The sequence below is a fragment of the Phyllobates terribilis genome, unplaced genomic scaffold, assembly GCF_046119375.1.
Source record: "Phyllobates terribilis strain yellow unplaced genomic scaffold, ASM4611937v1 Scaffold_11__3_contigs__length_659146591, whole genome shotgun sequence".
In the NCBI taxonomy this organism is placed as follows: domain Eukaryota; kingdom Metazoa; phylum Chordata; class Amphibia; order Anura; family Dendrobatidae; genus Phyllobates; species Phyllobates terribilis.
This window is the reverse complement of record NW_027362771.1, coordinates 191,280,282-191,424,460: the sequence shown is the minus strand read 5'-3', so window position 1 is coordinate 191,424,460 and position 144,179 is coordinate 191,280,282. Positions and strand designations below refer to the sequence as shown.

At 44.2% G+C, this 144,179-nt stretch overlaps 2 protein-coding genes across 3 annotated transcripts; both read left to right on the top strand.

Annotated features, from left to right (window-relative positions):
* The first annotated feature begins 25,417 nt into the window (after positions 1-25,417).
* CAV2 (caveolin 2) lies at positions 25,418-32,648 on the top strand. The gene is made up of 3 exons (XM_073651916.1): positions 25,418-25,743; positions 26,462-26,649; positions 31,253-32,648. Exons 1-3 carry the CDS (start codon positions 25,600-25,602, stop codon positions 31,404-31,406), a joined length of 486 nt encoding a protein of 161 aa, XP_073508017.1. The 5' UTR covers positions 25,418-25,599; the 3' UTR covers positions 31,407-32,648.
* Positions 32,649-36,725: 4,077 nt separating this feature from the next.
* On the top strand, positions 36,726-132,108 carry CAV1 (caveolin 1). Of its 2 annotated transcripts, none has more exons than XM_073651915.1 (3): positions 36,726-36,848; positions 83,992-84,153; positions 127,599-132,108. In XM_073651915.1, exons 2-3 carry the CDS (start codon positions 84,058-84,060, stop codon positions 127,938-127,940), a joined length of 438 nt encoding a protein of 145 aa, XP_073508016.1. In that variant the 5' UTR covers positions 36,726-36,848; positions 83,992-84,057; the 3' UTR covers positions 127,941-132,108. The 2 variants fall into 2 exon arrangements, with proteins under 2 accessions (XP_073508016.1, XP_073508015.1); XM_073651914.1 differs by lacking the exon at positions 36,726-36,848 and adding an exon at positions 38,802-38,953.
* Positions 132,109-144,179: the final 12,071 nt, after the last annotated feature.

The following is a 144,179-nucleotide window of genomic DNA, read 5'->3' as shown; positions in this document are numbered from 1 at the left end:
GATGGGGTGATAGGGGAGAGCAATGATGGGTGTGGTTGGGGAGAGCAATGATGGGGTGGTGGGGAAAGCAATCATAGTGGTGGTGGGGGCGAGCAATGATGGGGTGGTGGGGAGACCAATGATGGGCATGGTGGGGGGAGAGCAATGTTGGGGGTGGTGGAGGAAAGCATTGATAGTGGTGGTGGGGGAGAGCAATGATTGGGTGGTGGGGAGAGCAATGGTGGGTGAGAGCAGTGATGGGGTGGTGGGGGAGAACAATGATGGAAGTGGTCGGGGAGAGCAATGATGGGGTGGTGTGGGAGAACAATGATGGGGTGGTGCAGGAGAGCAATGATGGGGTAGTGGGGGAGAGCAATGGTGGAGAAAACAATGATAGAGGTGGTGATAGAGAACAATGATGGAGTGATGGGGGAGAGCAATGATGGGGTGGTGTGGGAGAGCAAAGATGGGGGTGGTGTGGGAGAGAAATGATGGGGTGGTGGGTGAGAGTAATGATGGAGGTGGTGGGGAAGAGCAATGATGGGGGTGGTGTGGGAGAGCAATGATGGAGGTGGTGTGGGAGAGCAATGATGTGGGTGGTGGGGGAGAGCAATGATGGGGTGAGCAAGAAGGGTGTGGTGGGGGTGAGCAATAATGGGGTGGTGTGGGAGAGCATTGATGGGGATGGTGGAGGAGAGCAATGATGGAGGTGGTGGGGAAGAGCAATGATGGGGTGGTGGGGAAGAGCAATGATGGGGTGGTGGGGAAGAACAATGATGGGGTGGTGGGAGAGCACAATGATGGAGGTGGTGGGGAAGAGCAATAATGGAGGTGGTGGGGAGAGCAATGATAGGGTGGTGGGGAGAGCCATGGTAGGGGTGGTGGAGAACAATGATGGGGTCATGGAGAACAATGATGAGGGTGGCAGGGAGAGCAATAATGGGGGTGGTGTGGGAGAGCAATGATGGAGGTGGTGAAGAGCAATGATGGGCGTAGTGTGGGAGAGCAATGATGGAGGTGGTGTGGGAGAGCAATGATGGGGTGGTGGGGGAGAGCAATGATGGGGGTGAGCAATGATGGGTGTGGTGGGGGTGAGCAATGATGGGTTGATGGGGGAGAGCAATGATGGGGGTGGTGGGGAAAGCAATCATAGTGGTGGTGGGGGAGAGCAATGATGGGGTGGTGGGGGAGAGCAATGATGGACATGGTGGGGGAGAGCAATGTTGGGGGTGGTGGAGGAAAGCAATGATAGTGGTGGTGGGGAGAGCAATGATGGGGTGGTGGGGGAAAGCAATGGTGGGTGAGAGCAATGATGGGGGTGGTGTGGGAGAACAATGATGGAAGTGGTGGGGGAGAGCAATGATGGGGTGGTGTGGGAGAACAATGATGGGGTGGTGCAGGAGAGCAATGGTGGAGAAAACAATAATAGAGGTGGTGATGGAGAACAATGATGGGGTGATGGGGGAGAGCAATGATGGGGTGGTGTGGGAGAGCAAAGATGGGGGTGGTGTGGGAGAGAAATGATGGGGTGGTGGAAGAGAGCAATGATGGGGGTGGTGGGCGAGAGCAATGATGGGGTGGTGGAGAGCAATGATGGGGTGGTGTGGGAGAACAATGATGGGGTTGGTGGGGGAGAGCAATGATGGGGAGAGCAATGATGAGGGAGGTGGAGGAGAGCAATGATGGGGGTGGTGGGGGGGAGCAATGGTGGGGGAGAACAAAGATAGAAGTGGTGTGGGAGAACAATGATGGGGATGGTGGGGGGAGAGCAATGATTGGGGTGGTGTGGGAGAGCAATGATGGAGGTGGTGGGAGAGAGAAATGATGGGAGGAATAGTAAACCTGATGCCATGTAGTCCTCCATATTCATGAGCTCTGTATAACGCTGTCCCCACTACTGATTGGCAGCTTTCAAACTATGCACTGTGTACACAGAAAGTTGCCAATCAGAGGTGTGGACGGGGTTAAACAGAGTTCAGTATTCAGAGAACTGGTAGATCTGCAGCAGAGAAAACAGTGATTTTATTAAAATGACTGCAAGCAGCCCAGTAAGTAATACATCACTTGAATCAGGGTCTCTGCCCTTACATCATGCAGCTCTCAGATGGGACAGCAAAAACCTGGTGATAGATTACTTTTAAAAGTTTATATTTCTGATTAATAACAGCTATTGTCTCAAGTATCAGATATTATTGAGAAACTGGATTTACAATCTAAATTGTACTGGTGCAGTTTCTGAGGCTTACAGGTCCCCTTTAATCTGCAGGAGAAAAAAATGCATTTTCCTTGGTGTGTCATGTTATAATTGGCATTCTTCCCTGGAAGCATTTCCACTGGAGTTGGAGGTTTCCTTTTGTAGTAGAATATCTCCATGGAGATGCAGTGACAAAGAAATCAACACACAAATTACAACCCTATAGCTGTTATTTTTTAGACATTTTTGTGACATTTACAGGGGTTGTCTCAAGTTCATAAATAGGTAAATCTGACCAGCCTCAGTCCTCTTGTGCTTCTCCCACGTAGCATTGCTTGCACCCAGTTAGGACCAGCGACACTACCATGCGACTGGGCTGATCTGTCAATCTTCAGCAGGAAACTGGGTGCCAGAAATGTTGTACTCCTGAAAATAAAACATTAGAAAAATCCTTTAAGGATTTATTACTTTGTAATAAAACTTTTATTAATGCATCCTCCAATGTTTGTGTCACACACATGGATCATGGACCCACTGTGCCGCGGGCCAGGCTTACCTAAGAGGGGCGTAGCTAAGCGGATAACTGGTTTTCGCTAGAGGTACTGATGGTGGAGTTAGACTTGAACTGCAGGTAGCCACCAGGTACCAATCTTAGGCAGTCCCTGGTACTACAGCTACTGACCCCAGGAGTCAGAATGGTACACACAGGCTAGGAGACACTGGCAGGACAGGATTTGGACACTGTTCAGACAACACGGGTTCTGGGTCACCGGGCAAAAAGGACACAGACTCTGAGTCACTCGCAGGACAGGATTCAGAAGTACGGACTCTGGAACTCTAACCAGGGCAGACACTGGTGCTGGTTCAAGTACCGCCGGAACAGTTACAGGATCGAGTTACCGCAAGAGCAGATTTAGGGTCAGGTATCGCCGAAGCGGCTTCAAGTACTGCCGAAGCGGTGTCAAATTCAGGTACCGCTGGAGCGGCTTCAGGGTTCAGGTACCGCTGGAGCGGTTTCAGGCTTGGGTACCGCCCGAGCGGCTTCAGGTACCACAGAAGCGGTGTCAGGCTCAGGGATCGCCGGGGCGGCTTCAGGGTTCAGGTACCACAGGAGCGGTGTCAGGCTCAGGTACCACTGGAGCGGCTTCAGGTACCGCGGGAGCAGTATCAGCCTCAGGTACCACCGGAGCGGCTTCAGGTTTCAGATATTGCAGGAGGGGTGTCAGGCTCAGGTACCACCGAAGCAGTGTCAGGGTTCAGGTATTGCAGGTACGGCTTCAAGATTCAGGTACCGCTGGAGCATTGTCAGGCTCAGGTATCGCAGGAGCGGTGTCATTCTCAAGTATCGCCAGAACAGCTTCTGGGTTCTAGTACAGCAGGAGTGGTATTAGGCTCAGGTACCAGCGGAATGGCTTCAGGGATCAGGTATTGCAGGAGCAGTGTCAGGGTTCAGGTACTGCAGGTGCGGTTTCTAGGCTTGGGTACCGCCAAAGCGACTTCAGGGTTCTGGACTACACAACAAGGGATATAGGAAAAGGTTCAGACTCATACAACACGGGATATAGATATCTGACAATTCACTAGTTGCACAACATTACTAAATGGAGAACATTACTCAGGCACCTTGCTACTGGGGAGCGTGCTTTATATACTTGATACCTCCCAGCTATTAGCTTTTTTACTTTTAAGAATTGGGGAGAGCGTGTACTAGTCGCATCGGCGGATGACCTGTGCTGCGTGCTCAGGCCCAGGGAAACTACAGCAGGGAACGATAATAGGGGCAGTGAGTATGTCAGCATCCCTGCTGGGAGGACAGGAAGAGAAAATGCAGGGACGCTGGCATTAGTTTGTCATGGACCTAAGTTTAGAAGGAACGTCACTAGTGTTGAGCATTCCGATACTGAAATATCAGGTATCGACCGATATTCATGGTATCGGAATTCCGATACTGAGTTCCGATACTTTTAGAATATCGGATGCCGGAATCGGAAGTTCCCATAATGCAATGAGCCAGTGTGATTTTATTCAGCCAATGAGGATCCTAAGAAGTGTGGGCACATCCTGTGGCATGTTAGGCATGTTAACTAATGGCATGGCTGTGATTGGCTGCTGAAATTATGTCATGATGCACTATAAAAGCCGCCGCCGCCATTTTGGGCTCACTCTGCTGTGAATTCAGTTAGGGATAGGACGCTGCTGTTCTGAGGGACAGTTTTAGCTACCTATTTGCTCTATTGTGCTTTACCCAAGCTACTTTATAAACCGCTGTGCCTTGCAGCGCTACTGCACAGTGCTCTGTACTGTTCACGGCTGTCTGCGAGGTCTCTGTGTGTGAGTGCAGCTCACGCTGTAGTGTGTGCTGCAGCCACGTCTGGTTGTAGTCCGCTCAGCGTGCGTCACTGCCTCATACATTGTCCTTTTTTGCTAATTGCTCATTTTTCCTGATTTCTCCTATTAGTGTGGTGGTTCCATCCGTATCCAGCTAGTTTGGTTCCAAACACACTATATAGGAGTGGATAGAGAAGCTTTATTTTGCCTTGCAGCGCTAGTGCACAGTGCTCTGCACTGTTCACGGCTGTCTGCAAGGTCTCTGGGTGTGAGTGCAGCTCACGCTGTAGTGTGTGCTGCAGCCACGTCCGGTTGTAGTCCGCTCAGTGTGCGTCACTGCCTCATACATTGTCCTTTTGTGCTAATTGCTCATTTTTCCTGATTTCTCCTATTAGTGTGGTGGTTCCATCTGTATCCAGCTAGATTGGTTCCAAACACACTATATAGGAGTAGATAGAGGAGCCTTTCTGCAGCCTTGTGCCCTGCAGCCCCAGCCAGATTAGCTAATACTAATACCTATTTTTTGTAGCCTCATCTATTGCATTGTAGGTTACCTTCCTGCATTGTAATAGCTACAAAAAGTTTGTGATACAATCTGTATTACATGTTTGGGCACATCCAGTGTCTTTTTGTGACAAAAAAACCTAAATAAAGTTCACCAAACACTCCACTTTACAGTTGTGTAGGCCACATTAGCTCATATTAAAGTCTAGTCCACACTTTCTAAAATTAGTGTTTCTTATACCTGTTAGCAGCTGTTCAGGAATAAGCACACTAAGCCCTTACTACTTTTCTGCCTATATTTATCAGTCTACCATGATGAAGAAGGCAGGGAGTAAGGCATGTGGTCGTGAGAGTGGAGTTTGTGCAGGGAGAGGACGTGAGGATTCTGTGCCTGCAGGGAGAGGACGTGGGGATTCTGTGCCTGCTGCGGGCACCAGTGACTCAGCATCCCCCAATTTTACCAGGGAACAGTCCTTTATGCGCAGCTTTGTAGGAGCTCACCATACCCCACTGTTGCGGGAGGACCAAATTGAAGCCGTTGTCGGATGGATGGCAGCTAACGCATCGACTTCAATTAGTTCCAGATCCTCTCAGGTCCTGAGCACTGAAGAGCACCCATCTGTCTCTTCACCACCTGCCAAATTGCCCAGGCAGTCAGAGAGCCCTGGACAGGAGCCATCTCTACTTCTGTTCTCTGAATCACTTGGCTTGGAAAGAGGGGGCCAGCCAAGCAGAATTCTAGAATTTGAAGAAGAGGTAGTATGCAGTGATGCGCAACCGTTTTGTCTCTCTGAATCTGAAGAGGCGGGTGGGCCAGTGTCTATGGTCAGCAGCACATCTCAGTACGCATCTGATGATGAGACTCAGGTGCCACTTTCTGGTGCGTACTGTGCTGTCGAGACTACCCAGGAGAATCAGTTGTTTGAAGAGGGTGGTGTAGATGATGAGGTCCATGACCCATCATGGCGTGAGGGACAGGAAGGTGGTGGGAGCAGCTCTGAGGAAGAGATTCCCCGAACGGCCCAAAAAGGAGGGAGAGGGAGGGGGCAGACTTGGTTGCTTGTAGCCACCACTTCGGCACCCATTAGGAGCATGCCTCTTCCAAAACCCAAAACGGGCGCTCCCAAGACTTGCAGTGCCTGGTCCTTTTTTGACACAGTTGCAGATGACATTTGCTTTGTCAAATGCAAGCTGTGTAATCAGAAGTTGAAAAGAGGGAAAAGTGTCAGCAACCTCAATACCACAAATATGTGGAAACATGTGTGGACCAAGCACGTGGTGGAGTTAGAAAGACACACTGAAGACCTAGGCCAACCTACAGCGCCACCTACCACCTCTTCAGCACGTGTTGTAGCCTCTTCCTCCAGCTCACACACAGCTGGTTCGGCTTCCTCACAGGATCGCCATGGAAGAAACTCTGGCACTGTTGTACAGAGACACAGTGTAATTCCACCCACAGCACCACGTTCCCTGTCATCTTCACACTCCCAGGCCAGTCTACAGCCATCGTTAGCACAGGCATGGGAGAAAAGGCGCCCATACTCGGCAAACCACCCCCGAGCACAGGCTCTGAATGCTGGCATTTAAAACTACTGGCCCTTGAAATGCTATCATTAAGGCTGGTGGAGACTGACACCTTCTGTAACTTGATGGCATTGGAAGTCCCACAATACAACGCACCCAGCCGCTTTTATTTCAGCAGGCAAGCCGTCCCTGCCCTGCAACAGCATGTGAAGGGAAAAATTAAACATGCGCTACAAAACGCCATCAGTAGCAAGGTCCACCTGACCACCGATGCGTGGACCAGTAAGCATGGACAGGGACGATACCTTTCCCTCACTGACCATTGGGTAAATGTTGTGGAGCCGGGTACAGATCTTGAGAGTGGCGCTGTACATGTTCTGCCAACTCCAAGGATTGCAGGAATCCAGTCAGTAGACATTGACTCCTCCTCATACTCCAGTTCCTCTGAATCAGCGCTGCAGGAGCCGTCACGGTCTACCTCCACATCGAGCCGTGAACGGTAACCTGTTACGACCGATATGAGCACAGCCGTGGCCAAACGTCAACAGGCCGTATTGAAATTAATTTCCTTGGGGAATCGAAGCCACACAGTGCAGGAGCTCTTGAATGCCATCAAGCAGCAGAGCGACGAGTGGTTTGTGCCAGCGAATCTCCAGCCAGGCATGGTAGTGTGTGACAATGGCCGAAATCTGGTGGCAGCTCTGGGCCTAGGCAACCTCACTCACATCCCATGTCTGGCACATGTGCTCAACTTGGTCGTGCAGAGTTTTTTGAGGGACTATCCGGATCTTGATGCACTGCTTCACAAGGTCCGCATAGAGAGCGCTCACTTGCGGCATTCCAGCAACGCAAGATCATGCATTGCAGCTCTGCAGCGCCGATTACGCCTTCCGGAACATCGCATCATATGTGACCTACCCACCAGGTGGAATTCAACGTTACATATGTTGGAGAAGTTGTGTGAGCAGCAGGCAGCAGTAATGTAGTGCCAGTTGCAGCAGGCGCAAACAAGTCGCAGTGCGTGCCGTTCACACTTCATCACCACTGAGTGGGCCTCTATGAAGGACATTTGCCACGTTTTGCGTGCCTTCGATTATTCCACGCGGATGGCGAGTGCAGATGATGCACTAGTCAGCATGACTATCCCCCTTATCTGCCTGCTTGAAAAAACACTGCAAGCACTAGGGGAGGAGGTTTTGGAAGAGGTGGAGGATGAGGAGACACAAATGCCATCTGCTTCTGTACAGTCTGCGCAACGTGGTTCCTCACAAAGGCCTAGGCAGGGGACACTTTGTGAGGAGGATGAGGAGGAGTCAATGGAGGAGGAAGACATCTGTCCAGAGGAGGGAGGTACACAATGCTCTAGTAGTCAGTATCTAGAGCGAGGGTGGGGTGATGCAGAGCAGGCAGAGATCACGCCTCAAGCAGGGGACAGCGTTTCTTGGCCAGTTGGCAGTCTGCAGCACATGGTTGATTTCATGCTGCAGTGCCTGAGAAACGACCGCCGCATCGCCCACATTCTCAACACGGCTGATAATTGGGTGTCCACCCTCCTAGATCCTCGCTACCGGGACAACTTACAAAGCCTCATAACACCGCTGAACCGGGAGCGGAAAATGCAGGAGTACCAAGACGCACTGGTGCATTCCATCATGTTCTCCATTCCACCCGAGAGCAGTGCTGCTAGTGCTTTACAAAGCAGCTCAGTGCGTCGAGGCAGTGGAGGAAGCTCTGCACAAAGAGGGAGCAGAAGCAGGGCCTCAGCACAAGGCAAGACCAGTATGGTCCAAATGTGGCAAAGTTTTGTGTCCCCGCCACAAATGTCTACACCATCACGGCTCCAGTCAGCAGGAGGCAACGTTTCAGTCAGATGGTGACAGACTACATGTCCTGCCCTCTCAGTGTACTCCCAGACAGCTCTTCCCCCTTCAAGTTTTGGGTCTCTAAGCTGGATACATGGCCAGAGCGTAGCCAGTATGCATTGGTGGTGCTGGCTTGCCCTGCTGCTAGTGTATTATCGGAACACGTCTTTAGTGCCGCAGGTGGTGTACTAACAGACCGTCGCATGCGCCTATCCTCCGATAACGTTGACCAGCTTACTTTTCTGAAAATGAACAAGGCCTGGATCTCGCATGAATTTGCCAGTCCTCTTCCAGAATAAATAATTGGTTGGCAACAGTATCCAGGTCTCCTGTTGTGTTCATGTTTCTACCACCTGAACTGTAATCCCTGAGCTCCAACACCGCCAGTTGCTGCTCAAAAGTGCCGTCTGCACAGTCAATGCTTGCTCCAGTGTTATTTGGGTTCAGTAACGTCAGCTGATCCCCTGCTGTGTGCCCAGCAAATTCTCATGCTCTGTCCACATCCACTCTACTACTAATTTAAAACTTGCTCCAATTACACCTCTGGCTCCTCTATTTTCAGTATTATCCCTGAGCTCCAACACCGCCAGTTGCTGCTCAGAAGTGCCGTCTGCACAGTCAACGCTTGGTCCAGTGTTATTGGGGTTCAGTAACGTCAGCTGATCCCCTGCTGTGTGCCCGGCAAATTCTCCTGCTCTGTCCACATCCACACTACTACAGATTTTAAACTTGCTCCAATTAAGCCTCTGGCTCCACTCTGTTTTTAGTATTTACCCTGAGCTCCAACACCGCCAGTTGCTGCTCAGAAGTGCCGTCTGCACAGTCAACGCTTGCTCCAGTGTTATTGGGGTTCAGTAACGACAGCTGATCCCCTGCTGTGTGCCCGGCAAATTCTCCTGCTCTGTCCACATCCACACTACTACAGATTTTAAACTTGCTCCAATTAGGCCTCTGGCTCCACTCTGTTTTTAGTATTTACCCTGAGCTCCAAAACCGCCAGTTGCTGCTCAAAAGTGCCATCTGCACAGTCAACGCTTGCTCCAGTGTTATTGGGGGTCAGTAACGTCAGCTGATCCCCTGCTGTGTGTCCGGCAAATTCTCCTGCTCTGTCCACATCCACTCTACTACTAATTTAAAACTTGCTTCAATTAGGCCTCTGGCTCCTCTCTATTTTTAGTATTTACCCTGGGTTCCAGCACCACCAGCTGTTTCCCAGCAGTGTCTTTGGCACGGGTACTCCCTCCTGTCCAGCCTGGTTCCAGCACGCCAGCTGTTTCCAGGTAGTGTCAACGTCACTTTGCCTCCAATACGTTGTCCTGTTGTGTTGCGGTCTGGTTAGCCGACTCTATGGTGCCTGCAGTTTAGGTGACTCCTATGTGGGCTGTGGGATCTGGCAATGAAGGCTGGTTCCATAGTGCCAATAGGACAAGCACCCCCTGTAGGTCTGTGGGTTTCGGTAATTCCGGCCGGCTTGCGGCCTTGCTACTTTTCTTTTCATGTGTACCTTCTGCTACCCATCCGGGTTCCAGTACCATCAGCTGGTTCTCGGCAGTGCCTTTGGCTTAGGTGCCTCCTTCTCGGTATCCGAGTTCCACCAATGTCTGCTGGTCCTTGGTAGTGCTTTCTGGCACAGGTACCTCCTGCTTAGTAACCGGGTTGCAGTACTGTCAGCTGGTTCTCGGTAGTTCCATTGGCTCTTGTACCTTCTGTTACCCATCCAGGTTCCAGTACCGTCAGCTGGTTCTCGGCAGTTCCTCAGCCTTCTTGTACCTTCTGCTACATTTCCAAGTTCAAGCTTTTTGAAATGGTTTTTGGTAATCACTCTGGATCTCCCTGACGACGACCCCCTGAAGACGACGACCCTGAAGACCACCCCGAAGAAGACGAGGACCCCGAAGATGATGACCCTGAAGACGACGACCCTGAAGACCACCCCGAAGAAGACGAGGACCCCGAAGACGACGACCCTGAAGACGACGACCCTGAAGACCACCCCGATGAAGACGAGGACCCCGAAGACGACGACCCTGAAGACGACGACCCTGAAGACCACCCCGAAGAAGACCAAGAAGATGACCCTGAAGAAGATGACCAAGAGGACAAAGAACAAGAAGACAACCACCAAGATACAGAAGAACAAGAGACAGAAAACCAAGAAGCAGAAGAACAAGAAGCTGCAGAACAAAAAGCAGAAGAACATTAAGCATAAGACTAAAAATCAGAGCAAAAGATATTATCTAAATTATAAACAGTAGAAGACTAAGCAGTGTATGGGGGTCAGTCCGTTCCTCCTCGTGGTGCCCCTGGAAAAGACCTGCTGCTGCAGGCCAAACTGAACGCGGACAAATCCTGTTGTAAATCTTTTGTGACAGGCAGAACGGAAGGTGTAATCTTCAAACTTTTAGGGATAACAACTACAGGAATGCCTGTCACAAATAAGAATATGATGAAGAAGAAGAATACGAAGAAGATGAAGAAGTAGAATATGAAGAAGAATAATAGTTGAATAAGAAGAATATGAAGAATGTAAAAAAAAAGAATAATAGGAAGAAGGTGAAGAAGAAGATGAATAAGGTGAAGAAGTTGATGAAAAAGATGCTGCTGCTGAGGATGATGAAGGAGAAAGTGTGGGAGAAGTAAAAAAAAGAAGGTGAAGAGCATGGAAGTAGTGAAACATAAATATCTGACAAAATATAAAAAAGCTGAACATAGTCAATATCTTTGTAACTCCGAACGTCTTAAAAAAAAATTAATTCCTGCTATTCCATTTGATTGGGCTAAACCTCTATGCCTTTAATGTCTCCCCCACCTCCCCCAATACATTCTACATTATTCTTAGTTGTTTTCCTTCATGTAGAATTAACCTACAAGGAAAGAAAGGGTTTATTTTCATTCCGATATTTGTGTCCCCATTGACTTGCATTGGTTTCCGGTATCAGAATCGGCGATATCCGATATTTTTGGGGTATCGGTCCGGTCCGATTCAATCCAATCCGATATTTCACGATATCGGAAGGTATCGCGCAACACTAAACGTCACACTCAATTAATTCTGCCCAAGCAATAAGCAGCATGAATTCGAGCCTGGTTGCAAGAATGCAGTCAGGTATATTTTTCTCTGAAAGGTACATGGGAGAGAACTATCAATCACCTGGAGCGGATTGGATAAAAGCCGGCTTGGGGCAATGCTAAACTCATATCTTTCTATAGTCCACATTCACTTCTTCAAACTGAAAAACATAACTGTCTATATTCGTGCAGTCCAGATCTGGCTCATGCTGCTCGTGACTTGGGCATCATGAATCAAGTGACAGGTTCCCTTGAAAAATAAGAACTGCTTAGTATTCACAACATACTGTACAAGGCTCTGTGATATTTAGCAAGCCATTCAATACTTTATTACACTTTATGGCTCCACACCCAGGGAAGTTTCCACCCGTACTTACAAATGTTGTCTGGATTCTTCAAGCTGGTACAAGAAAAAGGCCTCAATAATTGGAAGCATTGGATTATTTACTATAAATACAAAATAAAAAGGGTTTTGAAAATGGATATAAACACAAATATAACTCAATATCCAATTGCTAATCCTAGGCGGCCACCATAATTACCTGTGAAAATAGTCTTCCATGATAGCATCTATAATTAATAATATAACTGAGAGACTGTGTTATAAAATGTATGAGTGAATGATGCCTTTGTCAAGACGGTGTATGTGGAGCTCACACTGGTCTCTTTTATCTATGGGAGACACCAATTCTTAATAATCTGCCCTATGGTGTGTTCGAGTTTTTACAAGTCTTATCCCAATTTCAACAGTTTTGAAAAGTCGAAGGCAAAAAAAAATCATACCAAATTGGAAAAAACTGAAAATATTTTAAAAACATGTTCCTTAACCAATTAGTGACGAAGCTAATTTTGACCAGGTCATATTTTTTAAATCAGACCAGTGTCACTTTATGTGGTAATAACTCTGGAACACTTCAAAGGATCCCAGTGATTCTGAGATTGCTTTTTTGCTACAAATTGTACTTCATGTTAGTGGTAAATTTTGGTTGATATTATTTGCATATTTATAAAAATATCAAAAATTTGACAAAAAAATTTAAAATGTCGTAATTTTCAAACTTTACATTTTTAATTTTATGTCCTTAAATAAGATAGTTATAGCACACAAAATAATTAATAAATAACATTTCCGATATGTCTACTTTACCGATGCACTATTTTTAAAACATCTTTTTTTTTGTTAGGAAGTTAGAAGGGTTCAAAGTTGATCAGCAATTTATTTTTTCAATAAAATTTACAAAACCATCTATTTAGGGACCACATCACATTTGAAGTGACTTTGGGGGGCCTATATGACAGAAAATACCCAAAAGTGACACCATTCTAAAAACTGCACCCCTCAAAATCCTCAGAACCACATTCAAGAATGCTTCACAGGAATTAATGGAATGTTGAAGGAAAAAAATGAACATTTTACTTTTTCCTACAAAAATTTTCTTTTAGCCCCAAATTTTTTATTTTCACAAGGGTACCAGAAAAAAAGGACCCCAAATTTTTTTGTGCAATTTCTCCTGAGTACTCCAATACCCCATATACGGGAGAAAACTTCTGTTTGGCGCACAACAGGGCTCAGAAGGGAAGGAGCACCTTTTGACTTTTTGAAAGCAAAATAGCTGGAATCGAGAGCGGATGCCATGTCACATTTGGAGAGCCCCTGATGTGCCTAAACAGTGGAAACCCCCACAAGTGACCCCATTTTGGAAACTTGACCCCTCAAGGAATGTATCTAGATGTGCATCACAGAAGTTTATAACGTTGAACTGTGAAAATGAAAAAATTATTTTTTCCTGCAAAAAATGTTGGTTTTGCCCCAAATTTTTAATTTTCACAAGGGTAACAGGGAAAAATAGAGCTTACGATTTGTTGTTCAATTTCTCCTGAGTACACCGTGTGGTCAAAAACTACTTTTGAAGCACAGTGCAAAGCTCAGAAGGGAAGAATCGTCATATTGAAGTTTATATTTTGCTGGAATGGTTTGAGGGTGCCATATCACAATGGCAGAGCCCCTGAGGTGTCAGAACAGCAGAAACCCCCCATAAGTGACTTCATTTTACAAACTACACCTCTCAATGAGTTCATCTAGGGGTGCAGTGAGCATGTTGACACCACATGTGCCTCACAGAAATTTCTATCATTGGGCGGTGAAGAAAGAATAATTACATTTTTACTGCTAAAATATTGTTTTAGCGACAAATTTTTTAATTTTATAAAGGCTAATAGGAAAAAAACGATCTCTCAGTACCCTACCCTACATGTAATCGGAAACTATTTTTGAGGCACAGTGCAAAACTCAGACGGGAAGGAGCATTATAATTAGGTGCAGATTTTACTGTTATGGTTTTGGGGGTGCCATGACCCACTGGGAGAGTGGACTTTGAGGGGCCTATATATATTGGAAACTCCCGAAAAGTAATACAATTTTAAAAATCGAAACCCTCAAATACTTTAAAACTGTTGTCTGGAAAATTTTTAACCCCTTAGTTGCTACACAGGAATTAATGCAGTCAAATAAAACAAAATTATATTTTACCTCAAAAATCTTGCTTTGGCCCCAAATTTCTCATTTTTGCAAGAGGTAACACCAAAAAATGGACTCTACAGTCTGTTACCCACTTTCTTACAAGTGCTGCGATACCCCCCATGTAGTCAAAAAGTTCTGTTTGGACAAACGACAGGGCTAGGAGTGGAAAGAGCAATATTTGAATTTTGGAACACAAATTTGGCTGAAAGAGATGGTGGGCACCATGCCGCATTTGCAGAACCCCTAGGGTGCCTAAACAGCAGAAACCTCCCACAACTGTACCCATTTTGGAAACTACACCCGTCAAGGATTTTATCCAGAGCTATTATGAGCATTTTGAACACACAGGTACAACACAAAATTTGATAACATTAGGTCATCGTATTGAAAAAAATCATTTTTTCACAAAACATCTTGCTTTAGCCCCAAAATGTCTCACTTTTGCAAGAGGTAACACCAAAAATTGTACCCTATAGTCTGTTACCCATTTATGAGCACGGAAATACCCCACATAGAGTCAAAAAGTTCTGTTTGGACAAACGGCAGGGCTCGGAACGAAAAGAGTAATATTTGAATTTTGGAACACAAATTGGCTGAAATAGATTGCAGGCAACATGTCACATTTGCAGGGCCTCTAAGGTGCCCAAACAGCAGAAACACCGCAGAACTGACCCCATTTTGGAAACTACACCCCTCAAGGATTTTATCCAGGGGTATAGTGAGGATTTTGAACCCAAAAGTACTATACAGATTTTGATAACATTAGGTCGTCATATTGAATATGTCATCATTAGTGTTGAGCACAAGTGCTTGCTACTTGAGTTTGCATCGGGTGCTCGGGTATGCACCGAGTATCGCGGGTGCTTGAGTGACATGCTCGAGTCTCCGCCCCACGTTTTGCAGCTGTTAAGACACCCAAAATAAACATGCAAGGATTGCCCGTGTATGGCAGACAATCTGCGCATGTTTTTTTAGCTAACAGCTACGAAACAAGCAGGGAGGACCCGCGAGCATTATGTCAGCATTATGTTTAAACCAAGTTTAAGAACGCTCCTGAGTTCTAAATGGGTCTGGTTCTCCTATTTTCTTGCCCTACTGCATGTCCCTCCTACCATCTCCTCACATGGAGAGTTTTTGATGTTTTTTGTCCTAATTCTTGATGCCCGGAATTTTTAAAATCCTTGAAATAAAGACTTTATGATTTTAACCATACTATCTTGACTTGTGGATCAGAAGTTGGATCAACTTCTTCTCCTTTCCAGTGTCTACTCACGCTGAGCAGTGGCGTAGATCGAAGGCTTCGGTACACACTGAACTACATTGCTGGGTGAGCTGGATTTTTCTCCTTTTTTTACCTTATCCTCTTCAATCAAGCTTTCAAGCTAGATTAGTCTCATGACATCACGGGGCATGTTGTGGCGTCATGACATTACAACATGCATCGCACAAGTGACAACATGGCGTTCAGTTCCGTCAGAGGCCTAATAGAGCTGGAAGACACAATCTGGAATGAAAAGCCAGAAGAGGATATGCCCAATGGGGGAAGTGAAAGAAAAGTTGCGGAGTTCCAGATGGTGGGATTCAAGGACGACAGAACAGGTGAGCATTTTTTTACATGCTACATTTATTGTGCTCCGGGGTCTCTATAGACCCCAGAGAATAATAAGGAACATTCAATTCAGAGAGAATAACTTAACTGCAAATCGATTTTCTGTATATTTTTTCAGATTCAATCATCTCTATTAACTAACACATTTTAGATAACATGGCATAAAGTTAATACTCAAAATGCAATGCAACTTGCTATTCTAAGGTACTACTATAAAAATAAACCTTTGATCTGATGAAACCTCCCATTATTTCATGAAGTGAACGAGTGTCATGTAGGGTACACTGAGTAAATAAACACTTTTTATGCACGGCCATGAACTCATTAGCACAAAGAGATAGAGGAATTTGGGTCAAGAGAGATTGTTCTTCCAAAATGAGGTACTGTATGCTGATGTGCTGTACATTTCACTGTCTAAATCTAGCTGCAGAAATAATTCTTCAGAATGGAAGTCTTGCCAGAAGGCCAAACACAAGTTGGAGCAGCAATTCTTACAAAGGTTCATTATTAAAAATCGCTCTGTCCTTCCATGTTTCTGAGCAGCGGTAAACACAGTGCAGCCCCCCTTATTTACTGAGGTCCCTGAGCATAGCACCTATGGGCAGATTGCACAAAGGACAATTTACAGGTGATTGCTCATTCATGCATTATATATTAAGTCACTTACAAGGAGAATTCATGCATTATTACATAACACCAAGTACTGTACAAGAAAGATGTAATCAACTTTGCAAAATAGTTACTACATTTAGCAATTCCCCTTCTATAACATCTATTCAGGGAGTGTGCAAATAGCCTATATTCAATGAATAGAAACTGTCATTATTTCAATTCAAGGGCTAAAATCCTGCCACAATCCGAGTGTTGGTGTAAAGCATTATGCTATATAAAGGAGCACTTCCATCAAAGTTTGTATCCTCTTAATATATTGCAGTCATCATATTATATAGCACTATGTACTTACAATTGCTCATTTTGCCTTTCTACCCAGCTAATTCTTCTCTCTTCTCTGCTCTATGTAGAAACAGGAAGTCTTTTGTTCCTGCAGAAATCATTCACCTCTTGAACTCCTGACCCATCTTCTTCCCCATACATACTGGGAATATTGATTTCCTGTTTCTACATAGAGCTTAGAAGGATTCAGCTAGTCCATTTTCAATCACGTGATGTTATAGAGACCTAATGGAAAAGAGAAGAATAAACAGAATAGAAGGGCAAAACGAGCAATTGTAAGTGTATATTGCAATATAATAAGAGGATAAAACTTATGGGAGTGCTTCTTTAAGAGAATCTGTCATGTCCGATAACGTTATTATCCTGTAGATCTAATTTGCAGCTTAATAGTGTTATGAAGGTGCAGTAGGCTTTACTGAAAGTGCAGCACCCTGAAGAAAATTAACTTTATTCCTCCAAGAGCTGCCGGCTTTCAGTCATACAAGCGTGCCTGGAGCAATTATAGTCACCACTCACAGCACTGAGAGCGGCAGCTGTAAGCTTGCACCGGCACAGACTGACAGCCGGTTCCACACTGCATCTGTACAGAGCCAGCTGTAAGTCAGTGCCGGGGCCCGCTTACACAAATCTGCACATCTACACAGCACACGGAATGATGGCAGCAGCATGTTTAACAGTAGGCACCATGCATTTTTCTTTGTACTTCTCACTTTTGTAATGCCATATAATTCTGAAGCCATCAGTTCCAAAAAAGATTGTACCAATTTACACAGATGTATGAGCCCTTAAGTAAGCCCTTTTATAGTCACCTGTCTGATGGACACCTGTTTAATGAATAATTAGACTTACCTGTGGTTGAATTTTTGTTAATTAGAATTTTGTAGTCTAAACTTTAGCTTTGCACCTAAGACTTTCATTAGGGTGTATTCATTTTTGCAACATGGTCTTGAATGAATTTGTTAGCAAAGCTACCTACGCAGAGAGACACTGCAAGACTGGCACCAAATCAGCAAAGGCGCAGCCACAGATGCACTTGGCACAAGCTGCCCAGCTAGGCTAGCCCCTTAGGGCTGGAAATACTCTTCACCCAGAAGCCAGTAAATGGAAGGGGGATTTTGGCAGAGCCCTTCCCAGGCCCACTGTCGCCAGAACCTAGTCAAGAACCAGGTGAGTACCTTGGAAAGAATCTCAGGAAGTGTAACAGAAGAGAAAAAGAGAAAACCCCTGAAAAGATAGCAACACACTGCTGGCACCACTCACCACCACAGCACATAGGAACTGCAATAAACAGCAAAGGACTGAGCAGGGAGCAGGATTAAATAGCCTGCCTAATGATCAGGTGTTGAATACCTCCCAATAATCCCCAGACAGCCACTCCCTGCTAGTTTGCACAGCAGAATGGACAAAATCTCACCATTGCTAAGTGCCAGACACAGCAGAGTCCTGCGTTGCCTGGCAACCGGGGAAGACAGCGTCCCATGTTCTCCGGGCAGAGAAATCAATGAGCAACACAACGTCAAGCGTCTTCACACATCCTACAACACCAGAACGTGATGTCCCATCAGATTGGGACAGTTTCCCTGCATACGTAGTAGCTCCACCTCCAGGGTTAGGACAATGGCGGCGCCTGCAACCGGCATAGCGTAGCACCGGACCTGCTCCATTCCCAGTTGGGAGCACAGAACCACAATTCCTAACACACACTCACTTGTTGGACACATATAGACACATAAAGCATAAACATCTCCTGAAAGATTATTGCTATATCATTCTTTTTAAAAAATGCTCATTTTGGTCCAATATTTCTCAGAGGTATGTCAAGTGAAGAGAAAGGACACTATGTATATGTTTAAGTGCCATTCACATCACGCTGCCTCTCCTGGCTTGCCTTCTTCCCATATTGTGTCCTGGAGCCATCTCTAATCAGGTAAATGATACACACCAGTCATCTATATGATGAAGAACAAAAAACAGGATTCATCAGACCAGTCCACCTAATTCCACAATGCCATGGTCCAGTTCTGATGCTTGTGTACACACAGTAGACACTTTTGACAGTAGACAAGGGTCAGCGCTGACACTGACCAGTCTGAGCATATTCAGCCCCATACACAGAAAGATGCGATGTGCTGTTTCCTGACATCTATCTGTTAGAGCCAGCATTCACCGTTTAAGCACTTGGTGCCACATATACACTTTTGGGGGAAGCTTCTTGTTTTTCCAAACACTTGAGTGCCCATGACGAGTTTCCAGATCACAGTTATCCTTCATTGGACCACTTTTGGTAGGTAATAACCAATGTTTGTTGGGAATACCTCACAAGACCTGCTGTTTTGGGGATACACTGACCATTCTTTAGTTATTGCAATTTAGCCCCTTTCATGTTATGGCTGATCACTGGTTGGTTGTGTCTGCTGTTGCCTTTCATCATAAAATACATATTATATCTGCCCCATAGAAGCCTCCATACTGATCCGTACATAGCCACGTTTTTTCCATAATACGGAAACGTACACAATACCAACACCATATAAAACCAAAGGAAAATGGCACCTCAATGTAAAATTGTGTCCAAACAAAAAGTCAGGAGGGCTTCATAAAGGCAACTATGGATATACAGAGCCGTTATATGGTGATGTAAGAGAGCCTTATGGGGCGTTTACACCAGCAGATTATATTCTGTGAATTATATTCTGTGAATGTTCGGGAACACTCATTCTCGATTATCCACCGTTGTAAATATGCCGACATTCACCTGAAAAACGGAACAATACGCTTGTCAGACCAGCAAAAAAAAAATCAGCAGCACATTACTGTTTGTGGACAGGGGATGTGCTGCTGACTACATGATACTGCATACGACAGGACTAATATATTAAGCATCGTTCTCTCCCGATCATTGGCCAACAGCCATGGTAATGAAATACGTGGTGCCCCCAGTGCAGTCACTCCATTGGCCTCTGCTAACACCTGAAGTAATGACCCCTTATCTATTCAGAAACATGACCCTTGACCCTCTGAGGCCAATAATTGACTGCAGGGTTAATGGACAGTGGGACATCATCATTTCTGGCGGAGACCCTCCCGGGTGCTAATGCTGGGGGGATTGAAGTGCTAGGTACCACTTGTTTTTATAACAATCCAATATCTTTTAAGAATAAAAAAAAATAGTCCTAGAAAATGCTTACGATTTCAATTTTGCGTTTTCATTTTTTTCTTGTCCTTTTCTAATAGCCAAAACAATTTTACTTTTCCTCCCAAACTCAGCAATACCAAATATGTGTATTTAATTTTTTTATTTTTAACTGGCGAAAAGGGAGTGATTCCAGTTTTTCTTTTTTATATATATTTTTTTTACTTTTCACAATATTTTTTAGTTCCTTTAGGGGACTTGAACCTGCAATTGTTTGAGCGCTCCTACTATAGATTGCAATACCACAGTATCACTGTATATAGCATAAATTAGTCTCCTATGAAACCCAGCCTCAGGACGTCACAGGAAGATTAACATGACAGGCATGGGGTAACAAAGATTGCTAGCGGCATTGAAGAAGTTAACAGCAGTGACTGGCAGTAGTGCGGTTAGAGGCATATACCAGCAATATATTATGACTGACATCTGTCCTGTGTGAAGAGACTCCAAACACCCTAAGGCTATGTGCTCACGATGCAGAAATGCTCCGGATTTTTTCCTGAGCGTTTCTGCATCTCCCTGGCAGAAAAAACGCATGCGGATTGTACATGTGGATTGTACATGCGTTTTCCTGCCAGGGACAAGCGGAAATGGAGCGTTATTCACTGACATTTCCGCATGCGGATTGACAAGCGCTTTCCAAGCGATTTTAGCATCACTTGGAAAGTGCTTGACAACTTGGACACACTATATAAATCCACGCAACCGGCATGGATTTATATAGTGTGACCGAAAAGAATGTCAAAAAATAGAAAAATAAATCTATACTTACCTTCTGATGGCCCCCGGAGTCTTGCTTCGTTCCGTCCTGGCTTGCTGGCAGCTCGCGGTACACTACACTGAAGGACCTGCCGTCACATGACGTCAGCGAACGTCCTTCAGTCCACCGCGAGCTGCCGGCAAGGGAAGACAAGCGCAGCGGGGGCCATCAGAAGGTAAATATAATGTATATTTTTTATTTTATTCTTTTTTTTACAGGTTCTATGGTACCCGGGTCCGGAGGAGAGTCTCCTGTCCTTCAAACTCGGGTACCATCCGCACATTGAAACGCATGGATTCCGCATGTACAGATGCAGTGATGCGGAATCCATGCATTCCAATGCAAGTCAATGGCGGCGAAAACGCAGCGCTTCCGCAAAATAATTGGTAGTGCTGCGTTTTTTTCCGCAATGATAAACCGCAGCGGAAATTTCCGCAGCATGTGCACAGCACATGCGGATTATCATTGGGGAACATGGCTGACCTTCTACCATGTGTTTTTTAAGCGTTTCTGCAGCGGAATTGCCGCTGCGGCAACGCATAAAAAATGCATCGTGGGCACACAGCCTAAAATTACATCATGGAGCGTTAAGGTGTTAAGGAGGCTTTTCTCTTTTAGAAAATCCTGTCCCCCAGCTGCAGTGTTACTCTCCTCCCCGGGTCCAGCACTGAATATCTGCCGCTGCTCCTGGTGTCAGTCATTGTCACATTGACAGTGCTGCAACCAATAACTGAGCTCAGCAGTTCTGCCCGAGTTGGCGGTATGAGCCACAAAGCTCACTGATTGGCTGCAGGGGGAGTAAAGGCAAAGTTTCTGTGTTTTTCAGACAAACGTCAGCCTAGGGACAAGGGTTTTACAAAACTGGAAAATCCCCTTTAAGGCTCATTCACATACCTTCAGTTGACAAAGGTGCAGGGCTAGCTATGTGGCTATAGGAGCTATACCAGCCACGAAGCCATCAACCCATCATCAGAACCAACTTCTACCATCAGAACGATAAGTGATCCTATGAAATCCACAGGATCCTTCCCTGATCTCTCGAGATGATGCCCATCATTATCAGGCTACATCAGGTACTTTACACCAAGTTATATATCGCATAGCACCAGCTCTGGTGCTACCCACTAAGGCACCGCACATACTGCGCCCACTGTGATGTACCTGCACGACCCCCGAGTACAGGCGCTAGCTCTGGTGCTACCCACTAAGGCACCGCACATACTGCGACCACTGTGAGGTACCTGCATGTCCCCTGAGTACAGGCGCTAGCTCTGGTGCTACCTACTAAGGCACCGCACATACTGCGCCCACTGTGAGGTACCTACACGACCCCTGAGTACAGGCACTAGCTCTGGTGCTACCCACTAAGGCACCGCACATACTACGCCCACTGTGAGGTACCTGCACGACCCCTGAGTACAGACGCGAGGTCCGGTGCTACCCACTAAGGCACCGCACATACTGCGCCCACTGTGAGGTACCTACACGACCCCCGAGTACAGGCGCTAGCTCTGGTGCTACCCACTAAGGCACCGCACATACTGCGCCCACTGTTAGGTACCTGCACAACCCCCAAGTACAGGCGCTAGCTCTGGTGCTACCCACTAAGGCACCGCACATACTTCGCCCACTCTGAGGTACCAGCACGACCCCCAAGTACAGGCGCTAGCTCAGGTGCTACCCACTAAGGCACCGCACATACTGCGCCCACTGTGAGGTACCTGCACAACCCCCGAGTACAGGCGCTAGCTCTGGTGCTACCCACTAAGGCACCGCACATACTGCGCCCACTGTGAGGTACCTGCATGACCCCCGAGTACAGGCGCTAGCTCTGGTGCTACCCACTAAGGCAGGGTTCCCCAACTCCAGTCCTCAAGGCCCACCAACAGGTCATGTTTTCAGGATTTCCTTAGTATTGCACAGGTGATGGAATTATTGCCTGTGCAGGTGATGCAATTATCACCTGTGTAATACTAAGGAAATCCTGAAAACATGACCTGTTGGTGGGCCTTGAGGACTGGAGTTGGGGAACCCTGCACTAAGGCACCGCATATACTGCGCCCACTGTGAGGTACCTGCACAACCCCCGAGTACAGGCGCTAGCTCTGTGCTACCCACTAAGGCACCGCACATACTGCGCCCACTGTGAGGTACCCGCACGACCCCTGAGTACAGGCCCTAGCTCTGGTGCTACCTACTAAGGCACTGCACATACTGCGCCCACTGTGAGGTACCCGCACGACCCCTGAGTACAGGCGCTAGCTCTGGTGCTACCTACTAAGGCACCGCACATACTGCGCCCACTGTGAGGTACCTGCACGACCCCCGAGTACAGGCGCTAGCTCTGGTGCTACCTACTAAGGCACTGCACATACTGCGCCCACTGTGAGGTACCTGCACGACCCCTGAGTACAGGCACTAGCTTTGGTGCTACCCAACAGGGCACTGCACATACTGCGCCCACTCTGAGGTACCTGCATGACCCCTGAGTACAGGCGCTAGCTCTGGTGCTACCTACTAAGGCACTGCACATACTGCGCCCACTGTGAGGTGCCTGCACGACCCCCGAGTACAGGCACTAGCTTTGGTGCTACCCAATAGGGCACTGCACATACTGCGCCCACTCTGAGGTACCTGCATGACCCCCGAGTACAGGCGCTAGCTCTGGTGCTACCCACTAAGGCACAGCACATACTGCGCCCACAGTGAGGTACCCGCACGACCCCTGAGTACAGGCGCTAGCTCTGGTGCTGCCTACTAAGGCACTGCACATACTGCGCCCACTGTGAGGTACCCGCACGACCCCTGAGTACAAGCGCTTGCTCTGGTGCTACCTACTAAGGCACCGCACATAATGCGCCCACTGTGAGGTACCTGCACGACCCCCGAGTACAGGCACTAGCTTTGGTGCTACCCAATAGGGCACTGCACATACTGCGCCCACTCTGAGGTACCTGCATGACCCCCGAGTACAGGCGCTAGCTCTGGTGCTACCCACTAAGGCACCGCACATACTGCGCCCACTGTGAGGTACCTGCACGACCCCCGAGTACAGGACCTAGCTCTGGTGCTACCTACTAAGGCAATGCACATACTTCGCCCACTGTGAGGTACCTGCACGACCCCCGAGTACAGGCGCTAGCTCTGGTGCTACCTACTAAGGCACCGCACATACTGCGCCCACTTTGAGGTACCTGCACGACCCCCGAGTACAGGCGCTAGCTCTGGTGCTACCTACTAAGGCACTGCACATACTGCGCCCACTGTGAGGTACCCACACGACCCCTGAGTACAGGCGCTAGCTCTGGTGCTACCTACTAAGGCACTGCACATACTGCGCCCACTGTGAGGTACCCGCACGACCCCTGAGTACAGGCGCTAGCTCTGGTGCTACCTACTAAGGCACCGCACATACTGCGCCCACTGTGAGGTACCTGCACGACCCCTGAGTACAGGCACTAGCTTTGGTGCTACCCAACAGGGCACTGCACAAACTGCGCCCACTCTGAGGTACCTGCATGAACCCCGAGTACAGGTGTTAGCTCTGGTGCTACCTACTAAGGCACTGTGCCTACTGTGAGGTACCTGCATGACCCCCGAGTACAGGCGCTAGCTCTGGTGATACCTACTAAGGCACTGCACATACTGCGCCCACTGTGACGTACCTGCACGACCCCCGAGTACAGGCGCTAGCTCTGGTGCTACCTACTAAGCCACTGCACATACTGCGCCCACTGTGAGGTACCCGCACGACCCCTGAGTACAGGCGCTAGCTCTGGTGCTACCTACTAAGGCACTGCACATACTGCGCCCACTGTGAGGTACCTGCACGACCCCTGAGTACAGGCACTAGCTTTGGTGCTACCCAATAGGGCACTGCACATACTGCGCCCACTCTGAGGTACCTGCATGACCCCCGAGTACAGGCGCTAGCTCTGGTGCTACCCACTAAGGCACCGCACATGCTGCGCCCACTGTGAGGTACCCGCACGACCCCTGAGTACAAGAACTAGCTTTGGTGCTACCCAATAGGGCACTGCACATACTGCGCCCACTCTGAGGTACCTGCATGACCCCCGAGTACAGGCATTAGCTTTGGTGCTACCCAATAGGGCACTGCCCATACTGCGCCCACTCTGAGGTACCTGCATGACCCCCGAGTACAGGCACTAGCTTTGGTGCTACCCAATAGGGCACTGCACATACTGCGCCCACTCTGAGGTACCTGCATGACCCCCGAGTACAGGCACTAGCTTTGGTGCTACCCAATAGGGCACTGCACATACTGCGCCCACTCTGAGGTACCTGCATGACCCCCGAGTACAGGCACTAGCTTTGGTGCTACCCAATAGGGCACTGCCCATACTGCGCCCACTCTGAGGTACCTGCATGACCCCCGAGTACAGGCACTAGCTTTGGTGCTACCCAATAGGGCACTGCACATACTGCGCCCACTCTGAGGTACCTGCATGACCCCCGAGTACAGGCACTAGCTTTGGTGCTACCCAATAGGGCACTGCACATACTGCGCCCACTCTGAGGTACCTGCATGACCCCCGAGTACAGGCGCTAGCTCTGGTGCTACCTACTAAGGCACCGCACATACTGCGCCCACTGTGAGGTACCTGCACGACCCCATGCATGCTACTTACTAGGGCACCGCAGATATAGCTCTGCTCTGAGGTCCCTGCTCTGTGGTCCTTGCTCTCTGGTCCCTGCTCTGAGGACCCTGCCCTGTGGTCCCTGCCCTGAGGTCCCTGTTCTGCGGTCCCTGCTCTCTGGTCCCTGCTCTGCGGTCCCTGCTCTCTGGTCCCTGCTCTGCGGTCCCTGCCCTGCGGTCCCTGCCCTGAGATCCTTGCTCTGCGGTCCCTGCACGCTCCTGGGTACAGTCTCCCTGCCCGGACTCCCCTCTCCGCGGTCGTCTCTCCCGGCTCTGAGGGTGTGGAGCGCTGGGCGTGCCCGGCATCCAGCGCCCGAATACAGAGTCCGCACCAACTCACACCGGGAGCAGGGGGGCGCGCAGAGCAGCTGCACCATCCAGGAAGTGTCTTCTCGCAGCGCAGCCCGGAGCAGTCGCGGGGTCTCCCCCAGTTGGAGGAATCATGGGGTTAGAGAAGGAGAAAGCCGACGCCCGCATCTTCATGGACGAGGACGAGTTCCACCGCTCCTCTGCCCCGATGCTGACGGAGAAGGCGTATGACAGTCAGCCGGACCGGGACCCGCACGACCTGAACGGGCACCTGAAGGTGAGTGATGCGCGGAGCTGCAGAGCTGAGCGGGTTACTGGGCAAACTCCCCCACTCCATACAAGTCCAGCGCTGCCACACCTGAGCGTGCCAGGGCAGGATACTGCACCTCCTGTGGGCAGAGCACATGGGTCTGAACTACAAGGAGCAGCAAGCCCGGATACATGGCTCATCTGTTGGTTTTTGCAGAGTAATTTAAAGATATAAAAGATCCTATGTAATGGGATTGGCGGCTCAGTGTCCCTGTAGTGTGGGTATGATGTGGGTATGATAGGATGGCACGGTGCGTCCGTGTCTTGCTGACGCTCATCCGGCCAATAGTAATGTTGGGCAGACTGCGGGCATGACTGGCACCGTGTGCCCATTATAGCGGGGGTACAGGAGCCACCTGCACTGGTCAGGTGTATACACTGGAGGAGCTTACTACAGTATGGTGGGATTTCAGTGTGAACTAGCCCCTACACTAACATTGCGTCCACACATAACATATGTCCGTCTGTCCAGCCATAATGGATGGGGGAAGATTTCTATTGAATTATTATTTTTTTTGCCTGCATGAAAAACAGATGTCACACTGTGAGATCTGACCATCGACCAGAACTGGATGCAAATCGTATCCAGCTGAGTGATGAGACATGGAAGCGGCCTGAATATTAGGGTGCGCCGTCCCTTTAATAGAGCTGCTGTCAGCCTGCTGTGTGCTCCGTTTGTGTTGCAGCTCTCCTTCGAGGATGTGATCGCAGAGCCGGACACCACTCACAGCTTTGATAAAGTGTGGATCTGCAGCACTGCCGTGTTTGAGATCAGCAAATACCTCATCTACAAGGTGCTGACCGTGCTCCTCGCCATCCCGCTGGCCTTCGTCTTAGGACTACTCTTCGCCATCCTCAGCTGCCTGCACATCTGGTAAACGCTTTACTATGGAAATGCAGATTCCACATAGTGATAAGAAATTCCAGTGGCCATATAGAAATCCTGTGCCAGTGGTGTGTGATAGCGGGCGGAGGGGCTGTACTCTCACTACCTGTAATGTCGGGTGTGGAAGAGCTCACCTTCATGGCGGTTTCAGAAAGCCTCTGTTCCCCTGATGAAGTTAGCTTTAAAACAAATTGTGCTTTACCCACTCTCCCCAGGTCTAGCACTGAGTCACCTATGTCTGTTATTCAGTGTTGCCATCTTGTCATCAACACTGCAGACAATCAGTGAGCTCAGCGGCTCATCCAGTCAATTCAGGCAAAGTCGCAGAGCTCAGTGTACTGACATTGGGAGTAGCAGCAAAGACTCAGCTCTGGACCTGGGAAGGTGGAGACAAGAAGTTTGTTTGTTTTTTAACACAAACTGTTTCAGGGGGAGAGGGTTTTTTTTAAAACTGGAAAATCCCTTTAATGGGAACCTGTCAGTAGGATTTTGCTATGTAAACTACAGGCAGTGTCATGTTGGGGCTGCTGCAATGATTAAAATGATACCTGAGGTGAAGAAATCTGTCTTGTGGTTCTTGTGTAGTCAGTGTTTGGAGTTTTGATAGAAAGCCAGACAGAGAGACGGGAGAGAGACAGCCAGAGACGGGAGAGAGACAGCCAGAGACGGGAGAGACAGCCAGAGATGGGAGAGAGACAGCCAGAGACGGGGGAGAGACAGCCAGAGATGGGAGAGACAGCCAGAAATGGGAGAGACAGCCAGAGATGGGAGAGAGGCAGGAAAAAGACAGCCAGAGACAGGAGAGAGACAGCCAGAGACGGGAGAGACAGCCAGAGTCGGAGAGCCTCTGACTGGTTGTGTCTCTCTCTCTCTCTGGTTGTCTCTGTGTCTGGCTGTCTCTATGATGAGGAACATGCTTGTGCTTCGGGGCGGCCTGTGGGCAGGTCTTTTCTTGCTGATCTGGCCCAGAGCACCAGGATAAGACCCTGCCTACAGTCCTGCCCCGGAGCACGGGCATATCATTAACTCAGAACTGCAAACACTGATTACACAAGATGGATTTCTTCACCTCAGGTATCATATTAATCAGTGCAGCAGCCCCAACATGATACTGCCTGTAGTTTACTTAGCAAAATCCTGCTGACAGGTTCGCTTTAAGACAAGTTACATTACAGTAGTGTGAAAATGAAACCCCCCAACTGATGCCAGGCCCAGAGCGCCACTTGTAGGAGGTCTGCTATACAAGCTGGATTGGCACATTTTCCTGTTTGCAGTATTTGCCTTTGATACCAGGAGGGCATGTAACAGCTCAGAGAGGGGCCGTCACCACGAATGACTTGTCCCTGTTAGTACAGGTCTTCCATTTTCTATAGCATAGCAATTCTGCACCATGTCTTTTTTATTTTACAGTTGTCCATTGTTCTGTTCCTGTTATTCCCCCTAGAAAATATATAAGTAAATGAAAAGCTGCGTGTCACCATTCCGCCTGCCCTTACTGTTACTTTCATAGTGTATGTGCTGAGGTAGGAACATGCCCAATTAATAAGGGAGATCACTAACACCCAATTTTAATTTATTTATAAAATTGCAGGAGGAATAACAGACGAAGGGAAACAAATTGAAAGTGGTGCAAAAAATAATAATTATTCAGAATTGTTATTTCATGAGGAATACAAGGATTTCGATGTCAGGAGTAGTGACCGGTCCTCTTTAAAGGGAATCCGTCAGCAGTTTTTTTTGCTACCACCTATTTCCTCCCTTCTCTGGCTCTATGAAGCCAGAGCTGTCAATCAAAGAAGAGGTGGGGCGGAGATGGAGGGGGAAAAGGCAGGTGGCTAGGTGCACTGAACTGTTCAGCCACGCCATGATCCACCTGTATTTGGTTTAGACAGCCATTCTGTGCTGATAGAATCCTTTTATGCCTCAGTACACAATATTTAGAGGCAGAGGCACTTTACCATTGACCTATATTTGAACCTAAAAGAGATCACATTCCAGTTAAGAAGCAATTGATTTATACAGTTTGCTTTTTGGCATAGAGCAGCAGTCGTTTTATTGTCAGCCCTTATTACATGGAGCGGGTAACTGAATAGGCCATTCTGTATTTAGTACAGGACACTTACTTTATCCAGAGGGTGAAAGTCTACATGTAATGTTATCACTCTCAGAGAACTATCCAAAAAAAACGACTTCAGCTTCGGTTCATGGTTTTCATGTGTTCCTGATATTAAGAGGCTCTGATGTTAAATACCTTTATTTAGCCTTAGACATTTTATCTATTGCACTGCAGGTTTATTTTTCTTAATTCATCCTGTCACTGGTCCCCAACATATATGATTCAGCCAGTATCACCTTGGGCCATATGATCACCTACTGACCATGTAGGAATTCCATTTCTTGGCTTTATGATTTCTGAAGGGGTCAGCATCTAAGTCAATAGAAGTTTCTGTATGATGATGCATTTACTGCATCACTGGGGGGCGGGTTAACAGAAGCTTATATCAAATATAATGATGATGACTGCACAGTGCCTGTCACACAGATATCATGTAGAAAGTCACAGTTCAGCCTCCTGACTGTATACTTAACTATTAATATAGAAGAATTTAGGGAAAGATAATCACATTGTTACCACAGCAGGCAGAGATATACTGAGTCGTGTTGCATCTGCACAGAATCCCATGGGATTTATAACAGAGCATAGGAGAATCACATGTAAGATGAAGGTTAGGGATCATGATGGAGGCTGAAAGGATGACAAGAGGAGGTTGAACTACATACATGGCAGTAAGTATACTGTACTTAGGAGAAGTGCAGAGTGTGATAAGACAATCAGGTAGAAGTGCGGTTATAGAAGAAAAAAGTCTGGGAGTGAAAAGCGAAACTCATATTTCATTTACCTGGACAAATCTGTTATACTCACATCTGCTCTATACAGTGCCTACAAGTAGTATTCAACCCCCTGCAGATTTAGCTGGTTTGATAAGATGCAAATAAGTTAGAGCCTTCAAACTGCAAACGAGAGTAGGTTTTATGAACAGAAGCATAAATCTTACAAACCAAAAAGTTATGTTGCTCAGTTGAATTTTATTAAATTTTAAACATAAAAGTGTGGGTCAATTATTATACAACCCCTATGTTTAATATTTTGTGGAATAACCCTTGTTTGCAATTACAGCTAATAATCGTCTTTTATAAGACCTGATCAGGCCGGCACAGGTCTTTGGAGTTATCTTGGCCCACTCCTCCATGCAGATCTTCTCCAAGTTATGTAGGTTCTTTGGGTGTCTCATGTGGACTTTATTCTTGAGCTCCTTCCACAAGTTTTCAATTGGGTTAAGGTCAGGAGACTGACTAGGCCACTCCAACACCTTGACTTTTTCCCTCTTGAACCAGGCCTTGGTTTTCTTGGCTGTGTGCTTTGGGTCGTTGTCTTGTTGGAAGATGAAATTACGACCCATCTTAAGATCCTTGATGGAGGAGCGGAGGTTCTTGGCCAAAATCTCCAGGTAGGCCGTGCTATCCATCTTCCCATGGATGCGGACCAGATGGCCAGGCCCCTTGGCAGAGAAACAGCCCCACAGCATGATGCTGCCACCACCATGCTTGACTGTAGGGATGGTATTCTTGGGGTCATATGCAGTGCCATCCAGTCTCCAAACTCCACGTGTGTGGTTGGCACCAAAGATCTCGATCTTGGTCTCATCAGACCATAGAACCTTGAACCAGTCTGTCTCAGAGTTCTCCAAGTGATCATGAGCAAACTGTAGACGAGCCTTGACATGACGCTTTGAAAGTAAAGGTACCTTACTGGCTCGTCTGGAACGGAGACCATTGCGGTGGAGTACGTTACTTATGGTATTGACTGAAATCAATGTCCCCACTGCCATGAGATCTTCCCGGAGCTCCTTCCTTGTTGTCCTTGGGTTAGCCTTGACTCTTCGGACAAGCCTGGCCTCGGCACGGGAGGACACTTTCAAAGGCTGTCCTGGCCGTGGAAGGCTAACAGTAGTTCCATAAGCCTTCCACTTACGGATGATGCTCCCAACAGTGGAGACAGGTAGGCCTAACTCCTTGGAAAGGGTTTTGTACCCCTTGCCAGCCTTGTGACCCTCCACGATCTTGTCTCTGATGGCCTTGGAATGCTCCTTTGTCTTTCCCATGTTGACCATGTCTGAGTGCTGTTCACAAGTTTGGGGAGGGTCTTAAATAGTCAGAAAAGGCTGGCAAAAGAGATCTTTAATCCACACATGTGAAGCTCATTATTCTTGGTGCCTGAACTACTTCTTAATACTTTTGGGGGACCAAACAGAATTCTTGTGGTTTGAGGGGTTGAATAATAAATGACACGCTGAATTAACTTTTATCGTTTTAAAAAAAAAATAAATAAATAAATAAAAAAATTTGCTGCAGAGCATTTCCCACTTCCAGGCTGATCTACAGTACAAATGTCACAATGCCAAGTTAATTCCGCATGTGTCAACCAGCTAAATCTGCAGGGGGTTGAATACTACTTGTAGGCACTGTATGTTTTATTTGATAAAATAATTAGCTATTTTCCATGTGTAATTTGTTAATTTTTTGTTTTCAGGGTCGTGATGCCATTTGTGAGAACCACTCTAATGTTGCTGCCATCTGTACAGCAAGTATGGAGGGGACTTACAGACAGCTTTGTAGCCCCGCTGTATGCCAGTATGGGACGCTGCTTCTCAGCGGTCAGCGTCCGAGTGGATCGGCCTTTTTAACCCAGTGATAATATCCAAGAACATATGAAAGCTCCTAGTGATAGATGTAATTTATCATTCACTATCCTGAGTCCTGACCAAATAGGCTCAGTTCACAGAAGTTGCCTTTAACACCTACATGTCTACCTTCCAGATGTACTCCAACTACAATGTAATGCCTGTCTCAATCAGTCTTATCTACTGTATATGTGCTGGACACGGGCAGCACCCTACTGAGACAAGGACAGACCAATGCCATATGCAAAAAGACTAGTCATCTTATACTAATTACATTGCAGGGCTAGGGCATTTTTGTATAGGAAACGGGGCTGAGACATCACTGAAAGCTAAGAAAAACAATGGGGTTCCTTCTACAGAATGAAACCCTCTCCCATCGGCTTCCCAACCCCAATGTTCTCTTACATAATGGCAAACCCATAAACATCCAGTCTTGTCCTTACTTTGGCTTCATGTAATTAAGGTTCCTTATCATTGGAGCGTTCTGCAAAATAGTTTTTTTTCCCAAACTAGACAACTCATAAGCAATTAATTAATTAGTTAATAGTTATCATCTGGCCGTGTTTTGGAGCTTCTTGATTACTAAGAACGTCATCACTGGTTACATAGAACCATTTTTTTATGGAATACATTTTCTAGAATGTGCATTTGTAGGCATATGAAGATAAATACTCTGAATACTTTCTGCATTATGGAAAGATTAGATAAGGATTCCAGCCCAAAATATTTTATACTCCTTGCGGTAGTAGTCCTTCAGCTGGGTTAGACAGTCACCAAGGATTGGTTGTAACATTGTTGTCAGATCCCACAAAACTTGCATTCATCACCTATCCAGTGCTAAAAAATATGATGGTGATCAAATAAATACATTTTTTTTTCCCTGACTACACCCTTTCTGTTTTTTTTTATATATATATTTTGGACGGTGAGTGTTGACCACAAGAACAAGCCTTAACAATAGACAACTTGTAAATTGTCTCTGGATGCGCATAAATAATCATTTTACCTTTTATGTTGCATTTTTGTATGAAGAAGCAGCAGATTTATACGAGATATTTAATAGCCGTTTTTGTCAGAACAGCTTTACATGACGGAATCACTTATTACTGTATGCTTTACAAACTAATTCGCTAAGAACATTGTTTCCATGTACATTAATAAGAACAAACATATTTTCATGTATATTAACTGAACGCACTGAACTATTTGCTTGTATATTTTAAATAAATATAATGGAAGATTGTCCTTCTAGTATAGAGTTTATTATTTGTATGCTTTTATTTCCCAGTGTTCGTTCTATAATCCCGATACTGTGCCTAATAAAAAGGACACTATTTTGCTGATGTAACCCACAAATATTGGGAACTAAGTTACGTTTCTAGAAGACGCCTCACTTTACCTCCTCCGCTTCTTGCGTTCATCTTAGGTTAACTAAGTATGTAAGTGGATGCTGCTATGTGTGTAAGGCTTCCAGTTCTGAAGAGCATCTTGGTCTCTCTCCAATTAGCCCATTGTACTCAGTGTTAGAACATCTGCATACCAACACATGGAGTGACATGCAAGATCTTGCTATTAGAATAAATCTGCCGTAATTGCAAGTAAACGTTTGAATCTCTTCTCTGAGGGCAAAAAGACATACATTCATCTAAAACCCTACATCTAGAAAAGTACGCAGCAGTAATGTAATATACAGTTGAAATCAAAATTCTTCAACCTCCATAGCAAAGTTGGCAAACTATCTGCTGTTTTGATGTAAACCAGTCAAGAACAATTTAAATCGCTCAACACAACTAGTAAAACAAGTGCTTTCTCATTTCTCTAAATTCAACACAAAATGCCACTTATAGGATGCGTTCAGATGTTACGTTTTTTTTTTTTTTTTCTGCCTTGTTAAAACTACTGTGCAGCGGTTTTTGGATTTGAATTGCAGTAAAAGAACACAACATGTGAACACAGCCTTAATGATTACTGCAGTCTCAGACTTAGGCTGGATTCACACCTCTGACTGGTTGTGGGTCTCCTAACCCACATGTATTAAAGCTGTCAAACAGTCGCAAATCACGAGCAGAGTGAATAAAACATAATACCCAGAGCACGCTGAAGATACTCGGTGAGCACCCGAGCATGTTCGCCGGGTTAACAAAACATACTCGCTCATCACTAGTTAACACATTTCCAGCTTTTGATCTTTTTTTCTTCTTTATATAAATCCTGGAGAGCCTACTTTATGCAATAATGAGTGACATTAGAAGTTTTTTTTACTTTAGCTACTTTTGCTCCACAAACTTTAGCTCCTGTTTGTGGATGATGCGAAGAATGTTTAAATAGGGTGAAGTAGAGACATGGTGGTGGTTTAGAGGGACTAGGGCACCTGACAAGTTCCCTTTAAAGAATTTTCCCACTAGAAGATGTTGATCAGTAGGGTCAGAGAGCTAGGACCCAAACTCATCCTGTCATCTAAACAGATGTGTTCTATTTCAGAGAGACTAAATCCAGTCCATTCTTGGGATCTTTGGGGAATCTCACAGGTAGACCTTCACGGATCAGTGTCTTATGACTTGTCAATTAGAAACTTCCTAGTTTCCTAATGAATAATTGCAATAGGAGCTTTTAAAATTCTAGAGATAATTTAAGTAAAATATGTTTCAGCTTAATTTGTGTTTCCAGTTCTAGTATGCCAAATATTTCCCTCCCTTTATTACAAAATTATACTTAAAGTCAACAGAATTATGAGCCAAAAAGGTAAAACCTTAACTGATTCACAGATGCAAAAAACATTTTCCAACTTATCTAGGTCATTGCCGCACCTAAGCATTTTTATAATAAGAAAACAGAGAAGGCAAATAAAATCAAATGCTTAGAGATTCTGGGGTGTGGATAATCCATGGAAATATAGTTTTATGATTTACTTCCTCCTTATGGACTTGTCCAGTTTGGAAAAAAACAGTTCACATTAAAATATACATTTGTCCAATGTATCTTTATTAAAAATGTCCTGGAGTTCTGTTATATGAACAAGGAGAAAACCGCTCCCTCTTCCCTTGTGTGAAGGGATTTGGCTTACAAAACAGGAGCAAGAGCATTTGGAAAGATGACATCAAGTGATAATGATAACCCATTTGGACACCTGAGAGGGAAATACTCTTTAAACATCTTAAAAGGAACCTGTCAGCATGTTTTCACATGTGACAGCAGTGGTATGAGCACATAAACCCCAATAAAAGTACAGTATATTTTTGCAAGAGATCCCCAGTGAAATGCCAACCCAATTATCTTATGACTTCAACAGTAGATTTCTCATAAGTGGCTCATCCGATCTTTACAAAAAAAAAGTTATTTTTATAGGGAAAGGAGGAGGAGGACATGTGCCAATTCATCCATACCACTACTTCCCTATGTAGAACTATGTTTACAGGTTAACTTTAAAGGAAACCTGTCAGTAGAATCTATCCCCCCAAGATGTCTATATGGACATGCTGGTCATAGGAATGCTGAATAAAATGATACTCTGAAATCTGACAACTTATTCCAAAGATATCTACGTATTTCTTAACATGCAAATGGGCTGTTAAACTCTATGGGCCGTACACAGATCTCCCTGAGTAATGACAGACAGTTTGCGCTCCTGATCTCACTGTAGAGCTGTGTGTGATAACTAACACAGTACAGCAGAACTGAGCTTTGTCTCATTACAAACCCAGCTGTAGCTCTCTTCTGGCAGTGCTGTCAGATTAGCTGCCATTCCCCAACGCTGATGTGGAGGCAAAGCTGCCTTTGCTTGCAACCTGGGAGAGCGCTCAGTTCACTGTCAATGTTCAGGAGCGCAAACAGGAGACCAAGAGGCAGGTGAGCAGTGCTCTCCTTAAAGCTAACATTAGAACAGCCCTTTAATCAAATCATCCTCTTCATTTTCCAAACGACCTGAATTAGATTGGATGATTTGCAGCATTTTGACTTGAAAATATGAGAAAAGAGTTAATTACAGTGTTATATTTGATGCTTTAGTTCAAAGAGAACCTATTTTTTTATTATTGTAGTAAAAAGAGAATATATTAGCATCCAATAATGTGTTCCTGTTGTGCCTTACATTTTGTAATGATGCCATGGCAACAAACATCAGTAAATCATTCAAAGCATGTGGGTGAATACTTTAGTGAAACATATGGAAGACAGATCATATCGCTCATTACATAGCCAACAAACATTATAGCTGAGATGCCTTGTGTTTTACAGAACGGAATAGTTGTAGCAAGTTCTATGGAGAAGAAAACAGACTGCTCTCAAAACATGTCCTATCATGGTCATTGGTGAAAAAGAAAAATGAGCAGAATCTAACAAAACTCACAAATAATGCACCAGTCCACTCAAATTTTACAAAAAAAAATCAGATTTGCCAGAATCCAATTTTTTTTCACAAATAAAATGTCCACTGGACAGTCGCCAGTTTTCTTGTTTATAAAAGACCAGGAAGGGGTTAGGAAAATGTAAAAATGATATTTTACCTGGCCCTCATGTCTTGGCGTGATGTGGTACGTGTCGCGTGACATCATGACGTCACGGCCTGGTCAGAGCAGGAGATGTTGAAGTTGCTGGATGCTGGTAGATGCCAAATTGGTCCAGTGAAGACTGCATTAGTGACCAGGCTGAAGAGGACGACCGGACTGGAGTGGGGCTGTGTGATGGGACCGGTGAGGGCTGGATGAGTGCAACTTTTTATATTATTTATGTATGTTACGATTTGGTATCTGGAGAGGCCTCAGAGCATAATAACGTACATTCAATTTGCATCACATAAAATCTGATAAAATTCCTGCAAAACTGATTGAGCTGCCGAATTTGAGGCTTGAATAGTGGAAAAAAGTTGATGATCTGCACTGCTGGTTCTGTTTCCACAATAAAGATCTAAGATGCGGTATCAGAGTGTCTTTGCGGTTTTATTTTCAACGCGTTTCGAAGTTAGCAAACTTCTTCAGGAGAACCACCAGTCTCTCCAGAATTTGAACCTCATTATTCACAAGTTATTTTTCCAATGCAATAAATATTCCACAAGTAGGCCCTGATGGTACTGTTAAATAACAGGTGAATAAATGCTGATTCCCCATAAGGCCAATGTCCTCTTCTTCATCTCTGTCCACAGTCAGATAGCAGTACAGTAATATTAAGCTTTACAGACTGCAATCAGAATACATCTCTTTCTATTTTACAATCTTTTTAGCCCTCTGCCTTTTTTGGTAAGAATCAATTCAACATCTGTACTTTGTGAAAAGTGACTATTTTTAGTGCACATTATCAAACCGTTCTAAAAAAAAAGGCCAAATGTTGAAGGGCTGCCAAGATTTCTCTGGATCCGTCCTTTCCCTTGTAATATAGGCAGTGTGTTATTATTTCACATGGTCGGTTAAACCACAGTAATATTCTAAGAAGCCACTTCATTCACTTGTTCTGGTAAGTAGCATCAAACCTTTTGTACAGAGCAATGCTACATTCATAGATCTATGTGCAAGGAAGGCAAAGGGTTCCTAGCCAGCGCTGCACCGTGTAATTTACACTCCGGGACAATCCTAGAAAAAGAATGGAATACTGGAAAATGTTTTCATGGAAACTTTTTCTGTTTATAGGACTGCTTAGCAGTAGTTGCCATGATTTCAAGAATTTTCCATATGTGGATTTAAAATGATATTAGAATTGCTATGAATGCATGTTATAGAATAAGCTCCCCCTTACTTTTCCACAGTGGTTAGAAGAGCTCTGAGTTGTTCTTTGCTCTTTAGGTCAATTTTCTTGCCAAGGATAATTTTATCTGATAAGTTCTACATGCCTCTGCAACTCTCGCGCACAAGCCTGTGCAAAGTTCTTGCCGTATTGCATGAATTCACTGCTTCTAGGGGAGTGCTCTGCCCAAAATACAGTACATTGTCATTTTTCTGCATCCATTTACTACTATGTCATGTTTAGTCTCATTAAACTGCAGTGATATCGTATTAAGGATCTGTCAGATATGGATCCCAAGTAGGCTTGGGACCATGCAGCCTGGTCAGGAATGACCAGGAAACAGTTACTTTTTGCTTTAAAATAATTGATGAAAAAATCACAATGCTTTACATCAAGTTGGCATGATAGCTGTACGGCAGTGTATTGATGGGTACGGTGACTTTATTATGCAGCCACACGAACAAAAAAATGCGCTCAGCCACAGAGTCTTGGTAGAGTTGGTGAAAATCGATTCATAGGACATGTCAGTATTCCGTGGCCACTGAGCAGGAGCCCTGAAAACTGCTCCTTACCTTACAGCATCCGCTGCTCTTCTTTTGATTAGCTGGCCTGGCGTGACATCTTAGTGTAGCTTGACGCACATGTACCGTCATGCCAGGCCAGCTAACCTAAAGACGCCGTTAGGTAAGAGGCCATTCTTACAGATCACATCCAGTGACCACTGACCTGTAATTCGATTTGCACAGTCTCTACCCCTTAGGCGCCTTATGTTTAGAGGCAATGCTTTCAAGAGGCAATACCTTGATACATACAACTTCCTGCAACGCCAATATTTTTTCTTGTTGAAATAAACTGCATGTGAAATTGGAGACGTGCAAAGGGACAATCGAGGCCTCATGCACTACTATGGTGGTCTCTTACCCAGCGATCGTTTGCCCGGTTCTAAAACGGAAAGCCTCTAAATTGGATGCAGAAAAGCAAAAGGAAAATTAGGCAATGTTTATGCAAAAGTTCAGAATAAAATGAAGCGTTGAAAGCAAAAATGCTCCCCATAAATGTTTAGGAGCATGTATTCTCCTTAGGTAGATTGGGTTCAGCCTCTCGGTGGTTCAGACCAACCTGTGCTTGGATTGTAATACGCAGCCCAACCGGCAGGTCTCCTGACCTGAATTGCTTCATATGCATTTATGAGATAGTTGGTTCAGGTCATGAGACCCTCCGATTAGGCAAGGTATTGCGATTCGTGCATAGGCCTCATATCACGGACGTGTGTACCCGGCCTTAGTTGTGAGGTTTTTTTAACTCTTTCCATATGATAATAGTTGGTTTTAATCTGCTCTTTATAAAACACATTTTTACATATTCAGCTCTCCTAAACTCCCCAAAATTAACAATTCACAATAATAATTATTCTGTTACATAGGTTGAAAAAAGAGCTAGGTCCATCAAGTTCAATCTTTCTCCACCAATTGTTTAGGTGACGAAATATGTAATATGTCAGCCAGATGAGCCAATGTGTGCATACATATCACTGTTTTATTGAGGATGAAAACTTTTGTGGCTCACAGCACCTTATTTCTTTTTCTGGTGTTTCATGAGCCCTCGGGATGTGTCTGAGTTCAACACGGCTGTCATCTAAGCCAAAACCAAGCAGAACAAACATTGGAAGTGGGCCAGCCATAATCATGCTCTCAGCCACCTCCTTCCCCTCCTTTCCTAGCTGTGCCTTTACACAATGCAGGATCTTCCTCCCTTAAATCATACCTCACTGAAATCTCAATCAGAGCTCCTGGCAACTGACGGACAGCATGTCTGGTGGCAAATACATAGATGAAGAGGTAGGACTGCTCCGTGCATGTGGAAATACTGTGGCTTGGGAGTTATGAGGAGTTACTTTGATAGACACATTCTGTGTAAATCTCTGGGAATCTTTACGTTTACATGTACCTGTCACATAATAAAATGAAAATGATCTACGATCCAGATGGCATGAAAACATGCAGATTATCAGGGCTTCGTGGTGAAAGTTGGAGCTTTTCTAGGTGGTACTGCCCTGGGATGGATCATCTTTAGCTGATACGCCTGACACTGGGTTGTTGCCTCCTTGAAAATATATTTAAGCAATACTAACCTTTGTTTGGGGGAGTAGAGAATGGAATGCAACTTTGGCTCTCGTAAGACTGAGTATGTTGTAAGACTTGGCGTTCTTGTACCTATCGGTGTAATGAAAAGGAGTCTGGGAAAAATACACATTTAGTACAGGTGTACTGATATCCTCATAGTGAAGTCAGATATATTTGATGTACAGAGAGTAACTTCTAACTGTGCGAGCGGCAAAGCCAAACAGAATTTTCTAAGGAAACCAAATTACAGGGTTTCGCTGGCAATGCTGCAAGCCATCAAAGTCCATTTTATAGGAGAAACATAGTAGTTTGCCTCTCCCTTTTTCACTCAGGATTGAGGTGGTTTAAGTTCATTGGTATAGTGAGTTCAGTCTGGAAATGTTAATTAAAGAATCATCAGGGGTAATGCTTTAAATAGTATTGGTTCGGTTTTTGATCTTGAACAGTGACACTAGCTAGAATGCTCTCACACCATAGGAATTAATCTCTCACCCACTATTTATGGGGGAGGTTTGCCTCCGGTTAGTTTTTTTTTTGCTTGACTTAGAGAGGACCTGTCAGTGGATTTTTTTTATTTTAACTGAGTACCTCCTCTAATTACCACTACTACCCTGATTATGGAATAATTTTTCGTTTTTTTCTGTGTCCCTCTGTTCCAAAGTTTTTCGCCTCAAGCACGAAATAAGCAAATTTTCTTTTCAACCAACTGGGCGTATACCAGAGAACTTCTCTGTAGGCATTTGCTTTTTCACCTCTAGGACTGTGGTACACTCCAGTGGGTGGAAGGGAAAATTTGCTTCCTTAGTACCGGGGGCATACATTTGGAATGGAGGGACACAGAAAAAAAAAGAAAATCTGTTCCAGAATAAGTGGTGCATCACTAAGTGGTGCTTGGTTTAAATTAAAAAAAAATCCAGGTCCTTTTTAAAGATGCATGGTTATTAGTGATGAGCGAGCGTGCTTGTTTAACCCTTTCACTGAGCATGCTCGGGTGCTTGCCGAGTATTTTCGGCGTGCTTGTATATTATATTCCAGTCCCTTCATCTGCATGATTTACAGCTGTAAGACAGCGTCAACACATGTGAGGATTCCCTAACAAACAGGCAATCCCTGCATGTGTTCAGGCTGTCTTACAGCTGTAAATCATGCAGACGCAGGGGCATCGAACATAATATACGAGCGCGTCGAAAATACTCAGCAACACCTGAGCATGCTCAGTGGAAGGGCTAAACGAGCACGCTCGCTCATCACTAATGGTTATTCTTGGACTTGTATAATATTGTGTCCTATAAAAGTGCGTGGCATATACATTTATTAAACAATGGAAATGCTAAGCAAAAAGGTCTTAATGCAAAACTTGCTTATCCCAGTAAAGATTATACTATAGTTTACTAAAAAGAATTGTTTCGTATATTTTAAATAAAGTTTTATGAAAAAAACATCATTCGTATAGTCATCTCCACAAACTGATTTGAGGCCTATATTTCAGTAGAAGACTACAAATTTTCACACTTCCTATTTTCAGTAAAAAATATGTTTCAGCAGTGAATTTGTGAGCATTTTAGTCTTTAAGAGACGCATGAACAGCAGAGTTATCTTCTATTAGTGCCCACTTTCATGGTGCAGTTGCTTCATGTAAGTCACAAGACCTGTTCTCAGGAATGGTGAGAGTCTAGTTGGCCTGACTACCATCAATCAAACATTTATAAGCCTTTGAAATACAAAAAACGAGTTTTGTATATGTTCAGTTTGCCAATTTCTGAACTCTTGACATGCAGTTTGCAGACTGATCTAACTTTCAGATTGTTCTCTTGTGGGAGTGCCTTTTCCGGTAATATAGGCTGGATGTGAAGTTTATGTATTCAGGGTGCTGCTGTCTTCACTACTAATATGTCGTCACTGCCCAAGTATTGTACTTATTTCCTCTCCGTGTCATTTCTTCTTTGGCTGCATCCTGTTTTCTGTACCCTCTGGGATACTCTCTCCCCTGTCCGCTGCAGATGGGTGTACAACCTCCACCCTCCTGCTACCACTAAACACTGAGAGAAGGGAGATGGAGAGCAGAGAGAAGAAAGCTATCAGGTGCAGCTCTGATGGATTTGTAACATTTCTGTAAAGCACTCAGCTATATAAAGGGCTAACAGACACTCTGGCACTATTTTGAGAGTTGCTAGGAAGCAAAGAAACAATAAAAAACAATCTGTGTGAAAGTATACATAGACTTTCAGTCAGAAAATCAATGCATATTCCATAAAATTAAAGTCAAGTCAGAACTTGAAAATGAAAATAAGGAATTCTGGGATGTGAAGATTATATATTATAATGTAATATAATTTCACAGCTCAATAAGCATTGTCTGATACCTTGTCTCACTATGTACTGTACAGATGAAAGGGAAGTGCAAGGTAACAATGATAGTAATAGGAGTTACAGTGGGTACGGAAAGTATTCAGACCCCTTTACATTTTTCACTCTTTGTTTCATTGCAGCCATTTGGTAAATTCTAAAAAGTTATTTTTTTTCTCATTAAAGTACACTCTGCACCCCATCTTGATTGAAAAAAACAAAAATGTATAAATTTTTGCAAATGTATTAAAAAAGAAAAACTGAAATATCACATGGTCATAAGTATTCAGACCTTTTGCTCAGTGTTGAGTAGAAGCACCCTTTTGAGCTAGTACAGCTATGAGTCTTCTTAAGAATGATGCAACAAGTTTTTCACACCTGGATTTGGGGATCCTCTGCCATTCTTCCTTGCAGATCCTCTCCAGTTTCGTTAGGTTGGATGGTGAACGTTGGTGGACAGCCATTTTCAGGTCTCTCCAGAGATGCTCAGTTGGGTTTAGGTCAGGGCTCTGACTGGGCCAGTCAAGAATGGTCACAGAGTTGTTGTGAAGCCACTCCTTTGCTATTTTAGCTGTGTGCTTAGGGTCATTGTATTGTTGGAAGGTGAACCTTCAGCCAAGTCTGAGGTCCAGAGCACTCTGGAAGAGGTTTTCATCCAGGATATCTCTGTACTTGGCCGCATTCATGTTTCCTTCAATTGAAACCAGTCCTCCTGTCCCTGCAGCTGAAAAATACCCCCACATCATGATGCTGCCACCACCATGTTTCACTGTTGGGATTGAATTGGGCAGGTGATGTGCAGTGCCTGGTTTTCTCCACACATGCCGCTTAGAATTATCACCAAAAAGTTCAAGCTTCGTCTCATCGAACAGAGAATCTTATTTCTCATAGTCTGGGAGTCCTTCATGTGTTTTTGAGCAAACTCTATGTGGGCTTTCATATGTCTTGCACTGAGGAGATGCTTCCGTCGGGCCACTCTGCCATGAAGGCCCGACTGCTGGAGGGCTACAGTGATAGTTGATTTTGTGGAACTTTCTCCCATCTCCCTACCGCATCTCTGGAGCTCAGCCACAGTGATCTTGGGGTTCCTCTTTACCTCTCTCACCAAGGCTCTTCTCCCACGATTGCTCAGTTTGGCTGGACAGCCAGGTCTAGGAAGACTTTTGGTGGTCCCAAACTTCTTCCATTTAAGGATTATGGAGGCCAGTGTGCTCTTAGGAACCTTGAGTAATGCAGAAATTCTTTTGTAACCTTGGCCAGATCGGTGCCTTGCCACAATTCTGTCTCTGAGCTCCTTGGGCAGTTCCATTGAGCTCATGATTCTCATCTGGTATGACATGCACCGTGAGCTGTGAGGTCTTATATAGACAGGTGTGTGCCTTTCCAAATGAAATCCTATCAGTTTAATTAAACACAGCTGGACTCCAATGAAGGAGTAGAACCATCTCAAGGAGGATCACAAGGAAATGGACAGCATGTGACTTAAATATGAGTGTCTGAGCAAAGGGTTTGAATACTTATGACCATATGATATTTCAGTTTTTCTTTTTTGATAAATTTGCAAAAATTTCTACATTTCTGTTGTTTTTTTTCAGTCAAGATGGGGTGCAGAGTGTACTTTAATGAGAAAAAAATAAACTTTTTAGAATTTACCAAATTACTGCAATGAAACAACAAGTGAAAATTTTAAAGGGGTCTGAATACTTTCCGCACCCACTGTATGTTGCATGTAAAAGTTTTGGCACTCCTTCTCAAGATTACTGTTATTGTGAACAGTTAAGCAAGTTGAAGATGGGCTAAAGGGCTAAAATTAAAGATGACACATTTCCTTTGAATGTTAGGCAAAAAAAAAAATATATATATATATATATATATATATGTATATATATATTATAATTTTTACATTTTAAAAATTACAAAAAGTAAAATGTGCCAATGCAAAAGTTTGGGCACCCTTGGAGATTTGTGTGCTCAGATAACTTTGATCAAGGTTTCAGACCTTAATTAGCCTGTTAGGGTTATGGCTTGTTCACTATCATCATTAGGAAAGGTCAAGTGATGCAAATTTCCCAGCTGGTTTTATGACCTTTCATAGTTCTTCTTTTGATATCTTCTGATATCTCCTATATTTGTGCCATGATACACTTCCACAACTGTGTTGTGAACATCACATTTTAATAGGTCCCTGTACTTTAAATAAAACAGATTTCCCACTCACTCATGATTGTTATCCTATTGATTTTAAACACAGGACTCTAAACTCACCTTCAAACTATATGCTAATCCTAAAGGTTTACAGAATTTTGCCACTCACAGACATGAGATATTAGATCATTTTCCACAATAAAAAAATTACAAAACTGATAAAGTATCTACATGAGCCATGGAAATATCACATCAAATACAATCTACAAAATGAATGAACACTACTACTGATGACTGAGCATGCTCGTTTAGCCCTACTCACCGAGTAGTTTCTGCGTGCTCAACGTTTCAGCAACAGCTGCCGCGGCTGCATGTGTCACATGTGTTTGACAGGCTATCCCTGCATGTGTCACAGCTGTCTAAGAGGTGTGACACATGCAGCCGCGGCGGCTGTTACTGAAATGCTGAGCACGCCGAAACTTCTCGGCGCGTACCCGAGCGTGCTCGTTTGAACTAAACGGATACAAACCAAGATTCCCCGACTTGCCCTTGCCCAAGGTTACTTGCTCATTAGAGCTCAAGGTCAGTGGTGATTTCTCATCATGTTGCTTGTAGGAGCTTGGTTGCAAAATTCTGAAAAAAATATTTTATGTGATATTTACATGGTAAAAATTATAGGGCTGATTTATTAATGTTGTCTAGCTGTTAGCGCAAACATAGACTAGACAGTTTTAATATGCACCAGATTTATCATAGTGGTCTGAAAATCTGACATATTCTGGTCAAAGTTTCCCCAACCAATTAGTTGGCTTACTTTGTACCAGAAATGAGATCCCCAATTTTATTGCAATTTTTGACCCATATCGTTGCATTGTTAGGGTATCTTCCATAGTAGTAAAAAATAAAAGCTATTTTTCACAGATGTCAAGTTATCATGAATTATTTTCTTAATTCCTTTAACATCAGAATAAGGAATTAACACAAAAATGACTGACATCTGGCTGTTTGGGAACTATTTTCTGTAACTATTGTTTCTTGTATTTCCTTTCTCACGTCACCAATGGGACTAGTTTTCCTGTGGACGAGGCTATGGGTATTATGATTTTTTTTCTCACCTTTATAATGAATTTTAGTTTTCCTGTGTAAAGCCAATTGAAAGAATTCTAATTTTCCAGTATGGTCAATGTTACCTTAAATACAACACTGTAGGTTACAGAAGGAATGTGCTGATTTTTTTTTCAGTGCTGTAAGTCAACCATATGTAGCATATAAAATGGCTGCACTGTTTCAAGTAAACTGTCAAGACCTTTGCACTTTAATGCCAATCTTTCCACTGGACAAATGGAATTATTGTACAAAGGTTAGCTCTGTAACTTTAGAGAAAACACAGCTGTCAGTGGAATTTACATAATATTTTTTTTTTTACGAAAATCAGTGCAAGTATCACGCAGCACTACAGAAAGAATAGTTTAAAAAGGAAATGTAGTTAAATGATTTTGTGAGTTGTCATAAATACTGTACATGTGAGAAGATCATATTGGTGGAGTAGGAGAACGTTACTGATTTCCAGGCCATAAGGTTTCTAAAGGCCTTTTAAAAGACTTGTCCAATACCATGAATTTATAGAAACAGCTTACAATGGCTTAAAAATACAGAAAGAGTAATATTCACTTTACCGATCCTCAAAGATTCCCTTGTCCCTGGCCAGTCTCTGTTTACCGGACATGGCGTGTGAACATATGACAGCTGCAACCACTAGTTGTAACAGCGTAACATCACCGTCGCAGCCAGTGATTGGCTACAGTGGTCATAAATCGCATTGACACATCAGCACTGCAGCTGTGTAAACAGTGACCTACGAGGGACCAGGGAGGCATCGGCACTGGTGCAACAGGTGATTAGTAAGGTGAGTATTATACCTTTTGTTATTTGTAGAACTAATATAACAAAGGAACATGTAAGGACCAGGGTATTTGCAAAGAAGTTAAAAAAATCAACATTTATTAAATAAAGGTACAAAGTATACATCTACAGTGGGTACGGAAAGTATTCAGACCCCTTTAAATTTTTCACTCTTTGTTTCATTGCAACAATTTGGTAAATTCTAAAAAGTTCATTTTTGTTCTCATTACTGTACACTCTGCACCCCATCTTGACTGAAAAAAAACAGAAATGTAGAAATTTTTGCAAATGTATTAAAAAATAAAAACTGAAATATCACATGGTCATAAGTATTCAGACCCTTTGCTCAGACAGTCATATTTAAGTCACATGCTGTACATTTCCTTGTGATCCTCCTTGAGATGATTCTACTCCTTATTTGGAGTCCAGCTGTGTTTAATTAAACTGATAGGACTTGATTTAGAAAGGCACACACCTGTCTATATAAGACCTCACAGCTCACAGTGCATGTGAGACCAAATGAGAATCATGAGCTCAAGGTAACTGCCCAAGGAGCTCAGAGACAGAATTGTGGCAAGGCACCGATCTGGCTAAGGTTACAAAAGAATTTCTGCATTACTCAAGGTTCCTAAGAGCACAGTGGCCTCCTTAATCCTTAAATGGAAGAAGTTTGGGACCACCAGAAGTCTTCCTAGACCTGGCCGTCCAGCCAAACTGAGCAATTGTGGGAGAAGAGCCTTGATGAGAGATGTAAAGAGGAACCCCAAGATCACTGTGGCTGAGCTGCAGAGATGCAGTAGGGAGATGGGAGAAAGTTCCACAAAATCAACTCTCACTGCAGCCCTCCACCAATCGGGCCTTTATGGCAGAGTGGCCCGACAGAAGCCTCCCCTCAGTGCAAGACATATGAAAGCCCGCATAGCGTACGCTCAAAAACACATGAAGGACTCCCAGACTATGAGAAATAAGATTCTCTGGTCTGATGAGACGAAGATAGAAATTTTTGGTGATAATTCTAAGAGGTATGTGTGGAGAAAACCAGACACTGCTCATCACCTGCCCAATACAATCCCAACAGTGAAACATTGGGGTTGGCAGCATCATGCTATGGGGATGTTTTTCAGCTGCAGGGACAGGACGACTGGTTGCAATTGAAGGAAAATTGAGCATCTCTGGAGAGACCTGAAAATGGCAAGAAATCCCACTTATTAAACCTGACAGGACACACCTGTGAAGTGAAAACCATTTCCGGTGACTACCACTTGAAGCTCATCAAGAGAATGCCAAGAGTGTGCAAAGCAGTCATCAAAGCAAAAGGTGGCTACTTTGAAGAACCTAGAATATAAGACATATTTTCAGTTGTTTCACACTTTTTTGTTAAGTATATAATTCCACATGTGTTAATTCATAGTTTTGATCCCTTCAGTGTGAATATACAATTTTCATAGTCATGAAAATACAGAAAAATCTTTAAATGAGAGGGTGTGTCCAAACTTTTGGTCTGTAGTGTATATACATCTATATATGAATCTGTATTTAGTATATTGATCCAGTAAGTGTCCCAAATTATCTATATAGTGATGCTCATGTAATCTATATAGTAATGCTAATCTTAGAAAATACCTACCTACAGCCGCTCCATCCCCCCCGTATCACAGATATCTAGTACAACAGACACAAGAATAAATTGGTGGATGAGCCAAACATGAAACCCCTAGACATAAGTATAGATAGGCTCAAATAGAGGTATAAGTATAGTAAATAAATATGTGCAGTGTCAAGCAAACACAGTACATAAGCTGATTTGGATTAAAATTCCAAGAAGATATATTATCTGTAAGACAAGTTGTGACGATATGGAGTAAAATCTTAATAAGCCAGATGTTTAGATTTGTTAATCCAAGAGAAATACCCTACTATCTTTGTGTATTTGTGTCTGGTCAATAAGAACAGACCAGTATTTGTATAACCCTGAATGTTGAATTCTATTCATTTGGAAACAATCACGTTTACTATGCTAATGACAAATTGTACTGAAAGTCACCTAGATGTTTATATATAACAGCCCCTGTGATACCAACTATGTAAATAGATTAGCTAAAACAATGATAGCTGAGCCCTGCACCTTTACCTCTGACATGTGACTAATGACCCTTTATCTTTGGATGTGTACTTAAAAATGGAGATATGCATCTGTAGGAGTCAGACTTGAGCCCAGAGAAGCAGAAAGAACATGTGCTTCTGTAGCAGTGAGACTTGGGACAGAGAATCAAGGAACATCTGAAAGACTTTACAAGGAGAATGAGAAACATCCTTCAGGACAGCAGATGGATTGCATGGCATCCAAAGAGACACAGATTTGAATTCTATATGATTCTAGCCTAAGGGTACCGGCCCTGACTGGAAAGATATGGATTTGCTCCACTTAACCATCAGAAAGACCAAGGATACTTTTGGGGAGACCAGGAGAGGACAAAGAATTCACTTGGCCCCATGGATATGTTGTTTTGGGGTTGCTAAGAGGCACCCACCGGTCGCCTAGAACCCATGGAGACATTTGAAGTTGCCAAGAGGGACCAACCGGTCACCTGGCCCCATGGAAACTCTCGGAGAGGTCAGAGTGGGACCCTTTGGTCTCCTGGCCTTGTACCTCGATGGACTGCTAGCTTCCTAAGCTTGCCGCTACCTCCTCTCTGTGGGGGCCCACCTGAAGTGGGGGGCCACTGGTTGAGGTAGTTGGCCCTGAAAGTAATGTTGTACAATCTTGGGTATTTGCTGGGACTGTTCTGTGTGTTTATTGTTCATTTTGTGGTTCAAAAAAGTATTGCCACGCTGTTTTAGCCTCACCCTGCGCTGTCTGGGTAGCATTACACTCATGAAAGACCCCGGGTCTTCACACAAGTCATATACACTACAAGTGATAAGAGAAAATCATGTTATCAATGGAGAAACACGCACCAAATGCCCAAAGCAAGTTTCCCAAGTGCTTCACCTGGTGAGTTTTTTTTGTTATTTTAGACCATTGTACACTGTTTCTATAAAATTTTTAGAGGATGAGCAACCCCACTAAATGTTTCCAAGCAAACTGCTCAATTGTCCGGAAGCCAAATTTCTTTTTGCTTTCAGAAAAGAAACTGGAAGCAACAAGCACTTTATCTACCTAAAAAACCTACAAAAATAACATTAAGGCTGTGTGCCCATGATGTGTTTTTTTAAGCGTTTCCACAGCGGCAAAAACGCTGCAGAAACACTTAAAAAATGCATGGTAGAAGGCCTGCCATGTTCCCCAATGATAATCCGCATGTGCTGTGCACATGCTGTGGAAATTTCCGCTGCGGGTTATCATTGCGGAAAAAAACGCAGCACTACCAATTATTTTGCGGAAGCGCTGCGTTTTCGCCACCATTGACTTGCATTGGAACGCTTGGATTCCGCATCACTGGATCTGTACATGCAGAATCCAAGCGTTTCAATGTGCGGATGGTACCCGGGTCTGGAGAAGAGTAGACTCTACTCCGGACCCGGTACCATAGAACCTGTGAAAAAAAGAATAAAATAAAAAATAAATATTATACTTACCTTCTGATGGCCCCCAGTCTCCTTGTCTTCACTTGCCGGCAGGTCGCGGAGGACTGAAGGACCTGCGCTGACGTCATAGTCATGTGATGGCAGGTCCTTAAGTGTACCACGATCTGCCAGCAAGCCAGCAATCCTGAGCATTTCTGCATCGTGGGCACATAGACTAAAAAGGAAGCTCTCAGCAGAAACTGACCTATTGTTTAAATCAGGTGTTTTTGTTACATTCTTTTTTTTTTGCAATGTTTTTTTTTTCTTATCACAATCTTTATTTTAAAAAAATTGATAAATTGAGTAATCTTGCAATTTTCACTGGGTCTTTTTTAGACTCATATTTCCTGTCCTTTCAGGAAGTGTTTTCAGCAGGCTCCTTATCATCAGAGGCAAGTTTACAATGACTGGTAACACCTCTATATGTCAGGATTTCTGTTGCCTTCTACAGTTATACCACTGGTGGCCGCTGTTGTTCACTTTAATAATTGTGCTGCAGTTTCACTCCTTACCACTGGAGGCTGCTGTTGTGTTCTGAAATTGCCCTTTACCAAGATGGCGGATTGTGAATCTATGGAATCCATCTTGTTTCCTGTTTGGGCCTACTTAAAGCCGCATGGATCTCTCACTCATTGCTTGAGTATTGTGTCTAGCTGTTAGCCTAGTTTCAGTCTCCAGCTCTTGAACATTCTTACCCAAACTATTCTATTCAGCTACGGATTGTTTCCTACATACTCCTTGCTGTCTCCAAAAACTTCTAATACCGCTTGCTGTTCCTGCTTGTGCTCCCTCGGCCACTGGTTTCCAGCAGTACTACATCATAACACTATACATAATTGATAACACAGGATCTACTTGTTAGAACCCTCCTGTTAGTTTTTGCTATCTTGTGTTTTGCGGTCACGTGACCAGCTGCCTACATATTCCAGCTCCGCCCTTCTGGCTTTGCTGGACTTCAGTGTTGTTTTGACTGTCTCTCTAGCCAGGTGCTTCTGTGCCTTTCTCTGTCAGTTCTTGGTCCTCTGGGACCGTTAGTACTTTTTGTCAGTTTGTCCTTTTTGGCTCTGCAACAACTTCTGTTTAGGAGGTGTCCCATTTTTGTCCCAGTCCTTAGTTCTTTTAGGGACCCCTCCCTTAATTCTATAGGTCTCCGTTCAGACTAGCCGAGGACGAAGGCGGGTCTGTTCACAAGGAACAGGCAGCCCGCTACATCGTAGGGATTCAGCTTAGTCTTACTGTAGGGACAGCTTTCCTTATCTTTCCTTAGTTTTGTTGCAGATCATAACACTACTAAATCACAATGCACAATGTCACACCTGAAGCTGATCCCCCTCTCGTCACAATGACCTTGGCACGGGCTCATTAGACACTTCAATACAAAAGATAGAAATGCAAGATATCTATTTTTAAATACAGATTGTGATATGTTTAAAAAAAAACATTGCCAATTTTTTTTTTAAATACATTTAACACAAAAACCTAATTTAACCAGTAGGTAACTTTCTGATGATAGTCTCCCCCTTACTTACCGGGGACGTATTAGTACGCATATTTGCGATCCCCCCGCTCACTGAACGGAGCACATGTCAGCTGATTCTTACAGCTGACATGTGCCCGCAACAGCCGCGGGTGGAATCGCGATCCACCCGCGGCTGTTAAAATGTTAAATGCTGCTGTCAATCTCCGACAGCAGCATTTAACGCGCGCTTCCGGGTAGCGCGTTATAAGCCCCGCCCACCGGCGACCCCGTCACGTGATCGCGGGTCGCCGATGGGCGTGCATGACAACCCAGGGTCTGCAGCAGACGCCTGTGGTTGTCATGATCTTGTCGCTATGAGCGCCACCTAGTGGTCGGCGCTCATAGCACAGGACCATTTCTGCCGCATGCAGGGGACCTGCTCGTCCCCTGTATGTAGCAGAGGCGATCGGATAGTTGCTGCTTCTAGTCTCCTATGGAGACTATAGAAGCATGCAAAAAGTAAAAAAAAAAAGTTTTTAAAAATATAAAAAAAAAAAAAATATATAAAAGTTTAAATCACCCCCCTTTCGCCCCATTCAAAATAAAATATATAAAAATAAAACCCACATACACATATTTGGTATCGCCGCGTTCAGAATCGCCCGATCTATCAATATAAAAAAAGAATTAATCCGATCAGTAAACGGCGTAACGAGAAAAAAATTCTAAACGCCAGAATTACGTTTTTTGGTCGCCGCAAAATTGCAATAAAATGCAATAACGGGCGATCAAAACATCGGATCTACCCCAAATGTTATCAATAAAAACGTCAGCCCGGCGCGCAAAAAATAAGCTCTCACCCAGCCCCAGATCCTGAAAAATGGAGACGCTACGGGTCTTAGAAAATGGCGCTATTTTTTTATTTTTTTTTACCAAATTTTGGAATTTTTTTTCACCACTTAAATATAAAAGAACCTATACATGTTTGGTTTCTATGAACTCGTAATGACCTGTAGAATAAGAAGGGCAGATCAGTTTTAGCATTCAGTGAACGTGGTAAAAAAAAATAAAATAAAAAACAACTGTGGTATTGCACTTTTTTTGCAATTTTACCGCACTTGGAATTTTTTTCCCGTTTTCCCATACAGGATATGGTAAAACTAGTAATGGCGTTGAAAAGTACAACTCGTCCCGCAAAAAATAAGCCCTCACATGGCCATATTGGTCAAAAAATAAAAACGCTATGGCTCTGGGAACAAGGGGAGCAAAAACGAAAATGCAAAAACGAAAAATGCTCCGGGGCTTAAGGGGTTAAAATATAAAGCTAGCTAGACAATGGGACCTAGTTATTATGGCATTAATCATGGCTATGGTGGGTTATTGACACCCTCTTGGGACACAGCATCTGGATATCATGCATTGACTGCTAAAACTCACACGTTCATACTAAATGTGTACGGCTGTGAACCATATAAACTCTGGTGACATTATTGCGTTAGTTAATAAGAGGTCCCTTGTATTTTCTATAATGCCCTCTTTGTGATATCTCAATTTTTTGCCTATAGCTATGTTAGAAATTACTGACAAGGGTGGCTGCCAATGGTGGATAGTTTAATCAGCCAAGAATTTCTTACTTGTGAAAACATGAAAAGAGGATCTAAGGCCTGCAAAATAATAAAACATTTACAGAGAAATGACATATCCTGTAAACACTGTGTTATTAGGAAACATAAAAGAGATAGGTATTAAATCACACACATTTTAAAATAGTGAAGAAAGTATTTTAAAAAATCCACAACACAGGCATAACCTTTGTATATTAAAGGGGTTGTCTGGGACTTAACAATTAAAAACTCGTCTGGAGAATAGATCAGCAATATGAGATCAGTGGGGTTCCGAAACCCGGTACCACCACCGATCAGATAAAATCTGCTCTGGCAGCATCCAGATGTAAGCGATGTATGGGGTGGAACACACCCGCCCCATACTTTGCATACCTGAAGCAGCCGGCTACAAGCTTGAATGGGAGATTCATTTGAGTGCGTTATACATAACAGTACCTGTAAGTCACTCAACTTATGTTCTTCTACAGCCGAAACTAATTTCATCGGATCAGTGGGGTTTACATGGTTAAACCCCTTGCATAAGAAATACAAACTTATCACTGAATGTTATGCCCACAAGGGTAAGTCTGTGTCCCTTGTATCTTGGGTGCTCTGGATTCCGCAATGGCTCCAACTCAAATCATATAAAGTTTTCAAACAATCTGGCACTCCATAAAATCAATTTCTTTACTTGAAAATATTAAAATAGGTTCGTTCATGTCATGTGTGTTTTGAGTGTTACCGCCCTTAATCATAGACAATTATGATCAAGGGCAGTAATGCTCGAAACGCGTATAACATGTACCTATTTTAATATTTTCAAATAAAGAAATTGATTTTATGGAGTGCCAGATTTTTTGAACACTTTATATGGTCAGACCGCTACCAATCGTATATTTATGACCTATCCTGTGGATCGTTAAGTCCCGGACAATCCATTTAATGAACTATCTACTTTAGAGGGCAACTCTCTTACATATACTTATATCAGGGTTGAGAAAAATGTAAAATCCTCCATAAAGCCTTTGTTCAGGAGGCTTAGTTAGGAGCCTACATCACTGATTTAATTTTTAGGGTAAGAAATAGTACAGCATGCTACACTATTTTACTCCGGCGAAATGACTGACACCTGTCACGCAAAGAGTAGGAAAGAGTAAGTGCAACATGAAGGAAAGGGGGAAAAGGGGACCCAGACTCTAGGGAAAGAGAGTAGTAGAGACCTCCTAGACTGACCTTATATCACCCTTATGTCTCCCCTAATGTCCCTATATTGGTTCCGCACCAATCACCGCACAGGAACCTCGCCCTGTCTTTCCCTGGCGTTTGGCCCTGGCTAGGGAAGGGGGTATGAGCGCTAGTCAATCCCCACTGATAACTAAGAACAACAAGGGGGAACAAACAAGGGAAGATAGCTTAGCTTTAGTCGACTTCAGAGAAATGAACACACATTCTCTTAGCTCCAGAGAGGAAGAAGTACTGCTCTTGCTCAAGGGGTCATGTGAATATCGCTGGCACCTCCCTCTAGCAAACAGCTGGCATTTATACACCCAGGCCAGGGTGATAATTAGCAAGAGGAAGGTAGCCATTGGGTCCTAGAGAGACTGCTTCTAAGGAGGTGTCTGTAATGCCAAACAAAGAGATCTCCTGCAACCAACTACAGGACGACTGTCTGTCACTTCTGACACACCCTTGACAACACCATGATGGTACCCTGACATTATAGTGGGTCTATAAAGTGAGGTTGGTATCTGTCATATCAGGGATCCAGCCATTCTGTTATTTTTTTGGTTCTGTTCCTATGATGGAGCAGAACAATTAAAACAACTAACACACGTGAATACAGCACTGCCTTATGTATCTGTCAGCACAAAGCAAAAAGCTGTTACTGGCAGACTGCTACAATAGATGGACTGCACATAATATGTCCTGTGTCTACAGACATCACTTTATATCCCATATATAAATCCCATGTAACAATTCCCCATTCATCACAAGTATGATACATGCAGAACTCCACCCGAAATGTGGGTCTTTTTGCAGTTTTATTGTACTGTGGAAACTCAGGAATTATATCTTGACAGAAGAACGTGACAATCTGAGTGAGCATGAGGCATTTCAAATGCTTATGGTTGAGTTATGCAAGAATGTTGGTTCCCAATGATGAAGCCATCGAGCTTTTAGTAACTGGAATGAGATTGACTTATTACACCAAATAAAAAAAAACACAACTGCAAATCTATATTCATGACTTTAGCAGTATGTTAGCACAGATCAGATGTGGTTTTCAAGAGAAATCCATGTCACGATCCATGTGGTTTTTGATGGGATGTTCAGATAGCTACATGGTTATTGAAGAGTTATTTTACTCAGTTTTGACAAGGTTTTGCAATAATTTTGAAGAGGTTTTTGAAATGTTTTTACACTCGCTTTTTGCAGCCCTTTGACTTGACAATGTAAAACGTGGAGCAGATTCAATGAGGACTCTGCATCAAAGAACTGACATTACTTCTTTTTTTCTGTTGCAAGATTGTTGGAAAAAAAAATCTCAGAAAACCGCTTGCTGTAGAACAACAATGTGGAATTCCCATTGAAATCAATAGGAATAGTATTCAAAGAACAGCTGAAGTGGTTTTGGATGTTTATTTTGAAGAAGATCTTATTCAAAATCCATGTGAAACCATTCAGTGTGAACAAACCCTAATGGTGAAATATCCACTTGTCAAGTTCACTAACATTTTGAACAATCATTTGGCTCCAAATTCCCCATGACACTCTGAACTATTGTTTCTAGAGCTGCTATATAATATTGTAAAACTTATCAGGCACAAAAGAATATATGGCCTTTATTGGTTTCTTATCGTATAAGAGTACTTTGTTGACCCTACTCTTTAAAATAAGAAACATTTAGGCCATAAAACGCCTTTGCAAGTGATTAGAAATAGATGTAGTTTGTGGTTATAGCTTTCCTGCAGTTAAACTTTGAGAATGTTGGATGGTATTCCTGTGTCATCTCCCAACTATGCTCGTCATGCTGGATGATTAATATGCCACTGAATCCCTGTGATGTTAGTCTTTTGCACCTCAAGATCCTACGTCTCCGAGTTAAAGGCTATGTATACTTTCGTAAACATTTTTTTATTTTATTTTTGTTTCTGAAAACCAAACTGCAAACTTAACCAACCAAATAGTCTTCAGCTCTTCAATAAAAAATTCTACCATTTCCCTGCTGTAGAGTATCTGAAAGGTGCCACATATGCCATAGATAGATGTTGGCCAAACGATCGTTTAACCAGCAGCCATCTCAGTCCAAAATAGGACATGCTCGATCCTTCTCTCCCTGTTGGGGGATAGTCAGGAGGCCTTCATAAGCATTAAACTGTCGGCTAAACCCACCGATGTCGAGAACAGAACAACGAGTTACCTGAAAATCTGTAAGTCACCCTGCAATGACAGTCTAACAGGGAGCTTGTAAGTCTTTAATCTGTCTTTCGCTGATATACAGTATGACCACAGACAACATTAAAGTTGAATGTGCAGGAAAACAAATACAGTGGCATGTAAAAGTTTGGCCACCCCTGGTCAAAATTACTGTTATTGCGAACAGTTAAGCAAGTTGTAGATGAAATGATCTCTAAAAGGCCTAAAGTTAAAGATGACACATTTCCTTTGTATTTTAGGCAAAAAAAAATATAGTAATTTTTTACATTTTTAAAATTACAAAAAGGAAAATTGGCTGATGCTAAAGTTTGGGCACCCTTGGAGACTTGTGTGCTCAGATAACTTTGACCAAGGTTTCAGACCTTAATTAGCCTGTTAGGGTTATGGCTTGTTAACTGTCATCATTAGGATAGGCCAAGTGATGCAAATTTCCCAGCTGTATAAAACTCCACTTCCTCTAACTTTGTGCCAAAAACAGCAGCCATGGGTTCTTCTATGCAGCTGCCCAGCACTCTGAAAATGAAAATGGCGGTAGCCCACCAAGCAGGAGAAGGCTATAAGAAGATAGCAAAGTGTTTTCAAGTTGCCCATTCTTCAGTTCGAAATGTAATTAAGAAATGGCAGTTAACAAGAACAGTGGAGGTAAAGATAAGGTCTGGAAGACCAAGCAAAATTTCAGTGAGAGCTGCTTGTAGGATTGCTAGAGAGGCAAATCAGAACCCCCGCTTGACTGCTAAAGACCTTCAGAAAGATTTAGCAGACTCTAGAGTTGTGGTACATTGTTCTACTGTTCAGAGAGACTTGCACAAATATGGCCTTCAAGGAAGAGTTATCAGAAGAAAACCTTTCCTACGCCCTCATCATAAAATTCAGCCTCAGAAGTATGCAAAAGAATATCTAAACAAGCCTGATGCATTTTGGAAACAAGTCGTGTGGAGCGATGAGGTTAAAATAGAACTGTATGGCCACAATGATCAAAGATATGTGTGGAGAAAAAAAAGGGCACAGAATTTCAGGGAAAGAACATCTCTCCAACCATTAAGTATAGGAATGGATCAATCATGATTTGGGGCTGTGTTGCAGCCAATAGCACGGGAAACATTTCAGGGGGAGAGGGAAGAATGGATTCAATGAAATTTCAACAAATTCTTGGTGCAAACATAACACCATATGTAGAAAAGCTGAAGTCGAAAAGTGGATGGCTTCAACAATTCGATAATGATCCTAAGCACAAGTCAAAAGCCTCAATAGACTACCTCAAAAGGTGCAAACTGAAGGTTTTACAATGGCCCTCACAGTCTCCTGATCTGAACATCATTAAAAATCTGTGGCTAGACCTCAAAATCACAGTGCATGCAAGACGACCCAGGAATCTCACAGAACTGGAAGAATTTTCCCAGGAAGAATGGATGAAAATCTCTCAAATAAGAATTGAAAGACTCTTGCCTGGATAGAAAAAGTGTTTACAAGCTGGGATACTTTCAAAAGGGGGTGCTACTAGGAACTAACCATGCAGGGTGCCCAAACTTTTGCATTGGCCCATTTTCCTTTTTGTAATTTTTAAAATCTAAAAGACAAAAATATACATATTTTTGGCCTAAAATACAAAGGATATGTGTCCTCTTAAACTTTAGGCGTTTTAGAGATCATTTCATCTTCAACTTGCTTAACTGTTCCCAATAACAGTAATTTTGACCAGGGGTGCCCAAACTTTTGCATGCCACTGTAGCCTGTAAAAGCAAAATGAAGCAACATTTTTAATGAAACCCAATTGCAAAAATGATTTTTAGCCCCATAAAGTGGGCAACCCCTTTAGGTCTTTTATCTATCTATGTCAGAGCTCCTGCTCCTGGAATTCACTGCTCTCTCTTTCTGCTCTACCCTTCCATTCTCTCAGTGTTATAGATATATCAGCAGTGACGAAGGGGGCTATATACTGGTCTGCAGTTAAGAGAAATCTGGGATAGGGGAGAAAGTACTCGTATCTCAGAGAGGGCAAACAGGCGGCTGTAATGCACACGCCCGGGCTGAGCGGCGTGTGCGTGTGATTCCACTGGACCGTGCCGGAGAGTGAATGCCTGGAGGGGCGTAACTAGGTATTCACCCGATCCGACCAGGGTCGCACGACGGCATACGACGCCAGTGCACCAAGGAGGAACCGAGCAGAGGGACCAGGTGCTACTCCAGGACAGACCCCGGACACGGCTGTTGACCCACACAGGGGAATACAGGAACAGACTGGTTAGGCTGGCACACAGACTGGTGGGAATAGGCAGGCACGACTGGTATGCAGGCAGGTGGGTATGCAGGCAGGGGGGTACAGGCAAGCACGGCTAGAGTGCAGACAGGAAGGCACTAGCAGGTAGGAACACAGACGGGATAGGACCCAGTACACACTGGGACTCAGGAACAGAACCACAGATGTGGCGGACAAACACAGCAGAGTGAGGCTGCCCAGAGAGGTGAGCGAGAGCAGGGCAGGACGAGACCGCCTGGAGCGGTGAGCAAGGGCAGAGCAGGACGAGGCCGTCTGGAGCGGTGAGCAAGGGCAGAGCAGGACGAGACCGCCTGGAGCGGCGAGCAAGAGCAGAGCAGGACGAGGCCGCCTGGAGCGGCGAGCAAGAGCAGAGCAGGACGAGGCCGCCTGGAGCGGCGAGCAAGAGCAGAGCAGGACGAGGCCGTCTGAAGCAGCGAGCAAGAGCAGAGCAGGAAGAGACCGCCTGAAGCGGTGAGCAAGAGCAGAGCAGGACGAGACCGCCAGGAGCGGTGAGCAAGAGCAGAGCAGAGCGAAGAGAGACTGCCGGAGCAGTGAGCAAAGGAGTCAGAGCGGAGCGAGACTGCCGGAGCAGTGAGCAAAGGAGTCAGAGCGGAGCGAGACTGAGCAGGGGGGACAGGGCTCTGTTCACACTGAACAGACAGGAAGGGAAAGGCAGAGCCAGATACCCACAAAGTACTTGCAGTGAAGTAGCGAGTGGACCACAAACACACAAACGGGAGTACAGAGACAACAAGCAGGAGTTAGGTACAAGTTCAGACTCTGCAGAAAAAGGAAACGAACGGACATAGAGGCAAAACAGGTAAAGGATAGGAGAGAGTTCAGACTGGAACTGAGTGTACGGAAGAGACTGACACTGCAGCAGGATACAGGAGCGGGTCTGGGAATACGGCCCCCAGAGAGGCGGGACGAACAGGCAAGGAGCGTGTTCAGACAGGACAGACAAGATACAGGAGCGGGTCTAGGTAATCGGCCCCTAGAAGGCGGGAGGAACAGGCTAGGAGCGAGTTCAGACAGGACAGACAAGATACAGGAGCGGGTCTAGGTAATCGACCCCTAGAAGGCGGGAGGAACAGGCTAGGAGCATGTTCAGACAGGCCTGGAAATACAGCCTCCAGGATAGGCAGACAAGAGAACACAGAACGGGACCTGGCACCTTCAGAGTGCAAGCACACACTGAATGAAACACAATGCTCAGGCAGGGATTGATTGGAGCAGCTGGGTTATATACCAGGTGACAGACAGCAATAGGCTGAGGACGCACAAGGGGTGTGACCCACAGCAGGTACAAAAAGCAGGAAGTGATCGGGCGCCGCCCTTAAGCAGCAGAAACAGACACAAACAGACAGCATGGAGGGAAGCCAGAGAGACATTCTGGACTGGAGATCAAGTGCGCGCTCTTGCACAGTGGGAGATGGACCACCATGCAAGGGCGCCACCAGGTATGTTACAGTACCCCCCCCTTACGCCCCCTCTTCAGGCCTGCCAGAATCTTCCGCAGGGAATTCGAGGGCCAATCCTTCACTTCAAGGAGATCACTCCCACTGTCCACAGGAAAAACTGGTCTCATCTGGTTAGCTAGGATGCTACCTCCTATCCAGCCATCCTCAGCAACAGACGAAACGGGTGGAGTACCAGGAACAGCACACAAGGAAGTCTCTCTCCACATATTTTCAGGTGGCACCCCAGAGGGTACAGGAGACAACTGGAAGTCTTCCACCAGGTTTGAGGGGAGCAGAGACTTGGGGGTAAACTCTGCTTCGAGGTACATCTTGTCAAGCTCACAGGAAGAAATAGACGGGTTATCAGGTACAGGATGAGGAAAAGTCACAGTCTCTTTGTTATCTGGTGGTACCCCGGAGGATTCAGGAAACAACTGGAGGTCCTCCGCCGGGTCAGAAGAGTGCAGAGGCTCGGAGAAAACATCTGCTTCAGAGTACACTAGGTCGGACTCACTGGACGAAGCAGGCGAGGTATCGGGTACCGAGTATAGGAAAGTCTCTGTCCTTTCGCTACCAGGTGGCACCCCGAAGGGTTCCGGAGACAACTGGAGGTCCTCCGCCCGGTCGGAGGGGTGTAGAGACTCGGGAGTAACCTCTGCTTCGGAGTACACTAGGTTGGACTTACTGGACGAAGCGAGCGAGGTATCAGGTACAGAGTATAGGAGAGTCTCTGTCCTTTCGCTACCAGGTAGCACCCCAAAGGGTTCTGGAGACAACTGGAGGTCCTCCACCAGGTCAGAGGGGTGTAGAGACTCATGGGTAACCTCTGCTTCAGAGTACACTAGGTTGGACTCACTGGACGAAGCGAGCGAGGTATCAGGTACAGAGTATAGGAGAGTCTCTGTCCTTTCGCTACCAGGTAGCACCCCGAAGGGTTCTGGAGACAACTGGAGGTCCTCCGCCTGGTCGGAGGGGTGTAGAGACTCGTGGGTAACCTCTGCTTCAGAGTACACTAGGTTGGACTCACTGGACGAAGCGAGCGAGGTATCAGGTACAGAGTATAGGAGAGTCTCTGTCCTTTCGCTACCAGGTAGCACCCCGAAGGGTTCTGGAGACAACTGGAGGTCCTCCGCCTGGTCGGAGGGGTGTAGAGACTCATGGTAACCCCTGCTTCAGAGTACACTAGGTTGGACTCACTGGACGAAGCGAGCGAGGTATCAGGTACAGAGTATAGGAGAGTCTCTGTCCTTTCGCTACCAGGTAGCACTCCGAAGGGTTCTGGAGGCAACTGGAGGTCCTCCGCCTGGTCGGAGGGGTGTAGAGACTCGGGGGAAACTACCACTTTGGGGTACCCATTGTCAGGCTCACAGGACGGAGCGGACAAAGTATCGAGTACCAGGTGTAGAGAAGTCTCTCTCCATTTGTCATCGAGTGGTATCCCGGAGGATTCAGGAGGCAACTGGGGGTCCTCCGCCAGGTAGTAGAGGTGCACAGACTCTGAGGTAATCACAGCTTCGGAGCATCCTTGGACATGCACACCGGTTAAAGTGGGTGAAGCATCTGATGCCGGGTGCAGGAAGTTCTCCTGTGTGGAGTCTGGATGGGCAGTAGTCTCTTCGGGCAGGAGAACTGGTGCACTACCCACGCACATTACCCGCTGGGGCTTCTCCGGGATACAGGGAGATGAAGCTTCAGTAGGGACTTCAAGGTTGGGGTCAGGAGGTCTCAGGGAGGACAGACCCTGGCGTGACGGCTTGCCTCTACGTCTAGCACGTCTGGACTGCCTCTTGAGGTTGGGAGAAGTATTCCGGAGAGCGTAGTCACCCTGTGAGGATTTTGGGTGGACAGTAGTCTCATTGGGCTGGAGGACTATTGCGCTACCCACACACATTACCCATCGGGGCTGCTCCGGGATATTGGGAAGTGAAGCTTCAGCAGGAGCCTCCGGGTTAGGATCATCGAAGACCATTAGAAAGGCCACCAGGAAGGCCATTATGTCCAGGACGATAGGATCCTGTGTTTCCCATAGGGGGTTGATCCATTCCAAGGCATCACCCGTTAGGTTAGACATAATGAATGCCACCTTAACCCGATCGGTGGGAAAACATAGAGGGTAGAACTTGAAGTGTAGCATGCATTGCTCCACAAATGCACGACTTTGTCTTGGATCCCCATAGTAACGTGGCAGGAACGAGAGCAGATAGATCCATCTGGACGGGTGCGTAATTAGCCAGGAACTCAGCTAGAGAAAAAAAAATTGTATTTATTTATTTTTAATGCATGTATTCGCCGGAAAACGTCTCAGAGAGCGAAGGCCATGGGGCTCAACGGGAACCATGGCCTGAGCATGCTGTAATGCACACGCCCGGGCTGAGCGGCGTGTGCGTGTGATTCCACTGGACCGTGCCGGAGAGTGAATGTCTGGAGGGGCGTAACTAGGTATTCACCCGATCCGACCAGGGTCGCACAACGGCATACGACGCCAGTGCACCAAGGAGGAACCGAGCAGAGGGACCAGGTGCTACTCCACGACAGACCCCGGACACGGCTGTTGACCCACACAGGGGAATACAGGAACAGACTGGTTAGGCTGGCACACAGACTGGTGGGAATAGGCAGGCACGACTGGTATGCAGGCATGTGGGTATGCAGGCAGGGGGGTACAGGCAAGCACGGCTAGAGTGCAGACAGGAAGGCACTAGCAGGTAGGAACACAGGCGGGATAGGACCCAGTACACACTGGGACTCAGGAACAGAACCACAGATGTGGCGGACAAACACAGCAGAGTGAGGCTGCCCAGAGAGGTGAGCGAGAGCAGGGCAGGACGAGACCGCCTGGAGCGGTGAGCAAGGGCAGAGCAGGACGAGGCCGTCTGGAGCGGTGAGCAAGGGCAGAGCAGGACGAGACCGCCTGGAGCGGCGAGCAAGAGCAGAGCAGGACGAGGCCGCCTGGAGCGGCGAGCAAGAGCAGAGCAGGACGAGGCCGCCTGGAGCGGCGAGCAAGAGCAGAGCAGGACGAGGCCGTCTGAAGCAGCGAGCAAGAGCAGAGCAGGAAGAGACCGCCTGAAGCGGTGAGCAAGAGCAGAGCAGGACGAGACCGCCAGGAGCGGTGAGCAAGAGCAGAGCAGAGCGAAGAGAGACTGCCGGAGCAGTGAGCAAAGGAGTCAGAGCGGAGCGAGACTGCCGGAGCAGTGAGCAAAGGAGTCAGAGCGGAGCGAGACTGAGCAGGGGGGACAGGGCTCTGTTCACACTGAACACACAGGAAGGGAAAGGCAGAGCCAGATACCCACAAGGTACTTGCAGTGAAGTAGCGAGTGGACCACAAACACACAAGCGGGAGTACAGAGACAACAAGCAGGAGTTAGGTACAAGTTCAGACTCTGCAGAAAAAGGAAAGGAACGGACATAGAGGCAAAACAGGTAAAGGATAGGAGAGAGTTCAGACTGGAACTGAGTGTACGGAAGAGACCGACACTGCAGCAGGATACAGGAGCGGGTCTGGGAATACGGCCCCCAGAGAGGCGGGACGAACAGGCAAGGAGCGTGTTCAGACAGGACAGACAAGATACAGGAGCGGGTCTAGGTAATCGGCCCCTAGAAGGCGGGAGGAACAGGCTAGGAGCGAGTTCAGACAGGACAGACAAGATACAGGAGCGGGTCTAGGTAATCGACCCCTAGAAGGCGGGAGGAACAGGCTAGGAGCATGTTCAGACAGGCCTGGAAATACAGCCTCCAGGATAGGCAGACAAGAGAACACAGAACGGGACCTGGCACCTTCAGAGTGCAAGCACACACTGAATGAAACACAATGCTCAGGCAGGGATTGATTGGAGCAGCTGGGTTATATACCAGGTGACAGACAGCAATAGGCTGAGGACGCACAAGGGGTGTGACCCACAGCAGGTACAAAAAGCAGGAAGTGATCGGGCGCCGCCCTTAAGCAGCAGAAACAGACACAAACAGACAGCATGGAGGGAAGCCAGAGAGACATTCTGGACTGGAGATCAAGTGCGCGCTCTTGCACAGTGGGAGATGGACCACCATGCAAGGGCGCCACCAGGTTTGTTACAGTACCCCCCCCTTACGCCCCCTCTTCAGGCCTGCCAGAATCTTCCGCAGGGAATTCGAGGGCCAATCCTTCACTTCAAGGAGATCACTCCCACTGTCCACAGGAAAAACTGGTCTCATCTGGTTAGCTAGGATGCTACCTCCTATCCAGCCATCCTCAGCAACAGACGAAACGGGTGGAGTACCAGGAACAGCACACAAGGAAGTCTCTCTCCACATATTTTCAGGTGGCACCCCAGAGGGTACAGGAGACAACTGGAAGTCCTCCACCGGGTTTGAGGGGAGCAGAGACTTGGGGGTAAACTCTGCTTCGAGGTACATCTTGTCAAGCTCACAGGAAGAAATAGACGGGTTATCAGGTACAGGATGAGGAAAAGTCACAGTCTCTTTGTTATCTGGTGGTACCCCGGAGGATTCAGGAAACAACTGGAGGTCCTCCGCCGGGTCAGAAGAGTGCAGAGGCTCGGAGAAAACATCTGCTTCAGAGTACACTAGGTCGGACTCACTGGACGAAGCAGGCGAGGTATCGGGTACCGAGTATAGGAAAGTCTCTGTCCTTTCGCTACCAGGTGGCACCCCGAAGGGTTCCGGAGACAACTGGAGGTCCTCCGCCCGGTCGGAGGGGTGTAGAGACTCGGGAGTAACCTCTGCTTCGGAGTACACTAGGTTGGACTTACTGGACGAAGCGAGCGAGGTATCAGGTACAGAGTATAGGAGAGTCTCTGTCCTTTCGCTACCAGGTAGCACCCCAAAGGGTTCTGGAGACAACTGGAGGTCCTCCACCAGGTCAGAGGGGTGTAGAGACTCATGGGTAACCTCTGCTTCAGAGTACACTAGGTTGGACTCACTGGACGAAGCGAGCGAGGTATCAGGTACAGAGTATAGGAGAGTCTCTGTCCTTTCGCTACCAGGTAGCACCCCGAAGGGTTCTGGAGACAACTGGAGGTCCTCCGCCTGGTCGGAGGGGTGTAGAGACTCATGGGTAACCTCTGCTTCAGAGTACACTAGGTTGGACTCACTGGACGAAGCGAGCGAGGTATCAGGTACAGAGTATAGGAGAGTCTCTGTCCTTTCGCTACCAGGTAGCACCCCGAAGGGTTCTGGAGACAACTGGAGGTCCTCCGCCTGGTCGGAGGGGTGTAGAGACTCATGGTAACCCCTGCTTCAGAGTACACTAGGTTGGACTCACTGGACGAAGCGAGCGAGGTATCAGGTACAGAGTATAGGAGAGTCTCTGTCCTTTCGCTACCAGGTAGCACCCCGAAGGGTTCTGGAGGCAACTGGAGGTCCTCCGCCTGGTCGGAGGGGTGTAGAGACTCGGGGGAAACTACCACTTTGGGGTACCCATTGTCAGGCTCACAGGACGGAGCGGACAAAGTATCGAGTACCAGGTGTAGAGAAGTCTCTCTCCATTTGTCATCGAGTGGTATCCCGGAGGATTCAGGAGGCAACTGGGGCTCCTCCGCCAGGTAGTAGAGGTGCACAGACTCTGAGGTAATCACAGCTTCGGAGCATCCTTGGACATGCACACCGGTTAAAGTGGGTGAAGCATCTGATGCCGGGTGCAGGAAGTTCTCCTGTGTGGAGTCTGGATGGGCAGTAGTCTCTTCGGGCAGGAGAACTGGTGCACTACCCACGCACATTACCCGCTGGGGCTTCTCCGGGATACAGGGAGATGAAGTTTCAGTAGGGACTTCAAGGTTGGGGTCAGGAGGTCTCAGGGAGGACAGACCCTGGCGTGACGGCTTGCCTCTACGTCTAGCACGTCTGGACTGCCTCTTGAGGTTGGGAGAAGTATTCCGGAGAGCGTAGTCACCCTGTGAGGATTTTGGGTGGACAGTAGTCTCATTGGGCTGGAGGACTATTGCGCTACCCACACACATTACCCATCGGGGCTGCTCCGGGATATTGGGAAGTGAAGCTTCAGCAGGAGCCTCCGGGTTAGGATCATCGAAGACCATTAGAAAGGCCACCAGGAAGGCCATTATGTCCAGGACGATAGGATCCTGTGTTTCCCATAGGGGGTTGATCCATTCCAAGGCATCACCCGCTAGGTTAGACATAATGAATGCCACCTTAACCCGATCGGTGGGAAAACATAGAGGGTAGAACTTGAAGTGTAGCATGCATTGCTCCACAAATGCACGACTTTGTCTTGGATCCCCATAGTAACGTGGCGGATCCGCAGGAACGAGAGCAGATAGATCCATCTGGACGGGTGCGTAATTAGCCAGGAACTCAGCTAGAGAAAAAAAAATTGTATTTATTTATTTTTAATGCATGTATTCGCCGGAAAACGTCTCAGAGAGCGAAGGCCATGGGGCTCAACGGGAACCATGGCCTGAGCATGCTGTAATGCACACGCCCGGGCTGAGCGGCGTGTGCGTGTGATTCCACTGGACCGTGCCGGAGAGTGAATGTCTGGAGGGGCGTAACTAGGTATTCACCCGATCCGACCAGGGTCGCACAACGGCATACGACGCCAGTGCACCAAGGAGGAACCGAGCAGAGGGACCAGGTGCTACTCCACGACAGACCCCGGACACGGCTGTTGACCCACACAGGGGAATACAGGAACAGACTGGTTAGGCTGGCACACAGACTGGTGGGAATAGGCAGGCACGACTGGTATGCAGGCATGTGGGTATGCAGGCAGGGGGGTACAGGCAAGCACGGCTAGAGTGCAGACAGGAAGGCACTAGCAGGTAGGAACACAGGCGAGATAGGACCCAGTACACACTGGGACTCAGGAACAGAACCACAGATGTGGCGGACAAACACAGCAGAGTGAGGCTGCCCAGAGAGGTGAGCGAGAGCAGGGCAGGACGAGACCGCCTGGAGCGGTGAGCAAGGGCAGAGCAGGACGAGGCCGCCTGGAGCGGTGAGCAAGGGCAGAGCAGGACGAGACCGCCTGGAGCGGCGAGCAAGAGCAGAGCAGAGCAGGACGAGGCCGCCTGGAGTGGCGAGCAAGAGCAGAGCAGGACGAGGCCGCCTGGAGCGGCGAGCAAGAGCAGAGCAGGACGAGGCCGCCTGAAGCGGCGAGCAAGAGCAGAGCAGGACGAGACCGCCTGAAGCGGTGAGCAAGAGCAGAGCAGGACGAGACCGCCAGGAGCGGTGAGCAAGAGCAGAGCAGAGCGAAGCGAGACTGCCGGAGCAGTGAGCAAAGGAGTCAGAGCGGAGCGAGACTGCCGGAGCAGTGAGCAAAGGAGTCAGAGCGGAGCGAGACTGAGCAGGGGGGACAGGGCTCTGTTCACACTGAACAGACAGGAAGGGAAAGGCAGAGCCAGATACCCACAAGGTACTTGCAGTGAAGTAGCGAGTGGACCACAAACACACAAACGGGAGTACAGAGACAACAAGCAGGAGTTAGGTACAAGTTCAGACTCTGCAGAAAAAGGAAAGGAACGGACATAGAGGCAAAACAGGTAAAGGATAGGAGAGAGTTCAGACTGGAACTGAGTGTACGGAAGAGACCGACACTGCAGCAGGATACAGGAGCGGGTCTGGGAATACGGCCCCCAGAGAGGCGGGACGAACAGGCAAGGAGCGTGTTCAGACAGGACAGACAAGATACAGGAGCGGGTCTAGGTAATCGGCCCCTAGAAGGCGGGAGGAACAGGCTAGGAGCGAGTTCAGACAGGACAGACAAGATACAGGAGCGGGTCTAGGTAATCGACCCCTAGAAGGCGGGAGGAACAGGCTAGGAGCGTGTTCAGACAGGCCTGGAAATACAGCCTCCAGGATAGGCAGACAAGAGAACACAGAACGGGACCTGGCACCTTCAGAGTGCAAGCACACACTGAATGAAACACAATGCTCAGGCAGGGATTGATTGGAGCAGCTGGGTTATATACCAGGTGACAGACAGCAATAGGCTGAGGACGCACAAGGGGTGTGACCCACAGCAGGTACAAAAAGCAGGAAGTGATCGGGCGCCGCCCTTAAGCAGCAGAAACAGACACAAACAGACAGCATGGAGGGAAGCCAGAGAGACATTCTGGACTGGAGATCAAGTGCGCGCTCTTGCACAGTGGGAGATGGACCACCATGCAAGGGCGCCGCCAGGTATGTTACAGTGGGAGACAAAGAGGAAAACACATGGAGAAGAAATAAATTAGGATAACAGCTGGGCCAATACATGAAAGCAAGTAAAGACAGCAGTATCTTGGATACACACTGAGCTCATGTCAATAAAATAATTTTTTACATGTCCAAGGTGTTGATAGCCTCCAAATAGAATCTGTCAGCAGGATTTCACCCCCAAACTATTTAAATGCACATGTAGATCTTCCAAAGACATGTCCAGCACTACTTTTACATAGCCTCCTTTACTGAGAAATCAGCATTTGTATTTTTATGCAAATGAGGCTGTAGATCTGAAGCCTCTGTCACTCCAGCTCTAATCCACCTCCTCCTGCTTGACTGACAGCACCTTTGCCTGAAGTAACACAACATAGAAGCTGTCATTCAAGCAGGAGGAGGCATGGTGGTCAAGGAATAGACCTGGAGTGACAGATGCTTCAGGTCTAAAACCTAATTTGCAAATCAATTCAAACGCTGATTCTCAGTAATGTAGGAATGGACAGGCCTAGATATTGCTGAACTCACCTTTCAAAGAGCGACATGTGAGTATAAATAGTTTGGGGTGAAATCCTGCTGAAAGATTCCTTTTGAAAAAGAGTTTGGCCAAGACCTATAATATTTCTGGAAAAAAACTGCAATTGTTTTAGTCAGTCCTCAACAAACCCTTTAACCTAAGATATAGTAACTGCAGAAACACTACCAATTATATATCAACATTTTAAAACTAATTTTTCACTTTGGACAGTTTGCTTTTGATTGCTATTTATCAATCCATAAAAAAGGAATGTACCTTATTTTTCGGACTATAAGACGCACTTTTTTCCTCCAAAATTTTGGAGGAAAGTGGAGGGTGTGTCTTATAGTTCGGATGTATGGTCCAGCTGTGGATGGTGGGTGGTGTGCGGGGAGTGGCAGCGGTGGAGAAGTTGGGGACAGGAGGCAGGAGCCACCTGCTACAGCTAACACTTTGCCCGCTGTTAAAGAAAATGAATATTCACACCTCCCCACGCCCATAGGCTTGTGGAGTAGTGAATATTCATTCTCCTTAATAGCGCGCACAGTGTCAGCCACAGCTGCCGACTTCCTGCAGCGGCTCGGCAATCATCTGTGACCACTATTAAAGAGCATGAGTATTCCCTGCTCCCCACTCCCATGGGGGTGGAGAGTAGTGAATATTCATTCTCTTTAATAGTGGGCACACATGATCGCCCATAGTCCGGGCGTGGGGAGCAGTGAATATTCCGGCAGCTGACCTCAGCGTGTGAGGGCACATGGCAGTGACGTCATACTATACTCACACGGTGAGATCAGCAGCTGCCAGCAAAACAGGTGCAGCGCTGGAGCAGATTGAAGGAAGGTGAGTAGAATCCTTTATTTTTTTATGTGCGCAGCTTAATGGGTATAGGGGTGCAATGCATATCAGGATGGGGATGGGGGTGCCATGCATACCAGGATGGGGGTGCCATGCACACCAGGATGGGGATAGGGGTGCCATGCATACCAGGATGGGTATGGGGGTACCATGCATACCAGGATGGGGATAGGGGTGCCATGCATACCAGGATGGGGATGCCATACATACCATGATAGGGATGCCATGCATACCAGGATGGGGACGGGGTTACCATGCATACTAGGATGGGGGACCATGTATATCAGGATGGGGGCAATTTATAGCAGGATGGGGGAGGGGCTACGTATAACAGGAAAGAGGGGCCATATATACAAGGATGGGGGCATATATATGCCAGGATGGGGGATATTAGAACAGAATTGGGGGACATTACCCCTATAATAGTGTCAGCAGCAGACCCCCTCCCCCATAGCAGGGCATCATGACCATATTTTTTGCTTCAATTTTTTTTCTATTTTCCTCCTCTAAAACCTAGGTGCGTCTTATGGTCCAGTGCATGTTATAGTCCAAAAAATATGATAATTATTTATATTTTCATCTTTTCTCATAAATTTAAATGCAAAATCTAGCTTTTTTTAATCCCTTTTCTGTGTGTGCCTGATTAAAGGGGTTGCCCACTACTAGGACAACCCCTTCTTAAACTAATTGTTCGACCACGATAAAATAAAAACACCTATACTCACCTCCCGTGCCATTCCAGCGGGGTCAGCACTCGAGCTCCCGGGGCTGTGATGCGGTGGAATGACACGTGATTCCCGGCGCCCAATCAGCGCCGGTGTCACTGACCCCACGTTTGGACAAACTGAGCATAAATCGGAAGCCAGGGCTGCAGCTGATCTCTGACTTCCTCTTTATGTTCAGTTTGTCCGAAGGTGGGGACAGTGACACCGGCGCTGATTGGGTGTCGGGTATCACGTGTCATTCCACCGCATCACAACCCCACGACCGCGAATGCCTACACCTCTGGAACAGCACGGGAGGTGACTATAGGTTTTTTTATTTTATCGGGGCCAAACATTTAGTTTAAGAAGGGGTTGTCCTAGTAGTGGACAATCCCTTTAAGGGTAGATCTGAGAAATGTATCAAATGTTAAAAGAAAGAGTTTGAGTGAACTGGCTGTCTGTGTACTTATTGAACCTGCCACTGAAATAAACTTACATGGCATCCAAACAGCCTACCCTCCATGTTTAGGAGACATAAATATGCTATTCTACATGTAGAAAGTTCACATTATTAGTGGCTACTAGAGATGAGCGGATTGCTTTGCGGAGGAGTTATACGGCAGAGTCGTTTTCCGTCTCCAGAGTCACTGAGTAAATCTCTCTCTGTGTTTAAGCTCTTATGGTCAGCAAGGTCCTCTTTCCTGTATAGAGTAAGCTCTGATGCTCAGAAAGGTCCTCTCTGTCTCTCTCTTTCTCTCTCCTGTAGAGTGTAAGCTCTTATGGTCATAGCAGGATCCTCCTGTAAACTGTAAGGGATATGGTCAGTGGTATACTCTCTCTCTTTCCTCTCCCCAGCGTGTACTTTCTGAGCAGCTACAAGCATTCCAGTATTGAAAATCACACAGATTTATTCTCTACGAATCAAATATTTGGGGAAAATTCAGCGAAATCAGTAAATTCGAATTTCAAAAGATCTGCTCATCTCAACTGGCTATAAAACAAAATGGAAGTGTTTTGCTTACCTCCTATTAGCAGCTTGAAAGCAGAGACATTGAAAAACAAGAGTTAAAGCACCACTCCAGCATTTTTTTGTTTTTTTCACCGCTGAAGTGGCGCTTTAAATGTAAGCCCCCTGCCCCTGTTCTTATACTCACCCTGTGGTGGCTTTATCTTTTACTGACGCCGCTCCAGTCCTGCGGCACTATCTAGTGCCATTAACGTCTGACTGGCCGGAAGTCAGAAGTTACGTCACAACAGCTCAATGCAATTCTATGAGAACCAGAACGAGGCCAGAATGAGGCTCTCATAGAGATGTATTGAAAAGTGACGTCCGCGGCTCTCCATGAAATACTTGAGCTGCCGGCAGGTCACATTTCACCGGAGACTGACGGGAGTGACTCTGGAAAAGGATGAAGTCGGCGGCAGGTGAGAATCAGACAGGGGGCAACTGACTTACATTTAAAGCACCACTCCAGCAATGCAATAAAAAAAGAAGGAGTGATGCTTTAAGTTGTGTCTACAGAATCTTGTAGACTCAATGGATTATAATGTGAGTGGAAATAGAACACAGAACCCAAAAGAGATTTCCTACATTGTGGAAAAAATATGCTTTTTTAAAAATAAAAACTGCTTGATGCTGAGAAAAGTCCCTGAACTCTTTAAATGTTTAATATATTTTTACCTTTTGTGGTTGCAATTTTTGTTTTTGTACCTCAAAAGAGGCAGACAATTGTGGTACATAGAGGTGATTACTACAGTTTTTGCACTCTACCATTTGGAGTATTAGCTCAACAGAAAATGGGTGTTTGTACTCTTCTGAGCGCTCCTGCCTTCTGAACTGTGCACTTTTGTCAAGTCTTTTGGTGGGGGTCTCAGAATATACAGTAGTTACCTCTTTCAAACATCTCCCCAAAGTGAACAAACAATAATCTTCTCCAGAACGCTGCCATCTTACAGTGGGAATAGTGTCTCCTGATGAGATTAGCATAGGCATTGTCTCCATCCTCAGCCTGTTGTATTGCACCTTTGTTACATTTCTAGCTTGCTGCGATCTTCCATATTCAGCAATTCTACTTCATTTCGTGAAGTTTGTCTGAGTATGGGAATAATTATACTGGCTTACCATACTCCATTTAACTGACTATTCATGAATTGGTTGGTGGGAGGTGATAAATATTGTTTTCAGATAATAATCCAGTTCTAATCCTGGCATCAAACCGTCAAGATATATTGATGATCTGTTAGTTTCGCAATTGGGGTGGGGTTGGACATTTCTCACTTTGTGGAATTTTTTTTTAATCAAGTGCAAATCACGGTTTACATTTCTGTATCTACAATTACAAAACAAGAAGAAGGGTAACTTTCATCAGTACGGTTTCCCACAAACCATTAATATTGTTGTTGTAATCTGGCTGTCATCTACTTATCAGAATAAAAATGTAACCCTTCAGGCACATTGCTTAAGGTACCAAAGTATCCGTTTAGGCAGGCAAGTTGGGTGCTTATTGTTTAAAGAAATGCAGGTGCCCAAAATAAAATGTATCAAGGCAAGAGCGGCTGTCTACACAGTATCCATCACTGTATGTGTCCTGGATAAGAGTAAGAACTCTGATTGTCTTTGCTAGTGTTGAGTTCTATAGCTGTCATTGTTGGGGTGACCGTGTGGCTGGCAATTAAAGGGTGGTTTACTACTACTATATATATATGCTGTGTGGCTGGAGTTGTTATAGAGGACAGCACTGTCTTGTGGGACGTTATAGCCTCTCACCTAGCCAAATCAGTTCTCATACTTTGCACTGATGAGGGCCAACAGCCCGAAACACCGTGTCTGCAAATTGAGATTCTGATTTGGCTTTTATCCTAAGTCATATTGCACGACTCGTTAAAGGGTTGATTGTGACTTGTAGGATTGCTGCTTCCAGTAGGTGGCGCTATAGAGTTCAAGTCCTCTTTTTCTCTGAAGAGGCAATTTGCCTATAGCATAGTAAGCATATGTGCACATGTGACAAATCCCAAACATTTGAAAGGAGTTGTTACTGCACTATGTGTATGATTTCTGCAATCTCCATTCAGATGAATGGGACAGATGGACATTACATGTTCTCTATGGCTGATTCTACTCTTGCTTATGTAATATAAGATCAGAAGCTTCACACACCTTAAATTATGTGGAGGGTGCACTGAAGGAACCATAAGTCAATATTTAGCGATAACCTTCGGCACTCAGATATGACACTTGGAGAATATGATGAAAATAAGTGACATTTTATTCACAGCCGACATAGGAAAATAACAGATTTCAACTGATCCAATGTTTCGGCATTGATACCTTTATCAAGGATATCTGCATATGTGAAAAATACCATATTTGAAAGGGAAAGGGAATAAAATTTCACCATTTTGTCATATACTCCAAGTGTCATATCTGAGTGCCAAAGGTTATCGCTAAATATCTACTCTTGCTTAGCTAGGGCTAGAACTATAGGTATAAAGGCCACCTTGGATTTCAAATATTAACATCAAACTGAATATATATCTCCGTGGGAGATGTGTAAGTGTTGCAGTAAATGGATTTTTTTCCACGAACAAAAGTTCATTTTAATCAATAGATGTTGGAATAATAATAAGTTCCACAATTGGATGTGTTTAAATAAAATGTATCTGTGCTGAGATAATCTTATAAATGTGCTGCTGATCCGACCATGTTCCTGCACAATCAGACACAGCCATTACACAGTACACATCAGGGGCACATTTATAAGATTATCTCAGTACAGGGACATTTTATTTAAACACATCCAATTGTGGAAGTTATTATTATTCCTTTTAACTTTTGTTTGTATGAAAACCCCTTTAATAGGAGCTTATACCTACAGTACCCTGTTGCTATGATTAAGAGCACACTACGTGCTCGAAACTCGTAAGAATCTCGACCCTGTTCCATGTGCTGGATTTTCTTATATATATTTTTTTGAAAATAAAGAAGTTATTTTAATTCATCAAGTGACTGTGCAAGAGTGCGGGAAAGTGCAAGAGTTAATTTCCTCCCGGCAGCGGAGCTCTAAGTGTGGGCGCCGGGCAGGTTCAGAACGTTATTAACCTACAGATTAAACCCACATCTGCAGGTGAATAGCGTTCCCTTTACATCACAAAATACAAATTGCTTAAAATATAAAAAATGCTCCTGAATAAAACATCCTCATACTTTGGTCTCAAAAGAGCTGAAAACATGATAGTTCAACTTGAAGTGTGTGGGGCCTAATGTTAAATTTCCAAAAGGGACCGACTATCACTGGTCTTTAAATTGGGTTGGTGTTCTCTTATAGACCAGAGGAAACTTTTGGGTCCAAAAAGCATGGCCTGTTTTAGACAAAGTGTGGCCTTGGTCAACAACTAAAAGTGGGCCCAAAATGTTAACAAATGGCACCAGCACACAAAGATTAGGATGAATTTACACAATCCAATTTCAAAGCGTTAAATAAGCAGCTATTGACAATATTCAAGTTGTCCAAGTCGTGCCTCATTACACAGACTAATCAATATTCATGGGGACAGAACGATCATTAATAGATTATCCTGTCACTGTGCAGTTTCATGTTATTGGCAACACATCAGTTTATATGGGGCAATGTGCTGCCGATAACGATGATTTCTGTTCCGGCATAAACGATCCATTCACTCAATGAATAAGTGAATTACTTATTTGTAGTGTGATTGCCAACATGCTTACACCTACGACGCTCTGCAGGCCGGTATTGTTTAATGCGGATACTACATACTCTCTTGCCATATATAAACAGGAGGAGAAACGAGTATATTGGCATGAAAAAACTTTATTAATAATTCTTATAAAACTTCATATATAAATGACAAAGTACGTAATGTAAAGTGCAGACATGCGGATCAAAAACCCCACTATATCTTTAGCCCAAAAGAAGGTAATATAAATGTATTTAAAAAATACATAAATGACCTAAAAAATGCAAATGATACACACAATGCCTCTTGAAAAAGCATCCGCGAAACGCGCGTCAAGGCTGTCCTCCACGACAGGCACCTGCCCTCCTGTGGTCCCCCTTCTACGTGTGACACTATCTTTGGGTGAGTCACCACTGTCCTGTTAATGAGATGCACTATGGCAGTTGATTAATACAACAGGACTGTGACAGGCGTGATCCCATATATTCTGTGTTATACTGATATGTTCATGTACACCACCTCTTCCTGCCCTGGTCTTTCCTTTTTGCCCCTATTGCTTTCTGTATTCATATCTAGCATTTATTGTATTCCTTCCATTTAAGGAGGATTTGTGTTTATCATTTGCATTTTTTAGGTTATTTATGTATTTTTTAAATACATTTATATTACCTTCTTTTGGGCTAAAGATAAAGTGGGGTTTTTTGATCTGCATGTCTGCACTTTACATTACGTACTCTGTCATTAATATATGGAGTTTTATAAGAATTATTAATAAAGTTTTTTCATGCCAATATACTCGTTTCTCCTCCTGTTTATATATGCTTTGTTAGAGTTGGCAACACGGATATGGGGTGTGAGTTGTATCTCCTCCACACCGCTTCTCCGTTAATCTCAATATGTGGGCTGGTATGTTTTTCATACTCTCTTGCCATGTCACATAGATACACGTTATACACACACTCCATGCCACACACAAACAGTATGTCAATCACACTTCATCTTATACATATTCTATGCTATACATGCAATGTATGGTACACACAAACTTCATGTTACACACAAACTGCATTATACACACTGTATGTTACACACACGGTATGTTATACACACACACACTCAATGAATACACATAAAAAAACCAAAAACATAGCAAAATGTAATACTGAACCTTTCTGGACAATATCCTTGCCTAGACTTCACAGAACAAGATAATTGTGCATGGTCTTTCCAGAGCAGTCCCAGTCGTTCCTCTTCTAATATATTGTCTGCTAAGGGTTTGTGCAAATGGAATTTTTTGAGTGGATCCACTCCAAAAATTGCCTAAGGATATGTGCACACAATGTCTTTTTTCAGACGGATTCCGCCTGAAAAAGTGCTTAAAGATGCTAAAAAGAATTAACATTTGCACTGCAATGTCAAAATGACTTGCTGTGCATATGTTCAGTCTTTTTTAGATTCTTTTCAGGCTTCGAATTTCGTGAAACGGCTAAAAGAAGTGTCCGGTCCACTCTTCAGGCAGCTTTCATTTGCAATCCGCTCACTAGTTAAAATATACAGTTAAAAAAGAAAGACACTGGCAGCAAAACCGCCATAAAGACAGCCAAAAAGACGCCAAAGACACTTAAGGAAAAACACCGCCAGTGTTGTCCTGAAGCATCTTCTGGTTCAAAAACTCAACAGACATGTTGACATATATGCAGACATCTTTTTCGGGCGGATTCCGCCTGGGGCCCGACTAAATAAAAGCACAGCAAAACTGCCGTGAGCTTAATTATTATTATTATTATTATTATTTATTATTATAGCGCCATTTATTCCATGGCGCTTTACATGTGAAAAAGGGGTATAATACAAGAACAATTACAATAATCTTGAACACAATGTGACAGCGACTGGTACAGGAGGAGCAAGGACCCTGCCCGCGAGGGCTTACAATCTACAAGGGATGGGTGAGGATACAATAGGTGAGGGTAGAGCTGGTCGTGCAGCGGTATGGTGGAGCGGTGGTTACCGCAGGTTGTAGGCTTGTCGGAAGAGGTAGGTCTTCAGGATCTTTTGAAGGTTTCCACTGTAGGCGAGAGTCTGATACGTTGGGGTAGAGAGTTCCAGGGTAGGGGGGAAGCACGGGAGAAATCTTGTATGCGATTGTGGGAGGAGGAGATAAGAGGAAAGTAGAGAAGGAGTTCTTGTGAGGATCGGAGGTTGCGTGCGGGTATGTAACGGGAGACTAGGTCAGAGATATATGGAGGAGACAGGTTGTGAATGGCTTTGTATGTCATGGTTTGGGTTTTGAACTGGAGTCTCTGAGCAATGGGGAGCCAGTGAAGAGATTGACAGAGAGGAGAGGCAGGGGAATAGCGGGGGGACAGGTGGATTAGTCAAGCAGCAGAGTTTAGGATAGATTGGAGGGGTGCGAGAGTGTTAGAGGGGAGGCCACAGAGCAGGAGGTTGCAGAAGTCAAGGCGGGAGATGATGAGGGCATGCACTAGTGTTTTTGCAGATTCATGGTTGAGGAATGTGCGGATCCGGGAGATATTTTTGAGTTGGAATCGGCAGGAAGTGGAAAGGGCTTGGATATGTGGTTTGAAGGAGAGTTCAGAGTCCAGGGTTACCCCAAGGCAGCGAGCTTGAGGGACTGGGGAGAGTGGGCAGCCATTGACGTTGATAGATAGGTCAGTTGGGGGGGTTGAATGAGATGGCGGAAAGATGATGAATTCTGTTTTGTCCATGTTAAGTTTTAGAAATCAGGCAGAGAAGAAGGATGAAATAGCAGACAGACATTGTGGGATTTTGGATAGTAAGGAGGTGATATCGGGTCCAGAGAGGTAGATCTGTGTGTCATCAGCATAGAGGTGATAATGAAAGCCGTGAGACTCTATGAGCTGTCCCAGGCCGAAGGTGTAGATGGAGAAGAGCAGCGGTCCTAGAACTGAACCTTGGGGGACACTGACAGATAGGGGGCGAGATGAGGAGGTGGTGTGTGAGTGGGAGACAGTGAATGTCCGGTCTGTTAGGTATGAGGAGATCCAGGATAGGGCCAAGTCTGTGTTGCCGATAGATGAGAGAGTCTGTAGTAAGAGGGAATGGTCCACTGTATCAAAGGCAGATGACAGGTCTAGGAGGAGGAGGACAGAGTAGTGTCGCTTAGATTTGGCAGTTAGTAGGTCGTTGGTGACTTTAGTCAGTGCAGTTTCAGTAGAATGGTGCGGCCGGAAACCAGATTGTAGGCAGTCAAAGTGGGAGCAGGAGGAGAGGTGGGAGGACAGTTCAGAATGGACATGTTGTTCTAGTAGTTTCGAGGCATAGGGGAGAAATGATATGGGGCGATAGCTAGACACAGAGGATGGGTCAAGGGAGGGCTTTTTGAGAATGGGTGTGATTGAGGCATGTTTGAAGCATGAGGGGAAGACACCAGTTGTTAGTGACAGGTTGAAGAGGTGGGCTAGGGCTGGGATGAAGATAGTGGTAAGGTTTGGGGTGAGGTGGGACGGGATTGGGTCAAGTTTACAGGTGGTGAGGTGTGATTTGGAGAGTAAGGAGGAAAGTTGATCTTCAGAAATGGTGGAGAAGGTGGTTTTGGAGGAAGAGGGTTGAGTAGGTGTGGGGAGGGGCTGTGGGGGCTTTAGGCAAAAACTTTGTCTGATGGTGTCAATCTTCTGCTTGAAGAATGAGGCAAAGTCTTAAGCTGAAATAAGAGGAGAGGGAGGAGGCACTGGGGGACGGAGGAGAGAATTGAAGGTGTTGAATAGTTGTTTGGGGTTGTGAGACAGGGAGGATATGAGAGATGTGAAGTATGTTTGTTTTGTTGCAGTGAGTGTGGACTTGAAGGTAGTGAGGGACTGTTTGAATGCGATGAAGTGCTCATGGGAGTGGGACCTTTTCCATCTACGCTCAGCAACCCTGGAGGCCCGTCGCAGTTCTTTAGTTAGGCTGGTGTGCCAGGGTTGTCTGTTGATTGTGCGAGTCTTGGTATGTGTGAGGGGGGCGACCGAATCGAGAGCTGCAGCGGTTGTGGTGTTGTATAAAGTGGCAGCAACATCTGCATCATGTAAGAAACAAATGTCTGTAAGAGGGAGGAGGGATTCAGAGAGCGAGTGTAGGTCAAGGTGTTTGAGATTTCTGCAAGGGTATGCAAGTTTGTGGAGTGGGGATTGTTGCCCTGGAGAGGAGAGAGAAGAGAATGTGAGTAAGTTAATGCACAGCAATGTAAAAATGACATTGCTGTGAACATGTTCAGACTTTTGTCACTTATTTTAACCGCTTCAGGGGGAAACAATGAAGTGGTTATAAAAAGTAGCATATTCATTCTTTGAGATTTGAAAAACGCTTGATGGAAAAAAAGGTGGGTTCATGTTCACTTCAGGAAACTCTTCAGGAAAATAAAAACTCCTCAAAAAACTTCCCCAAAAAGGAGCGTTTCCTGGAGGGAAGTCTCAAAAACTCTTTCCGCACATAGTCTATTTCTGTTACTCATGTCTTGCTAGCCACTTGGGGGACATTTCATTTCCTGTGCAAGGCGCTGAAAGGGTTAACCTACTTAAAGAGGATATAGTGAAGAAAGCCTCAGATACAGTAGGTGCCCTGGATGTTAGAATGACATACAACAAAAATGGGTATTTGATGTATCTTTTGTAACCATTGTATTTTTTTTGGCAATCACAATATTTTGTATTACACATAGCGAGTACATTGATCATTGATGCAAACAGTTTTTTAATTTGAAGAATATATAGAATAAAAAATGCATTTTTGCTATTTATCCCATTACAATGTGCTAAGGCTTATTAGCTTATTTGATTGTGTAAGGCCACATTTACAGTCCATTGTTCACACAATGCGGCAATAAAATATGGACTATGGCGAAAGTTCTGGCATATAGCCCACAAGAATGGCATCATTACTGGTGAATATATGGACACTTTATTTTGTAAATATTGCTATTTTTAGATTTACATTTACACGTTCAGGACTTCCCACATGTGAATTTAGTGGGAATTTAAGGCCACGTTCACACATTCAGTATTTGATCAGTATTTTGCATCAGTATTTATTAGCCAAAACAAGGAGTGGAGCAATCAGAGGAAAAGTATAATAGAAACACGTCACTACTTCTGTATTTATCACCCACTCCTGATTATTGCTTACAAATACTGATGTAAAATACTGACCAAATACTGAACGTGTGAACGTGGCCTTAGGATGACACTCAGACTTCTGCCACAGATGTGCTATCAGATCTGCAGTAGGATTAATTGCATTACAAGTCACAAAATTGTAACTTTTGTGTGTGAAATCCATGCAAATAATGGATGGGCTTTGGATTTTTAAATCCGCATCACGGTCATTATTTTGTGCAGATTTTCCATTGCATGTAAGTAAGATATGAAAAAGTATACTGCACTGGAAGCCGAATGTCAGCAGATGTGATAAGGGTTTAGATGTGGAATCTGTTCACATCTGCCTTGTGGCTACATGTGGACTTAGTACTTCTATGACTAAGGACTCTTAGCAGTCCGAAACGCATAAGACTGTTATTTATGCCTTTTTACTTGGATTTTTTATCCTTTTTATGGAAATGACTGTCTAATAAAGATCGATTTTTAAATTAACCTTTTCCTGAGCTGAACTACAATACTTTTTCCATTACGTTTATAAGGCGCTGTTCATTTGAACATTCCATTTGTAGCTTTCGTTTTATTAACAGACAAATTGAATAAGTTATCCAATGGAGTAGAGGGGTCCCATTATTATCAGTCTGGTTTCCGTTTTTTAGAACAAAAGAAAAAGCTCTTTTTTTTTTGCACTTGGAAACTGACACCAAACAGACCCCTTAACAGTCAATTGGGCTCCCTGCTTTCATTTTAATAACATTGGTACAGATAATATAATGTTCAAATGTGAACAGAGCCTAAAAGGAGTTACAATGCAGCGCCAGATTTTTTGTAGGATGGATAACAGTGGCGTAACTAGAGTCTGATGGGCCCTGGTGCAAAATTTGGACCCAGCCCCACGCACACACACACACACACACAACCCCCCCATGCTTGTCAGATGTATGGGCCCTTGTAGCGCTCTAAATCCTATAAGAACATATGAGTTGACTCCCCTCCCACATTATGTAGTAATGTCCCCAATCCTGGGCTCTGTCCTGGTATATATGTCCACAATCCTGGGCTCCTTTCTGCTATATATGTCCCCCATCCAGGGCCCATTCTAGTATATATGTCCCCCATCCTGGTATATATGTCCCCCATCCTGGGCCCATTCTAGTATATATGGCCCCCATCCTGGTATATATGTCCCCCATCCTGGGCCAATTCTAGTATATATGTCCCCCATTCTGGTATATATGTCCCTCATTTTGGTCTCGCCCTAGTATATATATATACTAGATGGTGGCCCGATTCTAACGCATCGGGTATTCTAGAATATGTATGTGGGCGACCAGGCGCAATTAGCAGAGCGGTATTTAAATTTGCCGCCAAAATCGCTGATTGCTCGCGGCCGGCAACCGCGACCAAGCAGAAAAACGGTGTTTAAATTTGGCGCCAATATCGCTGATTGGTCGCGGCCGGCGGTCGCGACCAATCAGCAGAGCGGTGTTTCAATTTGGCGCCAATATCGCTGATTGGTCGCAGCTGGCGGTCGCGACCAATCAGCAGAGCGGTGTTTCAATTTGGCGCCAATAATGCAGATTGGTCGCAGCCGGCGGTCGCGACCAATCAGCAGAGGGGTGTTTAAATTTGGCGCCAATATCGCTGATTGGTCGCGGCCGGCGGTTGCGACCAATCAGCAGAGCGGGGTCTAAATTTGGCGCCAATAATGCTGATTGGTTGCGGCCGGCGACCGCGACCAATCAGCATAGTGGTGTTTAAATTTGGCGCCAATGTCGCTGATTGGTCGCAGCTGGCGGTCACGACCAATCAGCAGAGCGGTGTTTAAATTTTGAGCCAATATCGCTGATTGGTCGCAGCTGGTGGTCGCGACCAATCAGCAGAGCAGTGTTTCAATTTGGCGCCAATAATGCAGATTGGTTGCGGCTGGCGGTCGCGACCAATCACCAGAGGGGTGTTTAAATTTGGCGCCAATATCGCTGATTGGTCGCGGCCAGCAACCGTGACCAATCAGCAGAGGGGTGTTTAAATTTGGCTGCAATATCGCTGATTGGTCACGGCCGGCGACCGCGACCAATCAGCAGAGCGGTGTTTAAATTTGGCGCCAATAATGATGATTGGCCGCGGCCAGCGACCACGACCAATCAGCAGAGCGTTGTTTAAATTTGGCGCCAATAATAATGATTGGTGGCGACCGCAACCAATCAGCAGAGCGTTGTTTAAATTTGGCGCCAATCTCGCTGATTGGTCCAATCAGCAGAGCGGTGTTTAAACTTGGCGCCAATCTCACTGATTGTTCCCGGCCGGCGGCCACGACCAATCAGCAGAGCTTGTTGAAATTTGGCACCAAGCTCGCTGATTGGTCGCAGCTGGCGGCCGCGACCAATCAGCAGGGCGTTGTTTAAATTTGGCGCCATTCTCGCTGATTGATCACGGTCGGCTGGCGGCCACGACCAATCAGCAGAGCGTTGTTTAAATTTGGCGCCAAAATCTCTGATTGGTCGCGGCCGGCCACCGCGACCAATCAGCTGAGCGGCGTTTAAATTTGCTGCCCATATCGTTGATTGGTCGCGGCCAGCCACCGCGACCAATCAGCGTCGTATTAGTGAGGACCGGGGAGCGGCGCTGCCTGTGCGGCTACTTCCGCTGCGAGAAGCCGGGAGATGAGCGGCTACTCGCAGCAGAAGCATCCCGACCGGCGGCGCCACTCCCCGGTCCTCCGTTCACACTTGCCCTCCGGAGATCAGCGGGCCAAGCCGCTGATCTCCCGACGTTAGCCCCATGGAGGTGAGCGGCGCCGCCTGTCGGGGTATTTGTGCTGCCAGCAGCAGGGAGATGAGCGCCTCGCGCCGGTCATCTCCCTGCTGCATCGCTGCTGACCTCCGTCCGGCAGATGAGCCGCTAACGGCCGCCATCTTTTTTCTGAAATCCCTCGTCACTGATTGGCCGCAGCCGGACCAATCAGAGACGCGGGATTTCCTGGACAGACAGACAGACAGAAAGACAGATGGGATAAGATGATTATATACAGTATATAGATATTTATATATATCCTCCATGCTAGTATATATATTCCCCATCTTGGTATATATAACCTCCATCCTGGTATAAGTGTTCCTCATCCTTGTCCCCATCCTGTTACATATGTTCCCCATACTGGTATATATGTCCCTTATCCTGGGCCTATCCTGGTATAAATATCCCCCATCCTGCTATAAATGTCCTTCATCCTGTGTCCCATCCTGGTATATATGTTCCCTATCCTGATATATATGTCCCCCATGCTGGTATATATGTCCCCCATCCTGGGCACATCTTGGTATATATTTCCCCCATGCTGGTATATGTGTCCCTTACCCTGGGCCCCTTCAAGGCATATATATACCCATCCTGGTATAGATATCCCCATCCTGGTATTTGTTAGCCGTTCTGCCGCTGTTCTTTAATGCATAGAAAAAAAAAAAAAAATGATTATACTCACCTTCCCTATGCTCCCCCACTGCGCGTCGTCCTCTTCTGAAGCCAGCAAGTGACGTGCAAGCGATGTAAGAGCATGACATCACTGCCATGTGCACCCAATCACGTGCACACCAATGTCAGCTGCTGGCTTCTGATAGGCCGGCAGTGTGTATTGCAGCGCACAGACACGGCAGGTCTCTGCGCCACAAAACACTTCAACTGAATGTGCTTCCGATGATGCACAACCAGTTGAAGCTTGCTCTGGTGTTGGCGGGCCCCTCACTCCCATGGGCCCGGCCGCAAGCGTGACCTCTGCGACTGCGATCCTTACATCTCTGATGGATAATAAAGATGTGTGGTGGACCCCATTAATTTACAATGGGGCTCTTGGCATGAGGTACTGGTGTCCGTCATTTTTATGGCAGGAAAGCCAGGGGCGGACATATCATTGCAGCAACCTGTGTAGCTGCACAGGGGCCCAAGAGGTAAAGGGCCCATTTCACCTCCAAAGCAGGTGGGATTGTGCATTATGATGAGCTATTGGCCTGCTACGGGCCCATATACTGATCCTGCACAGGGTCCCTCTTCTGTCTGTGTCCGCCAATGAGAAAAGCGATGCATGCCTGGGGTCTGACCCTATCAGAAGTGACCGACTTATTATAAATCTAGAAAACCTTTCCACTTTAATGACTGGTCTTAGTAAATCACAAGCTGCACACTTTTCCTGGGGGAATACAAGGGTTAATAGCTGGAGAAATGTGTGTTGAATTCTTGCTTCACATGGAAACTCTGAGGGTGTGACAGGCAGGGATTGCCTTTTTGGGAGGGGTTCGGGGGTTCGGAATCCCCGAGGAATGAGGAATATTCCCGATGTGATGACCCCTGCTGGAGAGAGCAGGCTCTGGTACAGAGGGTGTGGTGTGCACGGGCTCTTATATACCCAGCCTCACTGCTGACAGTGCTGGAGAAGTTCCCTGCGCTGACAGCGGCGGCCTCCTCCGATCTATGCTGCTCATTGGTTAAAAGTCTCCTCTTCTCTTCTTCTCTCCCTCTCCCATCACTGCTGCTGCACCCCAGGGTGTCCTGTACACAACTCCCATCATCCGAGACCAAGGCAACATCTACAAGCCCAACAACAAGGTCATGGCCGAGGACAGCATCAACGAGAAAGATGTGCACACCAAGGAGATCAACCTGGTGAACAGGGACCCCAAGCACCTGAATGACGAGGTGGTGAAGGTGGGTGGAGGCTGCGATGGCCACCATGACTGACAGCTTATGTCCTCTGTGCTGCTGGGCGTGTGGGTGGCAGAGTGTGGGGAGTGATAGATCCAAGGTGATGCCGAGGCTTAGATTGTACCTAGGGTTAGTGTGTGCTAATGTGGGCTATAGTGTGCTAGCAGTGTGTATCTCAGCAGTCTGCTTAGATACACATCTATACATAGACTTATACTGCACTAGCAGTGTGTATCTCAGCAGTCTGCTTAGATACACATCTATACATAGACTTATACTGTACTAGCAGTGTGTATCTCAGCAGTCTGCTTAGATACACATCTATACATAGACTTATACTGCACTAGCAGTGTGTATCTCAGCAGTCTGCTTAGATACACATCTATACATAGACTTATACTGTACTAGCAGTGTGTATCTCAGCAGTCTGCTTAGATACACATCTATACATAGACTTATACTGTACTAGCAGTGTGTATCTCAGCAGTCTGCTTAGATACACATCTATACATAGACTTATACTGTACTAGCAGTGTGTATCTCAGCAGTCTGCTTAGATACACATCTATACATAGACTTATACTGTACTAGCAGTGTGTATCTCAGCAGTCTGCTTAGATACACATCTATACATAGACTTATACTGTACTAGCAGTGTGTATCTCAGCAGTCTGCTTAGATACACATCTATACATAGACTTATACTATACTAGCAGTGTGTATCTCAACAGTTTACTTAGATACTCATCTATACATAGACGTATACTGTACTAGCAGTGTGTATCTCAACAGTTTACTTAGATACTCTTATATACATAGACTTATACTGTACTAGCAGTGTGTATCTCAGCAGTCTGCTTAGATACTCATACATAGACTTATACTGTACTAGCAGTGTGTATCTCAGCAGTCTGCTTAGATACACATCTATACATAAACTTATACTGTACTAGCTGTGTGTATCTCAGCAGTCTGCTTAGATACACATCTATACATAAACTTATACTGTACTAGCAGTGTGTATCACAGCAGTCTGCTTAGATACACATATATACATAGACTTATACTGTACTAGCAGTGTGTAGCTCAGCAGTCTGCTTAGATACTCATATATACATAGACTTATACTGTACTAGCAGTGTGTATCTCAGCAGTCTGCTTAGATACACATCTATACATAGACTTATACTGTACTAGCAGTGTGTATCTCAGCAGTCTGCTTAGATACACATCTATACATAGACTTATACTGTACTAGCAGTGTGTATCTCAGCAGTCTGCTTAGATACACATCTATACATAGACTTATACTATACTAGCAGTGTGTATCTCAACAGTTTACTTAGATACTCATCTATACATAGACGTATACTGTACTAGCAGTGTGTATCTCAACATTTACTTAGATACTCTTATATACATAGACTTATACTGTACTAGCAGTGTGTATCTCAGCAGTCTGCTTAGATACTCATACATAGACTTATACTGTACTAGCAGTGTGTATCTCAGCAGTCTGCTTAGATACACATCTATACATAAACTTATACTGTACTAGCTGTGTGTATCTCAGCAGTCTGCTTAGATACACATCTATACATAAACTTATACTGTACTAGCAGTGTGTATCACAGCAGTCTGCTTAGATACACATATATACATAGACTTATACTGTACTAGCAGTGTGTAGCTCAGCAGTCTGCTTAGATACTCATATATACATAGACTTATACTGTACTAGCAGTGTGTATCACAGCAGTCTGCTTAGATACACATCTATACATAGACTTATACTGTACTAGCAGTGTGTATCTCTGCAGTCTGCTTAGATACACATCTATACATAGACTTATACTATACTAGCAGTGTGTATCTCAACAGTTTACTTAGATACTCATCTATACATAGACGTATACTGTACTAGCAGTGTGTATCACAGCAGTCTGCTTAGATACACATCTATACATAGACTTATACTGTACTAGCAGTGTGTATCTCTGCAGTCTGCTTAGATACACATCTATATATAGACTTATACTATACTAGCAGTGTGTATCTCAGCAGTTTGCTTAGATACACATCTATACATAGACTTATACTGTACTAGCAGTGTGTAGCTCAGCAGTCTGCTTAGATACTCATGTATACATAGACTTGTACTGCACTAGCAGTGTGTATCTCAGCAGTTTGCTCAGATACTCATATATACATAGACGTATGCTTCTACTGTACTAGCAGTGTGTATCTCAACAGTTTGCTTATATACTCATATATACATAGACTTATACTGTACTAGCAGTGTGTATCTCAGCAGTCTGCTTAGATACACATCTATACATAAACTTATACTGTACTAGCTGTGTGTATCTCAGCAGTCTGCTTAGATACACATCTATACATAAACTTATACTGTACTAGCAGTGTGTATCACAGCAGTCTGCTTAGATACACATATATACATAGACTTATACTGTACTAGCAGTGTGTAGCTCAGCAGTCTGCTTAGATACTCATATATACATAGACTTATACTGTACTAGCAGTGTGTATCTCAGCAGTCTGCTTAGATACACATCTATACATAAACTTATACTGTACTAGCTGTGTGTATCTCAGCAGTCTGCTTAGATACACATCTATACATAAACTTATACTGTACTAGCAGTGTGTATCACAGCAGTCTGCTTAGATACACATATATACATAGACTTATACTGTACTAGCAGTGTGTAGCTCAGCAGTCTTCTTAGATACTCATGTATACATAGACTTGTACTGCACTAGCAGTGTGTATCTCAGCAGTTTGCTCAGATACTCATATATACATAGACTTATGCTTCTACTGTACTAGCTATGTGTATCTCAGCAGTTTGCTTAGATACTCATATATACATAGACGTATGCTTCTACTGTACTAGCAGTGTGTATCTCAGCAGTTTGCTTAGATACTCATACATACATAGACTTATGCTGCGTGTGTATCTCAGCAGTTTGCTTAGATACTCATATATACATAGACTTATGCTTCTACTGTACTAGCAGTGTGTATCTCAGCAGTTTGCTTAGATACTCATACATACATAGACTTATGCTGTGTGTGTATCTCAGCAGTTTGCTTAGATACTCATATATACATAGACTTATGCTTCTACTGTACTAGCAATTTGTAGCTCAGCAGTCTGCTTAGATACTCATATATACATAGGCTTATACTGTACTAGCAGTGTGTATCTCAGCAGTTTGCTTAGATACTCATATATACATAGACTTATGCTTCTACTGTACTAGATGTGTGTATCTCAGCAGTTTGCTCAGATACTCATATATACATAGACGTATGCTTCTACTGTACTAGCAGTGTGTATCTCAGCAGTTTGCTTAGATACTCATACATACATAGACTTATGCTGTGTGTGTATCTCAGCAGTTTGTTTAGATACTCATATATACATAGACTTATGCTTCTACTGTACTAGCAATTTGTAGCTCAGCAGTCTGCTTAGATACTCATATATACATAGGCTTATACTGTACTAGCAGTGTGTATCTCAGCAGTTTGCTTAGATACTCATATATACATAGACTTATGCTTCTACTGTACTAGCTGTGTGTATCTCAGCAGTTTGCTCAGATACTCATATATACATAGACGTATGCTTCTACTGTACTAGCAGTGTGTATCTCAGCAGTTTGCTTAGATACTCATACATACATAGACTTATGCTGTATGTGTATCTCAGCAGTTTGTAGCATTGTCTGTAAATGTTATTAACAATTCACAGCTTGTGCAGTGCTGTAAAGAGAATACATACACATCTACTGCTATGCACTTAGGCAACATGTGGTTTTTCAGCTGATGTAGAACTAGAAGTGCCAGACTGGCTGCTTGCTGAGAATGGGATATTACAGTGCTATGAGTGCTGGGCGACCCATAACTCATGATTATTATACATGCACATTGGCACCTACTCTGCACATAACTCCCTCTGAGGAGGCTCTGGGAGGTGATGGCTGGGTCTAGAGCACTCTATTTAGTGACAGCTCAGCCCAGAGAACTGCCTCCTGCTGTTGTAAGAAGAAGCTGCTGTTGTAACCAGTCACAGTGAATACTGAGCCTAGGACATTTGTTTTTCTGTGTTACTGTCCTGTTATTACATGGGATGGGACACTCTCCGCCCACTTGTCAGATCAGATCTGAGATCTGTCTACTTATCAGAGACATGCATATCGCTCGTTTCTGGGCTTGGTGTAGGAAAGCTACCCTTGGGTCAGTGTGATTGGACGCACAAGTCTCTCAATATTACCCATAACATACATTTGCCGATATACAAGACTAGAATATAAAGGAAGGCAATGTTGTTTTGGCATCACATTAGGGGAGGAATGTGCTAATAATGCCTTTCCCTTTTTTTTCTGTTTTTGGTGATCTTTCCTCACATTTTTGGGAAGCCTGCCATTCTAGATATCGGCCACCAGGGTCATTTTAGCCAAATATAACCTCTGCTTTTAATAGCAGCACATGAAGAATCCATGTCACTTACAATACATCCCATGTTGTGAATTAGATTGTTTCAATATATCAGTATACCAAATATTACATTTCTCCCAGTAACTGGAAACTGAAGGCATTCAGGCTTATTAACCCTCTTCCATTGGAGCCATTTTTCATTTTTGCACTTTACTTTTTTCCTTCCTTTCTTCCAAGACCTATAACTTTTTTAATTGTTTTTTTTTTCTTCTTTTTTTTTTCTGTGCCATTGTTCTTTGGGTTTGGATTTCAGGAAGTTTATTGTTAAGTAAAAATGACCTGACATGATTCTCCAGATTAGGCCACGTTCACACGTTCAGTATTTGGACAGTATTTTACATCAGTATTTGTAAGCCAAAACCAGGAATGGAGCAATCAGAGGAAAAGTATACTAGAAACACGTCACCACTTCTGTATTATCACCCACTCCTGATTATTGCTTACAAATACTCAGGTAAAATACTGAGCATATACTGAATGTGTGAACAAGGCCCAAGTATGATTAAGGAGATACTGAACTTTGTGAAAAAAAAGTGTCTATATTTCCTGAGACCCATAACTTTTCTATTTTTCAATGGATGGAGCTGTATTAGGTGTTGTTTTTGCATTCAATGTTTTGATCATTTGTTATTTCATTTTTTTGCAGAGGCGCTTTGACAGAAAAAATAGCAATTGTGGTGTTCCATTTACCTTATGGGCTAAATAAAGGTTTTGATAGATCAGAATTTTATACTTACTGAATCTATATTTATTATCTTTTTATTTTCTCTATTTTTAAACGGGGAAAAAAGTGGTGTTTTGAATTTTTTTGCTCCTTTTAAAAATATTTTTTAAAACTTTTTTTTTTACTTTACACTGTATTCATTAATCCTCATTAATCCTCCTTGGGGATTTAAACCTGCAATCGCTTGTACTGTATACTGCAATACTTAAGCATTGTCATATATAGTTAAAATCATGGTCTCCTACAAAGACAAGAGATTGACAGCAGCATTTAAATGCTTATACAGCAGCGACTGGAGCTAACTCCAGTCGCTGCTGTTAGAGGCAGGTGCAGGCAGAATAACACAGCCGACACCTGCCCTGTGAGGCAGTGCTCATGAGACCTTTCCATAGATATGCACCTGATACATGACATAAAGGCAGAGACAGACTGCCATATAACTCGTGTGATGATCGCATCGCATTGCACGGACTGGCCGGCACCCCTCCTGACCCGAGCGTGACAGCATGATGGATTTCTATGCAGATGTCAAAGTCAGGTCAGGAGAGGTGCCAGCCAGTACAAGGTTTATGATGGGATCATCGCCCTAGAAATACGGCCGTCTGTCTCTGCCTTAACAGTACGTCTTTAGGTGAGAAGGGGTTAATATTGAGATTGTTCTTAGCTGCATCTCTAGTCAATGATGAGACAATGCACATTTTTCTTCTTATATCAATCCTTGTTGAATAGTGAGATGGACACAAAAGTACATGAACTTTAAAGGGGTTGTCCAGCCTTGTGGTACAAGTCTGCACTCACTCTGTGTGACTACAGACTTGTGAATCCTCACAACGCGCACAATGCGCATTGTGAGGATTCTCCGGCGTTGGCGCCAGGAGCAGTGAGCACGTGGCTGCAAGTATGGGATTTGCATATATGTGGTCACGTGCCGACTAGACATTCGCGGTCTTGTGTTTAGTCGGATTGCAAATCGCAATCACAAATCACAGGAGCCCAAGCGCCGGCAGCCGCAGCAATTCAGAGTCAAGCATACCTGCTGAGATCATACAACCAGTGCCTGATACAGTGCCTACAAGTAGTATTCAACCCCCTGCAGATTTAGCTGGTTGACACATGCGGAATTAACTTGGCATTGTGACATTTGTACTGTAGATCAGCCTGGAAGTGGGAAATGCACTGCAGCAAATTTTGTTTTTGTTTTTTTTTTTGTTTTGTTTTTTTTAAACGTTAAAAGTTAATTCAGAGTGTCATTTATTATTCAACCCCTCAAACCACAAGAATTCTGTTTGGTCCCCCTAAAGTATTAAGAAGTAGTTCAGGCACCAAGAATAATGAGCTTCACATGTGTGGATTAAAGATCTCTTTTGCCAGCCTTTTCTGACTATTTAAGACCCTCCCCAAACTTGTGAACAGCACTCAGACATGGTCAACATGGGAAAGACAAAGGAGCATTCCAAGGCCATCAGAGACAAGATCGTGGAGGGTCACAAGGCTGGCAAGGGGTACAAAACCCTTTCCAAGGAGTTGGGCCTACCTGTCTCCACTGTTGGGAGCATCATCCGTAAGTGGAAGGCTTATGGAACTACTGTTAGCCTTCCACGGCCTGGACAGCCTTTGAAAGTGTCCACCCGTGCCAAGGCCAGGCTTGTCCGAAGAGTCAAGGCTAACCCAAGGACAACAAGGAAGGAGCTCCGGGAAGATCTCATGGCAGTGGGGACATTGGTTTCAGTCAATACCATAAGTAACGTACTCCACCGCAATGGTCTCCGTTCCAGACGAGCCCGTAAGGTACCTTTACTTTCAAAGCGTCATGTCAAGGCTCGTCTACAGTTTGCTCTTGATCACTTGGAGGACTCTGAGACAGACTGGTTCAAGGTTCTATGGTCTGATGAGACCAAGATCGAGATCTTTGGTGCCAACCACACACGTGACGTTTGGAGACTGGATGGCACTGCATACGACCCCAAGAATACCATCCCTACAGTCAAGCATGGTGGTGGCAGCATCATGCTGTGGGGCTGTTTCTCAGCCAAGGGGCCTGGCCCTCTGGTCCACATCCATGGGAAGATGGATAGCACGGCCTACCTGGAGATTTTGGCCAAGAACTTCCGCTCCTCCATCAAGGATCTTAAGATGGGTCGTAATTTCATCTTCCAACAAGACAACGACCCAAAGCACACAGCCAAGAAAACCAAGGCCTGGTTCAAGAGGGAAAAAGTCAAGGTGTTGGAGTGGCCTAGTCAGTCTCCTGACCTTAACCCAATTGAAAACTTGTGGAAGGAGTTCAAGAATAAAGTCCACATGAGACACCCAAAGAACCTAGATAACTTGGAGAAGATCTGCATGGAGGAGTGGGCCAAGATAACTCCACAGACCTGTGCCGGCCTGATCAGGTCTTATAAAAGACGATTATTAGCTGTAATTGCAAACAAGGGTTATTCTACAAAATATTAAACATAGGGGTTGTATAATAATTGACCCACACTTTTATGTTTAAAATTTAATAAAATTCAACTGAGCAACATAACTTTTTGGTTTGTAAGATTTATGCTTCTGTTCATAAAACCTACTCTCGTTTGCAGTTTGAAGGCTCTAACTTATTTGCATCTTATCAAACCAGCTAAATCTGCAGGGGGTTGAATACTACTTGTAGGCACTGTACATGCTGCCTGTGCATTGAGCAGCATGTATGACCTGTCAGGTTCAGTTTAAATATCATAACGCAAACACTGCGGGCCTGATTCATTAAACCTGGCCTTGTGCACGCCAGTCATAATGAAAGCAGCGCTGGAGTTAGATGTACCAGCCTAGAACTGGAGTGCGCCTTGACCAGAAATGTTACTCCAGGCAGGTACTAGAGCACATTTCTGCCTATGTCACGATACTGGGGTCTATTGTGATGTATTGCCACGCAAGCTTCGCTATGCCCTATCCCACTCCATCCTAGCCCACTTTAAAGATGCTGGCCGCAGCTGGTGTAAAGATGCCAAAAGGCACAAAGATTTTGCACAGTTTTAAGTTTTACAAAGATTTTGCAACATTTCAATGCAGAATTATGGCGTAAACATCTTTAAGTTGGGCCTTATACGTTATTAACTAGTGTGTACTTACTTTGGAAATATATGTTGGAACGGCTGTACAATTCTGTTATTGCGATGAGCATTTTATGAGTTTAGACTTAAACTCATTCTATTATCATACAGGAAATATTTAATAAAACGTTATACAGACATTGTGTCAGGGATTTTCAAAAGTAAGTCAGTCTCCTCAGGTCTAAGACATATTTAATAATAAATGCAAATGGTATCACAAAATGTGATGACAGAACTACTTTAGCCAGAGTCTGCAAATTCAGGCTTTGCTGCAGTTAGCCCTATTCTTCACCCTCTCTATAACCCACATGGACGGTCACCCAGGAAGCTAAGATCTATGATTCTGCTTGTTACAGATCTGGCAGGAGTAGGGGAGTTAATTCTGTGGAATTTACTCCCTAAAATATATATGATTCACCAGACAGTGACTCATTATATTAGTTTTGCAGCTTTCAAACCAACAAAACCCCTGAAATTTTACGAACAAAGTAAGAAAGTGTAACAGAATTAGATGTAGGACAACCATTTATGTTACAATATCGATAATCAATATGTATAATCATCATTTTTTTTTATAATTAAACACATTCTTTTCTATAATTTATCTTTCCTGTATTTGTGTATTTTAGTGTAAAATTGTCAATACGAATGCTCAGAATTGTACTAAACATGTACATTGCCCTAAAGCGGCTTCCACTGGTTGTTCAGTCTGAGACATTTGTAGCATATTAAAAGGAAATCCCATAAATGTATCAAAGACCATGCACCATAGGACCCACCATCGGCAGTTTCCAGAGCAGTTCTAATTATGGCTCTCACTTTCTGGAGCTGTCTGCTTGTTCAAATGCCCTGTTAAAATTGCAGAATCAGAACAAACACTAGCATACTTTTAATGTGTAGTATCAGGATGAAGCTCTTAGATGAGAACTGTCATTCAAGGAGGAGCACTCGCCCCTCAAGCAACCAGGAAGTAAGGTGACTGCATAGCTCTGAGTTGCTCAAAGAGACAGCTTGAGAATACCCCTTTAAGGGAACCTGTCATTAGATTCATACTGCCCAAACCACAGGCAGCATTAATCAGATGCAATTGCAACCAGGGATGTTTTACTCTGAAACTCTGTGCCATTTCAGTGTAAACATGTTTTGAAAAGCTAGCCGGGGACTTTGCGTCTCGCTGACTAGTCTGAGGCACTTCCAAAGCCATCTTCTACCCACCCTGATTGCTTTGATTTACAGATCTCTCCTATGAGTGTATAGGGAGAGGCCTGGTTTGGGTTGAGGTAAGACGGCCTGGAAAGTAATTCAGACTAGTCAGTTGAGACACAAAGTTCTCAGCCTGTTCTTCAAAGTATGTTTCAGTAACACATACCTATCTGCAATCACACAGCTCGGCTCTGATTCATGTTACCTGTGGATCAGGCAGCATGAATCTGATGACAGGTTCCCCTTATATCACAGCTACAGCCAGAAGTTGACTTTTGCCGTCACATGGCTATATACTGGATCAAATGTCATCGGCCTGTTTATGACAATATGCAGTTGGTGCCCTGGTACCAGGGTGCGGTAATGGCTCTGAACTGAAAGAGTGAGTTTACCAGAAACTTGTTTTTTGTTATTTTTTTTTTCTGCTGTTATTCATGCCATACTTAATCAGGGAGAAGATAAAGTATTTACAACGTAATTATCCACAAATGAAAATGTAGTTCTGAACAGCAACAAAATTCATCTGATGCGTTTCAAACAAACTTGCTATAATTAAGAATATTTGTTAGTTTGAAACGCGTCAGATGGATCTCTTGCTGGTCTGAGCTGGATTGTAATTTGTGGACAATGAAGCCGTAAATCTTTTATTTTCAGAAGAGTGTTGGACTGTCTTTTTTTGTTATTCATACCATGGTATAACTTTATAGGAGGGCGCTTGTTTAGTAGTTAACCATAGTTACTATTTACCATTGGCATACACAATCACATATTATTTGTTGTCTGCAATATGCTGTGTGACATAATGTGTACTGTTTGCAGGGGTTGGCACTGACACTTGGATCTTCATAAGATGTTGCCTCAGAGAATAATTATCTTCTAACATGTCTGGCCATATACCGATATGAGCAATACTTTAAAATTGGCCATGCTCTTTAACTCTCGCATCTTTTAAACCTTCTTTAAGTACTATTTTCCTGAGTAACAGTGCAGCAGGGCAGTCTTTGTCAAAACTTTTTTGAAGTTAATTTAGGTAATGAAAGGTACACCGGTATGAGCTGTCTGAGACCCCAATCTATCAGCTGATTGAAGGTGCCCTGGCATGCTGAAAGTGGCACAGCTCCATGTATTCCTTTGTGCCCACGAATAGTGTTGCAAGCTCTCTATATACTTGTATGGGAGATAGCCAAGAAGTACCATGGAAGTTCACGACCAATACACATTGTATGGAGCTGTGTCACTTCTCTGGCATCCTCTACATCTAGAGGAAAGAAGGTTTAATCATAATCACAGACGGGGATTCTTTACTGTAAGAGCAGTGAGACTATGAAACTCTCTGCCGCATGATGTTGTAATTAGTGATTCACTACTAAATTCAAGGAGGGTTTGGATGTCTTTTTTTATAAATATAATATTACAGATTATGGGCACTAGACTCTTTGATGGCGCGTTGAGTCTGATTGCCGTACGTGGAGTCGGGAAGGAATATTTCCCCTAATATGTAGCTATTAATGTCTGCCACATGGGGTTTTTGCCTAAACATATTAGGCTATAGGTTGAACTCGATGGACTTAAATCTACCATCAACCTTAAAAACTGAAACTTCAGGTGTACCACGACACCTTTAAAGGGTACATGACAGCTGAAATTCAACCTGATCCATTGGCAGCATGTATCAGATGTTGGCTGTACGATCTCAGCCATGTACATTTAACTCTGAAACGCTGTGGCATGCGTGTATAGGGAGAGACCTATCACTCAAGGGGGCGGGTGGGGAGAAGATGCTGGGGACCCGCTTGTCTGTCTAGTCTCTGTATGGCTTGATCCTCAGCAGCAATTAAACTATGTATTTCTCTGAAACGCTGCAACATTTCAGAATCAAACAAATAGGGCTGAATTCATGCAGCCAGTTTCTGATACATGCTGCCTATGGATCGGGCAGCATGTGTCAGTTGTCAGGTTCCCTTTAACTAACTAATCAGTAGTTGTTCTTGGAGTTGGTCCCTGAGATAGGTTATCAGGATTACCATTTTTCTTGTTAGCTATTTAAAGATCATCATTAGTCAAGGAATCATTTGACCCAAATGTATAAATTGACATAAGCAGGTTTAATTTTTTTTTTATAGAAGACCAAAGGTTGTAAAAATGTCTCTAAATGCATTTGTCGCCTTTTCAGAATTCAGAACTGTGATGTTATTTGGTAGTAGTCAGAGCAGGTGTTTTCCTGGCCTAAAACTGTAAAGTGTGGATGAAGAAAAGCGACAACATCAATGAGCTCATTAACTTCTCAAAGAAGTCTTTGTCAGTTTTCAGTTTCCTTGGCCCTTAGGTACAGTATGAAGAGTTTCTCACTGTGGTTAAAGTGAACCTGTCAGATGATTTATGCTGCGCTATCTGAGAGCAGAAAATGAGCGAAGGAGAGGAGCTCTTTCATACAGCATTCTCCGATTTAGAGCAGTATTTCTAAGTAAATATCACAGTAAATTATGACAGGAAAGTCCTGCCTGTCCAACCCATACTACTCTGTAGTGATGGGCGAACCCAAGCAGAAAAGTTCGGGCTCTGTACCGGGCACCTGTGTGCGGACCCCGAACAAGGACTTCTTACGGAATTCCGTGTGACTGTTCGGGTTCTGCAGCCCAAACAAAGCTTGTTGAAAGGCTGCAGCGCAGCCAATCAACAAGCTTTTCTGGTGTGGGCACTTCCACTTATTTAATTAAATAAATAATTTAAAAAAACGGCGAGGGGTCCCCCCTGTTCTTTGGTAACCAGCCAGGGTAAGGCAGACAGCTGGGGGCTGGAATTCTCAGGCTGCAAAGGTCCATGGATATTTGGCCCTCCCCAGCCTAAAAATAACAACCCGCAGCCATCCCAGAAAAGATGCATCCATTAGATGTGCCAATTCTGGAGCTTTCTTCTCGCTTGCTCTGGTGCATTGGCAAGTGGGTAATATTTTAGAGTTGATATCAGCTGTGTAATGTCCGCTGACATCAAACCCAGGAGTTAGTAATGGAGAGGGATCTATCAGAAACCCTTATTACTAACCTCGGAATCAAAAGTAATAAACACACGCACAGAGAAAAGTCCTTTAATTGTACAAAACACTCCCTGACCCTCTTTTACCCATTTATTACCTTTAAAAAATAAAATAATGCAAAGGGGTCCGACGTAAACCCATCCACAGTGATCCCCAACTCGGCGACATCCAGATGCAGTGCTGAGAGGCGACATTAGTAATGTGACCGCTCAGCATGACAGCTGGAACACACTGACAGTAGGGTGTGAATCTGGCTGCTGCGACAAGCTTTGACATCAGTACGGTTATCACAGTTCATAGCCGATGAACTGCGGGAACTTTACTGATGTCACTACTCGCACCCTGAGGAATTTCTTTTTTTTGGGCTCCCCCCTTTTAATAATCAGTAAAGGCTATGCAGACAGCTGTGAGCTGATATTAATAACCTGGGAATCTCCATGTTTATTGCCCCCGTCACAAAATAATAACACCAGCCCACAGCTGCCTGCTTTCCTTCAGCTGAGTATTAAAAATAAGGGGGACCCCACACCATTTTTTCTTTTACTTCTTTATTTATTAGCTAAATACATGTACAGTAAGCTACACACGCACTGTGCTAATTATATATCGCACTGACATATTTCTTACTATGCACAGGTGCCAGCTGGTGAATACTCTCATCAGCGTTGCCTGCTCTTGCTGTTATCAGCGAGACCAGGCATACGATTATGAGAGTAGTAGTCATTAGTCGACGCCTGACTGGCAGTAACATTTTCACCGCCGGTCACAGCTGCTGGCTCACTCGCTACTCTCTCTGTGACAGCGTGGGAACCGCGATACCCAGTGGCTGTGACTGGTGATGACTTCAGTAAGTTTCCCACGCTGTCACACAGATGATAGCGTGGGAACTGCCGGATGTTCTTACCCTCCATCCACTTGAATGGGGTTTAGGTTCGGGATCAAGTTTGGATATCCGAACCAAACTTATTTATAAAGTTTGGTCGAACCTGACGGAGCCGAACAACCACGGGACTGCCCATTCCTACTTCTCTGTACTCACGCTGAAACAGAGAAAGCTGTCAGCCTGTCTGGGTGGGGAAAGGCTGATTTATCACTGCTTTTGTCAATCTACATCGGATATATACTGTTTGGAACTAGGACTCCTGATGTATACTTCTGATGAAGGCTGAAATTCATCCCACTGTATAGCCACGCTGTGTCCCTCCTCTATGGATCTATATCGATTAGTTTTACTTAGTGATGGCCTCCATAGTACTGCCTCTCTCCACGTGTAATGATTCTGGGATGAGCTGGCACCCCCAGTGTAGCCCCTAAAGCCATATGAAGTTTGTGCACTGCTCGCATTCTTTAGCAGCAGGCGAAAACTGGTGCCACATGTGGCTCATGGCTCATGGCTCAATGTCAGTCTGTGGAGAGTTATGTAGCTGAAGTTTCCTGTAGGATGCTTCAGTGACGTAATTGTCTCTACATGGATGGTCATGCCACTCAGGTCTCACTACACAAGCAACAGGACTGCTGCTATAAATGGTAGTTTGTGCCTGATTTTTGTGTCCTCTTCTTGCTTGCTACCCCTCTTCCCTAGAAACACCAAATAGCATTTCTGTCCTATCTCTGAGGTGTAGCCTCAAGAGTAAACTTTAAAGAGTAACCATCGCTATAATTTTTATTTCAGAAATCAATAGCACTTATGAAGATAAGGAACTTTGTAATATATCTAATTAGAGAAAACTGTTTCTTTCTCCTCCAAGAATGGTCTGCCATTCTCAAAATTCTCAATTCTGAGGTAAAATCTGTATTCAGTGAAGACTTTCCCATTAGTGAGATAGGAGATGGCCGTTACTACTGATAAGATTATATGTAAAAAGGGGGGTAGGAGGAGGGAGGAGCTCTGTCTCTAACTCCTCCCTTCTATGTCCCCCGCCTTATACATAAAATCTTATCAGCAGCAGCTGTCAGCTCCTATCTCAGTAATGTAACAAACATCCTTCAATGAATACAGATTTTACCCATAAATTGAGAATTTTGAGAATGAAAGATCAGCCCTGGAAGAGAAAGAAGCAGATTTCTCTGATAAGATATATTGCAAAGTTGATTATTTTCACGTCTACTATTAATTTATCAAATGAAAATTAAAATGAGAGTTACTCTTTAAAGATAAAATAGAGTAAGAATAATCAAATAATAGATGACATTCTAGTAATTTGTTCACTGTCAGTAGTGCCCAATGGTAACTGCAGGGTAACACTATTTTGCATGGTGAGAGGAGAGGTGCTGCGTTTACTCTGGGAGAGCAGATACTTTTGCCTTTTTGTGTCATCTTAGGCTCCAGAGCGGTGGGCAGTATGGTATCTGAAGACGGCTGTCTGCTAGATGGCCTGTTAGAAACTTATGAACATCTAATATATATAATTGTCTTATCCCGTCTGTCTGTCCTTCTGTCCAGGAAATCCCGCGTCGCTGATTGGTCCGGCCGCGGCCAATCAGCGACGCGGGATTTCAGAAAAAGATGGCTGCCGTTAGCGGCTCATCTGCCGCACAGAGGTCAGCGGCGATGCAGCTGGGAGATGACCCCGACCGGCGGCGCCGCTGTCCTCCATGCGGCTACCGTCGAGAGGGGAGTTCCTGCTATTTCTGCTATTCCTGCTATTTCTGAAGCAGCCAATCAAATGAATTGAGCGGCGGCACGCATGTCTGACCAGCCGCTCTGTTCATTTCAGGGGGTGGTTAGAGTTACGGGGCCCTGCTCTCAGGATCAGTGGGGGTTCTACTTCTGGGACCCCCCACTGATCAAAAGAACGAGGCCCCTGTATATCTTATCGCCCCCTGAAATGAGCGGAGCAAACTCACACTGAATATTTTTAAGCAGAATTTTGGTGCGGACAGGTCCTTTCTCGGCTAAAACCCATCGTTCTGTAATCCTCGTCCCTGTCTCCCTTAGAGATGAATGGGAGGCATGAAGGAAGTGGCCGCCATGGATATACAACAGAATGTTGCCGTGGCTGTCAGTGCCAAACTTATGCTTGAAGATCCGCCAAGTGAACTGGCCCTAATTATTATCCCATATGTTGTGTATAGGGGATAAGTATTAGGTTACTAGAATATCCCCTTTAAGACAGGCAACTGTACCTTATTGCAGGCAGACAGGCAGCAGTCAGTAGGGTTGAACTTTGTAGTACTTAGTAGATGGCAAGCAGTAGACAGAGAAGGCCTCCAACTTCACACTGCACAGGCATGGAGGGGGAACAAGAAGAGTAGCGGGTGGGTGAATAGGAGGTTGGATAGGGGAATGGGAGGTCGGATGGGCGAGTGCATGGGCACGTGCACCTCATCACTTTCGGGCCCTCAAGTCCTACATATAATGTGCCACAAGGGCCCGGGGTGCGTTGGCAGCTTAGGAACAGAGGGTGGGCCGGCAGCGTCTGACGTCACTTATGTCAGACATGGCCGGATCCCCTCCGCTGCGTCCATACAATGTAAGTAGCTGCAGCTTTGAGTGGTTGGGGCCCCTGGGCTTAATAAAACAAAGTAATTAGCCCAGCCCGCAGTGTGCCACGCAGTCTGCTAGGCTGTTTATACAGTGGCTCTGCTGCGGTACCTCAGCGCAGGCTACACTATGTGTCTCACCCTGTCTGGGTCCCCCCTTTTTGCTTCTGCTCCCCGGGCCCCATACAACAGTAATGGCAGTAATGCCCTGATGGCGGCCCTGTGTACAGTGTTATAGTATTTTGTCACAATGAGGCACCATATTACAGTGATGTTCTCTGAAAGAAATAATCTGAGGCGCTCTACAACACATTGTAATATAGTTCACAGTATATGTCTGCATGAAATTAGAGGCATGTTAAGGTTAAGCAGGAACTTATGCACTTCTTTTTGTGCCATATTCCTAACATATTATGGTTCGATGAAATTCAGAGCTGTTACTGAGCACTAGTATGAGTGTGAGGATGAGGCTTAGGGCTCGCTCACACTGTCGAGTAGTTCGCATATAACTCGGACAAGTGCTATGTGATGTTTCATCAGATAGCACTCGCTCCAATGTTATACTATGGAGCAGGGCTGACTAGCGTTTATTTTCCCATGCTGAGTTGGCATGAGAAAACAAATCGCTGCATGCTGCAATTGGCAGCGTATATACAAGTCTATGGGTGCGTGCAAAACATCGGACTGCACTCGGATGTCATCTAAGTGCAGTACTATATACGCCGACTCACAGAATGGAGAAGATGGAGAAATTAAGTTCTCCGTCTTCTCCGCACCTGTAATCCAATTCTCTCATGCAAGAGAATCAGATCACAGTATAATGACACTCTGTTCACACTCGTAGAATTGAGCTGAGGGTCATTAGCAGATAGCATCCAAATCGCTCGCATGAGAGAATAATCGGATGCTCTACACCAGTGTGAACGAGCCCTTAGGAAGAGATATACCTCAATAAGCATTGGCCTTCCAGACCACTGGAGAGAAATCCTCTCGAGTCATTACCAACTATTGCACCTTCCGGAGGTAAGATCACTGCGAGCACACAGGTATCTAGCAGGGAACTGGTACATCTGAAAACGCTCCTCTAATTCACAGGCAAATAGTAGCAGCTATACCGATTGTCCTGTTCATTAGCTACATTCTTTCCAAGTGAGCTGTTACACAAGTGTGACATGGAGGGAAAATATTTGCTAAATAAGTAAACATGCCTGTGCCCAGGACAATGGGCCGGATTCTGTATTGTCAGCTTCCCACTCTGCCCTTCTGATGTCAAATTCCACATCTGCCAACTGCCAAGCTGAAATTCATTGGCAGAGAAGACAAGTTTAACCTATATTCTTTATCAAAAATTCTACAGCACTTGCACATGTATGTACAGTATATATACAGTATATTTATGGATTAGAGCCGGCTGTCACTCAGTGCCAGGGGCCGTCGCTTGCTGACAGCCTGAGGTTGCTGGAAGGAATAAAGTTAATTTTCTCCCGGCAGTGGGGCTCTCAGCACAGACGCCCGGCAGCTTCAGAAAGGTATTAACCTGCAGATTAACTCCTTATCTGCAGGTCTATCACGTTTTTTTTACATGACAGGTTCCCTTAAAAAAGTGGGATAAGTGCAATGTAACAAGTGTCCTCTGGTAAATTGTATCCTTATTATCCATCTCATTGCTCCTTCCACTTAGAATATCCACATATCCAGTGTCCAGAGACATACTGATAGGGAATTCAGATTGTGAGCCACAATGGGGACAGGGATGATGGCATCTGTAAAGTGCTGAGGAATTAATGGCGCTTAAATTAAATTAAATTAAATATGTAAGTGTCTTTATCTTTACCACAAATTGGACTCTGTTTCTATTTTACAGATCCAGCTCGGTTCCTATACCATAAACAGGATAATGCTCGCAGCTGAAGTCAGCCAATATCCATGCTATTTGTAGTAACCCTAAGAACTGCATATCTTTTACATACTAATCCTCTCCAAAGTGTTCCGCTGAGAATTGGTGTCTTCAGGGGTATAAGGGATTACATGTTGGCTCTGTAAAAAGGCGCTTGAGATGGACAATCATAAGGACGCAATTTAACATAAAGTAATGTTGTGTTCACATGTGTTGACTGCAGCCATTAAATGACTGCTGATCAGCTACATACATGCTGATCACATGTTGTGTAATGTCCTGTTTAGACAGGTCAGCCACAGTTCTGTGGGCATAGATTATCATGTTATCAGCAGCACATCACCCGTCTATGTGGCTTCAGATCCATTGCACCTAGGGAATGATTGTTTGTCTTGTTAATCCGTTGATTGCTGGCCTGTTTAGAACGTCTAGGGCAGGTGCAGACTGCTGTATATTCTCTCATCTGAGAGCATCGGGACGATAATGCAAATGACACTGATCAGAGTTTGATCAGTGTCAGTATAATCAATCGGATTCTCTTAGATGGGGAGAAGATGAAGAAGAGAAATTCTCCATCTTCTCTTTGGCGTCAGTCTGTGGAAATCGGACTACACAGATATCATCAGAGTGAGGTCCGATGTTCTCCACTGACTGATTGACTTGCATGGCCGAGTTCAATCCAAATATCAGGTCAAACTCAGACATGCAGCGATTTTGACAGTCTGTCTGAAGAAAAAAAATCGCACATGTGCAGGGATTCAAATATGATCCGATGTATTGTTGGATTGCACTCGGACAGCAAATATGCTCATCTGCACCTGCCCTGATTGTCAGATATGAGTGTTCTTAGGAATGCTCCTTCCCATAATATCAACCTATTTAAGAGCAGCTTAATAGTAACCAAAGGAGAAAACCAAATAAAACCCACATAAACTCCAGGCAGATGGTGTCTTTGGCCTGATTTAAATCCAGAACCCCAGTGCTGCAGTGACTGTGGATATAAGTCAGAGTGCACGTGTCAAAGTACAAATCAACACTTTGGTAATAGCAGTGGACCTCAAAATTGTAAACTGGGGTGTTTCCCATAGTAGACAGATTTCAATATTCATTTGTTTAGTGCATGTTACAAAATTATTGGTTAGCACTGTTGCTTTTCGGCTGCGTGCCCACTATGCATTTTTCAAGCGTTTTTGCCGCGGAATTTCTGCAGCAAAACCGCTTAAAAAACGCTTGGTAATACGTGCCCCATGATCCCCAATGATAATCCGCATGTGATGTGCACATGCTGCGGAAACTTCCGCTGCGGATTACCATTGCGGAAAAATCCACAGCATGTCCATTAATTTTGCGGAAACGCCATTGACTTGCATTGAATCGCATAATATCCGCATGACTACATGTACACATGCGGATATTAAGCGTTTCAATGTGCGGATGGTACCCGGGTCTGGAGAAGAGGAGACTCTCCTCCACACCCAGGTACCATAGTAACTGTAGTTAAAAAGAATTAAAATAAAAAAAAATTATACTCACCTTCTGATGGCCCCCTGTCTCCTGTACGGTGCGTCTGGTGCTTGGGCGGCTCGTGGTGGTGTAAAAGGACCTTCCATGATGTCATTTAGTCATGTGACAGGTCACGCTACCGCTGACGATTCTCTGAGATGAGAGAACCATAGCACACTGTCAGGAGAAGATGGAGGACAAAATTTCTTCATCTTCTTCACGGATGACATCTGCGTGCAGTCGGATGTTTTCAACGCACCCATAGAGTTGAATAAGTGAGTGTCTTTTGATTTCAGAGTGAAATTGCAGCATGCTGTGAATTTTTTTCACAGACAGATTCTGTCAGTGAAAAAAATCGGCCATCAGCACTGCCCCATTGAATTACATTGGTCCGAGTGCTATCCGATAAAAGATCGGATTGCACTCCTCCACATTATTTGCTTGTTTAAACGTGGCCTTAAAGGGACAGATTATCTAACTGATTATAAAATTGGCATCAGTGTGTGAGCTGGTAATTATTGAATGCTGATCAAGATCTAAATTGTATAACTTTAAATGCCTATTTGGAAATTTTGCAGAAGATGCACTTGGAGATGTGTGTAAGAATAGAGCCATGAACAGATCCCACTGATTCTATCCAATGGCAGAATGCTTATCCGTTTCTTTCTATGCTTAGATTAAGAACATGTCCGCTAGTGGCATGATGCTATCACAGAGGGGATAACATAGGAAATAAATGCTTCCAATTAAACAACTCATGCCATGAATCAGGTTTTCCACAAAACTGAATAAATCTTCTCCAAAAGTTTTAAATTGCTCACAGCTACGTGGCACTGAGATCCTCAGCGTGAGAAATGATTATGCTTCCAGACCATTCTTTTCTAGTACTGGCAATCAATTTTATAGATCTTTTTTTAGGTGTTTTTTTTATGACCTTTATTATAATTGTCATTACTTTTGAAATAAGTGTTTCATATAAAGAAAGTATCATGATCTAACATTATCATTCCGCAGAATATTTACATATTTCTAAAAACATATCTAGTAAAAAATTTAAATGGGATATCATGTTACATATACGGTATGTGCTCTGTACTTAGCATTTGATTTATGCTCACTATTCCCTCTGTTATTGTATGGTTTCTACATTGACAGGCTGTGTCATTTTCCACAGGATTTAGGCATACATCTTAAGCTCCCCATACACATTAGATATCTGTCATCTTGGCCAGCTTTCCCTTACATAAAAGCGCTCGTTCAGTCGAGTGCGCTCGCTCAGTCGAGTGCGCGTGTGTTATCTATGATAGAGCTGCTGTCAGAGTTCTCTGCCGGTGTCTTATCTCGGGAAAAGCAAAAGAATCAGCAGTCCACAATCATATATCCCGAATCCTTAACTCCCCCAAGAACCAATTGTCCAGTGCTCAAATACACATTAGACTGTTAGCCAAACCCGTCACTATCAACAGGTTTGGCTGAGATTAGTCTAATGTATATGGGGGGCTTTAGATAGCTGTCTGTTGAACTATATTTCACAGACAGGTACCCCTCCTGCTCCAATACACATGCAGGCTGGCTTTGCAGAGCATTCTTGTGTTCTCAATGGTGGATGGAAATAAGCTGCTGTCAAACCCCTGTAATCATAGCTTATCTTTCAGAACAAAAGAATCGAGCATATTGAAGTGTAATCATTTCTGACCTTTCTTTCCTCCAATATCTGTATTTAGGAAAGAGTTGGGATAATCGGATACATATTAAATTATTGCCCTGTTTTGACAAAATTATTGTGTTCAGCCACAATTCATTTAAAGGGAACCTGTCACCAGTCCCGCACTGTATAATCCACGTCAACAGAACAGCTCTTCTTCCGGTGTGACTGCAGACGTCATGTTGATTGACAGCCGGCTCCATGCTCCCTAATTGCGGGGAGCCAGCTGTCAATTAGACTGACATCGGCAGTCAAGTGTTTTCAACAAAGTAGAGTGGATGAGAAGCCACTGTTCTGTCGACATGACATCTGCGAAAACCGCTGAATTCTTCCGATCCGTAACTGCTCTGAGTCAGCAGTGATCAGCACCGGGCACAACAGGCCGGTAGTTAGCAACTACCTGGCTGTTAGTTCTTAGGCCCATAGTAAAAAAAAAATATATATATATATATTATAACCCCTTTATTAAAGTGAATATTGCTTTTTTTTTTTAAACCACTGTGAGCCTTTTGTTAAAAAAATTTTCTCTACTGGAAAACCTTTAAAACAACATACGACTGTGTTGCTGGCTCAAGTAACTGTGGCAAGACGACTTGCTCAGCTCTCCGGAGGCAGACACAGGACACACGGTTTGGGTAAACTGTCTGCAGGTTTATTGTGCAGCATAAACTCCAGCAGGGTCCCATAAAAATAAACAGTCCCTCTTGGGGTTAACGGGAAAACAAAAGATAAGGTATGACAGAGTCCAATACTGAGGGAGGCCCTGCCCGCTGCAGGTAGCATAGTGAAGTGTTCAGCAACACCAGTCCTCTGGTGATGCTCTCTGGTTTCACCCAAACACAGCCTGGAGGCTTCACTCTCCAGATCACACACACTCCACAGAAACAAAGCTGACTGACCATTTCACCCTGCTCAGCCACACTCTGAGGGGAGGTAGGGGAAATGACTTTCCTCCCATATCTATGTCATTCCCATAAAACCAAACCCTTTAAATGAGTTAACCCTCCAGTATATAACCTGCTGGCAGAAAGTTTATTGGTTTCAGTTCACACAGGCTAGCAACCTGTGTGACACATACCTCCCCTCATAGATCCTACCAGTGACTCTGTCACATAACATACGAATTATCACTTCACTAGCCCCTTGTTTCATGATTTTGTTTTCAATACCTTTATTATACGATAGGGTAATTTCAGTAAAGGATCAATTAATATGAGTTACACTTCATTAGAAGAGGGTCTATGCATTTTAATGTAGCCAAGAATGGGCGATGGGGTATATTACCTACACGCATGCTTAAAGGTTCTCCCTATACAATATGATGGGCCCATAAAAGTTTATGGAGAAATTATCATATAATTCAGAAGTATCTCAGCACACGTATGTGTCTAACACTGATTTTTTCTTAGTAAGTTGGAGCAGTTGATGATCTTTGGTATTTTATACTTTTTACTACATTACATAAAGCCCTTTATATACCCGAGCATGCTAGCTTACTATTTGATTTTTTTTGTTACAAATTTCCCTATGCCTTAAAGGATTTCATATTTTTGCATGAAGTTAAAAGCTGCAATGTTAGCTCTGTTTCGTGTAAAACTTTTTCCACCAAACTGTTTTTCATTACTAAATTTCCATAAACACATTATGCTATTTTGATTTTTTTGGGATAGTTTCTTTCCTATTGATTCAAGTTCCAACTAAAAAATCCAGTACTCTTGCCTGCAGCTGCCTAACAACTGTTTGGGAAAACTCTACTCATATAGATGAAGCTCTGCAGAGAGTTGGAACAAGTAGGTGTAAGTGATTACAGCAAAAAAATGGCAACTGAGTCATTTTAAAAGAAAACTATGGCTGAAATATAGTTTGACATATATGAAAGAACTTCTACAAGCACACAAGAAAAATTCCTTCAAAGACGTCAAAGCAAGGTTGTATGAATGAATAGAACTTAACACTAGCTATATCCATGCAAGATTACATTATGCAATATGGCGGCAAAATTATTTTTACTTTTAAAGGGTTATTTCCATTTTATTTCAATCCATTATTTTATCATCTTCATTCATTGCCTATGGGATTGCCACATATAGCTTTGGTACTGTACTCAGCTATCTAGCCAACCCCATAGACAATAAATGGAGTGGTGGTGTGCATTGCTCCATGGTGGACTTCATAGCATCGTTCTCAGCACTGGTGGTGTTTCCATTAGTGAGACTCATAGCGATGAGCAATTTATCATTTATCTTCTGATTATAACACTCTTATTTAAAAATTGTCTTTATCTAACAAAACACTCCTCTTATTCAATTCAATTGTTCTAACTGGGAAGGTAAAAGTCTTAAAGGCAACCTGTCCCCAGAAAAAAACTATTAATCTGCAGATATGCGGTTTATCTGCAGGTTAATAGAGTTATTATGCTTGTTGGCGCCTGCATTTAGCCTAACGTTGCAGGGAAAAAATGTACTTTATTCTCCCCGGTAGCGTTCCCGTTTCAGTCGGAGCGGCGCCATAGGCAGATTATAATGAGGGCAGTCTGGGCTACCGCCCTCATTATAATATGTGCGTCACCGTGGCACAAACCGGCAGTCAGAGGTGGGGGCCCCCGGACCGCTCTCCCAGCAGCTGCTTCTTCTTCAGCTGGGCCAGCACTGCACCTGTTAACTTCCCTGTTTGCTGGCCCGCCGTGTCACAGCTAGGAGACACGGCCCTGTGCGCGGCCGTGTCTGCTAGTGTGACGTCACGCAGTGCGCGCCCTGCACTGCTACTTACCACCAGAGAGGATCTGGATGACAGGAGCCGGGGGATGGTGAGTGTGTGTGTGTGTATGCAGGCAAATATCATTGTGCGATGTCTTTTTATATGTATTTTTGTGTTTCAAATGTGTTTATGCGTGTATGTATATGTCTGTATATGTTTGTGTGTGTGCATGACTGCATGCGGCCTCCCGCTGTCTCTTGGGTGGGCGCCATGCGACCTCCCGCAGTCTCTGGGGGGGCGCCGTGCGGCCTCCCGCTGTCTCTGGGGGGGCGCCGTGCGGCCTCCCGCTGTCTCTGGGGGGGGCGCCATGCGGCCTCCCGCTGTCTCTGGGGGGGCGCCTTGCGGCCTCCCGCTGTCTCTGGGGGGGCGCCGTGCGGCCTCCCGCTGTCTCTGGGGGGAGCGCCATGCGGCCTCCCGCTGTCTATGAGGGGGGCGCCGTGTGGCCTACCGCTGTCTCTGGGGGGGCACCGTGCGGCCTCCCACTGTCTCTGGGGGGGCGTCGTGCGGCCTTCCGCTGTGTATAGATGGCTACGTGCGACTTCCCACTGTGTATAGATGGCTACGTGCGGCCTCCCGCTGTGTATGGATGGCTACGTGCAGCCTCCCGCTGTGTATAGATGGGTACGTGCCGCCTCCCGCTGTGTATAGATGGCTATGTGCGGCCTCCCGCTGTGTATAGATGGCTACATGCGGCCTCCCGCTGTGCATAGATGGCTATGTGCGGCCTCCCGCTGTGTATAGATGGCTACGTGCTCCCTCCCGCTGTGTATAGATGGCTACATGCGGCCTCCCGCTGTGTATAGATGGCTACGTTTGGCCTCCCGCTGTGTATAGATGGCTACGTGCGGCCTCCCGCTGTGTATAGATGGCTACGTGCGGCCTCCCGCTGTGTATAGATGGCTACGTGCGGCCTCCCGCTGTGTATAGATGGCTACGTGCGGCCTCCCGCTGTCTATAGATGGCTAAGTGCGGCCTCCTGCTGTGTATAGATGGCTACGTGTGGCCTCTCACTGTGTATAGACGGCTACGTGCGGCCTCCCGCTGTGTATAGATGGCACCGTGCGGCCTCCCGCTGTGTATAGATGGCACCGTGCGGCCTCCTACTGTGTATGGGAGGATTATGGTAGCTCATATTGTGTGTAGGGTCTCATACTGTATATAGGGGATGTCAGCATACTTAATTGTGCTCAATATTAAGTCATACAATTAATGTAAAAAAAATATTATAATTAATATATTAATATTGTGCCAAATTAATTTCACGTGAACTATCACATGATCTATCACAGGGGATCATGTGACATGTCACGTGATACATCAGGTGTGTGTGGGGGAGAGGAGGGGGCCCGCACCTTCTAAACTGTTAGCAACTACCTGCCAGTTAGTTTTTAGGTGCATAGTAGAAAAAATATGATGGTCCTGGATAAATACTTTAATCCCTCGTGACTCCTGTTCTACTGCTTACCAAAGTCCTATAGGTCCAATTTTTACAGGCAGCAAATGCCAGAAAATCTCCTCTTAACCAATCACTGACAGGGGTGGTTCACCGATGTGGCTAGAGATTGGCTGGGTGGATTGTTCATGGCATTTCCTGTGTGTCAAGATGGAACCAAGAAGTAGCCAGTAAGCACTGAAACGGGAGTGACAGGGGATCGGTGAGGTAAGTATAGCTTCTTTTAACCACTTTTAGACCCTTGCCATTAGACAGTTAACTATTTTAAGATGGGGATCCATGTTTTAAGTCCCCATTGGTCTAAACTGAGAAAATATGATTCTGTTACATAAGTTTGGTGATCTGCAAATCAGCAAGCTGATATATTTGCAGAGTTTTCCTTTTCTTTACAAGAACCCACAGCCTTTTATTTCTGTGGCCATATACCGTATTTTTCGGACTATAAGACGCACCAGACCATAAGACGCACCTAGGTTTCAGAGGAGGAAAAAAAAAAAATGTAAGCAAAAAATGTGGTCATGATGCACTTTTAAGGGGCTGCTGACACTGGTATAGGGGTAATGTCCCCCAATTCTGACAATATCCCCCATCCTGGTATATATGCCCCCCCTTCCTTTTATATGTGGTCCCCATCCCCATCCTGGTATGCCTGGCATTCCTCCATTCTAGTATGCATGGTACCCCTCCATCCTGGTATGCATGGCACCCCTCATCCCTATCCTGGTATGCATGGCACCCCTCATCCCTGTCCTGGTATGCATGGCACCCCTCATCCCTATCCTGGTATGCATGGCACCCCTAATCCCTGTCCTAGTATGCATGGCACAGCAATCCCCTTCCTGATATGCATGGCACCCCTCATCCCTGTCCTGGTATGCATGGCACCCCTCATCCCTGTCCTGGCATGCATGGCACCCCTCATCCCTGTCCTGGTATGCATGGCACCCCTCATCCCTGTCCTGCTATGCATGGCACCCCTAATCCCTGTCCTGGTATGTATGGCACCCCTAATCCCTATCCTGGTATGCATGGCACCCCTAATACCTATCCTGGTATGCATGTCACCCCTCATCCCTGTCCTGGTATGCATGGCACCCCTTTTCCCTATCCTGGTATGCATGGCACCCCTCATCCCCATCCTGGTATGCATGGCACCCCTAATCCCTATCCTGGTATGCATGGCACCCCTCATCCCTGTCCTGGTATGCATGGCACCCCTCATCCCTGTCCTGGTATGCATGGCACCCCTCATCCTTATCCTGGTATGCATGGCACCCCTAATCCCTGTCCTTGTATGCATGGCACAGCAATCCCCATCCTGATATGCATGGCACCCCTCATCCCTGTCCTGGTATGCATGGCACCCCTCATCCTTGTCCTGGCATGCTTGGCACCCCTCATCCCCATCCTGGTATGCATGGCACCCCTCATCCCTGTCCTTTTATGCATGGCACCCCTAATCCCTGTCCTTGTATGCATGGCACCTCTCACCCCCATCCTGGTATGCATGGCACCTCTAATCCCTATCCTGGTATGTATGGCACCCCTCATCCCTATCCTGGTATGCATGGCACCCCTCATCCCTGTCCTGGTATGCATGGCATCCCTCATCCCTATCCTGGTATGCATGGCACCCCTCATCCCTGTCCTGGTATGCATGGCACCCCTCATCCCTATCCTGGTATGCATGGCAACCCTAATCCCTGTCCTGGTATGCATGGCACAGCAATCCCCATCCTGGTATGCATGGCACCCCTAATCCCTATCCTGGTATGCATGGCACCCCTAATTACTATCCTGGTATTCATGGCACCCCTCATCCCTGTCCTGGTATGCATGGCACCCCTAATTCCTATCCTGGTGTGCATGACACCCCTCATCCCCATCCTGGTATGCATGGCACCCCTAATCCCTATCCTGGTATGTATGGCACCCCTCATCCCTATCCTGGTATGCATGGCACCCCTCATCCCTGTCCTGGTATGCATGGCACCCCTCATCCCTATCCTGGTATGCATGGCACCCCTAATCCCTGTCCTAGTATGCCTGACACAGCAATCCCCATCCTTATATGCATGGCACCCCTCATCCCTGTCCTGGTATGCATGGCACCCCTCATCCCTGTCCTGGCATGCATGGCACCCCTCATCCCTGTCCTGGTATGCATGGCACCCCTCATCCCTGTCCTGGTATGCATGGCACCCCTAATCCCTGTCCTGGTATGCATGGCACCCCTAATCCCTATCCTGGTATGCATGGCACCCCTAATCCCTATCCTGGTATACATGTCACCCCTCATCCCTGTCCTGGTATGCATGGCACCCCTAATCCCTATCCTGGTATGCATGGCACCCCTCATCCCCATCCTGGTATGCATGGCACCCCTAATCCCTATCCTGATATGCATGGCACCCCTCATCCCTGTCCTGGTATGCATGGCACCCCTCATCCCTGTCCTGGCATGCATGGCACCCCTCATCCCTGTCCTGGTATGCATGGCACCCCTCATCCCTGTCCTGGTATGCATGGCACCCCTAATCCCTGTCCTGGTATGCATGGTGCCCCTAATCCCTATCCTGGTATGCATGGCGCCCCTAATCCCTATCCTGGTATGCATGTCACCCCTCATCCCTGTCCTGGTATGCATGTCACCCCTCATCCCTATCCTGGTATGCATGGCACCCATCATCCCCATCCTGGTATGCATGGCACCCCTCATCCCTATCCTGGTATGCATGGCACCCCTCATCCCTGTCCTGGTATGCATGGCACCCCTCATCCCTATCCTGGTATGCATGGCACCCCTAATCCCTGTCCTGGTATGCATGGCACAGCAATCCCCATCCTGGTATGCATGACACCCCTAATCCCTATCCTGGTATGCATGGCACCCCTAATCACTATCCTGGTATGCATGGCACCCCTCATCACAGTCCGGGTATGCATGGCACCCCTCATCCCCATCCTGATATGCATGGCACCCCTAATCCCTATCCTGGTATGCATGGCACCCCTCATCTCTCTCCTGGTATGCATGGCACCCCTCCTCCCTCTCCGGGTATGCATGGCACCCCTCATCCCCATCCTGGTATGCATGGCACCCCTAATCCCTATCCTAGTATGCATGGCACCCCTAATCCCTATCCTGGTATGCATGGCACCCCTCATCCCTCTCCTGGTATGCATGGCACCCATCATCCCTATCCTGGTATGCATGGCACCCCTCATCCCTGTCCTGGTATGCATGGCACCCCTCATCCCTATCCTGGTATGCATGGCACCCCTAATCCCTGTCCTAGTATGCATGGCACAGCAATCCCCATCCTGATATGCATGGCACCCCTCATCCCTGTCCTGGTATGCATGGCACCCCTCATCCCTGTCCTGGCATGCATGGCACCCCTCATCCCTGTCCTGGTATGCATGGCACCCCTCATCCCTGTCCTGGTATGCATGGCACCCCTAATCCCTGTCCTGGTATGCATGGCACCCTTAATCCCTATCCTGGTATGCATGGCACCCCTAATCCCTATCCTGGTATGCATGTCACCCCTCATCCCTGTCCTGGTATGCATGGCACCCCTAATCTCTATCCTGGTATGCATGGTACCCCTCATCCCCATCCTGGTATGCATGGCACCCCTAATCCCTATCCTGGTATGTATGGCACCCCTCATCCCTATCCTGGTATGCATGGCACCCCTCAACCCTGTCCTGGCATCCCTCATCCCTATCCTGGTATGCATGGCACCCCTAATCCCTGTCCTGGTATGCATGGCACAGCAATCCCCATCCTGGTATGCATGGCACCCCTAATCCCTATCCTGGTATGCATGGCACCCCTAATTACTATCCTGGTATGCATGGCACCCCTCATCCCTGTCCTGGTATGCATGGCACCCCTAATACCTATCCTGGTATGCATGGCACCCCTCATCCCCATCCTGGTATGCATGGCACCCCTAATCCCTATCCTGGTATGTATGGCACCCCTCATCCCTATCCTGGTATGCATGGCACCCCTCATCCCTGTCATGGTATGCATGGCACCCCTCATCCCTATCCTGGTATGCATGGCACCCCTAATCCCTGTCCTGGTATGCATGGCATCCCTCATCCCTGTCCTGGTATGCATGACACCCCTAATCCCTATCCTGGTATGCATGGCACCCCTCATCCCTGTCCTGGCATGCATGGCACCCCTCATCCCTGTCCTGGTATGCATGACACCCCTAATCACTATCCTGGTATGCATGGCACCCCTAATCCCTGTCCTGGTATGCATGGCACAGCAATCCCTATCCTGGTATGCATGGCACCCCTAATCCCTATCCTGGTATGCATGACACCCCTAATCCCTATCCTGGTATGCATGGCACCCCTAATCCCTATCCTGGTATGCATGGCACCCCTCATCCCTGTCCTGGCATGCATGGCACCCCTCATCCCTGTCCTGGTATGCATGACACCCCTAATCACTATCCTGGTATGCATGGCACCCCTAATCCCTGTCCTGGTATGCATGGCACAGCAATCCCCATCCTGGTATGCATGACACCCCTAATCCCTATCCTGGTATGCATGGCACCCCTAATCCCTATCCTGGTATGCATGACACCCCTAATCCCTATCCTGGTATGCATGGCACCCCTAATCCCTATCCTGGTATGCATGGCACCCCTCATCCCTGTCCTGGCATGCATGGCACCCCTCATCCCTGTCCTGGTATGCATGACACCCCTAATCACTATCCTGGTATGCATGGCACCCCTAATCCCTGTCCTGGTATGCATGGCACAGCAATCCCCATCCTGGTATGCATGACACCCCTAATCCCTATCCTGGTATGCATGGCACCCCTAATCCCTATCCTGGTATGCATGGCACCCCTAATCCCTATCCTGGTATGCATGGCACCCCTCATCCCTGCCCTGGTATGCATGGCACCCCTCATCCCTGTCCTGGTATGCATGGCACCCCTCATCCCTATCCTGGTATGCATGGCACCCCTAATCCCTGTCCTGGTATGCATGGCACAGCAATCCCCATCCTGGTATGCATGACACCCCTAATCCCTATCCTGGTATGCATGGCACCCCTCATCCCTGTCCTGGCATGCATGGCACCCCTCATCCCTGTCCTGGTATGCATGACACCCCTAATCACTATCCTGGTATGCATGGCACCCCTAATCCATGTCCTGGTATGCATGGCACAGCAATCCCCATCCTGGTATGCATGACACCCCTAATCCCTATCCTGGTATGCATGACACCCCTAATCACTATCCTGGTATGCATTGCACCCCTAATCCATGTCCTGGTATGCATGGCACAGCAATCCCCATCCTGATATGCATGGCACCCCTAATCACTGTCCTGGTATGCATGGCACCCCTCATCCCTGTCCAGGTATGCATGGCACCCCTCATCCCGATCCTGGTATGCATGGCACCCCTAATCCCTATCCTGGTATGCATGGCACCCCTCATCCCTCTCCTGGTATGCATGGCACCCCTCATCCCTCTCCTGGTATGCATGGCACCCCTCATCCCTGTCCTGGCATGTATGGCGCCCCTCATCCCTGTCCTGCCATGCATGGCACCCCTAATCCCTGTCCTGGCATGCATGACACCCCTCATCCTTATCCTGGTATGCGTGGCACCCATCATCCCTGTCCTGGTATGCATGGCACCCCTAATCCCTATCCTAGTATGCCCCGCTCCTCCACCGCTGCCGCTCCCCCCCCCCAACATTCGGACTATAAAATTTTGGAGGAAAAAAGTGCGTCTTATAGTCCGATAAATACGGTAAGTGTCTGAGAAATCTTTTGTACTAGTTATTTACAGAAGGCTGTCCTGATACACTCAGCTCTGCTGGGGTAAGGATCCATTTCAGTAAGCCTTCTTCACTATGCAATAGTTTATATCGTTTCACATTGTTGCTAAGAAAAATATTATTTATGAAAACATTGAAAGAATTTTTCTTCTGCGCTTGTCTTCTGATAAACTTCTAATCTAGAATAGAAAGGAGGAACATTCCATCACAGCTTAAGGTGAAAGTGTTTCATTCTGTATGGAAGACGATAAGAAATGAATTTGGCACTTACAGGTCATGGGCAATGTTTCAACAGCACAGGGTAAACTGACAGTAAATTGTCTAATCTGGTAGAACAGTAAATATCCAATTATGTCAACTTCAAATTGCTTGGAAAAATGCAGCCCTATTTAGATTGCTAGATTTCGTTATACTGTGTATTAAAAATATATCAAAAAGTTTACAGATCACTGGAAAATTGTACTTCACCTCCCATCACCTGTTACCAATAGGAACAACGAATAACCATCTATTCAAAATGAACTGCTGTTCTAATTTTTATTTCATAATCAATAGTGCACATGAAAATAAGCAACTTTGTAATATATCATATCAGAGAAATCCGTTTCATTCTCCTCCCAGTTTAATCTTTTACTCTCAATTCAAAGTTAATATGTGGAATCTGTATTCAGTGAAGACAGATTTCCCCATTATTGAGATAGGAGATGACAGTTGGTGCCCATGAGATTCTATGGAGAGGGAGGAGGAAGGAGCTGAAGACATTCTGCTTCAAGTTCTCCTGAAATAACAGTTACAGTTCTCCTTAGAATTATATTAGCACCAACTGTCATCTCCTATCTCAGTAATGGAAAAATCAGTATTCACTGAAGATACATTTTACTTATGAATTGAGAATTAAAGATCAGTTTTGGAGGAGAAAGAAGCAGATTTCCTTGATAATATATGTTACAAAGTTGCTTATTTTCATGTGTATTATTGGTTTATATGACAGTCTTTAACTGCTACTTCCAAGTAAAATCTTTGCTTTCGACTGGAGGTCATAAAATCCATGAGTTGATTTTTATTTTATAAAAAAGATCATTTGTAATCAGCTATTGTCTAATTGAGGATAATTTAAAGAAAATTATGAAATAAAGTGTAATCACCACTGAAGGCGGAACAACTGTGATTCCCGAACATTTTAGGCACTGTCTGGCAAATCTAGAACTCTCTAATGGGTAACTTTCTTTCCTTTCTCTCAGCAGACTTTGCTGTCTTTCTTTTTTTTTTACTAAATCCACAGACAAGCTTAAATGTATCTGATGTGGGGTGGGGGTCGGGTTCTCTCAGATGTCTGTTCTCCAAGGAAAAATGCATTGTTCATGGTGGATTTTTTAGTTAATTCTTTTTCCCTCCCTGAATCACCCAAGACGAGATTCACCAGAAATAACAGCTGCTCTATACAACTTAGAGTTTTTCCAATTTCACACATTGATGACATAAATGTCTCTCTCCATTCCCAGTGGCATGAGGTAGACCCCCAGAGGTGGGACCCCATTTATCATACAGTCATGGAATATTCTGTAGATGGGCAGCACGGTGGCTCAGTGGTTAGCACTGCAGTCTTGCAGCGCTGGGGTCCTGGGTTCACATCCCACCAAGGACAACATCTGCATGGAGTTTGTATGTTCTCCCTGTGTTTGTTTGGGTTTCCTCCCACACTCCATACTGATTGGGAATCTAGATTGTGAGCCCCAATGGGGACAGTGCTGATAATGTCTGTAAAGCGCTGAGGAATATGATGGTGCTATATAAGCAACACATAATAATAAAATAATATGCTAAACATGTCTAAGATGTTCAACCGCTTCAATATGCATATTAAATCTTATAGGTCCACATTAACCCTTCGTTTATATTTTATGGATCCTAAAAAGGGTATTTTTTAATTTTTTCATCATTCAAATTGCTAAAGCAGAGGCATATATGATGTTTTAGACTAAATACAAAAAATGACACATGCATGTATACAACAATACCGGCTGCAGTATAATGGATGATTTTCATCACCACCTATAGTTGTAGATTATGTATATGTATATGATCATCTTTCTTTCCAGATCTTATAAGATCCAGCTAAATGGAGCATTTCCTGAACCTTGTAGGACAGTAATGAAATGCACGTGAGTAGAGGGATTGAAGTACAATAAACTAGTGGCCATCTACATCCTAATATTTAGTTGTAAGACGCAGGAGCTCTGCTTTATGTACACTGGATGACAAAGCTGTGGATGGTTGGCATAAACTTTGTCCTAGTTTGGAGTGAAAGATTTTTTTCCATATTAATTCTGATCCAGTTCTTATTCGAATGTTTGCGTAAAATGACATTTACATCAGACCTTCAAATCTATGACAAGACCTTGGACGGCTTTTAATCTGCCAAGCACTGAGCTGCAAGACTAAAACAAGATAAAACAGATGAGGAGTAATGTAAGCACGTATATATCATTTCATCTGCACTTGTAAAGCAATATTTATGATGTACTGGACTGAATACTTCTGAACATGATGTTAAGGTGGCTTGACCGTTTTCCCAGGCCCCAGCATTTATTTTTGGGATTCAGGCCAGATCTGTGAGTGGGAAATAATATGGGATGGAGGAGTCATTGCTGAGCTGTGACTATGGGAAGGGGATAGTTATACTGATGTTCTGTGCTGGTTATAGACCAGATGGACTCACATCAAAATGAAGAGATAATCTGTCACTTGTCATTAGCTCATGGATGGACGTGGCACTGATTGTAACGCATATTTGGAAACAGATCCATGGCCAGATGAAAAAGTCTATAACACACACAAAAAAATCTATAACTAGAGCACATCTTCAGGATTTCAAAAATGGCAATCTTCAATTATTATTAATATTTCCATAAAATGTAGTATTGAATCAAATACAGAACGCATTGTCAGAAGTGTGCCATTAATACCCTTCATAGGATATGTTTCAGTAGGATTAACTCTCCTCAGCCATCAATATAGGCATGTAGGTCATAGGAAGCTGAATAAGATGATACCTTGATATCTGCGATCTGATGTCTTATTCCAGAGAAATCCACTTTTTTCTTATATGTAGTGAGCCATTAATACACTGAAGGACACTGATCTGTATGAGAATCTGCCTCCAGAGCCTATTTTACATGAAAGATGGCAGTGTGAGACATGTAGTCACTGACAGTCTGATCTCCTGATCTACATGTTTCACACTGGTAACTCCCCCTTTCATTTACAATAATCTCTGGAGACAGATTCTCGGGGAGATCTATGTTCGGCCCATAGATCATAACAGCTCATTTACATATAAGAAAAATGTGGATTTCTCCAGAATAAAACATTGGATCACAGATATCAAAGCATCATTTTATTCAGCTCCCTATGACCTACATGACCACTATATTAATGATCAATGAATATTTCCATGCATGAGGTCCTGAGGCTGTGCTTTGGATGAATAGTATAGCGTATCTACTACACTTGGTGACCTGTCTATGATCCATATTGGAGTGTTGTTTGAGGAGGCAATCGGTTAACTGACTACGTGGACATAGAACAAGGATGTGCAACCACACAAGTTGAGCAGCTGTTCATTTTTGTGTGTCTGAGCAGTTGTCCAGTTGGCCCCACTGTGCTACAAGAAAAAATGGTGGCTATCTCTCAATTTGTTCTTTGTGCCAGACGAAAAGGTGTTTTTTTATTTTCAAATAAATAATAAGAAATAACCATAATGCAATTAAACTAACAATTGAAAGTCTATTAAAAAGTATACAAAAATTGTTGCCCTTTTCTGCACTCAAGCAACTTTTTTAACCTCATGTGCGACTTATTTAATAAATGTTCTTTGCCACTTCTCGTTTATTGCAGTGAACAGTGGCAAAAGTAATTTTCTGTAGCTTGGGTTAAATTCCGCATTATGTGCCATGCTGGGGAATACTTTGCTCAACAACTAGAAAAGAGATATTAGACTCCTAAAAATTAACTTTTATTGAATACTATTAAAAGCATAAAAGAACTAAACAATTCATAGCACATATAACAGACAAAAATTCAATAGGTTTGTTAAAGAACAATTGGGTAAGAGACACCACTGCCAAAAGGAAGTATGGACCTATCTCAACCCTATCCATCCCTGTTTAGTCTCTCTCTTTCTGGTTGGCAACCTAATTTGTACTGCGTGGCGCCCCCGCTCAACATCGGTGTCCCTTATATCCCTATTACCGTATCCTCGTAACCAGACACAAAAATATCAAGATAGTGACAAAGATAGAAAATAGTGCAAACACATAGATATTAATGCCGGCAAATATAGTAAGAATTAATTAGGTCACGGTATATCTGTTCAAAAAAAGAACGCATTAGATAGTCTCAGGTTTAGTTTATAAGAACTGCAAGTAGCAGTATATCCAGACTAGCGAGTTTGTTATAGTCATCCATAATGCAGCCCACTTCGTCAACATGTAGTAATACTTTGCTCACCATAAGACCAGTGTAACACCATAAACTGTACAAAATAATTAAAAATATAAATATTGAAGTGTTGATATGCCCATTAATAGTATCGCTATATCTCTGCCTACCACCACACACATAAACACACCCACATTTGATGCTGTATACATGATGTATTTCAAATCATTTTTCATCCAATTGAGAAAATGCCATGATAACGGCATGCAAAAACTGTGTCTTATGCATATAGTGCTGCTTTCACAATTTTTCACATTTCCAACAAATGCTTGTATAAAAAGGACACTGCCATTGATCTCACCAAACCCACATGTATCAGCATGTTGCATTTTTGGTCATTGTTGTTCTTCTCCAAATGTAAATATAACCTTAGTTCAACATATTTCTTCTCATATTTACTCAGAAGAAAGCAAAGCAGAGCCATTAGCAAAGGAGGACGTCCACTGTAACCTTTTGTACACTAGAAATTATTAACACCTTAAAACACTTAAAAAGGATGCATCATTGTATGCATGCCATAGCCGAAATGTATCCATATGCCTATATATGTAGAGAGAAATATGTATGTACATGCTGTATATATGTGTACAGCTGGTGAAATAACTATTGAACATGTCACCAATTTTCTAAGTAAATATATTTTTAAAGGTGCTATTGACATGAAATTCTCATCAGATGTCGGTAACAACCCATCCAATCAACACAGGCAAAGAAATCAAACTGCATATGTCCATAAATTAAGTTACGTGTAATAATGAGAAATTGACACAGGGAAAAAGTATTGAACACATGAAGAAAGAGAAGTGCAAAAAGCCATGGAAAGTCATGACACCAGCTGAAATCTATCAGTAATTAGAAAGCAATCCTGCCACTTAGTGAAAAATAATATTAGTTAGTTCAACTAATGGCCTATAAAAAGTGTATCATTACCTAGGTGCCAGAAACATCTCATGATGGGTAAAACCAGTGAGCTGTCCCAAGACTTTCACAACCTAATTGTTGCAAACATACTGATGGCATTGGTTACAGAAGGATTTCTAAACTACTGAAGGCACCAGTGAGCACTAATAGGGCCATAATCCGGAAGTGGAAAGAACATAATTTTACCATAAACTGGCCATGACCAGGTGCTCCCTGTAAAAATTCAGACAGAGGAGTGAAATAAATTATCAGAAGAGTTGTCCAAGAGTCAAGGACCATCTGTGGAGCACTACAGAAAGACCTGGAATCAGCAGGTACAATTGTTTCAAAGAATACAATAAGTAATGCACTCAACCTTCATGGCCTATATACACGCTCACTACGCAAGACTTCCTTACTGAACAAAAAGCTTGTTCAAACACAGTTAAAGTTTGCTCAACAACATTTAGACAAGCCGGTGAATTACTGGGGGAATATAGTCTGGTCAGAAGTGACCAAAATTTAACTCTTTGGATGCCTTAATACGCCATGTTTGGAGGCCAAAAGGCACTGCATATCACCCTAAAAACACCATTCCTAAAGTGAAGTTTGGCGGTGGGATCATCATAGTGTGGGACTGTTTTTCAGCATATGGCACTGGCACACCTCATATAATTGAAGAAAGGATGAATAGACAAATGCTCAGAGAGATTCTTGATAAAAATCTGCTGCCATTTGCTAGGATGATGAAGATGAAGCGAGGGTGGATCAGCAAGACAATGATCTCAAGCACACAGCCAAGGAAATTCTCAATTGGTTTCAGAGAGAGAAAATAAAGCTGCTAGAATGGCCCAGCCAATAGCCTGACCTGAATCCAATAGAAAATTCATGGAAGGACCTAAAGCTCAAAGTACATAGAAGGAGCCCACAGAACCTTCAGGATTTGAAGTGTTTTTGTCTGGAAGAGAGGGCCAAAATCACACCTGAGCAATGCCTGCGACTAGTTTCTCCATACAGGAGGTGCCTTGAAGCTGTCATCACCAACAAAGGCTTTTGTATGAAGTATTAATTACATTTGAGTAAGCATCTATGGTTTGATTTCTTTGCCTGTGTGGATTGGATGGGTTGTTCCCGACATCTGGAGACAATTTCATGTCAATAGCACCTTTAGAAATATATTTATTTATATGAGGAGAAACATCTCTGAGAAGTTACTTGGCATTTTCTAATAAACAATGCTTCCAGCTGAGTGATTTATGCGAAGGAAGGATGGTCATTGCCAATTCTTTTTAATGTCTGCTTACAATAAAATGAAAATGAGATATGGAGGAAACAACAAAGCCCTAAACAAAAAATGGAGGAAGTCATTGGTTACAGGAGCTACAACTTTACAGTTTCTTTCATCATTAGCCAGCAATTGTTTAAAAAAAGACTAACAATCAGCTCCCGTTATGACTATGTCTAAGTCTTCCTCTGTTTCCTTATCCCTTGTTGCACAGATTAAGACAATTCCTGGGTATGGGCCATCATGTAACATGTATATTCCCAGTGATAAGACAGAAAGTTTAGTTTACACAGTTGTGTAATGTATTAGGACTGTAAAAAAAAATCCTGGGCTCTATGCTTTGTTATGTCACTCCTTAAAGGAACCTATCACTGCATGTTATAGGATAGGAGGAGCTGGGTACATTGATATATAGTTTTGTGGGAAAGGATTTAATATCACCTGTAATTTATACATTTACATCCGTACTTTCTATGTTTAGGGGTCCAGTGGGCGGTTTATCTTAGTGATTGACAGCTATCTGTATGGACAGTTATACATAAGAGGCTATTAGGCACAGACTAGGACCTCCCACTGGACTCCTAAACATAGAAAGAGCATGGATTTGAATGAATAATTTACAGGTTATATGAAATCCTTTTCCACAAAACTATATATCAGTCTGCTCATATCCTCCTGCTCTATACTGCGTATTAAGTCGGTGTTAGTTCTTTGTAAAGTTTTTTCATTCTAGAAAACAGTGGTGGTCTGAGATCATAGCCTTCACAAATCTCATCTTCATAGCTATCTATGACATCTAAAGAATATTTTGACTGGGTTTCCCCTGTAATAACAGATCTGCGTTCTCAGTGTCACAGGGATAATGGATGGGAACATGTATGGACAGGCAAAAGAGCACTATTGTACAGTGCTAGTTATTGAGTAGAAATGGAGTCAGCTTTGGGATTTGTATCTGCAGAACGGTAATGGCAGTAACCTATGTGTATGCATGTAATAACATAGCTATTAAATCATCTGAGTCATTTGTGTAGTTGGGGACATTGAAATGAACTATGACAGCAGAATGTCAATGAAAAATAAAGAGTTTTTTAAGTATTAATTTTCTTTAAAGCAGACGTATTTCTTATCACTCTTTCCAGAAGGGGTTTAAGTTTTTAAAAAAGGCAAAACTTATATTATCCAGTGCTGTACAACACTTCAAAGGGTGGTACAAAATCATAAATTAGTTTGGCTAAATGCAAAAGAACCTATTCTTGCCTACTTATCCCCTCTATGCCAGTGCCACCACTCTGGTGCTCTGCCATAATCTTTTTTTTTACTTGGCTGCGGCAATGATGTTCTGTGACAAATAAACAAAGACCAGAGGGCATGTACTGGTGCCAGATATAATGATGGACAACAGGTTCTTGCTTTATTACATCGTCTGCTTTTGGCCATTAGGGTCTATAAAACCCCTTTAAATATAGTATTGAAAAAATTAAGTTTTGCCTTTCTATTTAAAGTTCCATAGCAATCCAAAGAGATATATGTACACATGTGTGCAAAAAATGCTGCAAGGTAAGAATGCTTTTAAAATTAGAAGTGATAATAGTTTATTTTTGAAATTTAACAAAATGCAAAGTAAATGAACAAAAGAGAAATCTTAATCAAATCAATATTTCATGTGACCGCCCTTTGCCTTCAAAACAGCATCAAAGCATCAGTTCTTCCAGTTACACTTGTACACGGTTTTTGAAGGAACTTGGCAAGGAGTTTGCTCCCAACATCTTGGAGAACCAACCACAAATCTTTTGTGGATATAGGCTTGTGCAAATTCTTTTGTCACTTCATGTAATCCCAGACAGACTTATCGATGTTGACGTCATGGCTCTGTGGAGGCCATATCATCACTTCAGGGACTCCTTGTTCTTCTTTACCTTGAAGATAGTTCTCAATTTTATTGACTGTAGGCATTTCATGTGGTCGTTTCTCTGCTGCAAAATAAATTTGGAGCTAATCCAATGCTTCCCTTCCATGATGGATAAGCATCTGCCTGGGTGTTTAGCACAACCTCCTTTCCGCGTTCCTTCAAAACCTATTTACAAGTGTACGTAGAAGAATTGATGCTTTGATGCTACTTTAAAGGCAAAGTGTGGTCACACTAAATATTTATTGGATTTAGATTTCTGAATTTTTCATTCACTTTGCATTTCTTACTTTCCATGCCTGCTTACATTTTTGCACAGTACTGTATATATATAGAAATTGAATATTTAAACTAAGCTTTCAGCATATGTTGTCTTTACAGAGAAGTCCTGATGTAATCTCAGATGCCATCAGTGTAGGCATCATTCATTAAAAGGGGTTGTCCACTGCTTTTATATTGAGCTATTTTTAAGGTAGGCCATCAATATAAGCTCAATTGGGGTGGAACACTTAGCACCCCTATCGATGGAGTGGAATAGCCAGCTCAGTACACTGTTTAGTGGCCGCTGCTGGGTACTGCAGACTAGCTTCTATTCTCTTTTATGTATATACTACATAACCACTCATAAGATATGGTTTTGAGTGGTCTTTTGAGTAACTGTATTTGATTGCCAACCTTGCATAATCCCCCAAAATTTCCTTACCTCAAACCTTAACTAATTTTTACAACTGTCACATGATTACTAAATATTCGGCACAGATGGGCTGACTGAATAATTTGTAAATTACTACTAAAGTAAATATAAGTTTTTATTTATTTATTTTTGGAATTGACTTACTCCGCTCCATTAAGTGGATATTAAAATGCAGATGACATTTTCGGATGGCCCAGAATGTCTGAATGTTATTAGGATTTTTTTTTTTTAATAAATTGAAAAATGTAAAACTTTCATACTAATAAAACATCAGTAGCAATTCTGAGAAATAATTCATCTAAGATTCCCTTTGATGTCATTCCGAGGAAATGACAGCTTCCTTAACCAATATAGCAGCTTGTTTTATACTGTTCCATTTCTCCATCAAACTTAAATAATTTTACTAAGATCCCTTGCATTGCTGATGGGCAAAATGTGTCGTCTTATTCTGATTACATATGACTTACTACCTCTGCTGATTGAGGTGAGGCCCTTAGACCATCTTCGTTAACTAACTGAAGGATACTCATTTCTGTAATTCATCATGAAAAATATTATCAAACTAAGGATTTGATGGGAGGAAAATATATATGTAAATTCTGGAGCGGTCCATCAGAGATGTAGCTAAAAAATTGGATGGAAATTCATTTGCTGGAGAAAGTAGTTCCCATGTGTAACAGCGGCTTATTTGCAATTTTATTTGCGATATAATTTTACTTATTTAATATCAGATGAAGCTAACTTTGCAGATTATTATGGCTATACGAATTTAATGATTTTTCTAGCTGTATAATTTGATTGGCAATTCTGTAACCTTTGAAATAGTTCTCACTAGAGAAAGAATGTGAACACAATCTGACCAGTTTGTATATGTGTTAACTTTATCAACGGATATTGTATTTACTCATCTGTCAAGATAAAAGAAAATGTTACTTACTTTATGTTTCTGGTGCTAGGACCAAACTTTAACATTAACATATTTCCTAGAGAAATTAAAATTTTATAACTACAAGACATTAAAAGCTGATGTAGAAGACTAAATATATTTGCTCAATCATTACTACGAAGTAGACACTCTTATCTGAACAAAATGGGTTATTTTTGCCGCCCGGCCCCAAATATTTTCAACAGATAGTGACTATCATTAGAGAATTTACACTTTTGCATCTATAAGTCTACGTCTTCCAAGCCAGTGTCATTGCAATCTTACTTTAGAATCAAGTTGGATAGTAAAAAGGTAAAGTTAGTGTCACGGGGATACAGCAACGGAGAGGGGCCAGAAGATTGCAGCGTCTGGTCACATGAAATCCTGCACTGATTAGAGCAGCTTCACCATCCTATTAAACAGTGCAGGTTTTCCTGGCTCTGACATTGCAAGGGTTAATCAGTTCAGTTGACAGTGATAGTTCTTACTGCCTGGTTAGGTTTGGAGCAAATACTCAGTGTTTGGAGTAGGCAGTTGGAGAGTTGTTCTGGAGATTTCTGTGTGGAGTTGGTTTGCATGCTTATCCTCATTCTCTCCTATTTGGTTTCTCCTACCTATCCCTCCCCTGTGTTCCACTCTGTTGTTTTGTGAGTATATTTGTATGATTGTAGTTTTAGTTCATCCCTGCCTGTTTACCTCTGTCTGTCTGGTTAGTGTACTCCTATAAACTTCAGCCTTATACCTCCCCTGGGTGAGGGAGGGATCAGATAAAGTTTAAGATAGGATCATAGCAAGGTATGTGACCCTGGCGTCTCCATCTTCCGGGGTAATCCGGGGGACAGGGATTTACTAGGGCGCCCCCTAGCTCGAGGGATCAGGTAGGTGCCCACAGTCCCTAGTCACTACATGACAGTTAGGAGACATGAGAACATGAATATTGGAAGCTAATTTCTGTATAGCCACATCTTGTTTTAAGAGTATAGATGGGAACTTGAAATCTTCTGATTACCATAGGGCAGTTTATAAATTAACCAGGGATATTTTTATAAATTTGTGGACTTAAAGCAGTGCAGATATTTTTGCTTAGATTTTTTCCATGATGTTGGATACATTGGTCTTTGTGACTCTGTGATAAAGACTAAAGACAAATTCTGTCTAGTCCGATCCTGCAGCCTGCATTACTCCCTTCCATCTGACCCTCTTCTTCTATATATAGGAAAGAAGCAGATGAAGCTCGATAACATGTCACCATCAAGACACATAAGGCCAAATTCATTATTGTATATGCACATTTTTTTCATCATGGTTTTTAATGTTTTCCACTTTTTTTGCTTTATACCAAAGTCATATTTCCATTTGAGCCTTTTTGAAAGTCTATTTTATATGTGTTTGCCTGGTTTCTTTATTTTAGTTCTTCACTGTGGATGGGGTTTTTGGTTTCCAGATGTTTTTGTCTGATTGATCATTTGCGAGTTTTTGAAAAGTCACAAAATTTGTCAAAAAGTTATTCCTGTCTCCTCCTGTAGTTATTTTATGCAAACCAGGAATTATCAAGGAATTTTTCCAACATTTTGCAAAACGTCCAACTTTTTGCTCTAATGGTTAGACAGAAAAAAGAACATTTCATGACATTTCACAAAATTTATGAATTGTTTGAGCCATTTTTATGAATTTGGAGCCAAAAATGAGAAAGAATGCCACAAGATAAAAAAAAAAAGCAAAGCAACAGCAAAGAAGTAACAAATGTATATAGTTATATTTTATTATTGATTTCATTATACTCCATTTTTTATGATTTCTGTGACTTAAAAAAAAACCTGAATGAGCGCTGTAGACATAGAATAGGGGGAAATTATTGATCAATATTATTTGCAAAGTTGCTTTATTAATGGAATGCTTTGTAGCAATACATCATCTGCAGAAAACTTAAAGTAAGGTATTATTGATTGGAAAATCATAAATATTGTATACTGTGATTATTTAATTTATTCAGTATTTAACACTTTAATCTTTCATGTTTAGATTGATTTTGAAGATGTGATTGCTGAGCCTGAGGGAACACACAGTTTTGATGGCATCTGGAAGGCAAGCTTCACCACCTTCACTGTGACAAAATACTGGTTCTACCGCCTGCTGTCTGCAATCTTGGGCATTCCACTGGCGCTAATCTGGGGCATTTACTTTGCAATTCTGTCATTCCTGCATATCTGGGCAGTTGTGCCATGCATAAAAAGTTACATGATCGAAATTCAATGCATCAGCCGAATCTACTCCATCTGCATCCACACGTTCTTTGACCCACTGTTTGAAGCCATAGGCAAGATGTTCAGCTTTATTCAAATTTCTTTGCGCAAAGAAATATAAGTGACACTTAACAAAGTGCAGATAGTCAGAATTTACGTGTAAGTTTTAAAATCAACATTTTATGAGCACTGTCATAAAATCAAAAAGTCACTAAAGTGTGTCCTCTGGGGCAAGTTTGTATCCGTATAGGAGAATTTTGTCTAAAGGTGTTATCGGCCAAGAGTCATTTTGTTGGCGCAGTTTTTTTATTTTATACACATATTATATGATATGCTTACATGTTAAATCATGATCATGTTACAAAACAGTTTGTCTGATGGTAAAAGTATTATTTGGTGAAAATATTCTGCCGTATTGATGAGTAACACTAGTAGATTTTTCATTGAGGTTATTTTGGAAAAAGTAAAGCAATAGCAAAAAAAAAAAAGGCTACAAATGTAAATAACTATATTTTGTTACTGATTTCAGTATACTCCATTTTTTATGATTTCTGTGCCTAGTTTAGAGTTGCAACTTTGTAAAGAAGATCTGGCTCGAGGCCATATTATACCTAAATGAAATATTCTTACAAGGTTATATGTGATCGATCTTTCAGTGTCACCGAAAAAATGGATATCTGACATGTTAATAAGAATACTTAACAGCACTCCTGTGATACCTATGTGAAAAAAAGCTAACGGACACAATTCTTGCTTAATAATAAAAATTCTATATCAGATATCTAACATACTGTAAAACATAAGTTTGCTATATAGTGAATGACAATGATTTTGGTCGTCTATGACATCACCTGATAGTGTGTAGTACATGCTTTTAAAAATATATATAGAAAAAGTTTTCATTCTTCAATCCATGCACTGCCTGACCAGCCTTTTTCTGGGATATATGTACTTTGTATTGTGAGATTCTATGCCACTTCTAATAATGTATATTTTGCTATGACCATAATACACTGTAAAATCTAACCTGAAAAATGATTTCATGGTGCAGAATATTTATGTAATAACTGCTGCAAATTAAATCCTGCTTCTGCCTTATATATAGTAGTACTAACCATAATATACCATCTACTGTGCTTGATTTCTGAACACAATGGTGGACCCTCCAGATGTGTTATTTGCGTTCATTCACTGTTCCATTCAATTAGAGTAACATGTCCTACTATCTTAAGAAATATTTGGAATTATAAAGTGAAATAAACATTATAAAATATAATGTACATAAAACAAATCTATTCACATAACTGGGTAAAATACAACTGTAAATCAAGATATATGTGCAAGGAGCAAGTCCAAGTGCTTCCATTATTAATATCCCAAAAGAGGAATATTGTGCCTTCTCTGTCTCTGAAGACTTACTACTAGGAACAGTTGTGTGTTTTGTACTACTCTTATACTATACATATTAGAGATAAAGTGAATTAAAGTGCCTTTTCTATGGTGTATGCTGCTTCCATTTCAGCTGACTCTAAAGACTTTGTGAACTTTACACATTAAAAGAAATTCTTATTATCTTTTCATTCTGTTGACTATCAGTTTTTTACAAAACCAAACATATAGACAACATAATAAGGACAGACTTGTTGGCCCCGATTCATCATTTGCGGTTTATTTTAAGTCAGGTTTCCTTTTTTTTATCTTGCGGTATGCGTTACAATTTTTTTGCGCCAAATTCGTGAAAATGGCTGTTCATAAATTTTGTGCAACTTTGTCTTTACCCTTCTTTGCAACTTTTTAGCTTTAAAAGTTGCACAGTTCACAAAATGTTGCAAAGATTGTATGATCATTTTCAGGGGAAGGGGAAGATAGAGGAGGGAGGCGGTGAACATATAGTAGGAGTACATTTGTGCCTAATCTTACCACTTTTTGAAAGGTCGCAAATACAGTAATAAATCAGGCGAAAACATTTGGAAACCCATCTGTGAACATATAAGAAAATAGTCAAACGCATTAAAATAGCATGAAATTAGCGATAGGTCGCTTTTACACATTTTTATCATCAAGGCTGCGAACCCTGGATGAATTGTGGGTTAAATGAACTGAAATAGCAGAATCATAGGGATCCATGACGATCATTTTATACTCATGTAGGTTATGGTAGAACATCTTAGAATACAGATATCTGATTGGTCGCTAAGAGATGTACTCCTCTGGTTTACCTGCACTAGTTTTCATAAATAAAGACAGTAATTCCTATGTACTGTGTATTTTCACCATTAGTTGGCTTTTTCACACCACAGAGAATGAATTTACTTAGCAAGCTTAGGCTTAATCAGTCTTGCTAAGAATTATCACATAATTTTTAGTCTTATAGGATGCTTCTCGGTGCCTGATTAAAAAGGCATAACTTAACCCCTAAATAAAAAGTATGTAAAAGTACGCCCACCTTATTCTTTATAATATTTGTGCTTTCTTAAGTTTTAGAGGGGCCTTCAGGCCCCAATTAGGCATCAAGGCACAGATGCAAGTGCTATATACTGTATATAGCTTTGATAACTATGTGTCTGGCTTCCTAGCAGCTTACAAAAGGTCATTTTTATGAGCAACAGTGAAAAATGACAAAGGGACAGTTTGTATTCTGTTAGGAAGGAGCAACTGTTGGAATGTTAAATAGCATAAAACGAATCTCAGCAAGAATGTAGTAGTATTTAAAGGGAACCGATCACCTCCAAAAATGCAATTTACCTTCAGATATGGTGGTAATTTGCCAGTGGAATGTTCAACTCATCTTGGTCCTAAGGGTTCTTCATTACAGCAGCGCAGCCTGATATCGTTTTATTGTCCAAATTGGTTGACTATCCTGGAGGAGATCATCCCCAGCCAGGCAGCAGCTGATGTCTTCTTGTGTGCGGAGGAGTGGTGCCTGCACACAACCTGCTCAGGAGAGCACCTTCCCTTTACTTTCCTCGCACCCAAAAGTGTATCACCCGATGGTCTTGTGCACTTTTGTCCCCCTACAGCTTGTTGACCTATAAATCCAGTCTAGCAGACTTACTGGAGCAGTGGCCACAAGGAGAAAATGAAATTATACTGTTCCCTCAGCCACTTGCTTCCAGCCATCGGGAAGGTGCAGGGAGCGATTACAGTTACTGCTCACTTCACAGTAAGTGCGCTGAGTCACTCCCCTGGCACTTTGATTGACAACCTGCTCTGCAGTGTGTGTGTGTACAGAGCCGAATGCCAATCACTGTGCCAAGGAGTGATCACTGTACAGTATGCAGTGACTGTTACAGCCCCCTGCACTGCCCTGATGACTGGAAGCGAACAGCTGCTGGGAGAATGTTACTTCATTTTCTGCCTGCAGCCGCTGCTCCAGTAAGGTAGCCATGCATTATCTGCAAATTACCACTATATCTAAAGTAAATAGCATTTTTTAGGTGACAGACTCTCTTGTACAAATTATTTTACCCTTTTTGTCATTTTATTGTCATACTTTATAAGTACTACAGTAATCATGAAGTAGAAGCACATGACAGTTGTCAATAGATACATGTTTCATTCATACAAATGCATAAACACATTACAACAGAATGCAAGCAGTAATCAATCTGGTGGCCACAGGGTGAACCTTCACTTTTTATATATGATATTTCATGCATTTTGTAGATCTTTGGTGTTCTTGTATAAGCCAGCTAATGAAAACTAGTAATGTTAAAACCATCTGACTAATATTATGTATCTGCCACCAAAACAGCTCCAACCAATTGAGGTATAGACACTACAAGACCGCTAAGGTGTCTATCATTAACTTTTATTTTTAGCAACTTGTGCTACAGTAGCCATTCTATGGGACTGGACCAGACAAGGCTAGCATTCACTCCTCATACTCATCAGTAAGTGTTGAACACCCAGGAACCTTTTCTAATTCACTAGCTGCTCTTCTTTGGACTTCTTTTGGCAGGCACTAACTACTAGCTACTGGTAACACCCTACAAGACTTACCATGTTGGTGATCCTCTGACCCAGTCTTGCCTTCACTATTTGGCCCAGGTAAAAGTAGATCTCATCTTTGTGTGCCCATTTTTCCTGCCTCAACGAATGAGCTTCAGGAACTGAGTGTCCAATGACAGCTTGCATTGCCACAAAATAATGTTATTTATTTCACCTGTGAATGGTATACAGCTATAGCTAATATGTGTGTGTACCGTAAGAATCACATCATATATTTTGATTACAATAAAGGCTCATTTGTTTCAGTATGGAAAGTAATAAAACTTTTATGTGCACTATTTGTTGCTTTTTAGTCTTCAAACCAAGATCAGACATCTTGTATGGATTTGTGTGTTTTTATATGAATATCCATACTGCTAATCTGTGTCATGCATACTTCAGTAAAGGAAGCATGATCATATATACACATAAACATGTACTAGAAGTCAGATGCATGACATGATGCAACATCTTAAAGAGAACCTGTCACCAGGTTTGATCAACATGAGATACGGCCACCACCTTTCAGGCCTTATATACAACATTCTATAATGCTGTATATAAGCCCTCAACCCAACCTGCAAGACAAGAAAAAGAGCTTTTATTATACACACCTGGGGGCAGTCCGGTATGAGGGGCGTCGCTGGTCTTGGTCCGGCGCCTCCCTTCTTTTTCCGATGCCGTTCTCCATCTTGCTTCATGTGGATAACGCGTCCCTACGTCATCTGCACAGTGTCCCTGGCATCCCGCTCCTGCACAGGCATACTTCTGTGCCCTGACTAGGGCTGAGTAAAGTACTTCAGTGCGCATGTTCCAGGGCTCTTTGGCCTTTTCCTGCGCATGCACACTACAGTACTTTGCTCTACCCTCGTTAGGGCAGAAAAGTATGCCTGCGCAGGAGCGCGATGCCGTGGAGACTGTGTGGATGACGTAGGGACGCATCATCCACATGAAGCAAGAAGGAGGACGACATTGCAAGAAGATGAGGCGGCATCGGACCAGGACCAGGGACGCCCCTCGGACCGGACCGCCCACCCCAGGTGAGTATAAGAAAAGATCTTTTTCTTGCCTTGCAGGTCGAGTTGAGTGCATAAATACAGTATTATAGAGTTCTGTATATCAGGGCTGAAAGGTGGTGACCTTATCTCATATCGGTCAAACCTGATGACAGGTTCCCTTTAAGATGTTGCCTGATGTCATGCATCTGGCTTCTAGTACATGTTTTATGTGATGTAAACTTTTTATGTTCTTTATAGATATACTAGGTATGAAGCATCACTACAAACGTACTCAATGACAAGTGATTTGTGGAAGACTATTTGCAGACTACTCTAATGTCATATAATCTAGTTACTTTCAATGTAAAACCATTTCTGTTTGAAACATGGTAACATTTACAATGTAACACATACAGCAGGTATTGAATGTACAGGGAGAGATGCATAATAAAAGTTTTAACGTGTTTAGTGTAAGTTATTTGATAAATGTATGGAAACATGCTGTCATGTAAAATGTCAGTACTATTTGTTCCATGGGACGTGATCTGCTCTTCAATAATTCACAGTGTACACAGAGGCCTACCTGATGGTCATGTTGGGATTGGTTGATGAATTATGTTAACAAAAGCTTTAGTTTTAATAACCTTCCAAGTGTTAAGCACAGGAGAAAACGCTGAGCAAAACCTACATATATGGCAATGTTGTACAGGACTTTCCTTCACTTTGTGAAAGGAAACTTTTGTAATGCTCCTTTTAAATAGGCTTTTAAATCTACAAATATCTATTATAACATTTAGAGATTTATGCCTAATGTCATCCAAAGTCAAATGTTCTAGATCCAGTGCCAAAAATAACTCCTAATGCCATAAATCACATTACTGGTATAATATATTGCTGCACATAAACATACATTGAAGTTTTATGAACATTTCTGTATCCTGGATGTGATATAATATAAGGCTCTGTCACGTTATGTTTCGCCTTCTTTTGGACATAACTTCATAAGTGATCCCAAAAGGTATGCCTATGCAAATTGGCACTTTGAGAGTCACATATGGCTACTGAGCCACTGACTAGTCCACAAGTGGGGTACACCAATGTCAATGTCAAAAGGTTGACATATATATATGTTTTTTTCCTTTACTAGAATAGTGTAACCAGGGATGGAGATGGGTGTGGGGAATACTTCACAAGGTTCAATGATGAACCAAGAAGCATCTCTTCGGATGTACTGTAGAGGGAAAGAAAGTGCACGCAATAGGGTCACCCTATTAGAGAAGAAAAAATATACAGTGGTGTGAAAAAGTGTTTACCCCCTTCCTGATGTCTTATTCTTTTGCATGTTTGTCACACTTAAATGTTTCAGATCACAAAACAAATTTAAATATTAGACAAAGATAACTCAAGTAAACACAAAGTGCACTTTTTAAATGAAGATTTTTATTATTAAGGGAAAAAGAAATCCAAACCTACAGGGCCCTGTGTGAAAAAGTGATTGCCTCCTAAACCTAATAGCTGGTTGGGTCACCCTTAGCAGCAGCAACTGCAATCAAGCGTTTGCGATAACTGGCAATGAGTCTTTTACAATGCTCTGGAAGAATTTTTGCCCACTCATCTTTGCAAAATTGTTGTAATTGAGGCACATTGGAGGGTTTCCAAGCATGAACCACCTTTTTAAGGTCATGCCACAGTATCTCAATCAGATTAAGGACAGGACTTTGACAAGGCCACTCCAAAGTCTTAATTTTGTTTTTCTTAAGCCATTCAGAGGTGGACTCTCTGGTGTGTTTTGGATCATTGTCCTGCTGCATAATCCAAGTGCGCTTCAGCTTGAGGTCATGAACAGATGGCCGGACATTCTCCTTCAGGATTTTTTGGTAGACAGCAGAATTCATGATTCCATTTACCACAGCAAGTCTTCCTGAAGCAGCAAAACAGCCCCAGACCATCACACTACAACATATTTTACTGTTGGTATGATGTTCCTTTTCTGAAATGCTATGTTACTTCTACGCCAGATGTAATGGGACATACACCTTCCAAAAAGTTCAACTTTTGTCTTGTCAGTCCGCAGAGTATTCTCCCAAAATTCTTGGCGATCATCAAGATGTTTTCTGGCAAAACTGAGATGAGCCTTTGTGTTCTTTTTGCTCGGCACTGGTTTTCGTCTTGCAACTCTGCCATGCATGCCATTTTTGTCCAGTCTCTTTCTTATGGTGAATCATGAACACTGACCTTAACTGAGGCCTGCAGTTCTTTGTATGTTGTTGTAGGGTCTTTTGTGACCTCTTGGATGAGTCCTCGCTGCGCTCTTGGGGTAATTTTGTTTGGGCGGCCACTCCTGGGAAGGTTCACTACTGTTCCATGTTTTCGCTATTTTTGGATAATGGCTCTCACTGTGGTTCGCTGGAGTCCCAAAGCTTTAGAAATGGCTTTTTAACCTTTTCCAGACTGATAGATCTCAATTACTTTGTTTCTCATTTGTTCCTGAATTTCTTTGGATCACAGCATGATGTCTAGCTTTTGAGGATCTTTTGGTCTACTTCACTTGGCCAGGCAGGTCCTATTTAAGTGATTTCTTGATTTAGAACAGGTGTGATAGCAATCAGGCATGTGTGTGGCTAGGGAAATTGAACTCAGCTTCCCAAAGATGTGATAAGCCACAGTTAATTTATGTTTTAAGGAGGGAGGGGTAGTCACTTTTTCATATAGGGCCCTGTAGGTTTGGATTTCCTTTTCTCTTAAAAATAAAGACCTTCATTTTGTGTTTATTTGTGTTATCTTTGTCTAATATTTAAATTTGTTTTGTGATCTGAAACATTTAGGTGTGACAAACATGCAAAAGAATAAGAAATCAGGAAGAGGGCAAACACTTTTTCACACCACTATATTAAAAAATGGATTTCTGACCCAAGAGGATATGGGGTATTACCTTAAAAATTATAGTTGCTGCTGCCTCGTGGCTCGGTGATAACTCCCAGATAACATTCACTAGTAGAAAAAAAATGCTTTAAAGATAGGCTGCGTGGCCGGATAAACAGCACTTGCTGCTGTAATGGTAGAAAATGATTTCAATGCTAAACTGGCGGCTTTTTCAAGTTAAAAAAAATATGACTGAACTTGAAAAAGACACCAGTTCGGCGTTGAAACGCTCTGTTAAATTAAAAACTTGTTTTCTACTACTAGAGCAGCAGGAACTGTTTATCCAGCCACGCAGCCTATCTTTAAAGTATTTTTCCTACTGGTGAAGAAGCAACTCTTGACTCTGTGTTAGCTATAGGACTAGGATTACAAAATTAATCTTTGCCTCAGTTAAAGAGGTTGTTCCAGATTTGGAAGTTATCCTATTAATGGGATAAGGGATAATGTGGATAATATGGATAAAACTGAATTCATCATCTTTCCACCATCTCACTCAACCCCCACACCTGACCTATCTATCAAAGTCAATAGCTGTCCACTCTCCCCAGTCCCGCAACCTCGCTGCCTCGGGGTAACCCTTGACTCTGATCTCTCCTTCAAACCTCATGTCCAAGCCCTTTCCACTTCATGCTGACTCCAACTCAAAAATATTTCCTGGATCCGTACATTCCTCAACTATGAATCTGCAAAAACACTAGTGCACGCCCTCATCATCTCCCGCCTCGACAACTGAAACTTTCTTCTCCCTGAATGGTTGGTGACATGTTTTTGTTCAAACTATTGTACTTGTTTGCTACGTATACCCCTTTTTCACATTTAAAGCGCCATGGAATTAATGGCACTATAATAATAAATAATAATAATAATGTCTAATAGCTAGGGGGCCCGACCTCTGGGATCCCCACCGATCCTGAGAATTATGATTCTGAAGAGACTCGTGTGAATGGAATGGTGGTCAATCATACGCACCTCCACTCCATTTGTTTTCTATGGGACCAGCAGAGATAGCCAAGCGCAACGTTCAGCGGTGTTTAAGAGTAAATGGAGTGAGGTGTGTAGCGTCGGCTTCTCTGCTTCCTGCCCGGCAGAGACGCCAGTCACCTTACCGCCACAGCCCCGGTCCAGCGTCTGCCTCTCTGACTGGCTCCCACGCTGCGCTTGCCTGGGGTGCTCGCACAGCGCGCAGATACCCGGGCACTGCACTTAAGGCATGCGCATGTTCCCTGCTTCTTAAAGGGGCCATGCGCCGTCTTAAGATGTCCCCAGCCAATGGCCAGAGGACCTCTGTTATTTAAGGCACCTCCTTCAAAATAGAGGTGCCTGTGCAAAGTTGTTGTTTTGTGTGCAAAACACTCTCTCCAGCCCTTAGGTTCTAGTGCTGCCTGCCAGCCTGTCCATCAGCCGTGCCTGCTAGCCTGTCTATCAGCCATGCCCTCCAGCCTGTCTATCAGCCATGCCCGCCAGCCTGTTTTTCTGCTGTGCCCGCCAGTCAGCCTGCCAGCCGAGCCTGCCTGTCTACCTGCCTTGCAGGCCTGCCTACCAGTCACGCTTATCTGCCCGCCCTTCTGCCGTGTCTGTCTGCTTTGGCTGTCAGTCCAGTGGGAGTCGTCTGCTCTCACAAGAGGTCGTTCCCAGAGTGGCACCTGGACTCCCTGCCCGGTCCCTCCTTGGCTCAAGGAGTTGACTAAACGGCGGTGTAGCCAGGGTTGGCCCTGGTAGGCTCTTAGTTACGCCCCCTCTGGTCCCTCCTTGTACCACGGCACAGTGGGTCCACCATCCAGACCTGTAACAAGGTGTGCATGATAACACTGGGCTTTTCAGAATCGCAGATCTCAGGATGGTTGGGGGTCTCAGTGATCCCATGGGGGAATAATGGCTAAGGTTCTGTTGTAAGCAACTACAATAATGTTTTGACTACCAGAATGATACTGTATATTATTGGGTCAAAACTGCATTATGGCAATAGTTTGTCCATCACAGTGACTATTCCTATATATGCAATTTCAGTTTTCTCCATACATGTATCATTAGTTTGGGACTACCAAATCCTAGAAAACATGAAGAAGTAGGTTGAAATGGTATGTAGAATATGATGAAATTGCAATATGTATAGAAATATCAGAGGAAGAAAGAAGATATGTAGCAAAGCTGAATAGAAATATCTTTGGTGGAGTCCAACCAGAATGCGTGACGTCTGAAATATACACTTTCACATAACCCGGGCCTTTTAGGCCCTTGTGCAAATCATTTGGAGGAACTCAAATAAATAACTTTAACAAGTTTATTTCAAAATTGCAAAGTAAGACATTGCAAATTATAATGTATATTTAAAAGTAAGCTACTGGGCCTAAAAGGCCCGGGTTACGCATTCTAGGGTTAAAGCGTACCTGTCAGCAGGATTGTGCTCAGTAAACTACATACACTGTCAGGTTGACACCATTACACTGATTAAAATGATAGCTTGGTTGATGAAATCCGTCCTGTGGTTCTTGTGTAATCTTTACTTTCAGTTTGGAGATAATGATATGTAGCGCCCTGAGGGTTCGGTTGCTACAGGGGTATTGCACCTTAACCAGAGGTGTGATATTCCACTCCCAGGTAAGGATGGAGTATGGACCAGGGCTCAGTTAGCTGCATACACACACTCACCCCATTTCCGGGGGACAGCTCGACGGTGCTCCCATTTATATATATGCAGGCACAACTGACCATGTCCCTGGCTGGAGTGGGGAGGGGGGAGAGAACCCAGTGATGTAGGAGCAGAAGGGGATGGTTTCTGGAGCATAGGAAGGAGCTCATTGGGTGCTGGTCACCTGAGTTCAGGAACAAAGGAGGTATAAAAGGTGGGCACCATCTTAGTTCTGAGAGAAGTTCAGTGGAGAGGTGACAGGGAGCAGAGGCTCTGTAGGAGCTCTGCTCAGAGGCAGGCCTAGAGAAAAGGCCGGGGCCAGAGAGGAGGAAGGAAGGAGAAGCAGGCCTAGAGAAGAGGCCGAGGGAAGGGGGAGAAGAAGGAACAGGAGAGAAGGAGAAGAGAAAGAGGAGTAGAAAGGCTCCAGAAACAAGAAGGCAGAAGGGACCCTAAGAACCCACAAGATATCGGGTGAAGGGTCAGGCAGAATAAGGGTACCAGATTCCCAAGTTGGTGGAGGTAAATTATCCCTCAGCCAAAGACCGGAGGTCGTGATCATCTATTGGTGCGATCCCCCCGCCAAACCTGCTAGGAAGGCACCATATAGTATAGCGGGAAATGGGGCCCACGTTTGCCCGCATAGATCCGCGGCAGCTGGACAGAAGTTTGGTCACTGGTGGGGCACGAGAGGCCAGAGAAAGGACAGAAGGGGGTCCTGTGCCATACTCCTGAATTGCCTGGGGGTTGACCGAGCCCCTCACCTGGTGGACGCAGCACGGCTTGGGCAATTACATGGATAACAACTGTGAGTAAAAACCCTGGACTGCATCATTAGACTCTGTGTTATTTATGCTGCGCCTGCACCATCACCCCCAGCATCCTATTACACTGCCCTGAGGGTACACTCTTCCCGTGGGGAGTTATCCTATCCCTGTGCTGCATACCAACATCAGCCTCAGCGGTCTGACTTGCAGCGGCGGTCATCCCTGATGGCAATCCACGGGTAGCGTAGTCGGACATTCATAAATTTACAAATAGACTGCCACAAGCATTTGGTCTGACCACCCTGAGCCACGGGATCGGGTTGCCACTACTACCCCCATCATCACACTGAAGCCCGGTTCCGGGTACCCCACGGCCCGGGGGGCGAGTCAGATATGCTCGTGCTTTGGGACGGCCCGTGGGGTGCGCTCTATCTGGTGTTGTGCTTACATATTCATCTGTATGCTCTTATGACAGCTCACTGTGCCTTCACTGACCTGCCTCCTAGTTTACCTAGCCCAGCACTACTAAATGCATTATGAAAAATAGGAGGCAGGTCAGTAAACGATCAGTTACCAGTCATACGAGCATATAGCTGACTATATAAGCAGAGCACCAGATAGAGCACGCCCCACAGGCCTCCCCAGAGCATGAGCATATCATTATCTCCACCTGGAAGTAAAGATTACACAAGAACCACAGGACGGATTTCATCAACCAAAGTATCATTTTAACCAGTGTAACAGCTCCCACCTGACAGTGTATGTAGTTTACTGAGCACAATCCTGCTGACAGGTGCGCTTTAAGGGGTGGCAGGAAGCTTTGTAGTGCTTCTGGGAAGATCTGCGAAGAGTAGAAGCAATTCATGGGAGAGGGGCTGCAGTTTTCTTCCACCTGCTGTAGCCCGGACACTTCAATCTTTGCCTTCAGTAATGTTGTACATATTGTTCTTATAAAATAGAATGTTTTACGTTACTGTCTGCTTGATCCAGGCTGGCAATTTTCCTCCGACCACTCTAATTAACCCCTTAATAACATCTGACATACTAATACGCGTCTGTGCCCTGGGACTTAAGAGCCAGACCCGTATTAGTACGTCATGGCGATCGCGTGCGCACACAGGCTGTGCGGGCGCGATCGCCGCCGGGTGTCAGCTGATTGTCACAGCTGACACCCGGTACTATGTGCAGGGAGCGGTCCTGCACCGCTCCCAGCACATTAACCCCCGCGATGCTGCGATCGAAGTCGATCGAAGTCGATCACGGCATTGCGGGGGCAAGGGGAGGTGATCGGCGATACTCACCTCCTCTTCCGGCTTCCAGCGCAGTCTGCAAAGGCTTCCCGGGTGTTCCCATGACGACCCGATGTCGTCATGACAACATCCGGGTCACCAGAGAGCAGGAAGATTGCTTGGGCATGCGCAGTGCATCTCCAAGCAATCTTCACACTGTGCACTTCTGACAGCCTTCATGGCATAGGGATGGTGCTTCATTCCTGTGCCATGCAGGCGATCAGAAAAAAAAAAGTGAAAGTCCCAGAGTGGGACAAAGTAATAAAGTGTATAAACTGTGTGAAAGTGGGAAAAAAAAAAAAATGTGCAAAAATATTCTAAAAAAATAAAAAAAAAATACACCAAAAATAAAAATATAATGTACCCATCAATAAATATTATTATAAAAAAAAAAAAAACAATAAAAGTACACATATTTGGTATCGCCGCGTCCGGAACAACCTGACCTATAAAACTGTCCCACTAGTTAACCCCTTCAGTGAACACGGTAAAAAAAAAAAAAAAAAAACAAAGCAAAAAACAGTGCTTTATCACCATACCGCCAAACAAAAAGTGGAATAACACGCGATCAAAAATATGCATATAAATAAAAATGATACCGCTGAAAACGTCATCTCGTCCTGCAAAAAACAAGCCACCATACAGCTCCATCAGCCGAAAAATAAAAAAGTTATAGCTCTCAGAATAAAGCGATGCTAAAAAATATTTTTTTCTATAAAATAGCTTTTATTGTGTATAAGCGCCAAAACATAGAAAAATGATACAAATGTGGTACCGCTGTAAACATACTGACCCGAAGAATAAAGCTACCTCATCAATTTTACCACACGCGGAACAGAATAAAAAAAAAAAAAAAACAATTCCTGAATTGTTGGTTTTTGTTTATTCTGCCTCCCAAAAATCGGAATAGAAAGCGATCAAAAAATGTCACGTGCCTGAAAATGGCACCAATAACAACGTCAAGTCATCCCGCAAAAATCGAGCCGTCACATGACTGTCTGCCAAAATCTGGAAAAATTATAGCTCTCAAAATATGTCGATGCAAAAACTAGATTTTACAAAAAATGCGTCTTTTAGTGCGTGACAGCTGTCAGTCATAAAAACCCCATATGATTCTGGCATTGCTGTAATCACACCGACCCGAAGAATAAAGTCGTCTAATCACTTATACCGCACAAGGAACGGCGTCAAAAATAAACTCTTGGGTTAGGATTGGGCTAGGGTTAGGGCTGGGTTTGGGGCTAGGGTTGTGCTGGGGCTAGGGTTGTGCTGGGGCTAGGGTTGTGCTGGGGCTAGGGTTGTGCTAGGGCTAGGGTTGTGCTAGGGCTAGGGTTGTGCTAGGGTTAGGGCTGGGGTTGGGATTTTTTTCAAAAGTAAGAAAAAAAGATGACGATATGGCGACTAGTGTTGAGCGCAAGTGCTCGCTACTTGAGTTTGCATCGGGTGCTCTGGTATGCATTGAGTATCGTAGGTATTTGAGTGACATGCTCGAGTCTCTGCCCCATATGCTTCGCGGCCAAAAAACTTTACGGGGATTGCCTGCCATGCACGAGCGATCCCCGCATGTTTTTTTTTGGGTGTCTAATAACCGTGAAACATGCGGAGCAGGGACTCGAGCATGTCACTCGAGCACACGCTGTACATGGTGCATACCTGAGTACCCGATGCAAACTCAAGTAGCGAGCACTTGCGCTCAAGAATAATGACAACTTATTCAATATGATGACCTAATGTAAACAAATTCTGTGCCGTACCTCTGGGTTCAAAATGTTCACTATACACCTTAATAAAATCCTTGAGGGGTATAGTTTCCAAAATGGGGACACTTGTGGGGGAGCTCCACTGTTTAGGCACATCACGGGCTCTCCAAACGCGACATGGTGTCCGCTAACAAATTGAATGGAAAATCGGCTCAAATTGTTAGCGGACGCCATGTAGCGTTTGGAGAGCCCCTGTGTGCCCAAACTTTGGAGCTCCCCCACAAGTGACCCCATTTTGGAAACTTGTCCCCCCAAGGCACCTATCTAGATGCATAGTGAACACTTGGAACCCCCAGGTGCTTCACAAATTGATTCGTAAAAATGAAAAAGTGAAAAAAAAAACACTTTTTCATTTTTATGAATCAATTTGTGAAGCACCTGGGGTTCCAAGTGCTCACTATGAATCTAGATAGGTGCCTTGGGGGGTCTAGTTTCCAAAATGGGGTCACTTGTGGGGGAGCTCCAATGTTTGGGCACACAGGGACTCTCCAAATGCAACATGATATCCGCTAACAAATTGTCGGCTCAATTTGTTAGCGGATATCATGTTGCATTTGGAGAGTCCCTGTGTGCCCAAACATTGGAGCTCCCCCACAAGTGACCCCATTTTGGAAACTAGACCCCCCAAGGCACCTATCCCGATGCATAGTGAGCACTTGGAACCCCAGGTGTTTCACAAATTGATTCATAAAAATGAAAAAGTGTTTTTTTTTTTTACTTTTTCATTTTTACGAATCAATTTGTGAAGCACCTGGGGTTCCAAGTGCTCACTATGCATCTAGAAAGGTGCCTTGGGGGGTCTAGTTTCCAAAATGGGGTCACTTGTGGGGGAGCTCCAAAGTTTGGGCACAGAGGGGCTCTCCAAACGCAATGTGGTGTCCGCTAATTATTCAAGCAAATTTTACAATCAAAAAGTCAAATGGCGCTCCTTCCCTTCCGAGCCCTGCCGTGCGCCCAAACAGTGTTTTTTCCCCAAATATTGGGTATCTGCGTGCCCAGGGGAAATTGCACAACAAATTTTGGGGTCCATTTTTTCTTGTTACCCCTGTGAAAATAAAAAAAATTGGGTCTAAAGTAACATTTTTGTGAAAAAAGTTAAATGTTCATTTTTTTCTTCCACATTCAAAAAATTCCTGTGAAGCACCTGAAGGGTTAATAAAGTTCTTGAATGTGGTTTTGAGCACCTTGAGGGGTGCAGTTTTTAGAATGGTGTCACTTTTGGGTATTTTCTGTCAAAAAGACCTCTCCAAGTGACCTCAAATGTGATGTGGTCCCTAAAAAAATGGTTTTGTAAATTTTGTTGGAAAAATGAGAAATCGCTGGTCAACTTTTAACCCTTATAGCTCCCTAACAAAAAAAAATTTTGGTTCCAAAATTGTGCTGATGTAAAGTAGACATGTGGGAAATGTTATTTATTAACTCTTTTGTGTGACATATCGCTCTGATTTCAGGGCTTAAAAATTCAAATTTTGAAAATTGCAAAATTTTCAAAATTTTTGCCAAATTTCCATTTTTTTCACAAATAAACGCAAGTGATATCGAAGAAATTTTTCCACAATCATGAAGTACATTATGTCACGAAAAAACAGTCTCAGAATCAGGGGGATCCGTTGAAGCGTTCCAGAGTAATTACCTCATAAAGTGACAGTGGTCAGAATTGTAAAAATTGGCCCCGTCATTAAAGTGCAAACCACCCGCGGGGCTTAAGGGGTTAATAAGGCATTTTTGCTCCAGCATTCGGGTCAATGGATTTTTTTTTCTGTTTTCTTGTTTTTTTTTTTGTAAAATCCACAGATTGTTGTAGATGAAAATACTGAGTGAACAGGAATTTCTAAAATACTCAAACAACCCTGTCTGGTACCAACAATAATGCCATGGCCACAGTCACAGAATTCACATCTGCTTCTCATTCTAGTTTTTATTTGAGCAACAACTAAGTCTCTTGATAACGTCTGTGTGCTTTTATGGACGGAATTGTTGCCACATGATTGGCTGATTATGAAGGCAT

Bases quoted from the DNA above. Each gene is read 5' to 3' on its own strand.
- CAV2 (XM_073651916.1), top strand. From the start codon at position 25,600: ATGGGGTTAGAGAAGGAGAAAGCCGACGCCCGCATCTTCATGGACGAG. The intron at 25,744-26,461 runs GTGAGTGATGCG...TTTGTGTTGCAG, and splicing joins ACCTGAACGGGCACCTGAAG to CTCTCCTTCGAGGATGTGAT. The intron at 26,650-31,252 runs GTAAACGCTTTA...TTTTGTTTTCAG, and splicing joins CTCAGCTGCCTGCACATCTG to GGTCGTGATGCCATTTGTGA.
- CAV1 (XM_073651914.1), top strand. From the start codon at position 38,924: ATGTCTGGTGGCAAATACATAGATGAAGAG. The intron at 38,954-83,991 runs GTAGGACTGCTC...GCTGCACCCCAG, and splicing joins GCAAATACATAGATGAAGAG to GGTGTCCTGTACACAACTCC. The intron at 84,154-127,598 runs GTGGGTGGAGGC...TTTCATGTTTAG, and splicing joins TGAATGACGAGGTGGTGAAG to ATTGATTTTGAAGATGTGAT.